Raw genomic sequence first — 144179 nt, forward strand, 5'->3', positions numbered from 1 at the left:
TTACTGTTATTTTAATACTAACACTGAATAGTGGACCAGATAAAGCTAAAGAAGGGAAGACTGGCAATTGTGAGAAGGTTTCGTAATGGGAGAAAAATTGAAGTATAGGCAGTCCCTGCGTTAAGAACAAGCCTACAGAATGTATGTTATTCATAAGTTGAATTGTGTAAGTTGGAGCAGGTGCATTTTTTTTTTTTTTTTACAAATATCACATTTTATTAATCCATTCGTGTATTGATGGGAACTTGGGTTGTTTCCACATCTTTGTAATTGTGAATTGTGCTACCATACACATTTGAGTGCAGGTATCTTTTTTATGAAAAGTCTTTTTTTTCCAAATACTCAGCAGTGGATTTGCTGGATTCGGTAGTAAGTAGGTGTACTTTTACTTCTTTGAAGTTTCTCCATACTGCTGTCCATAGAGGTCGTACTAGTTTGTAGTCCCACCAGCAATGTATGAATGGAGCAGGTGCATTTTACCTATAACCTGTGACAGCTTCTGTACGTAAGTGTGAGCCATCTGCCAGTCGGGTGTTATAACTCGGGGACTTCCTGTACAACGCCGAAGGGTGAGTTGTACACATGTCAGATTGTAATTCGGGGACTGCCTGTACTGGGTGAAATGTACATGATAGTTTGAACTTTTAGAAAGAAAATTCTCTGAAAATCCAGTTGTTCAAGAAAGGCTTTCCCTCATCTTTAAGTGTCTTAGGAATGGGCAGTAATTGAGGCAATAAAGTGAGTGCCTTTGGGGAACTTCTAGATTCTTTGGGACTCTGGAGTTTTATGTAACAGTCTGCAGGGTAATGACACGCCCCTGTGACCATGCCAACAATCGTGACTATACTTCAGCATTCACGTCCACATTTCAAAAATGGCTTTTCAACCTGGTGAAGAACTTGAGGATGGGAGAGGATGAGCCTGCTGTTGAAGAAAGGGTCCATTCTCCACGACTGCAGCTTTTGTTTGGTTTCTGCTTCCTTCCCCTCTGTTCCCACCTGGTGTTCTCTGTGCCACTCATCTCTGAGGTCTGGAGAAAAGCAATTTGTCCAAAGGGTGCACAGGCAGGCCTCACACTCAAGTCCGTACTTACGGAAGATCGTATATCAACATGCCAAAGGGGTCAGTACAGGAGTCGTTTTTTAACATACAAAGCCTTGGTTTTTTAAAAATAAAAATCTCTTCACCCCGTGTTCATCCTGCCTTCTGAATACCAATGACTGCCTAGGGCTGCCTGTCTGCTACGGAGATTTTCCAAATTTGTATTTCGTATGATAAGTACCCTGAATTCTGTGAGCCTTTTTACGCGTGCCTGTTCATGTGGGGCTCAACCCACATCATTATTTACTCTCTACCTCCCTCTGCTGCTGAAAGGAGAAAAAATTAAACAGAAGCACGCCCAGCAGCACCCACTAGTAAGTATAACGCCAGTGTCTTTCTTTTGGAAAAACAGCATTGGTGCTTACTGACCTACCTGCAAAACCAACGGAGATCGGTCCCCTGTCCTTTCCTTGAACACCAAACCTCCGGCTAGCCCCCTTCCTCATTAACTGTTCACTTCGTCCCCTACTTTTGTCCAGCTCTCTGCATGTCCCAGGTTCTGCCCCTCTTGGTAATTTCTCTTGTACAGAATGCCAATTGTGTTTACCAGGCACAGCGATTCTCAGGCCTGCCCTCTATAGGCAGAGGGGAAGTGCTTTTTTATGGTTTATCAACATGTACGATTATTTTTGCCAGTCTTTTTACCCACAGAGTGAAGGCCTCACAACTGCACAAGTTACAAAGTCCTGAAACAGCCCTGGGGCTAGAATGGCTGTTTAGGAGCCCAGCTTCCCCTTCTGGAGACAGTCCCTAAACCACAGCCTCTAGTTCCCATGTGCAGGTTCTCCTTCCCTTTATTAGATGCAGCCCCTGAGGTGAGATCTTGAGAATTGAATGGCCCACACTTAGTGCCTCTGTCTCTAATCAGATCCGTGGAGAGCCCCATGCAGTGCCTGGCTTCAGCACCAGATCATACTGTGTGATGCCCTGGGCAGGTAAGAATTGTATTCTATGATAGACATATTCTTATCTGACAATGTGAATGTTACTTTTTATTTTGCATTATTATTATTGCTTAATACTTCGTTGCAGCAATCGTCTGATTTCTGAATGTATTTATCTTCATTTGTTCTTTACGAGGTTTTTGTTTCTAGTCCATATCTTAAACATTGTTATTGTCAGTAAATTTTAAGCCTTTTCAATTTTGTGCAGACAAAAAGTGGAAACCAAATAAACACATATATATGTATAGAGAAAATTACTTTTAAAAAGTGAAAAAAAAAAGAATTTTATTCCCCTTTGAAAAAGCGTGCTTTGAATATTTAACAAGTGTGTGGTAGAGAGAAACTGGTGGAGAAACCAGTTTTCTAATAGACAAAATCACAAACTTTTATATCAGCTGTCTTTTCCCTTCTCCAAAAACAAAACTGTAAGAGTGAGGTAGAGTTTAAAGATGATTTAGCAAGCAGACAGGTGGGATTGGGGGCTGTAGGGAATATGAGAGTTCTTGAAGTACATGGCGTTTCCATCAGACATCCCCATAGACAATCTCTTCTTCCAGGCCCTGTGAGCAGGCCCATTAGCTGCTGGGTCTCCTCGCTTTCTCCCCCATCCCCTTTTTCCCTTCTCTCTTGGCCCTCACCCTCTCCTTTCCCAGAACTCACCTCTCTCTCTCTGATTGTCCTGTTCAGCATTGCCTCAACCACAAACCCCAGATGTGTTTACACATCTTCACCTGTTACTCAGTCCCATCTTCAGGCATATTATATACCTATTATTCTAGGATGATGCTCACCAAAATGTTTCCCAGCTGTCAAGATTCTCTCTTCCTACAGGGTAGTTTCTTGCCACAGTTTCACATTCAAAATAAGAGACTTTTCCCATATGTTGACTAGGAACAGGGACAATTTTCATTCCTTAGGTTGGTAACATAAAGAATTGCACATGGAAACCTGGGTTAACTGGCCCCATATTTGCAATTATTCCAATGACATTTGGTGCTTCTTGCAAATTAGTACCCAGCTGCGCTCAGCCTGGCATGCAGGTACCTTGTATATGGCCGGGGAAATTTTCTTCACAACAGGAATCGATGAGTTACCACTGTGATGTGAAACACTATTTCTCTCTTGAAATGCTTCTTAGTCCTTAAGGAGTAGGTGGGAAGGTTTCCCTCCTGGGGTTTCCAAGACTGCACCACTGAGGAGAACCAAAGACCACCTGTATGAAGGGAGTTTCGTTGTAGTATTTCCCTGAAGTGGGGTTGGATTCACATCCTTGTTTAGAGTAATGCAGAGAGAAACTGCTCACATCTTCAAGGGGGAAACAGTTCTCTGTCACTTTCCCAAGCCCATCAGACCATCCTTTTTGAAATAAATCAAGTATTTCTCAGGCAGTTGTTCTGTGAAGAGGAAAAGCCTAAAGAAGTAGCTAAAGAAGAATTGATTCAGTCTGCATTAAAAGGCCAGGAAAATTTGCTGGACTTGGACTTGTGACATCAGGACAGAATAATGCACATGATGAACCTCATTGGTGACTTCATATTAGTGCCTGCTCCTTTAGCTTGGAGACCATGACTGTAGGAAGAAGTAACAGTGGGATCCAACACGCTAACTCCTTAGCACCTATCACATGCTGGAGACGATAGGTTTTATTATGTGTGCTACCTCAGTGCAACCAATAACCCTATTTGGTGTTTTAACCAGACTTCAAAGTTATAACCATCCCCAAATCTCATGACTGTTCAGAAAAGGAACCTCATTTAACCTGGAGTCAGCATAGCCTGTTTCTATAGAGGCTCAGCTGAACATCCAGCATCAGAACTTTGTCCTCTCACATTCACGGTGTTTGGGGAACTCCGGTTTTCGGAGTTCAGTGCTGTCTTCTAGTCTGCCTTGTACTTCCTCTGTCCCGTGTGTATCCTGGTTTCTGTGGGTCACTTCCTATGTGTTTCCTTTTCCTCCTCATCCTCTAGTGTAATTCTGGAATCATAGAACTTTCCAATGAGAAGGGACCGTGAGGATGTTCTGAGAAGGAGGGTCAGGTGGCTTGTTGGAGATTGCATCTCCGCTAACTGAGGGAGATGGTGCCTAGACCTGCACCTCTCTCCGTTAGTGAGCATTTTGCTCTTCTGGGCTGGCTAAGGAGCACAGATAATTTATATTTCACCAAAGCCTGATGGAAGAACTTGCAGCCATGTCTCTTACCTAACTCTAGGTCCTATGTGTTCTCTAACAAGCAGCATTCATGTTAGTTTCTATCTGCATCTTCAAAATAACTCCATTCCTGTCCACGGGGCATCTCTGTGCCCAGAGCATGGTAGGTTGTTGTGCCCATTTCACATGGAAGCAACCTGGGCTCTGAAAGAGACACTTCACTAGTTACCATTATTGAGAACTAGGAAAGCACCTACCATGGGCTTCATAAGCATCACTCATACTTAAATCATTGTAAGTGGGCATTAACTCCATTTTATAAATGAAAAATAGGTTTAAGCAGGTTAACATATATTAGTGCATGGCAAAGCTGAGTTTTGAACTGGAGACTCTGTAGCACCAAATCTACATTTTCTATACCGCATACTGCCAAGGTCATATGGCTAGTAAGTGATAAGGTTCTGAGTGCAGCCTAAGATTTTGACATCTAATTCAGGCATTTTGTCCTTTGTAGTGTGTAGACTCTGAATAGTCTGAATATTGTAAAGGATTGATACACATGTAAACACATGCATACCTGTACACACACACATTTTTTTTGTTTGTTTTTTTGAGACAGAACCTGAAGCTGTAGCCCTGGGTAGAGTGTCGTGGCATCACAGCTCACAGCAACCTCCAACTCTTGGGCTCAAGCGATTCTCCTGCCTCCACCTCCCAAGTAGCTGAGACTACAGGTGCCTGCCACAACGCTCAGCTATTTTTTGGTTGCAGCCATCGTCGTTGTTTGGTGGGCCTGGTTGGATTCAAACCCGCCAGCTCAGGTGTACGTGACTGATGCCTTAGCCGCTTGAACCACAGGTGCTGAGCCAACACATACACTAAATAAATACTATTTATTTAGTATAAATATAATTTCATCAAATGACTCATTTATTTTTAAACTTTGTGATTATTTTTGAAAACGCAGAGCTTTTTAGGACTTTAACCCAAATCTGTGAGCACATTTGCTCTCATTAGAAGAACGGGTGTTGTGCTATATTTCTGACCCTGTGGGTGATGTTGGATAAGGACCACAACCCATTAAAAAGAGTCACTAACATTTTGGGGGGTGGGGTGGGGTTGTTTGTTTCAAATTGCTGATGAGGCTCACAGTCAGTTTGAGCTTTATAAGAGAATTGGAGTTCCAGTTTAACTCCCTGAGAGTTCTGATTTATTATAGGAAAATGCTGGCAGATATTCTAGGCATGCAAAATGACTTCCAATCACAGTTCATGCTCAATTCATTCTTCTGCTGTTGATTTAGACGGTTGGAAAGTGAGGCGAGTGAGGAACAGGGATGAGTTATGCTGTCCTTCTTGGATGTATGCCATGTTCTAGATAAGAAGCTGTGTTCCTCACCCAAGATGACCTTGGCTTTGCCTTTTAGCTGAACAAATTACTACGTAGCACAAAGAAAGCATGAGCCCAAGCTCTAGCAACCCACTGCCTTGTAGCTCTGGTTAATTTGGCATTTCCCCAGGGTTCTTCAAATGGTTCTAACCTGGGGTTTCCCTTCAAGACGCGTGGCATAAATGAAAAATAGGTTTAGGCAGGTTAACATAGTAGGTTCTATATTAGATTATATACTAGTGCATGGGCTTCTTTGAGGCCCACTCACACAGTAGGACTACTGCTCTCAGGGGTACCCATGTCCCTGCCACTGAGCCCTGCTAATGAAAGGAAGATGACTTACCAAGCGACTTTGCCGGGGCTTTGCACAATCACATCAGCTATTTCCTTTTTAAAAAAATTTTCTTCTAGAAGATGAAAGAAATTGGCCTTCTCCCTTTTTCTTCCTCTCTAGTGGTGAGTATAATTTCTCTAGCTTAGCACAGAGTGCTCACAGAGAAAATTTTTTTGCAAGGCTAGAAATGAGCCAAATGGTTTGGGTGTTGTCTCTGATACTCAGTGAAGGCCCCAGCTGAGACAATGACTAGAAGGGCCTGGAAGAAATTAACCAGCTTCTGTGCTCAGGGAATTTGGCCACGTTGAGGATGCTGGAGGCAGTCTCACAGAGCAAGAGAAAATGGGGTTCTTGTAGCTTCTGGGATTCAGTGCCAGCCTGTGGGATCCTGCCATTTCCAGGGTGATCTGCCTTTTGCTGGCAGGTGCAAGGTCCGAGCCTAACTGAGCCTGGTGGGTGGGTAGACCTCGATATCCCCTAGGGTACCTTCCAGCTCCAATATTCTGCTCTACCTAAAATGGTGAGCGGGAAGGGTTGATCAGGTTTAATGCTGAATAATTTTCTTAGGAACTTGAACATGTCATACATTTCTTTTTTCAGCTTTTGAAATGATTCACTTTTATGACACACAGATAAGACTTTTATTCACTAAATAATCTAAAGCATAAAAGCAAGTGATGGAATTATCTTAAAGGGCTGTTCTGCAATACCCCCTTCCCCCCATCAGAGGAGCCAGATGCACTGTGAAAAGAAGCTATTTAGGGCAGGCCAGATAGGGACCTTCCCAGCAGGGCCTTCAGAATGCTCAGGTTACAATTCCTAGTTAGAAGAAACGTCCTGAGGTTGCACAGGTGAAAAAGTGACCTTGTTGAGGTACTTGGTTCTCTTGGGCTTTGACACCAAAGCTTGAAAGCTGAGCCTGACCCTTTACCACTGGCTTCCAACCCAGAGTCTGACCTGGGGCAAACAGATGCCTGCTGGTTTTAAGCTCTCCAGTTTCTGTTCCAGGGGCCTCAGGACAGAGTGTCAGGTCGCTAACAGGCTCCCAGTTGGAGAACCATACTTCTAGGCTTGGGTGTGCTGAGAGCTATCAGCTTCTGCGTAGAGTGGGGGGTGCAGCCCCTGCCCCAGCTCCAAGGCAGCCAGTGCACCCCTCAGGCTCATTAGATGTGCAACAGGCTGGCCTACAGCTGAGGTACCTAGCCTGTGTACTCTGTGCCCAGCCCAGGGCTGCCTGAGGCCTAGGCTCAGACCCTGCTCGACCTGCCCTCCAGGACAGAGCTGGGCTGTCATCCAAAAACCCAGAAGGCATTTACCTCCAATCTGGGTCAGAGTCCTGTTTTCAGCAATAACTCTTGAGTGACCTTATACCTCTGAGCCTCAGTTTCTGCTTTTGTAAAATGTAAATGGTATTCTATAAATAATTGAGTGCCTGCTACCACCTAGGTGCTGCCAAAGGCATTGCGGATACAGGGGGGACAGTGGGAACAAACCGGACCCTCACCCCTTCCCTGAGAGAATGTACACAGAATGTTCAGCATCTTGTCTGATACTGGTGGGTGCTGACTACATGTTTTCTCTAATGAGTTTTCCTCCATAGATGCTAGAAGATCTTTAAAAGCACACCTTTCCGCCTGTGGTCTGTGCATACGTGTGTCTCTCTGCCCAGAAGGCTCTTCCTCACTCTTTGCCGAGCTAACTCCATTCATCCAGTTCTCTGTATAAATAATCACTCCCTTCGGGGTGGGCCCTTTTGGACCAGGTCCATGTTGTGTGTTCCCCTGGCAACTGGCAGCATGCTTTGAGGTATTCATCACTTTGGTAACTGGTAACCACAACTTATTTAATTTCGGTTTTCCCGACTAGAGCATGGACCTGGAGTAAACAGCCAGGATCCACGTCTACCTGAAGTCTCAGTACTCAGCTGTGAGATTCTCTGCAAATATCTCACGGACCGGCTGGCAGTTAAAGGGGAGATTTCCCCTTCAGATGAGGAAATTGCACTTGGACCAGAAAAGAAGAATCTGGCCCACCAGGAGCACATGGGCCCTTTCTTTTTTCCCTCTTTCCTCTCTCTCACCATGAAGACAAAAGATGTCCAAGAAATGGCTGAAAAATACCATGCCCAGGCAGCACCCACATCTCCCTGAAGCAACGGGTAGTGAGGGAACAGAGGATGCAGGGAGCTTCCTGTTGTTAACAAGCCTTACTCGACACCCCGCAGGAGCCTGCTGGGACAGGGCAGCAAGGGCCTTCTTTTTTTTTTTTTTTTTTTGGTATTAACTTTATTCTATTTTCTGTATAACTTTAAGTACATAAAGGTTTATTTCCCCAGGCCTCAGGAAATGGGTATAAATCACAGGACTATCTCTCTTCCCACCAAAAAAAGTTGCATATTTTGGTAATTGTTTGTCCGGGGTGGGGGTGGGGCTGAAATTTATATTAGCAATGCTGTGTAAGATTCTTACATCAACTGAGACCTAAAACCAGTCTGCAGGGGAGGTTTTAGTCCTCTGGTTCAGGTGCCTGAACAGAAGCTGTTAAGTTGTTGAGCATGACAGAGAAAAGGAGGCAGTGAAGATGGATGACAGGCACCTAGCAGGTAAAGAGGAAGGAATGCCAGACATCTTGGAGTGATGTGTTGTTTTTCCTTTAAAGACATCTTTAGGGAAAGGTAGGAAGGTGCTAGGCAGGGAGCCCAGAGAAAGAAAGAGTCCAAGACACCTTTAATAGCCCTGGATGAAGGGCACTGCTACAGTAGCTAGTACCAAAGAACCTCCTATCTCATGGTTGAAACAGACCAGGATGGAATGCAGAATAAAAGGAATGCTTATAGGGAACGATTCGCTTGGAACGCCAGATGGCCAAGCCTCGGCTTTTCATCTGGTTCTACCCTTGCCTTCACTTGTCAACATTGAAAAGTTAGTTTGGTTAGAAGAACTGTCTGGAATCAATGCCAGCTTCTACTGCCCTCATGCTCATTGTCAGAAAAAAGATTAACTAGTGTGAACATTCTGATCTGTTAATTCCTAGGACTGTTTTATTCTTCTCAAAGGACTGTCTGTTGGTAGAATAACACCCACAAAGCCAAAAGCTGAAAGGCACCAGTCCTGCTCCGCAGTTCATTAAGAATGGACTGGTGGTGTGATTGAACTGATATGGAAAGGTTGCACCTTCCTGCACAAGATCAACTGACTTGCTATCCCACCTCAAATCTCAGCCTGAGGTATATTTCAGTGAAGGCAGGTAGCTGTGCTTCTCAGAGTAGAGAAGCAGTTTAAGAGCAGAAAGGTAGAGGAAATCTAGAAAAGAACTGTCTTGATACAGATTTATCCCATGGTGTGAAGGGAGAGGGCAAAGAACCCAGTGGCACTTCGCTTACGCTGCAATTTCTGTCACTGTGGTGACCAACTTCTGCCCATTCCATAGGGTCTTGAACTGCTCAGGGACTGGAAACTCATTAAAGTCACCACTTTCCGTAGGAATGAGGACGTTCATCTCAGACGATTTGGCACTGACTATCTCACAATCCAGGGAATTCTTGCTCAAGTAAGCATGGCAGCCATCTGTTTTGTTGATGGAAATGGTTGGCACTTTACCCATTACCTGAACTTTGACATCCCTACTATTGATTATCTCCACGATGCCCACCACGTCATCAAATACCAGACCAAGTTTCTTACAGTTATCTACTGTAATGGAGTTAATTTTGCCCTTGATTTGCAATGTGGTGTTGACACATTTGTATATGTAAACCACCTGTTTCAGCTCTGTGTCATCAATCACCAGGCTGGAAACATTCTCCTGATTTTCCACTCTCCACTTCTTGCCCTCCAGTTCAAGTAGAGCTGGCTCCTTCTTTGTGGTTGGTTTGGGGGATGGGCTGGTTTGGGGTTTGGGTGCAGAGAATGGCTTGGGGCCACTGCGTACCGGACCACTCTGAGCCTTCAAGGCAGGGTTCTTGTGAGTCTTCATGTCATCAGATACATGTTTTAGGGCATGTGTGATGGTCTCCCCCTGATTAATCTGCGCAAACAATGCTGAACGGGATGTAGATTCATCAGAGCCTGAACTGGTGGGGACTGGGGGAGGAGGGCCTGATCCAACAGAGGGGCCAGATGGTAATCCACTTAGTTCTTTTGCCACAGGCCCCGTCTTGCTCCAGGACAGTCCAGTGGTATGGAACTCCTTAATGTAACCCTACAGCTCTGTCCATATACTCAAGTAAGCTTTGACCCAGTCTACATGCTTCTTATTCACATCTTTGTACTCCTTGAGGACTCGGTTTGTATAAAACATGGCAGCATCATTCATTTCTTTCACATAGAGACCAGGCTTGGGAGCCATAGCCACCCAGCCCAGGGCCTGGATACTTTCACTGACAGCTGACAAGTGATTGAACAACTTGCTGCCTCGGTTCTTCTCCCGAAAAGTTATCACTTCTTGGATCTGCTCTGAGATGGGTGCCAACAAATCAGAAAGCTTATTACCTGCTGGCTGCTGACACTGAGAGGCTGTAACCAAGAGTGCTCGCTCCAACTTCAGACCTGTGTGGACCATCTCCGCATGTTTCTGCACGTCTCCCCCAATTTCTTTACTGATCTTCAAGTACTCTCCCGCAGGACCAGCAAGCAGTGAGTCAAATGCTTGCACATATGGAATTGCCCCTTTTGATGAACTGTCTCCATACCCACAGTGCATGTCAGAGGTATGGGATACTGCCTCCAGGCGGCCCACTGCCCTCTCCAATCTTTCTACCAGATTTTGCATGTCAGCCATAATGTACCACCTCAGACTTGAGTCTCACTTCGGGACTGCCGCAAGGGCCTTCTTGATACCCTGTACCACGGCCACGCCCTTATCCGTTCTCAGCACGCACGAGCAGTGTGGCTTAAAGGAGGAGGACTTTTCTCTTGTAACTGTAGATAGTAGAAGCTTGAAAAAAAAAATGAAATCTAAGGCCCAGGAGGAGTACGGTGTCAGCAGTGGAAACATGACGGGGTTCACGGTTCACACTATCCATGAGTGTGAAAGATGCCGCAGCCTCAGTACGCTGTGGAGAAACTGGCAAACATGCGGCCATTGGCATGTGACTCACGGGAAATGTGAATGCTCTTGCCTTTTTGTGCCCTGTGGGTTTTATGAAGCAGCAATATGACCTGACCCTAGTGGTTTTCTTTTGGCCAAAATCCAAGTCCTCCGGGTGGTGCTGGACTCTCCACACACATTCCTGTCAGCCCACCATACAGAACGACAGGGCATCCTCTGTGCCAGGCCTCTCCAACTTCCATGGCTGGCCAGGCTGCGTTCTCAACCAGAAACCCCTGCCTTCCCCCAAATTGGAAATAGCTGCTTTTATTCCTAACCCTTATAACAATGTAGTGAGATTGTTTATGGATCCCCCCTCACCCTACTAAACTGATGACAACCAAATTTTGTTCATGTTTTCATCCCCTTCAACTGGCATAGCCCTTAGCACTTTGTCAGTGTCAGATGAATGAAGGGCAGGACATTCATATGGGCAAGACGTGTCCTGGCCAGTGAGTCAGCCACAGTACCTAAGGGCAAATACATGTGCCAGAAACCACCAGGGCATTCTTTTGTGAATAGACTGTTGAAACAACGAGAAGTCATTAAGACTTGAGGGCAAGGAAATGGCATGAGGAAGTAGTAATTTGGGTACATCTCTGAGGGCGTAGTGTGTCTAATGAGGTTAAAGGAAGAAAATCTTACACCCATTCTACAGATGAGGAACCTGAGGTTTGGAGGAGTTAAATGATTTGCCAAACAACACACAGCTAGTAAGCAAAGGAATCTGGTTTTGAATGTAGATCTGATTTCAAAGTTCGTATTCTCAAATATGATGTAAATATTCAACCAAATCAGCAAATGCCTCCTTGAACGAGGGTCCTTTAGATCTTCAGGGAATGTTCACCCAGTTGTGTTAAATTTGACCAGAATGTTACCATCTTTGGGCCTCAGTTTTTTCTTCAGTGTAACGAGGAGAATTGAGATGGATGACTCTAAGTCCACTTTATGATTCTCTGTACAATACAAAATGGACTTCCTCACCCGGAGATCAGCTCAGTCAAAACCTAAGTGCACTTGAGTACTGGTCCTGGGAAATCTTTTCAGGGGATGCAGTAATGACTCCAACACATACACAAAATGCTATGAAATACTATCTTAAAGCTTTCATCCTTCTTAAATGAGTAATTAAAATACGTTTAGACGTCACAGTGTAACTTTTCTGAACTCACAGAAAATTTCTGCTTATTTGATTTGTCTTAAGTCATAGCAAAGCTTCCATTTGCTCATCACGCTCTCCATGTAATTCTGAATCTTACTGAAATGAAGTTCAGCATGGCATTCCCCAGATCTGTAGCCCCAAACCTCCTGTCCTCAACGCGGCCCATCACAGAAGTCTTAATCAGACATCCATGTAATTCTGTGACTGCAGGCTGAGCCTTAGGGTGGAACACGTCTGTGCGGTTCAGAATAAAGTTTCCACCCATACCACTGAGTAACATCCTGTTGTTTTGGTTTGTTGTTGTTTTGTTTTTTTCTTTCCCCATCAAATCTATGCAATAACTCCTTTGATTTGCTTTCATTTGGAATGATCTGCCTGCTGCCATTTTTCTGAAACATTCCAAACAAGATACAATCTCATTATAGTCAGTTACACGGAGTGGACCTTTCAGAGCATAAAGAAACATCTGTCCTCCATCTGTGGTGCCTGAAAAATAGGACTTTCAGTAGAGTACTTTGTACAACAGTATTGCTTTTAAAGGGCAAGAACCCACTTCTGTCTAAAATCTCAATAAGCATGTCTAACAGAATCTCTTACATATTGTGTTTCAAGAGCATTTCAAAGGCCACAGTAGCAGAGTGGTTTAATAAAAACATAATCTCTAGATTTAGCCAGCCCTGGTTCAAATACTTGCTCTGTGATGTACTAGCTTTGTGACCTTGGAAGCTCATCTAACTCTGATAATTTTAGGTTTTCTTAGGAATGTAAAATAGGGAGAATATTAGTATGTATCCCATGAGATACTATTTTTAAAGAGACTGGCATACAGTACAGCACAAATAAACATCAGCCGCTCCTGTTCTGCTATTGCTGCTGTTGATATTAGGAGCAGAATGGCCCAATCCCTGACGCAGCTGAATGAACCCAGGATTTGGAATGAGAAGACCTGAATTTGCACTCCACCACAGCCACTGACTGGTCAGGTGACCCTGGGGAAAGCACTGAACGCTTCTCAACTTACCTTCCTTGTCTGTAAAACAGGGAAAATAAAAATAGTCTATTCACAGATAAGACCATGAGGTTCAAATAAGGTGATTTATGTGAGCTTACTTGGTCAACTGCTAAACTTTGTGTGGATGTGCATTATTTATGGAATGAATGTTTGTGTCCCCTGAAATTTGTACATTGAGACCCTAACCCTGATGTGATGTTAATAGGAGGTGGGGCCTTGGCAGGTAATTAGGTTTAGATAAGCCCACAAGATTGGAGCCCTGCGTTAGAATTAGCATTCTTGTAAGAAGTGACCAAGTGACTAGTAGCTTTCTGTCGTGTGAAGCTACAGCAAATATCCATCGCCTACAAGCCAGAAAGAGGGTCCTCATCAGAAAATGAATCTTCTAGAAACTTGGACTTCCCAGCCTCTGGAACTGTGAGAAACAAATGTCTATTGTTTAAGACGTACCATCTATGATCTTTGTTTGTTTGTTTTTGAGACAGAGTCTCACTTTATCACCCTGGGTAGAGTGCCTTGGCATCACAGCTCACAGCAACCTCCAACTCCTGGGCTTAAGTGATTCTCTTGCCTCAGCCTCTCAAGTAGCTGGGACTACAGGCGCCCACCACAACGCCTGGCTATTTTTTGGTTGTAGTTGTCATTGTTGTTTGGCAGGCCTGGGCTGGATTCAAACCCTCTAGCTCTGGTGTATGTGGCTGGCGCCTTAGCCACTTGACCTACAGGTACTGAGCCTATGATCTTTGTTATCACAGCTCAAACTGAACAGACATTAGAGACAACACCAGAACTGAAGAACATTTAATTTTTTCTTTTTTTTTTTGAGACAGAGTCTTACTTTGTTGCCCTCAGTAGAGTGCTGTAGCATCACAGCTCACAGCAACCTCCAGCTCTTGGGCTTAGGCGATTCTCTTGCCTCAGCCTCCTGAGTAGTTGGGACTACAGGTGCCCACCACAACACCCAGCTATTTTTTTGTTGTTGTTGTGGTTGTTGCAGTTTGGCTGGGGTGGGTTTGAACCCGCCACCTTTGGTACATGGGGCCGGCGCCCTACTCACTGAACCACAGGTGCTGCCCAACATTTAATTTTTTTATTCAGAAGTTTTCATTTACAAAAATCTGAGCAATATGCTTAAGTAATTGTAACTGATTTCCACTTAGCCACAGAAGTGAGCATCTTCTGGATGGACTAAGGTGGAACCAAGCATAGAATGGCTGCCAACCAAGTACGGTGACTGTGTGCCTGTCTCAGAACTGGCCTCTGCCAACATTTCCATGCGTCCTGGGGCCGCGCCCAGCTTTTTGTTTAAATTTTTATGGCTGATTTTCAGCAGTATAGTTGTCTTTTAATTGAAAGGCTAGGTGAGATGTCTCATGCCTGTAATCCCAGCACTCTGGGAGGCCAAGGCGGGTGGACGGCCTGAACTCACAGGTGTGAGACCAGCCTGAGCCAGAGTGAGACCCCCATCTCTGAACATAGCTGGTCATGGAAGGCACATGTAGTCCCAGCTACTTGGGAGGCTAAGGCAAGAGAATTGCTTAAGGTCAGGAGTTTGATGTTGCTGTGAGCTATGATGTCAGTGCACTCTACCAAGGGCGACCAAGTGAGACTCTGTCTCAAAAAAAAAAAACAAAAATAGTGTCCTAGTCAAGAGCCAACATGTCTGAAGAGGTACTGAGACAGAAGAGGGCTGTCAGCTTGCCCCTTAGATGCTATTTTTCAGATTCTATCTCCCCTCCCTTCCTAGAGCATTCAAAGCAACTGGCAAAACAGCTGCTCTCTGTCCTGCAGGGTGCTGCCCCCCTTGTCCATTTCATAGGGTGGAAGTCACTGACTTGGGGTTTTGATGTCAGTCAGACTTAATTAGAATCCTGCCTCCTCAGCTTTCCACCTGGGTTATCTCGGGCAAGTCAGATAACCTTTCCACACCTCAGTTTTCTCATCTGCAAAATGGGGAAGAATAGTAGCCATCTTCCAGAGTGCCTGAGAAAATTAAGACAGTTTATTTATTAGTCGTATAGGACACCTAATAGGTACTCATCACCTTACGTTTCTTCCCTTGAATCTTCTTATCCAGTTCTTGATCCGTGTATCTGATTATTGGTCCCTCTCTGAGGCCTTTGGTGAGATGATCAGTAACAGAGTCAATGGCTAATGTGAGAATGTAAGAAAAGTGTCCCTGGGGAAACATTAATCAATATTCCTAAACAAAAACTCTTGTACCAGGTCTTTACAAACACTTGGGGCTTTAGGGTATCTCAGTAAAAGTATAGACCAGGTGTCCTCAAACTGCGGCCCGCGGGCCACAGGAAGCTGTGCGAATTGTATTTGTTCCCGTTTTGTTTTTTACTTCCAAATAAGATATGTGTAGTGTGCATAGGAATTTGTTCATTGTTTTTTTTTTTTTTTAAACTATAGTCCGGCCCTCCAACGGTCTGAGGGACAGTGAATTGGCCCCCTGTTTAAAAAGCTTGAGGATGCCTGGTTTAGACTCTTACTAAGCATATTTGCCAATTGAATATTAGAAGAGGTGTGTGTGTGCACGCACGCGCACGCACATATGCACGCATGTATGAGCTTGGATATCCACAGAATAACTCTAGTGGATGCCCAAAAAGCCGGTAATACTGTATACGTTTTATTTATCTTTCTTATTACTTTTTGAATTTTATATCATATACATGTATTTCTACTCAAAGATCAATCACTTTATAAATGTTAGTGATGTTGGAGTAAATTCTTGCTTTAGGCATTCTAGTAAGAGTTCCCTAATGCCTTGAAGATTAATACAGGCTCCAAAACTTACTTATATAAAGACAAGGGAAATTGTGGTTCTTGAAGCTGAAAACCACTGTCTGAGCCAGGGGAGAAGGTTCAGTGGCTTCTTTGCCACAGAATGTTTGTAACCTTTTCCCTCGAGATTTGCAAAGTAACTATTTGTCATCCATAAGATGTATGTCAAGAACTTACCATATGTCAAGCACCATCCTGTGTAGCTTCACCTCCAGTTAATTTTCACTACAATCTCATGTTCTTATTTATATTTTACATTCAAACATTGAGTCTGTCTTTCCTAACCAGCAGTGACACAGCTGAGATGCAAATCTATTACATTATTGATTACAAGAAGCAAAAGACTGTTGTTATAAGGATTAAATAAAATAAGACATACCAAGTGCTCAGAGCAGTCAGTATTGGTTGGAGGGCACTACTCATTAAGTGGCAGCATTAATGTTCTGGAGTCAGGGAGAAATTCTGTAGTTAAAAACATGATTGAGCCAACAAAAGTGCATGAAATCATTTTAATAAGCAACTGAAATGAAGATGAGGTTGCATGGATGCTGTGAGTGAAAGCTGCACATTTTTCAAGGTAGTGTTTCCTTTCTTTCTATGTTTGCCATTTCCTTGAAGACCCCCTGCCACCATTTCCAAGTTGTGTCCCACTCCCAACCTTTTTTATGCTTTTTCATCACAGGGAGATTTTTTAACATACAAATCAGAGCTGGATAACATTTTTAAATGTAACCATTAGGATGACTACCCCCACAAGCAAAGGTTTGGGCATCTACCATTGTTGGTATCACTAGATCTTTCCTCTGTGTTCTTTCCTGAGTGACGTTTCTACCTGTGAGAGGTGAAAGCAGGCAGAGCACAAAGAAAGCCTGAGATCCTTTCTCTCCGACATGAACAGGAATCGCGTCATTGCTTGCTATATAAAGCAAGGAAGTAATATCTGAACCCAACTGATGGACGACTCACCACATTCCAGCAGCTAAATATCAGGCTCACAAAAATATAAAGGAAGAAAGGAAAACACCTCCCTCTTTATCGCCCCTAGAACTGCCCTGTCCAATGTGATCACCACATGTGGCTATTAAGTTCTTAAAGTCTGGCTTGTTTGAATGGAGAGTTTCTAAAGCTACTCACTAGATTTCAAAGAATTGGTTAAAAGTAGAATAAAATATAGCATGTATCAATTACATGTTGAAAGGATATTTTGGCTATGTTGGTTTAAACAGTGTGTATTATTAAAATTAGGTATGTCAAAAAAATTAGGTACGTCTGTTACTGATAGCAGAGTTGGCCAAGATAGCAGACTACAAGCAGAATGCACATCACTGCTCTTGGGGAGAGGACCAAAACTGGCAAACAGATACCTACGTTCGGATTCATCCTCTGAGCGAAAGCACCAGGAATCCACAGAGAGAGGCAGGAGCAAAGTGAGAAGACAGAAGTGGGACAAGCTGTTCAGCTGGACTGACAGTAATTTGGTGTCCACAAGTGGGAAAGGGAGAGAGGAGAAATCCTGGACTCCACACTTCCCCTGGGGATACAGCAAGTGGAGCAGCAGGAGGGCCCCTGCAGGCAGCAGCCTCTGGACCCACAGAGACCTGGCTGGAGGTTCTCCACTGCACTGCTCCGGAGACAAGGGAGGGCTGGCTTGTGAGCCCTGGGCACTGCAGCTGGTGCCACTGTAGTACCCCCATCCTGGAACCCAACTTTTGCCCACAGGTCAGATTTGTAAGTGCTGCTTCCCCTTTGCCCCTGCCAGGCAGGAAGTGAGCAGAAAATCCCAGTGCTCACATGCGCCCTGTGAGCAGGGGATGTGCAGCCCCACTGCTACGGCCATATCCAGGGCCCCTGGGAAGAGCAGGAGACCACACGCCCTATACTCCCTGCTGTGGCCTGGGCAGGCCTTGACTGAGACAAAAGCCAGCACTGCCACAGCCTTTGGGTCTGGGCAGACTGTATTGCACTGGCCTCAGCCGTCTGGCTCGGGTGTCCTAAGCACTGTAACCTGTGTGCACGCCATCCTGGCCTGCATGAGCCTTGCACCTTGCAGATCTGCTCCATCCCATGCAGGCACCCTGCCCTGTAGGACTGCAAGCTGGTACGTAATTTCTACCACACAACTCACCTCCAGCCTTCAGAGCCTCCTCTATCTGGGGATCAGAATCTTCTTCACACTGATATGAGTGCAGGCGTTCTCTTTCCTGTAGTCTCTCTACACCCTTAGTCATAAACACCTTCTTTCTGATGTGAGCCTAGATCTAGCCTAAAAAAACAAAGTAGGTAGGTAGGTGGATGTGTGCTTCCTATCCTGCAGTGATTTCCCACGACTGTGCCACAGGGGAGCATAGGCGATCCCTGAAAATTTTTAATGATCAGTAATTAAATTATTTTTGAAAGAAGCACAAAGCACACTAAGCATATTCTTTTTTTTTTCATTTGTTTTGATCAACATAACCTAAGTGTGCTGCAGAAGTTTAACTGTAGGTTCAAGTGTGCCATAAGATAAAAAGGGATGGAAAACACTGTTGGACTGTACAGCCCAGTGCCAGGACCTTTCTCTACTTGTACATTTGTGAACATTTGAAATCCCGTTAGCCAGCTGCAGGGAGGTGATAGCGCCCATGTTAGGAAAGCACAGAATCTGAGATATTTACCTTCCGATCAGCTCAGCTGCTCATAATATGGCATCAGAAGAGATCATTTCTCTTATTTTTCTCGATGACAAAAGCAATCATCCTTTTATTGCATTTGGTAAGTTCTGCTCTTTGATGGGTGACACATTTTCATCTTATCCATTTCGGTTTCTAATTGGCATCTCAAGCTGAATATGCCCAAAATGGAGTTCCAGAGTTCCCATCCTCCTGTCTGTTCCTCCTACACTATTCCCCACCCCAGAAAATGGGCACTCCAGTCTTCCCAGCAGCCAAGCTAAAAACCTTGATGTCATCCTTGACTCCACTATTTCACACCCCACATCATTTTAGCTTTATCATCAAAATACTGTACGGACCAGAATCAGCCTCTTCTTACCCCTGACACTGCTCATGCTGGTGCAAACCACAGCGTCTCTTAGATCACTACGATGTATCCTAGCTTTGTCCCCTTCGTCTACCATCAGCACCGCAGCAAGAGCAGCTGACACCACTCAGATCACATCACCCCTCCATGCAAAATCCTCCAACATGAGAGTGACCACAGCTAGATTCTCTTTGGCAGTGCCCAAAGTCCCACACTCACTGACTCCAGCCATATTGGACTCCCTGCAGCTGTTCCTTGAAAATACCTGGTAGTTTCTTTCCAACATCAGGGCCTCCAACCAAAATGCTCGTTCTCCACATGGCTCCCTCTCATCTCCTTCAGGCCTTTCTTCAACTGCCTCTTGTCCTTGCACTACCCAAATACTCCTTCTGATGTGTTGTTCTTCATAACACCTGTCACCAGCTGACATAGTATGTCGTTTACTCACTTTTTATGATTTATATCCCCCAAACATAATGTGAACTTCACAAAGGTAGAGATTCTGTTTTGTTCATTGCTGTCTCCCCATTACTAAAGCAATGCGTGGCACAAAATGTATGTTCAATAAATATTTGTTGAATAAATGAAATGTTCAGATGAGAAAGTTCAGCTTTAGTCCAAGTCAAATGCCTGGTAATGTCCAGGGTCAGCATTAGAATTTGGGACTATCTGACCCCTCAGTCCATGCTCATCCACTCTCTCCATCTGGCTCAGAGATTAAGGGAGAGACTCCGATATCCAACCACAAAAGCTGGCGAGCTGGGATGTGCCATGGGGCATGGACATACCAGGGTTCAAATATAAATCCTGCTAGAAGTCTGAGATAAAACAGAATGGCCCTTTTGGCAGCACTGTTGACAGTCTCTGAGATTCAGGAAAGTAATTTGAAGGCATCTGTTGAAGCCTTCCAGTTTTAAGACTAAGTTTAACTATTTTTCCTTCAGCTATAGCTTTCTGGGATAATGAATGTACCATATGTCTCTGTCTCCAGGTTCCCATACAAATTAGGAAACTAAAAATGCCAGATGATTAAAACAGACTTCTGCTTGTTTCCATGGGAAATCAACTGCTATGAACTCTCAGGAAATGAGAGGGAGAGTGTGTTCAGCTGGAGGTGTCTCTGGTAAGTGGCTACATGCTGCCTGCCACCCAGGTCTCAGTTCAAGGGCTGTCTAAAATTTTGCCCCAGGGGACATGCCATCCTGGGTTGCCCACCCCAGCGGTGGCCAGGTGGGACAGACTATGATCAGTGTGCTTTGTCCCACTGAACTAAGCCTCCATCAGCAGGGGGATGGGCACTAGACTCCAAGCACTCAAATGTTAGGTCCCTGGCCAACCATGCCAGGAAGACTTACTAATAACGAATAGCCACTTGGTAACCAGTGCCGGGCCCCCAGCCTCATCCTCCTGGTGTGGTTTCAGAATATTTTTGATCCTTCCAGGAGGTATTCAGGGGTGGTGGTGGTGGTGCACCATCAAGGATTCTTGTGGACTTAAAACTAGACAGTTAATTTAGGGGAATGGGGGAGAGAGAGAGAGAAAGAGAGAGAGAGAGAGCGCATTCTGTAAAATGCAGCCACGTGTGGCTTGGGCAACTCCGCCAAGGGTACCTCTAGATCAGGGGTCCTCAAACTGCGGCCTGGGGGCCACATGAGGTGGTGTGTTGTTATTTGTTCCCATTTTGTTTTTTTACTTCAAAATAATATATGTGCAATGTGCATAGGAATTTGTTCATTTTTTTTTTTAAAACTATAGTCCGGCCCTCCAATGGTCTGAGGGACAGTGAACTGGCCCCCTGTTTAAAAAGTTTGAGGACCCCTGCGAGTCTAGAGGCTGTGATGATTGCTTCCTCCTGGCTGCCCCAGAATCAGCACCAATCTGCCTAAAAGAGATAATGTTGAGGAAGGAAGTTGCAAAAGGATTGATTTCATTGCGGTCTTGATAATATAAATCTCTGACCTGGCTGGGGAAAATTGGTTCAGGAACCGACTCTTGACTAACTTGAATGTTTTAAAATTTCACCCACCCACCTCCTGCAAGTTGAGGGAGAAGAGATAACCTTTCTTTGCTTTCTCAAACCAGACTGTGACTCAGGCATGTCACTGTTAGGTTCAAAGCTGGAAAGTAGGCAGTAAAGGATAGCATGGAGTTTAAATTTGGATTCGGACAAGCCTGAACGCTAATGCTTGTTCTCTTACTGACTAGGAGACCTCAGGGAATTGGGAGCTGCACTAGAGTATCTATAAGGTGGTGATAGTAATATGTACTCCTCGAGAAGGTGATGAAGATTAAATAAGCTAACGTAAGCAAAAGCACTCGTCCCAAGCCCAGTGGGCAACATGCTCGTTGCCTGCGACTTCTCTTTTCTTTCCCTCTGTTGCTATGTTCTACTACGCAAATTGGAACCAGATAGCTTAGTGAGCAATAATTAGGCAGTGCCCTCCCTCCCCCATCCCCTACTCTCACCAGTACCAGCAACTTGATTCTTCCCGGAATCGCTGTCTAGGATGTAGTTAGAGCACAGGAATCTAAACCTTCGCACATAACACTAGTTCTGACGCTAACTACCAGAGTTGGCACAGACGCTACAGGTTAAGGGCAAAGTCCTCCAGGAGACTACCCTCATAACACACCCAGTTACTCACAACTTAATAACCAGGCTCGGTTGTCTTGCCTAGATAGAATATTTTTCGGAGAAACTAAGTGTAAAAGGACACTTACGCCATCTTCTGCCAAAATAAACCATTAGTCGAAGCCTATGGAATTAAGATCGCATTGCATTCCAAAACGTTTTATCCTAGGCTAGTTAAAATATTTTCACTCCTCTTGTCTTCAAATGACTCATGGACATGATTCCTTAGCATGAGGCCATCCTACCAGGTTCTGCCAGATTAGGGAAGCAGTATTATCATTCTGTGGTCCTGGGGAAGCCTTTGGTAAGTCAATTTTTCCATTACAGCCATGGTATGCACAGTAATGCTCCAGTGACTTCATCTAGCTCTGTAAATTCGAGTAGTAGCTCCTTAATACTGCCTCTGTTCTGTTTTCTTCCTAACTCAGTTCTGATGCTAACTACCAGAGTTGGCACAGACGCTACAGGTTAAGGGCGAAGTCCTCCAGGAGACTACCCTCCCTTCAGATGCTGGCCACAAATCTCAGGTCCCCAGGCCACATCTACTTCTGCCGAAGTAGCTACAAATTTAGGTCTTCCTCTGACACTTCCACAGGGGGCTGCAAAGAGGCCAGAAAGCATCTTCATACACAGTGAGTTGTGTTATAGAAGAACCTTGACCTTAGGGAATGGGAACCTTTTATAATGAAGAGTAAGTTTGCCTATCCTTTGCTCTAGAGAGAAACATTATCTTTACTATACTGGACTCCCTCTTTGGGAGACTGGAGGGGCTAACATTGTGATGTGACTGTTAGCCTCGGCAGCATCACAATGTGCCCATCAGGGGACTGTGGAAATTTGGGCAATTTGGGAGCTGGCAGCTACATCACTCATTAGAAAAATGGAATTCCCAGGTAAAGAATTAGTAACTTTTTTTTTCTTTTTTTTTTGAGACAGAGCCTCAAGCTGTTGCCCTGGGTAGAGTGCCATGGCATCACAGCTCACAGCAACCTCCAACTCCTGGGCTTAAGCGATTCCCTTGCCTCAGCCTCCCAAGTAGCTGGGACTATAGGCACCTGCCACAATGCACAGCTATTTTTGGGTTGTAATTATCATTGTTGTCTGGCAGGCCTGGGCTGGATTCGAACCCACCAGCTCTGGTTTATGTGGCTGGTGCCTTAACAGCTTGAGCTACAAGAGTCAAGCCAAGAATTAGTAACTTTAAAAATATTATTGTTTGTACCTCCCTCTTTGGATGTAGACTTAAAGGCATTTAAGTAAGTACACATCTATTGTATATTTACTCTAGGTTATTAAATTTTTTTTTTTTTGCCAGGTGCAGTGGCTCATGCCTGTAATCCTAGCTCTCTGGGAGGCTGGGAGGTGAGAATTGCTTGAGCTCAGGAGCTGGAGACCAGTCTGAGCAAGAGCAAGACCTCATCTTTACTAAAAATAGAAAAATTAGCTTGGTGTGTGGTAGGCACCTGTAGTCGCAGACACTTGGGAGGCTGAGGCAGGAGGATTGCTTGAGCCTAAGAGTTTGAGGTTACTGTGAGCTGTGCTGATGCCATGGCACTCTACCCAGGGCAACAGAGTAAGACTCTGTCTCAAAAATAATAATAATTAATTAATTAGTTTTTCAAAGGCTTCTCATATTAGGAGTTTGGGATACATCAAAAGCTCACATGGAACACTGCAAGGAACACTGCAAGGTAGCTTAACTGGGATGAGCTACCCAGTATCTTCTTTCTCCATCAGCACGGGCTGATGATGGACACTAATTCACCCCTAATGTTCTTAAAATACATTTATTATAGAGAAATGAAGAGCAAAACATTGTATCTGGAAAGATAGTAATCCAGGTCAAAACAACAGTTTATAGTTATTTATCTTTAGCAGGCTAGAAAAAAATGAAATTCTCCAGCAGTTTAAATATTTTGAAGTCAAGGGCCAGAAAGGATATGACAAGACATGGGCTTTAGCATCAAGCTGTCTGGGCCCACCCCTGGCTCTGCCACTGACTAGCAGCATGACCTAGGGCAAGGGATGTTACTATCTGTGCCCCAGGCTCCTATCTGTGAAATGGGGTTATTAATATTCTCTCTGTCATTGTGTTACATGGATGAAGTAAAATAATACATGCCAAATGTTTAAAACCAGTCTTCAACAAACGTTGTTTGAGACAGAGTCTCACTCTTGTTGCCCTGTGTAGAGTGCTGTGGCATCATAAGTCATAGCGACCTCAAACACTTGGGGTCAAGCGATCCTCTTGCCTCAGCCTCCTGAATAGCTGAGACTGCAGGCTCCCATCACCATGCCAGATATTTTTCTATTTTTAGTAATAGACAGGGTCTTGCTCTTGCTCAGGCTGGTCTGGAACTCCCGAGCTCAAGAGATCCACCTGCCATGACTTCGCAGACTGCTGGGATTACAGGCGTGAGCCACCGCACCCAGTCCAGGATGACCCTGTTTGTGTCATCCAAATCACTTCAGCAAGTTGTCAGCCTAAATCTTACAAATTTCCAGGCCTAGTTGCTGATTAAAAAAAGAATAAAAAGAAAGAATATACTTATTGTGCTTTGAACTTCTTTTGAAAATAATTTAATGATTTTTTTTTACAGTAGCCTTTTATTTTTAATACCTATTATGTCATGACTTCACAGGGAGTGGGTTCCAGGAGCTCAGGCTCCTTTCCACTGGTTCTCACAGTGGTCTTCTCTGGGTGGAGCAGGCTGGCGCTTCAGTTGAACCCAGGTACTTTTCTCTTTGGCTTCCTTCTTCTTCTGATCATTTTCCTTTATGTGTTTCACGAAGCTATCTCGGCTCTTAGAGTGTTTCATATGCTCAATATGAACATTAATCCTCTTGGCAAGAATCGTGCCCTTGTTTGTTTACAACAATGCCAACAGCATGCTGGGTAACACTGTAGACTCTTCCAGTTTTGCATGGTGACATCTGTGTGGCATGCCTTTTTGAACAGTATGCCTTTCTTTGATGTCTACAACATCACCTTTCCTGTAGATTCGCATATATGTGGCCAAAGGAACAGCACCATGTTTTCTAAAAGGCCTAGAGAACACGTATCGGGTGCCTCTCCTTTTTCCCTTTGTGTTTGTCATTTTGGTGAATTACTAGAAGATGGTGTCTCTGGATGAAAGGCGAATTAATGATCTTTAAAATTTTTCATGGCACACCTAAGATCCTCTCACGGCACACCAGTGTGCCACAGCATACCAACTGAAAATTACTGATTTAGATGTAGGACAGACCAGTCAGCCAAAGTCTTCCCAAAGCACCTTTGTTCTCTACCATCCATTGCCAGAGAGTCATCCTCTTTTGATGCAGCTGTCTATACAACTACCTCGTGAGATGTCCTGAGAAATAGGGGTCTGTGGCCAAATTCATTTGGGAAATTTGATGTCCTTTTTGAAGATTCATAATGCATATTAATATGCATAGGGCTCTAAGAAGTCCTGCATTAATGCATATTAAAGTTTGCTGAACCTAGCATTTCTTTGACTACGGAACTTCTTCCTTTCTCATACCTATCAACATTCCTAGAAGAATAAAATTCCTCACAATAAAACATGTTGTTATTTTAGGGTTAAAGACTGCAGAGCCTTTGTGAGACTTTTCTTTTTGGAAAGACAGAATTATAAGCTCTATAACTCATTTAATGAGTATCAAGATAAGCCCTCCTGCTGGATGTTTTATACAGCTATTTTCCTTATAAACATCGGCCATGAGAGAGTTTCTATCATTTTTAGTAGGACAAAAGCACCCATTCTCACTGATAATAGTGTAGCCTTGTTTCTGTATGCTGAAGAATATTTCCCTGGCTTTTACATTTTCTTATGAGCCTCTGGTTTCTGTGTGGCATCTGTTTAGAACTAGTTGAAACTGGTATAGAGCTAACACATATTCTGATAACAAAAAGGGATCACAAAGAACAGCTTATTGGTTGATGACTGTTAGAACATAATCTCCATGGGTCTCTAGTGTTTCTGTACATCTTGTGAGTCTGGTCACTCTTCCAGATAGATTTCTATAGCCTTGCACTGATGACTCTCTCTGGAGCAAAAGTCAGGGCATGTTTACTGTCCAGTATAGTAAAGGTAATGATTCTCTCCAGAGCAAAGGATAGGCATACTTACTATTCATTAAAAAATGCTCACATTCCCTAAGGTCAAGATTCTTCTCCTTTAACACAACTCACTGTGTGTGAGGATGCTTCCTGGCCCTCTTTGCATCTCCCTATGGGAATCAGGCCTGTAAGGGTAAGGAACTGGATTCTGCCAACAACATAAAGGAGCTTGGAAGTGGATTCTCCCCCAGAGCAGTGGTTGGCCTTCTGATTCCTTGGCTAAGTGCTGAGGATGATACCCACTGCTGCCTGGAATCTAAGGAGGATTAATATGTACAATCTTAAGGTCTGTGTAAAACTTTAGCACAGAACATGCCCTAAAAAAATCATCTTTCACAACCCCTACATTTTCAGATGAAGACTAAGGATACAAAGATACAAAGAGCCGTGCCCTAAGTCACGAGGTCAATCAATGAAAGAGCCATGACCAGATTCCAGGGGTTATCAATCCCACTTTATCCCCTTTTCACTAACAGCAGTAAAAGTGATCATTAATAATTACCTGATACTGAGAAGGCAAACCAGACTTCCTTATTGTTGTTTCTTTTCTTTTTGTTTTTTCCCCTAGAGAGACAAGGAACATGAGTGAATTCAGAAAATTAAGACATGAATTCCAAAAAGGCTCACAACATGCACTGTATGTCAGCCTGGGCTTTCATGGAGAGAGCATCCGGGCATGGCTGCAGCATTTTCTCAACATACAAAGCACTGCCCATGATAATTTTGCACAGAGAGAATCACGTTTATTGAGTAACAAGAGCATCTTTGATTTCACCACCCTCATAAGGTTTCTTGGGCCATTTATCTTCATGCCTCTAAGAGAGAGCAGCTTCTTGGTCAGAAGAAAGAATTTCATGGGTTTAAAATTGGGTGCTTTGCTAAGGATGATGCCACAGAAATTTGAAGCAATTCAGTGATAAGCTGTGATTTGACCGGTTATATAACACATTGTATATGTGTAATAAGATACGGCATTAGGAAACACGTGGGAAATTTCAGTCCTGGAAAAATGAGTTATCTTCGTTGGGAAGTTTTATAATGTTTTTTTTAATAAATAAGGAATTCTAAACCATTTACGACTGCTTGTCTTTCAAATAATTTACCTCATGGGTAGAACTAATTATTGGTTGATTTAATTAATGAGTGAATACAAAGTTCTCAGAACAGTGGCTATAGGTGCTTACTAAACAACAGTGAGCAACTATTCCTTAGTAACGCAGTTATAGCAGTGACAGTTAAGTGAAAGAAATCACTCCTGAGAATTTCAAACTGATTTTTTACTTTAAACTCATACTATGTAAATATATAAGAAAAAACAACTGTTTTCTCTCTACTACTCACACTAACACTTCCAGTTACGGGAGGTGTGGGGTTTTCCCTAACAACAACTCAATTCTCCAGCAGACACCAATTGTGTGCATCCTATAATTTTACTCAGTTCTGATACTATCTACCCAAAGATAGCCTCAGACCCCCTAGATTAAGGAATCAGTCCCACAGGACTGGCCCCTCAACTCCCAAATTCAGCCACCAATGACAATTGGCGGGTCCACACGTTACTCACTATTTCTGTCAAACTTGGCTACAAACTGGAGGTTCTCGTGACCCCACACCAACAAGTCTGATGCTAGAAATGCTCAGAAAAAGTTTATTTTCTAGATTACTGGTTTACTACAAAGGAGATATTAAAGAATGCAAATGAAGGGCCAGATGAGGAGATACACAGGGTGAGACCCAGAAGGGTCCTGAGTATAGGGGCTTCTGTCCTCATGGAGTTTAGGGCATGGCACCCTCACAGCAAGTGAACGTGACCTTGTTCACCACCTGGAAGCTCCCCAAACTTCATCTTTTCAGGTTTCTATAGAGAAGGCAGTGCAGAGGCCTGAGGGATTAAATCATTAGCTTGGGAATTAAGTCAGTCTCCCCTTTTTCCCCTCCCCTAAGGTCAGGAATAGGGCTGAAAGTTCCAACTCTCTAATCTCATTTTTGTTTCTGTGGCAACCAGCTCCTACTCTCTGGTTATCTAAGGACTTTCCAAAAATTGCCTCATTAACATAGCCCGGGTGTGTTATGGCATTTATGAATAATAAATTCCACTTTTATAAATAATAAAAGCCACTTCTTTCACCTGTATAGCTCAGAAGCTATTTCAAGAACTGGGGGCAAAATCTGAATATTATGACAAAAGATGTTCCTATTGCTCTGATCACTTAGGAAATTGCAAGAGTTTTAGGAGCTATAAGCCAAGAACCACAGACAAAGACCTAAATATATACAATTTTATTATATCAGAGTATACCGGTATTTCTCATGTGAAAGTTACTTATCTCGTATCAGCCCATCAGAATAATAATTCTAAAAATGAGACCTCTGCTTGGTATATTTCATGTTGCCTCAGTTCAGAGCCACACACGCTTTATGCTCTTTTATTAACATGTTTAGTTTCGGGCGGCGCCTGTGGCTCAGTGGGTAGGGCGCCAGTCCCATATGCTGGAGGTGGCGGGTTCAAACCCAGCCCCGGCCAAATTAAAAAAAAAAAAACATGTTTAGTTTCAGTCATAAAGTGCTTTTCAATTAATGAGGAAATTGAAAAACCACCTCACGAAGTCACATTTGGGATGTAAGTGTGCTACTGGAATAAGCCACAAAGGAATCCAATTTCAAATACTACTGATGAGTACATCCTTGACCTTACTGAATATACTTGATGGTTCCATTCGAAAATGAATTTCCTCTCAGGATTAAGCAGTGGCTATGCCTGAGAATCCTGAAAGTAGACTTGCCTAGGTTCAAATCCCCACTTTTCCCCTCAGGGGTCCTGTGGCTAGCTGCTTGATTATAACAGGCCTCAGTGTTTTTACCTCTGTCAACACTAGAAAATATAATGCCTGTGTAATAGACAGCGTTGGTGATGGAGACAAGTCAAACATCCCAAATCCAAAATGCTTCAAAATCTGGAACTTTTTGAGCAGTGACATGACATATAAAGGAAATGTTCATTGGAGCATTTTGGATTTGGGGTTTGGGATGCTCAACCAGTAAAATAAGTATAGTGCAAATATTCCCAAATCCAAACACTTCCAGTGCCAAGCATTTTGGGGGGTAACAGATATTCAACCTATACTTAGTACATAGCATGTACCTCATAAGTGCTTATTCATTATTTCCAAAGAAAATTTCACAAGTTAATGGGAACAAATAATTCTGTCTTGAGGGGGTAAAATATACAATGCTGATTTTAGAAAAATTTGATCCCAAGTTTTATAGGAAACTATTCTGGGGTCCTTGGAACTGTAGAGGCAGAAGGGGGGTGATCCCTTTCCTCCCTATCACAAGGGTCATGGCTGATACCCTATAACAAAGGTAGACTAACAAGAGAAAAGCATAAAAAATTCATTTGATCAGAGTTTTATGTGACACAGGAGCTTTCAGAATGAAGACGTAATAATACAGGGAAAACTCCACTTTGCTTGTTAGGTTTAGTGAAGTGTGGCCGGCTGTGTAGAAATGATTGGCCAAGAAGGGTATGATTCAATGCTACCAGACCGAGTAGGGACAGAGGCAAGACTTGTTTGCCCAGGTTTTTCTTGGCCTCTCAGCACAACATTCCTTCCTCCTGGGTATGGGGTAGGAACCCTGTGGAATGAGGGTCTTTCTTTATGGCCAGCTATCGCACAGAAAGGCAGAGAGAGGAGAACGGGGGTGGGGAAGGAGGAGATTGAAGTATTTTTAGGTTTTATGGCTGGTTTTGAGGAGAAGGGGTTCTGATTTCTGTGACTCGCCTTGGGGAGGAGGGATTCTAGTTTCTGCAGCTTGCCTTGAGGGAGAGCCAGGGCTGAGACACAGGGGGGCAGGTGAAGGCCAGAGAGAGAATTCCTTAAAGGCTGCTTCTTAGGCTTTCGTTGGGGGTATCATTTTCTGAACCCCAACAGTGTCACCATCTCCTCTGGCACAAATTTAACTGCCATTTTAGAGTCAACACCCCATTTGGCCACATTACTTCTCAGGCATTTTTCTGTTCAAAGAATGTTTTCTAAAGAAGGCTTTTTTTCTTCCTGTCCTGGCATTTTTAATGTCGTAGAGTCACGGAGTCGCGGATTTCAAAACTGTTGCTGAAGGCACATATTATCTTGCAGGTAGTAATTCAGAAAGTGCTAATTGCAGGGACACTGTAATTAGCTGAAACTTAAAATGTTTTTGGTTCAGTTCCTTCCCGCAAAGCTCAGAAATGGTCTGGGGAGATGTGCACAGGGTGGATGGAGAAGGCAGGGTGAAATCCTGCTGGTGGTTTTGGTTTAGAATTTAGATCTTACTTTCACTACTACCAGGCAGGAGGATCAAATACAAAACAAAACAAGAATAGTAGGTTGCTCTTAAAGAACAATCCCAGCTTTGAACTTCAACGTTTAAGTAGATACATATACATAAGGCATCATTTTAGAGTAGATTCTTCATGAGCTAAAGGGTTCAAGTTTTTGAGTCTGGAGTAAAATATGAGTTACACTGAAGATCAGAATGAGTACGAGACATTAAAAGATTCTAAAACTCATTCTGTCAACATTTAATACCAGGTCCTGTGCTAGGTGTTGATGATGGACGTAGAGATGAGTAAAGGCATAGTCCCTGCCCCGGACAGGTTCCCAGACTCAGGAGTGACCAGGTATGCAAAGAGATAAACGAAAGCTTTGTGCATAAGAGCTGAATATTCAAAGCATCTATTCAGACGTTCAATCTAAGTGCTGTGGGCGCACAGGAAGGGAAACGCACACTTGCCTGGACCCTGCAGTAGCTTCACAGAGAGGATGACTTTCTATTGGTGACTTTCCTTTAAAGCATAATTCAGCCGTGCCTAAGTTTTCCTGTAGCTAACAGCAAAGCAGCGATGTAATATAATTACCACTTCCATACAACCTACTAAAGGGGTTACAGAATGCTAAGTCTTACCACGACCCTAAAAAGTAACTATGCTCTGATAGATATATGAGAAAAGTGAGTTTAAAGACTAAGAAGCTAAGGGTCACATAGCTAGTGCAGCAAGATGTGAATCCAGACCTGCACTGCCTGCAAATACCTACTTCTGCTCCTGACTACCACCCTGCATGGGGTTAACCTGTAACTAAGCTGAATCAGAGTGTGGGGACTCGCCCTGGAAGTCCATCTAGAATCTCGAATTTTGGCCTAAAGAATTGGGTATAAAGTGAAAGGTCCCCGTGTCCTCTCTCCTTTCTCTGAACTTCAACCACATTTAGTTCAAAGTGGTTTATTCTGGTTCATGTGTATGCCAGATCCCCTCTCTCATGAACACCTGAAAGTCAGGTAATAAGCCTTATATTTCTTGAGACCCTCAGGGCCCGGCAATCACACACAGTGACCAATTGATTGCTAATCCACCCAGTGTTTTACAGAGTGTAGAGGTTGATTTGTAGTGGTGAGGTGAGATGACTAGAATTAGGGTTTACATGCTGTATAAAATAAGAAGTGGTGAACTAAGAATAACAGGATGATTTGGGGGCTAGTAACTCTTAAACTTGAACGTGCATATAAATGACCTACCTACACATGTAAACCTGCCCAGTTTGCCCTATGAGAAAGCAGGCACAGTGTTGCAACAAAGAATTCAGGAGGGAGACTCAACTTGCTGTTCCTGGCTCTTTTGACTTCAGGGCAGTGAAAAGCAGTAAGTACAATAATAGCCATCATTTATCCAGGATCTGTGAAGTGCTTGGTGCTGCTCTAGGTGCTTTAAGCATATTATCTGATTCTCGCCGCATCCTGTAGTACTGAACTATATGTACATCTATGTTGATGCTGGGTAGAAAACAAAAAGGACCAATGACTTCTCTAAGTTTAAACAGAATAAGCAAGAATTTAATCCTGGTGCACCTGAGTCCAAAGTCTAGAGTTCAAGTTTCTTGATAGCAAGGGAGCCTTTTGGGGATGCCCAAGCTCGTGGGGAGATGCCAGTAGCACAAGGAGGAGGAAGGACGGAAAAGTGCACTTGGAAAGTTCTTGCAGAATAAGGCCCTGCACGTGAGGTGTGAATGTTTAAATTCAGGTAAGGCATTTGAGAGTTGAAGCTACCTCAGAGAGTATTCTGCATCTATCTGCTGCTTTACAAGGTACTTGAATTTTTAGCAAATTGCTAAATTCAGGCTTTGCCTTTTCCCCAGAGACTCTCTAGGAATTTTTCCATCTCCCGACTAGGAGGAAAGCATCAACATAAATTTTTGTCTTGATCCAAGTTAACCAGGGCTGGTGTTAGAATCATCTCTTAAGGCCTAAGAGGGTTTCAAGTTGTCTTCTGGGAAGGACACCCAACATCAATCACCCCTGGAATTAGAAAAAGGGCAATATTTTGCTGGGTGAGCAGGGGAAAAGCAGTCAAAAGACAAAGAGAACAACTTTTGAACAAACTTTCTTTTCATTTTGGCTTAGAACTAGAAACAGCTACTGAAAGTTTGGTACAGACCACTTGGCAAAAGACTACTAACTAGTTGTCTATCAATAACTTAACATGTACCTGTCTTTTCCAGACTGCCAGGACAGAGCAATAGTTTAACTTTTGATGCCTCAGACTGGGCAGCATTGATAAGGCGTTCCATAAAAGTCCATGTTACTTAGTGAACTTGTCTGTACAATTTTTCACTGGGGCAGATTTTCCATGCAGACAGCTGTCAGCTTTCAAGAATTCCGAATTTGCTTTTTCATCCTGAAACTGGGCTGGGAGAGAATGGGGAGAAGAAAAGCATGGTTTAGATCAATCGATGAGGGAAAACCCTTGCCCTACATTCTTTAAACAACAGGTGGTTTTTGCCTTGTACACCATCACCGCCTTTATGCACTGCAGGAAATTGTAGGCTGAGGTTACAAACTGAGTCTCTCTGAAACCTGCGGCTTAGTGAGTCTGGCAGAGTCGGGCAGTTGGGGATTCCTGCCAGAGAGGAGACTTGGTTGTCAAGGAGTGAGTCAAGGTCTTCGTGACCCAGGGATGCTGGATTTCGCCTTTTTCCTTCTCCATCTCCCTCGGTCCATTCGTGCCCCACCCACCCCATCCCTCTGTTCTTCGGCGGCGCCCCCCACCCCATCCCTCTGTTCTTCGGCGGCGCCCCCGACCCCATCCTCTGTTCTTCGACCGCACTCTGGTTCCCACGTGGAGGGCTCATCTTCGCCCCGACCCCCGCCTTCGGGGGAGTTCCCAAGCTATTTTTAGCGGTGGCTGGGCCTCCTAACTCACCAGGGGAGGAGCCGCGGTAGCCGAGCGGGTGCTGCGTGGACAGAAGCCTCGGGTTTTCCGCGCATTGTTAGGGATGAACAGCCAGCCCCCCAGGCAGAGCCCTCCAGGTGGGCGTCTCGGAGGCGGGGGTGGCGCTGTTGCGACGCGAAGGGAGGATTTCCTCCCTGGTCCCGAGGAAAGCCTGCGGCGGCCCTGGGCAGGGTCCCCGCGCGGGGCAGGCTCGGCAGGGGAGGAGGTTCCCGGACACCGCGGCTTGCGTCACAGCGGGGCCGGCACCGCCGAGTCGGCTGGGCGGGCGGCGGCGGCGGCGACCCCGGGGCTGGACGCTGGGCGGCGCTGGAGGCGGCTCCGTCCGCGGCCAGGGAGGCGGAGGGGCGGAGGGCTGCGGGGCTGGGGCGTTAGCTGCGTCCCGGCTGGAAGCCCGCGAAGAGGACGAGGAGGAAGGCGCTTCTGTGGCCGCGGCCGCAGCGCTCCGGTGCGACAGGCCATGAGCGGGCGCGCCGCGGGCGACCGCGCCGCCGCCGGCCGCCGCTGAGCCCGCCCCGGAGACCGCTCGCCGCTCCCCAGCACCCTCCCCAGCCGGCAGCCTCGCGCGCGGAGGTAAGGGCGGAACTCGCGCGGGGATGGAGAGCAGCAGCCCGCAGAGGGCCACCGGGCTGGTCCGCTAGACGTGCGGAAGCCGCCCCGCCTCGCTCGCTTCCCGGCCTCCTCCCGCTCTGGGGCAGAATGCGGTCGCCTGCCCGGCGTGTGGCGCCCAGACCGTACGCTGCTACGGCGCAGGGACCGCCACCCCGTTCCCCACCATTCCACGCCGGCCTGGGCGTCCGCGCGCCGCGCTGCTGGCAGGTTGCGCGGCAGGGCGGGGTGAGAGGGGACGCGAGCGATGGTCGATCTCTCCTGCCTTGAAAATCCCTGAGACCCGGGGCCTGTCTTTCTAGTCTGTTTCCCCCGCGCCACCTCCGAACCCCTGAAGTTGGCACTTTCGGGGAGGGAAAGGAATTGATGGTCTGTGAGAAAACGAGAGAGCACAGTCTGCTCACCTGCTGGACCAGACGGAAAGGGGGGGGGCGGGGAATTAGCGGTACCGGGCGGGCCCCAGAAGCCAGGTGTCCAGGCCAGCGGTCGAGGCCAGGACCGCTACCTTCATCCCAGACCCAGGCTCACTAATCTGTTCCTTTCCAGCTGGTTCTCAGCACCCAGGTGCCAGGGATCGAGTTAGCCACTCGGGAACCCTCGATTTGCCCTGTACGCGCCAATGCCTTTCTTTTCTCCCGCAGCCCATTCTTTGCTCTCCCCGCCCAGCCCCCGCGCTCGCCGGTACACATCTGATTCCAAACTGTTTCTCCAAAACCTCGCACGGTCCCTGCTTTGCAATGGCCAAGTCACCTCGCCCGCATTCTAATGCGGATGTTTTAGAGTGTTAGGGCCAAACTTCTCCTGGTTTCAAATTCTTTAAGCATGTTAAGCTTCCAGCAAACCACCTAGGACCATCGTCCTTAAAGTAAAAAATTAAGAACGAATCAGACTTTGTGGGAGTGCCGCTGCCTGGCCGAAGGAGGCTTGAATTACCCTATTTAACTCAGCCGTTGGGGGGAGGAAAAGGTGGAGGAAATCGCAGTCCTATTTTAGTCACATAATTCTTTCGAGGCGGCGGTAGTGTGAGAAATGTAGTCTTAACCAACGGTCACATTTCCGGGCAGGTATGTGGTGGTTTCCCAAAGCGTGGATGAAGCCTCAGCGAGGACAGACGGTCGCCGAGCCCTGCAGAGCAGGGAGGGGCGGCAGGGATGGTGACCCTGTCTGTTGACACCACACTGCACCATCTCCAGAGCCATAGTGTTATACATGCATAGATTCTCTTTGCTTTTAAATAATGTGTATACAACTTGTAGACCCAAAATGTAATCTGAACTTCACAAAACTTGATCAGATTCATAAACTGTGTTGGATGTGTGGACAAAGAAAACAGATTAGATTTCTACAACTCTAACCTAGGATATTTGCATTTCTTGTGACTTGTTTAATAGGGAAGGCCAAGGGTGTAGCCCTGACGTGCTATCTGTTGGAGTGCTTAACTCAAATTTTATGTTTTGGAGTCTGTTTGTTTATTTCCTTTGAGGGAGATGTAGGGACAGTTTTGGGAAGATGAATATTTCCCTTGATTCACATAATAGATTGATTTCAGGTAAGGCCCAATGACTGTATCAAAGATAGCAAGCATATTTAACAGTATTCTTGTTATTATTAATTTTATAATTATCAAAGCCTTTGTTAAAAATACAGATCTCTCTCTCTTTCTTTTTTTTTTTGAGACAGTGTCAAGCTGTCACCCTGGGTAGAGTGCTGTGGCGTCACAGCTCACAGCAACCTCAAACTCTTGGGCTTAACTCTCTTGCCTGAGCCTCCCAAGTAGCTGGGACTACAGGCGCCCGCCACAGACCGGGCTATTTTTTTGTTGCACTTGTCATTGTTGTTTTAGCTGGCCCAGCCTGGGTTCCAACCCACCAGCCTTGGTGTATGTTGCTAGTGCCCTACCCACTGAGCTATGGGTGCAGCCTCAGCCTATTGATCTCTTATTTCCCAAATTGACTAAGCACTTAATGAAATGTGTTTTTAAAAAGAAATGCTTTTCGTGAAAAACATGTGTTAGGAGTTATAAAATGAATGCAGATTTTTCCCTTATATGAAGTTTATTTTTTACAAATAATACAAAGTTAGATACTTTTAACTCCTGAGGTTTCCAAGTCTTATCAAATTGTTTTCATGATTTTTCAGTCAGTAGTCTGTAATAATTTTGTTGTAGTCAGCTATAATATTATAATAGAATCCAAGTTTAAGAAAGAAATGAAGTGAAAACTATGCTTCTTTGCAAAGAATTATGCTAATGATTTAATATGGTATATTCCCTTAATATAGTCTAGCTGTGGTAGGTGAATAATATACATTCATATTCATACAGCAAATTCCTAAGGTAAATGGCACTGTCCACAGTTTACAGAAGAAAGAAGCTTAGAGTTTGCAACTTGCCAAAGACCATATAGCCAAGTTAATGCCTGCATAAGGCTAAGCCTCTTTAGTCTTAGTGATATACTTTTTTCTGTTGTCCAGAGCTGCTGCTTTTTTTTTTTACATAAATTTATTGTTAATAACAGATGGTGAAACAGAGGTTGTAAAGTCACCTGTGCAAGGTTTTCTATGTAGCTTGTATAAAGCAGAATTTGAATTTTGAATCAAGGCTATCTATTTCTAAGACCTATGTTCTTTTTTTGCAATTTTTGGCCTGGGTTTGAATCTGCCACCTCTGGCATATTTGGCCAGCGCCCGACTCCTTTGAGCCACAGGCATGGCCCTAAGACCTATGTTCTTGCCACTGATTTGTATTAAATGACTGATTCAGAGCTCAATCTTGTGGACAATTTACTCCTGCCCACCAACTTTCCTCTTCCACACAGCAATGATGATTTCATGGACTGCAGCATACCCCCAAGATTTTACACTCCATTCCCAGATCACAAATGAAAGCATATTACAACCAATGAAGGTTATTAGGCAGGTATCCTTGAATCCACTTAATTTCTTTTAAAAATATAAATCATTTTAGTTTGGCATGGAGTACAGAGCATGGCCTCGGAATGCAAATGAGCTCTCATTGTCAACTTCTCTGAACTCTAGTTTCTTCATGTGTAGTGGGGTTAATAAAGGCTATCTAGCTGGATCCTTGTGCAGATTAAATGGAAAGGACAGCTCCTGTCACATAGTAGATGCTCAGTAAGGATTAACACCCGTGTGTCTTAGCACGAATTGAAATTTCTGCTGTATTTCTTTATTGACTTTTCATATTCATTTAATGATTAGTCACTGCTATCAGTGATCACTCTTCATGCAGCTGTACAGCGTTCTAATCTTGTTTTTAGTACCTTCAACTTTTGAATTGCATCATTTATTTATAGTCCTAAGTTAGAAATATGCCCTCACCTTTTGTAGTTTTTCCTTTACTCTGCATTTTTGAGGACTTTACAGCAATATTTAATGGTTTGGGATCTGTGTCTTTTGGCAAGCACTGTTTCCTGTTTTCTGTCTCTCCTGATCTCTTAGCCTTGCTTCTCATCCAGGATATCATGACAACGCCAATACCTCCCTACCACACACCTCACCCTTGACCGAGCCTCTACCAGCTGAAATTCTACATCTCCTTCAAGGCCCAGCTAAAAGCCAGGTCCCTTTGGTATCTGTATGCTTCCCTCTAAACTCATTGCCAGCACACTTACAATTCAGACAACATGTACTCCGAATGCTTTTTAAAATTAAAAAAAAATAGTTATTTTTCCAGGTAATATACTATGGACAACTATAAATTCTTTGAAATCTAAGATAATTTTCAAAATTTATATACTATCCTTTGCTTGGGGTAATACATAGATAATTTCTATTTCCTGAATGAAAGCAAGTCAGAGATTCTAAAATCTTTGTAATAGTTGGGAAGGACACGCAAACAGGACAGTCCCGTTTCTCTCTATTACATGATCGTTGGTGGGGTGGTGGCCCCTTCCTTGTTGTCTTGAGACTTGTTCCCCAGCCCTCTTCATGAATTTAACTAGCATTACATTTACCAGAAGGCCATCATTCTTAAATAAAGCCTTAGCCATTAGGTACTGTGTGAGATAGCTATGTCTCATTAATAAATTGCTCCCGTGGTGATATAATAACCTCATTATGCTGCAAATATATTGAGCGCATCAACAGTATTTGAGTTCTTTGGTAGTTTAGATGGGGTAGTGGTCCAGATGGAGTTCTTTAATTAAGAATAGGATTTACCTGAGAGGAGGGAACACCTGTCTCAGAGAGAAGGTTGAAATAATGAGCAAGGAGGGTTTCAGACCACTTGGAAATAGGAGTAATCACGGCCCAGTGGGGAGGTTACCACCAGAAGTGACCTTCATGAGAAAATTAGCCCAGGCAAATGACTCCACCACAAATATGAGGAGTAGAAAAATAAAAAGAGAGAGATAAAATAGATGAAGCAGGGTTATAATGCCGTATGAGTGAGGCCTGCTAGGTATTAGTCATTCCTGGACTATAAAAATGGGAAAGAGGAAGGGGATCAAGTTGGGAAGGAGAGGAAAGTGGTGTGGTCCTGGGCAGGAATATACGTCACCTGCACCTGGAGCCAGCACAGAAGGTAAGGGCGTAATCCCAGAGCTTTGTTTCAAGCATAATTTGGCAGGAATATATAGAAAATTTCCTGATCCTTATAAAGTTCAAAATGATTAAGCTGTTTTGTGATGGGTGCCTGTAGTCCCAGCTACTTGGGAGGCTGAGGCAGGAGAATCACTTGGGCCCAAGAGTTGGAGGTTGCTATGAGCTGTGATGCTACGGCACTCTACTGAGGGTGACATAGTGAGACTCTGTCTCCAAAAAAAAAAAAATAGAATATGGTTCTATAGACTATGCTATATCTTTTTTTTCTTTTTGAGACAGAGTCTCATTTTGTTGCCGTTGGTAGAGTGCCCTGGCGTCATGGCTCATAGCAACCTCTAACTCGTGGGCCCAAGTGATTCTCTTGCCTCAGCCTCCCAAGTAGCTGAGACTACAGGCGCCTGCCAAAATACCCAGATATTTTTAGAGATGGGGGTCTCGCTCTAGCTCAGGCTGGTCTCGAACTGGTGAGCTCAGGCCATCCACCTACCTCGGCCTTCCAAAGTTTTGAGATTATAGGTGTGAGCCACAGCACCTGGCCTAGACTATGCTGCATCTAACCAAATGGCAGTTGATGGAGGAATGGTAATATGGGTTCAGAAAAGGAAACGAAGAATTGGAAAAATTCAAAAATCAGTTAAAAATATATTTTAGAGTGTAGGGAAGTATTTTGAATCAAGGGAACCTAAGAGAGCTATATGTTCTTTAATGATTCTTTCAAAGGACTGAGAAGAATAAAAGCTATTCCCATACCAGAAAAGATTGTAAAGGTAGAGCAAGAAGGGAAGTTAGTTTGTCTAAACCAAACAACTACCCAAGGGCTCAAAAAATGTGAGAAAAACATAAAGGAGCTCATAGAGAAATATTTCTCAGCTTTTCTTTCACTATCATCCTCAGCCTGTGAGCCTTTTAAAAATAAATTATAATACCATATATGTACCATTGATTTATGTACTGTGAGCCTTTGATGGGTCACAAACCATTATTTAAGATTTAAAAAAAAATCTGATCCCCCCCCCACCCAATTTTTGCCAGAGGCAGGATTGTCCCCATTGAGAATACATAGCATAGCATGATTCTATATTATATTTGAAAATGACGAAAGAACTATGTGAAACTTAAGGACACAAAGAATAATCAATGTGTCAATATATTTTTGTATGACTATAGATGATATCTTAATTTACAAATCCTCTGGAATTAAATTGCTTCTTTTTTTTTTTGGCCTCTACTTTTAAAAAGTATAATTTATTGGCTCCGAAATAGACATTTATGTGTAAAAAATGTAAGCTTCCTAGTCCATAATTTATATTGGCAAAATTATTAAATTCATAAAGTTATCTCCCAAAGCCCCTTTACCTGCATCCTTTTTCCCTCTCCCTAACCTTTAAACCTGCAGCACCCTCTGTCTCTGTCATGCTGAGAATGCTCTGATAACAGCTGTTCCTTCTTGTGACTGGTCAATCATCTATGAATATAAATTAGTTGGTCTCTACGAGAGACTTTATATATAAGATACTTATTTATAATTATGAAACCCTGTGCTCTATAGCTAAGAGATTTTGTAAGAAGTAGATTTGGGGGGAAGGGAGAACCCCTGGAGTCATTCTTGGCTTTTTCATGTTCAGTTCTTTCTGAGGTTCTGAAAGGAGCCTGGGCTTCTGATGTCTGATCTGAGCTGCTGCTTAGTCTAGAGGAGCTTGTCTTCTTTCTGTTTTGTCATGTCTTCCCCCCAAACAATTCATCCTTCATCTCCTCTAGCTTTTATTTTAACCATATTGTCCTTTTCCCTTTCCTCTATCCTCAAGCCTCCACAAATATATTTGCTTTTAATGTCTTTTCTCTCTATTTGACTTGTGGAGCTACACTGAAATTTCCATGAGGGCACAGACCAAAGCTGTCTTGTTTACTGCTGGATTCTCAGCACTTGCAAAGGGCCTGGGACATAATTGTTCAACATATAGTTATGTTGTGAGTACTTGATGATCTGTTTTACAGTAACATTTCTTACCAACTATTTGGAGTATATGCATTTCTTATATGATGATTTTAGATCCTGGTAATGAACTTTTATAGTGTAATTAAAAGTTATGTTTCCTAATAGGGACATGAAAAGCTATGTGATTGACATCTATTGGGTCAGTGCGTACTGTCTGGGTAAAGGGTATGCTTAAAACTTGGACTCAATCTGTAGAACAAAGTATGTAAACAAAAGGTGTACTCCCTAATATTCTGAAATTAAAAAAAAAAATTTAAAAAACTATGTGGTTGAAAATAAGGGAAAAGCATGTAAATAATTATAAATTAAGAGCAAGCATATAACACCCAAGGCTAGGACATTAAAGTAAATCCTAGTTAAAAGTCACTAAGTAAGTTAAAAATACGAAAACTCGTAAGTCCTGTGAGTTCTCCCTAGGTATTTTAAGAACCTGTCAAAATCAATAAAAATGACTAGCTAGTCTTTCTCAAATACCTTCCAAAAATATCTTTTGTGTGTGTGTGTGAATAGAAAAGATATAACATATAAACATAACTTCTGTAGAGGATTATTTAGTTAAAAGCACCTTGTTTTTTTTTTTTTTTTAAGATAAAGTGTCACTATGTCACCCTTGTGCCTTGGTGTCACAGCTCACAGCAACCTCAAACTCTTGGGCTCAAGCCATTCTCTTGCTTCAGCCTCCCAAGTAGCTGGGACTACAGGTGCCCGCCACAACGCCCAGCTATTTTTGGTTGCAGTTGTCATTGTTGTTTAGCAGGCCGGACCCAGGCTCAGACCCACGAGCCTCAGTGTATGTGGCCAGTGCCCTACTCACTAAGCTACAGGGGTGCTGAGCCACACCTTGATTTTTTAAATAACTATGGGGATGGCTTTATTAAGAAAACATAGTCAGGTTCATTTTTATGTGTATTATCTCCCGTGGCATTAGCAAAGTCCACTATCAGTAAAGGGAGGAAATACTGTGCAACACACATAACTTTCTAGCTCATGCACAGTTATGTGGATCATCATCACCAGAAAATGATTATCAGCTGACAAGGTAGCAGCTGGAGGTGTGTTCAGGGTTGAATCTGAATTGGATGTTTCAAGGATCTGAATGGCTTAAAAATAAACATATATCTCGTGTTTATATAAGTAAGTCCATGGTGGATAGAGTTCCTTATTGTTGAAGCAAGGATCTGAAATTAGCTTGGAAAAATAAAATAAATTAAAATGAAAGGAAATAGTCAAAACCAAGCAATTAAATTCATTAAAGGAAAGTACAAGGGGGTTACCTTAAAGAAAAAAAAACATACAAATGTACTTAATTTTTGTTTGTTTTGTTATATTTCTTGCTGTATCACCAGTATTTAGAATAGTATGTGAAGGGGTTTGGGGTCACCAGATGAGGGGTTCTTGATGTGAGGAATAAATAGGCTTGACGCAGAGTCTGTGTTGGGGGACTGAGGAACTCTGGGAGGAGCCCTCCCGAGTGCTTATTATCATGAAATGGGAAGCAGTAGGCAAAAGCTGCTTGTGACATTAGCACTGATTAAGGAGGACATGGGAAAGGTCAGATAGAATGTCTTTGTTTTTGCAAAACCGCAGACCTTGAGCACAGCCTTTGCCTGCACCATCAAGAGACCTTTGGGATCTAGAGAATCTTTACCATAACTATTATTGCCACATTGATATATACACTGTCTCTTGGAGGCCAGTTTTCTGATCTCTTGCACATTCATAACTCATGCCATTCTCATGATTCTCCGGGTCTCTCATGTAGGAAGCGAGACTTATGCTAAAGATCAGGGCTTGGGCCGCGCCTGTGGCTAAGGAGTAGGGTGCCGGACCCATATACCTGGGGTGGTGGGTTCAAGCCCGGCCCTGGCCAAAACTGCAAAAAAAAAAAAAGAAAAAGCAGGGCTCAATTTGCCCTATAAGTATGTAACATGAAGCAAAGAATTAATACATATTTGCTGGTTGAAGAAATGAATGAAATGCAAGATGGAGAAAGACTGTGCTGTCAGAGCAAAAGTAAAATTATTCCTAAGGGGATGGTAAAAAGTAACTAGTAAACTGTTAGAAGAAAACTTCTTGGACAAATAATTTATGAGCATATGCCAAAGTTTTATCTCAGTTTCATATGTAAAAAGGTTTCTGGTAAGTTGATTAAAAAATTCATTCTTAGGGACATTTAATTTAAAAAGTGAATAGTTAAATATTGTGAGACTAGCTAAAAAATGTGGATTCAAGGTCACTAGACTTTTGACTGACAGCTGACAACTAACTGGCTGGCTAGGAAGCCAGTTTCCAAAAACATGTCTTTCCCTTCTAAAGTTAATGAGAAAATTCCTTAAGCATTTTATTAGGAATATTAATTTCTTCACAGAAGGAGACTGAATTCTACTTTCCAAGTAGGTCCGATTCCAAATCAAGTTTGAAACATTTATAACAAAATAGTCACTCAATTGAAACAATCTTTGCAGATTAGTCTTCAGGGAAGGATCCATCCATCTCATTCCATTTTTGTATTAAAGGCATTGAATTTGTTGCTTATTCATTCACTGTTCATCCACAGTCAAGATTACGAGGAATATTTTTTACGAACACTGATAATATTTTGTTTTCTGTATCAGGGATGTTTTTCAAAGCATAATCTGGACTAATACTATTTCAGTGTTATCTGTTTTATATAGTTTATGAACCTGGGTTTCTATATATATGTTCTGTGGAGCATGTTTTATTTGAATAGGTATAGTAAGAAGTGTTTATTAACCCATTTAAACCATCCTGTTGTGTGGTTAGTAAATTCATTGCCAATGATATCGAACAACCACTAAGGCTAAGGAGTTAACTTCTTTATGGAGGCTTTGTAAAATCCTTAAAGTTACATTTTGTATTGCTTCTTACACACTAGAAACACTTTTTCCAGTATTGCCCTTTCAACTTAACTACTCCAAGGCTAGAATTCAAGCAGTATCTAATTAATCATCAGATTTTTGTCTAGAGTAATTATAACTGTGGTCCCTATTTTCTTGAGGATCCTCTTTTCCCCCTAAGATTCTTATCCTGCTAGAAAGTTATATTCTTTACCGTTTGAAAAGCTGAGATTCTGTAGGTCATGGAATAGGTACGAGCCTGGTTAGTATCCAGGGAAGACAACATTGTAGGCCTCACTACCATTTAAAGTGTGGCACTAGGACCTTCATAGAAGAATTATTGTAGCAAACTAAATCAGTCTCTAAAAGTGATACTTTGGGCAAGTTATGTTACAAATGAGGCTTATGCAAGGAAGACATATTCTTTTTTTTTTTTTTTTTGCAGTTTTTGGCCGGGGCTGGGCTTGAACCTGTCACCTCCAGCATATGGGGCCGGTGCCCTACTCCTTTGAGCCACAGGCGCTGCCCCGGAAGACATATTCTTAATGAACCTATGCAAATAGCTACATTACCAGGAGAAGTAAAGGTCTCGGTGTTTATAGTAGTGACTGCCATTCTGCATAGTTTTGATCTAGGCAAATTTATCTTTGCTATGTCACATTCTCTAGAAAATCATAGATTCCATTATAGGGGAGTTATCAGGTGGAGGGAGGGTGATTGGTGGGATTATACCTGTGGTGCATCTTACAAGGGTACATGTGAAACTTACTAAATGTAGAATATAAATGTCTTAACACAATAACTAAGAAAATGCCAGGAAGGCTATGTTAACCTGTGTGATGAAAATATGTCAAATGGTCTATAAAACCAGTGTATGGTGCCCCATGATCGCATTAATGTACAGAGCTATGATTTAATTAAAAAAAAAAAACTATTATGGTATAGGGGAGTTATCCACAAATAAATTTTTATTGCTTTTAGATATAGCTAGAATAAATAAAGTTTATCTAACTTGTCTTTAGCAATAACTAGTTGTGTTTTTCTAAGTTTACCTCTTTAAATTCCAAGCATTAAAAGAATTTTTTTGTTTTTCTGAGTATTTACTAGTTTGGAGTCACAGCTTTTCCTATTATCATTTCATACAGGATGTTTTCTTTCGTGGAGAGGGAATACTAGAGATTATATGAGTTCTGGAATTCTAAAGTGTATGCTTGTGCTCTGCAGTGCTCTATTTGAATTCCAGTGTAGCTGCACGCATCACCAACTGTCAGCCATGTTTAAGGTAGACATGTTTTGGTTTAGAGTTTTTTAAAAAGATACCGTACAAGTGCAATGAAATAAACCTGCTACACTAAGGGTTTGAGATCATCTAAGAAGAAAAATAAGGAAATAAGGGCTTTATCAAATAACTTTCAAAAAATAAAATATCAATGCCAAGATAACTGTGAGCAGATAACAATTATAAACTCTGAACAAAATAATAAAACGCAACTATTTGAAGGCAGCAGAGAGCAACCAAGGGCAAGCAGAAATTGGAGTGCAGCTGATTGTTGAGACAAACAGCACTGGGGAAGACTTGATTATTTCCTCCTGAAACTTTTACTAGCCTAGATGGTCAAGAGCTGCTAACCCTCAAACCCAACACTGTAGCCATACATGATTTGCAAAGTAAAAAGGTAGAATGCGAGCCTTCCACAGAAGCTAGAAAGTGTCCTGGGGGAAAAAAGGTATCCCATTAAAAGGAGAGCTCCCAAATCTGCATATAAATTATTTCCAAATCTCTGCCGGACTCCAGGAATGCTCATGGGAGATGACAGTGTACTTGAAAACCACAGCTGAAAGGCTGGAACTACTTCAGCTGCTGCTCTCCTTTTGGAAGATGGAGTTTAGAGTTTGAGTATAACCAAGTTAATGCCCTGCTACCAAAATCAGTACTTTTCAGTGTGTACAAAACATCTGCTCCTCTTTAGTGGTCCAGATTTGGAACATGATCTTAAAGTAAAGTAATATTTTAAAATGTTGTCAGATAAGAATATAGATGCCCAAGGATAAGAGAAATCCAGTGCTGGCTAGTTTATTAATTAGTAACAACTATGTAAGAAATGTTAGAATTTCAATTTCTCTGAGGACCAGAAATCTTTATTATTCTGCTTGTCATTTATAATTTTGAAATACCAAAAAGCAGCACGAAAGCATGAAAGCTAATTGTCCCTTCTGTAAGAAAGTATTTGGGTTGGGTGAGAAAAAATTATTTTTGCTATCTGGGTACAGTTTACAATAAATACATAACTTTTTTTTTTTTGGAGACAGAGCCTGAAGCTGTTGCCCTGGGTAGAGTGCTGTGGCATCACTGCTCACAGCAACCTCCAACTCCTGGGCTTAAGTGATTCTCTTGCCTCAGCCTCCCAAGTAACTGGGACTGTAGGCACCTACCACAACACCTGGTGTTTTTTGGTTGTAGTTGTCATTGTTTGGCAGGCCTGGGCTGAATTCAAACCTGCCAACTCTGTTGTATGAGGCTGGTGCCTTAGCCGCTTGAGCTACAGGCGCCAAACCAATAAATGAATAACTTTATAGACACATACTAAGAAAAGAGCATCTCCAAAATAATTTCTTTTTTGAGTTACCAATTATCTATTCTACTTAGCTACTTTAGAAAATAAGCAGAAAGAGGGACGGAGGGAGGGGGGTGGGGCCTTGGTGTGTGTCACACTTTATGGGGGCAAGACATGATTGCAAGAGGGACTTTACCTAACAATTGCAATCAGTGTAACCTGGCTTATTGTACCCTCAATGAATCCCCAACAATAAAAAGAAAAATAAATAAATAAATAAATAAAAAGAAAATAGTCTCAGTAGCTTTGTGCCTATTTTGGACATTTCATGTAAATGGTATCATACAGTCTGTGGTCTTTTGTGACCAGCTCAGTTCACTTAGTGTGCATGTGAGTTTCATCTAGGTTGTGGTTCATATCAGGACTTCACTTCTTTTCATTGTCAAATAATATTCCAGAGTATGGACAAACGGCATTTTGTTTATTTCTTACTTAATGGGCATTTTTGCCTTTTAGCGACGGTAAATAGTTCTTATAGGAACATTCATGTGAACATTCAATTCTTTTTGTATATTTACCTAGGAGTGGAATTTCTGGGTAATATAGAAACTCTCTCTTTGACATTTTTATGTAAATAAGGTGTAATTTTTACATCAAATCCCAAACTAGACTAAACTCAGGGCTAAGGCATTTAACCGTCTTTTCCTATGAAATTAAACAGTTTAATTTGTCTAGGTAGTCATCATTATCAGGAGTATCAATTGAATTTCAAAATTGTAAATAATTCACTTATATTTGTAAGCAAAGTATTATTAAAGCACTAATAAATGTTTTTGTTATCAAAATATTATTAAAACACCAGTAAATCTGTTTACATATTGGATTTAAATTCTGATTAAGAAATATAAAAAGGTCTACCAAAAGCTGATCAAATATCTATTTGTATATTTTTTGTTCCTCATCCTTAGTGACCTATATAACCCAAACTTCCCTTGTGTGCATTTTTTTTCTCTTTTTGTCGTATGCATGCCTGAGGAGAAAGAATTTTTCAGATTGCCTTTTTTTTTTGTAACAGCGTCTTGCTGTCACTCAGGCTAGAGTTCAGTTGCACAATCATAGCTCACTGCAGCCTCAAACTCCTGGGCTCAAGCGATCCTCCTGCCTTAGCCTCCAGAGTAGTAGTTGGACTATAGGCCCATACTACCACACCTGGCTCAGATGCCCTTATTTTACATGTATGTAAGTGCTGTTAGCATCTGTCTAGAAAATGTGAACTGCATTTGTTTGAAAAACTTTACAGTCTGGTTAATACCTCCTTGGAAGGTGATAAAGGGACTTTTGAAAAGTAAAACACCTTTCCTTGATAAAGTCTTTCAGAGCCTACTCAATATTGTCCAGGCTGCTAGGGGAGAAACATCTCATAAGTTGTAGATTCTATCCTTTTGAGTCTTTTTTTTGAGACAGAGTCTCAAGCTGTCACCCTGGGTAGAGTGGTGTGACATCACAGCTCACAGCAACCTCCAATTCTTGGGTTTAAGCGATTCTCTTGCCTCAGCCTCCAAAGTAGCTAGGACTACAGGCAACTGCCACAACACCTGGCTATTTTTTGGTTTTAGTTGTCATTGTTGTTTGGCGGGCCTGGGCTGGATTTGAACCCGCCAGTTATGGTGTATGTGGCTAGCGCCCTAGCCACTTGAGCTATAGGCGCTGAGCTCTTTTGAGTCTTTTTTTAAAAAGATCTATTTCTTAAATTCACTGTTAGCCACAGACCTGGCAGAAATTTCCTTTAACCCTTTCTCTTCACACCCTTATAAGGATACTCAGGAAGAGTTCCCATTTTCTCTTTATTTCAAAGTCAATCCCTTTGTTTACTTGAGTTTTTCTCCTACAATACAGGACAAACTCCTGTGACTACTAAACCTTCCTTTTTAGAGGTGTTCAGATTATAGGTCTATGACGTAACCACAGGACTCACTGACCAAAGTAACAGAGCACTATAGATAACAACTTAAAGACAAACAAAAATGTACAGAAAACCTCTGAACCAATTTTTATAGTATATATTTTTAACTTAGAAACCGCAATATAGATGCAAGTGTATACACAGATAAAACCCCTGTAGGAAAAACACAAAATAAATTGAGACTTCTGTGAATGTTATCAAAGGATAATTTTTAAATTAAGAATTTTTTTTTTTTTTTATAGAGACAGAGTCTCACTTTACTGCCCTCGGTAGAGTGCCGTGGCGTCACATGGCTCACAGCAACCTCCAGCTCTTGGGCTTACATGATTCTCTTGCCTCAGCCTCCCAAGTAGCTGGGACTACAGGTGCCCGCCACAGCGCCCGGCTATTTTTTTGTTGCAGTTTGGCCGGGGCTGGGTTTGAACCCACCACCCTCGGTATACGGGGCCGGCGCCCTTCTCACCAAAGGATAATTTTTTAAACGTTAACGATGACTCTTAAGTAGAAATCGAATTACATGCCAAAAATTTATTTCACTCATAAATGAGGGGGCAGGGAGGAAGGTAAACTGGTTCAAAGAGCATTCAAGGAATTATTTTAAAAGAGAATATTATAATAAAGCAGCTAGGTTAGATCTAAATCTAGTAATTACCTTCGGAGAAATAAAAACTATAATATTTTAAGTTTTTCTATTGGACAAAATTGTATAAGTCTGGAATTATGTCAATAGGAATTAGCAAGTAAAAAAAAAAAAAGGGTGTATTTCCCTACATAATCCTTGAATGGTCAGTGAAATAATTCCTCAGTATTCCATTGAAAGGATATACTACTCTCCCTTTGCCTCATTTCCAAGTTTGTATACTTTTAAAAACAATGCATACTTGCTCCTCCTCAGCTTTCTTCGTAAGGATTTTGGTTGTTTCTTACTAGTAGAACTAACGTGTTAAATATGAAACACTGGGCATGGAAGTCCTCAAACTTAAAACATAGGACAGAAACTTTGGGTTTTGCAAAGTTTATAGGTCTTAGATATCAAAATACTGCTCTAATTTCATCCTGGGGAAGGAGTCTTGTTTTAACTCCAACCCTAAATTCAACCAATTCTTAGGATCCAAACAGCTTGCCAAGCTATCGACTTAGATGGGAAATCATCTGACACTCCGTAAAACTGGAGTCCTTTCAAATAGCCATTAGACTTTGACGTTCAAGTAAGTACTCAAATTGTCACATTTCAGCAAAATATCCAAAGATCAGGAAGAGCAGCACAATGGATCTCATTAGCTTACTTGCCATGAAGTACTTCAATCCAGACACTCCTAATAGCTCTGCTTCTCTTAAAGTGAACAAGTCTCCAAGAACCATTACAATAGGAACTGACAAGCTGTGGCCCACGGAATCTGGGTTTGTAGGCTGTTTTTGTAGGGCCCACTTGCTGAGATTGGGTTTTATATTTCTAAAGCATTATTTAATTTTTTTAAAAAAAGTAACGTAGACTACATCTGACCTAAAAAGCCTAAGTATTTGCTATATTTCCCTTTCTGGAAAAAAGTTTACTGATCCTACATTAAAAAAACAAATTGACAAACAAGTTGCTTGTTTGTATGTACTAAAATTGTATTAACAAATTTGCTGTAAGAGAAAAGTTTTCTAGTAGACAAATTCAAGGATTTGCTTTTGGTAGAGACATTTTATAGCAAAAGGAATAGTTAGAAAATCATTAGATTTGACATCAAAAGAAAATAATACTTGGTTAAAGGTCACTAAACTCTTAGTTGATGTCTGGTCAACTGAGTGGTAGTAACTGATTTCCCATAAAAAGTCTTAGTGTCATTAAAGTTCACAAAGAGAATCAGTGGCTTAAGCATTTTATCAGGAACACTAATTTATTTCTAGGAGGTTATGAGTAACATCACATAAACAGGTTTGGGGTCATTTTCCTTTTTCAAGGAATGTAGTAGTATACCTTAAGAGCATACACTGGGATGCAATAAAAGAAGACTGTAGGGGGTGGCACCTGTAGATCAGTGGGTAGGTGCTGGCCACCTACACCAAGGGTGGCAGGTTCGAGCCCAGCCTGGGCCTGCTCAACAGCAAAGACAACTGCAACAAAAACGTAGCTGGGCACTGTGGCAGGTGCCTGTAGTCCCAGCTACTTGGGAGACTGAGGCAAGAGGATCGCTTAAGCCCAAGAGTTTGAGGTTGTTGTGTCATCCTCTATCAAGGATGACACAGTAGTGGGACTCTGTCTCAAAAAAACAAAAGAAGAAAGAAAGACTGTAGACTGTAGGAATCTTTTGTTGCCACGCTAATTTTCAGCTTGTGAAGTTTGAACTATACAACTGAACAGGAAGATGAAGCACTTGAAAAGAATCTGAAGACCATCCCACAAAGTGGATTAAAGCTTTGAAAAACAGGACCTGGTGGAAAAGATGAATTGACATGTTTTCCACTAAGATGAGAGGTCAAGGAAAAAGTGAATACTTATTTCCCGGGGTGTGAGGTGATCTCCAGCTGAATGTGAAGAGCAATTGTACATCTCTTGCGGGGGTGTCCAAACTTTTGGCTTCTCTATGCCACATTAGAAAAAGAGTTGTGTTGGGTCACACATTCAATATACAAACATTAAGGAAAGCTGATAAGCACTAGCACCACAGACCACAGAGAAGCAAAAAAGTCCTCACATAATCCGCATGTGGCTCACAGGCCACAGCTTAGACACCCCTGAAACCTGCTTGGATGTCAGTGGTTAGAAAGAACTTTCAGACACTAAGTAATCAGCCTTTTTACAAATTGGTAACCATGAACTCCGGGGCTCAAGAGATCCTCTTGCCGCAGCTACCCAAATAGCTAGGACTACAGACAGGTGTCACTGCATTTGGCTAATTTTTCTATTTTTTTTGTAGAGACAGGGCATGACTCACTGGGATACATATTTTGTATTTATATTTCATTGGCTAGGACTAAGTCCCATGGTCACATTTGCCTGCAAGGGGGGCTGGAATATGCACTTATCTATTACTATATAAAAAGGAGAGTCTGGATATTGGGAAACGACAAGCTGTCCCCTCCCTGTGATGCTGCTGAGAAGAGCGCAGCGTAGTAGAAGCAACAAGGTTTGATGAGTGGGCCCTTTCAGTGACCACTCCTAGAAGTTAGTGACTCAGTTTATAGAAAACCTCCCTCGAGGGGACATGTTTATCCCACAGATTGCTGCTGGTTTCCTCAGCCGTAGCTGCTGATCATCCTGTAGATCCCAGAAAGGCAGCTGTGTTTCTGGAGGACGGTGGTCAGAGCACTAGCCTTTCCATTAGCCAGTGAACTTCACCTTGTAGGTCTAACCACCTGTAAGGTATGGGGTAGGAATGGGCCCTTGTTCTTCAGCACCTGTTCATTGACTTTATTATTAGTGATCTTAGCTCTTGAGGCTCCCTTAAAACTTTGGGTCATGCTCGTGAGATCCTGGGTGCCAAATAAGCTCCAAGAGTCGTGTAGTAGGTGAGGGGTCTAGAGAACTGCACACCTGACATCTCTGGGTTTTCGGGTTATCTACTAAGAATTGGGGTTGGCATTTCATGGAGTTTTGTTTCCGTATATCCATGCAACAAGGATATGTAGCGCATGGAGTTAGAGATGGTTGATTTAGAGAAATTTGACTATCTTGAGGCAGTGGAAAAATTACCGAATGAAATGTTTTGTGTTTTGTTTTGTTTGGAGGCAGAGTCTCAAGCTGTCACCCTGGGTATGGCCATTGTGCCATGGTGTTATATCTCACAGCAAACTCCAACTCTTGGGCTCAAGAGAGCCTCTTGCCTTGGTTTTTCTATTTTTAGTAGAGAATCGGGTTAAAGAAAATCTCCCTTAAAGAAGATTAAGAGATGGGGTCTTGCTTTTGCTAAGACTGGTCTCAAACTCCTGAGCTCAAGCAATCCACCTGCCTCAGCCTCCCAGAGTACCAGGATTACAGGTGTGAGCCACTGTACCCAGCCTCAAATAAAATGTTTTAAAGAGGACACCACAGTTTGGGGGTACTTTGGGCACTTTCTGTGAACAAAAGATATAGAGGAACATACATTAAATTGGATTTTTCAGAATCCAGAAGATTCCCAAGAGAGAAACATCGCTAATACTTTCTTAATTAAATAATGAGGGTGATAGTCATCACATTTATTTCCAGGTACTTTTCCAAGTGTGCATAATTTAAAGAGGTTAAATGACCTACCCAAAGTCACCAGCCAGTAGCCATAAAGCTATATTTCAAACCCTAGGTCTTTCTGGCTAAAAACTTACACATTATTACACAAAATGGTGGGTAGAGATGACATACTATTATTATTTTTTAGATTAATGTGGCTATTTTTGATTAAGAGTTCTGGGAACACGATGTTCTATGAGGTTTTATATATACATGTATATATATGCCTATGTGGTAATAACAGGAGTTTTTTTATTAGTTTTGCTGTTGACATATTTTGGACTATGGGCTTCATATCACCCAAATGGACAAAACAATTGTAATTAATTCATAGAAAAAATAATTTGCACAAATCACCTTTAAATTTTATATTAAAATGTTGTTAATATAATGTTGGTATCCTAAATAGGCACATATCTGTCTTCATGACTGGTTAGTCTCACTGTGGTCGTGGGCCCGGTAGGTCATGGCCACTATGGTTTAGAAGATGCTGGGTTGGTATGTTGACAGTCTGTTTCTGCAAAACTTTCTAGAGACCTATTCTTCAATAGAAGGAAAAACAATTTAAACCCAGACTGGGGCTATGCACAAAAGACCATACCATATTATAAAATAATAGACTATATTATAAACTGAAACAAAAATAGACTATTTCTAGAAAATCTCAGGAATATAAGTGTGTGACTATCTTTACATTTACTCAGCTGGACTGAGGTTTTTTTAATGGAAATATACCATGCTTTCAAAAAGCCCCCTTGTACCACGTCCAAATAAGAGCAGAATAGAGCTCTTATATGAGGAAACCACAGATCTTGAAAACAGTAGTTTTCCTTTGACGTTCTTTGGCCATAATACAGTTTGGCTTAACTAGCATTTCTGGTAATAGAGTTGCTTAAGTCTCAGAATTAGTTTGCTTAGAATTTTTATATTTCTGCCAGACCTCTTCCTGTTGACATAGTCAAAGTGAATCAAAATTATTTTTGTGACATCATAAGCAGGGTTAAGTATAGCGTTTGAAAACAGTAAGGCTTTGATAGATTAATTAATCTATTTTATGTGTTTGCTTAGAAATCTAGACTGAAGCCTATTTTAAAATATAGTTTCTAGAATATAATCTGAAAACAGCTTTAAAAATTTTTAAGCTCAATGAGGTGTTAAAATAGGCATTTCCCGTATGTCAACATCTCATACCCCCAGGCATTGTATTTGGTGAAAGTAGTGACAGTGGTGGAATCACTCACTACATTGTGAAAATAGGTGGCTATGCCCTTATTTTAACTAGATTATACCTAAGCACCATCTCTATTTTTATATGTATTAGGATGACCTACGAACAGGATTAAGGAAATCCTCATTATCTTTCCAAAATTAAGCAATTGATGTAAACATTGAACTTGTATACAATTGTTTTTCATACTGAGTGATAAAGTATTTGTTAAAAATGTATATATACAATACGCTGAAAACAGACACTTTTCCAACAAGAAAATGGACTACCTGTACTTCCGTTTAGCTATTGGGTGAAATAGATTCTACCCTTTAAATTCTTTTTTTTTGTAGAGACAGAGTCTCACTGTACCGCCCTCCGGTAGAGAGCCGTGGCGTCACACGGCTCACAGCAACCTCTAACTCTTGGGCTTACGCGATTCTCTTGCCTCAGCCTCCCCAGCAGCTGGGACTACAGGCGCCTGCCACAACGCCCGGCTATTTTTTTGTTGTTGTTGCAGTTTGGCTGGGGCTGGGTTTGAACCTGCCACCCTCGGCATATGGGGCCGGCGCCCTGCTTACTGAGCCACAGGCGCTGCCCCTTTAAATTCTTTTTAAACTTTTTTTTTTAATTAAATCATAAAGAGGTAGATCTTGTATACATTAATGCATTTATGGGGTACAATGTGCTGATTTCATATACAATTTGGAATGCTTATATGGTCCTGGTTAATATATCCCTCACCTCATTTACTTAATTATTGTGTTAAGACCTTTATTTAAACGTCTTAAGCACCTGACCAAGAGGCTATAGAGATCAAAAATGTAAAGCCAAAGAGTTAGGGGACACTGCCAATGAAAAAGCAAACAAACATAAAAGAAAACATCTGGAGTGTAAATATACATGCATGATACTCTGAGTATACTAGAAATTTAAAAGAAAACATTTTTATACATTAGTTAATAGGAAATTTTAGTTAGTGGCTTTCTCCCAGTTTTTAAGAAAGACATCTGTTAAGTACTTCCTAAATTCAATCAAGAAGGAATTCAGTTCAATTTTCAATTCTGTTGTCCCAATTGTCTGTGGAATGTTAGGTTTAGAGACTTAGAATAATGGGTCCTAAAAGCAGATTACCTCTGTTGTATTCAGCCCCTCTACTTACCACTGTGTAAGCCCAGGCAGGATATTCAGCCTTCCTATCTCAATTTCTTTGTTAAGAGTATGCTTATAGCACCTAGAGCCTACGGACTAAATAATATAATACATTTTATACTGGCATTTTCCGAGTATAGAATAAACCTTAGCTTATGTGATAGAGATGAGATTCTCCTTTATACATATAGAGAGCTTTGTTAAATAAAATCAGTACTCTAAAATTAAACATGTATCAAATAAATATGGACCTCATTGGAACTACAATTCTCATGTTGAAAGCATCACCTACATTCTGAAAATGTTCTGGAGGGATAAATCATTGGTATACATGTGGCGCTCTGTGTCACATGAAACCGTTATTGCTCAGACAACTAGGGCAGAGGCCAGGAGTGCCGAAATGAGTGGCCTGGTCTCAGCCTGTACAGAGCTTACAGTGTGGGAGGGGAGATAGATGAGAATATAAGTAACACCAGCGAGTGAAACAGTGAATGGAGCAAGTAGGAAAGTGTTGACCTTGGACTGCACGTGAAAATACTCAGCCACAGGCTTCCAAAATAGGACACTGGTTATGGTCTAAGACCCCTTCAAGTGTTGGGCCAGCAGCAAGCTCTTCCTGAGGGGTGGGGCCATGTGCGGGGCCTGTCAGTCTTCCTGTGGTGACCGAGGGAGGGGTGGTGCCAGGTAAAATATAAATTCATAGAGTACTGAAACCATTGTAAGTGAGCAAACTCTGCCTTTGGTAGGCCCAGATAAAGCTCTCATTATTTTTTCCCCAAGACCTCATTTTGTGTGTGACTTTACTTTTTATTGAAAGAAGAGGAAACACATATTTCTAGGAGAATAAGTCTCAACCTCAGCTGCATGTTGGAATCACCTGAGAACCTTCAAAAATTGGAAAAAAAAATAATAACTGGCCTGGGCTCCACCCTAGAGATTGCCTTTCAACTGCACCCAGGCATCGGTGTTTTTAAAGCTCTCCAGGTGGTTCCAATGAGCAGCCAACGTTGAGAGCTGCCCTCTTTCTGCACTGGGGTTTTATTTTTCCCAGTATGGCCAGGTGTGGTTCTAGCACTCTGGGAGGCCAAGGCAGGTGGATCACTTGAGCTCAGGAGTTCTAGACCAGCCTGAGCAAGAGTGAGACCCGGTCTCTAAAAAATAACCTGGCATTGTGGCGGGCATCTGTATTCCCAGCTATTCAGGAGGCTGAGGCAAAAGGTAGCTGTGAGCTGTGACACCACAGCTACTGAGGGTGACAAAGTGAGACTGTATCTCTAAATACTCTATTTTCCCCCAGGTGTTCTGCAGTAAGTTTCAGGAGACTACCTCAGCCCAGATTTTGTCAAGAGGTTCCCCAGTCAGCAGTTCCTAATTTAATATCATTTCATGGGGTTTCCCTTTGGAAACATGTGGCACTTCCTGTGTTTGGGTGGGAATGTTGGCTCCTGGCAGGCCATGCGAGCTTTCTCACTTAGCACCTGCCGCTGGAGAGCAAGACCCACCATCCAAACCTCATTTCCTGTCCAGTTTTTCACATTTCTTGGGCAGGACCAACCCTCAGGTTTTATACTAGATGGGAATCTTTTATTCAGTCACTTAACAACCCGTTCTTTCTATATCTCTCTCAGCAGCTCGAAGCCTGTAGCTACACCTGAGGCTGGAGTGTTGTTGTTGTTGTTGTTATTGTTTTGCGGTTTTTGGCCAGAGTCAAAATTTGTCAGTTTTGTCCACGGTTATTTGTGGATGGTCCAGGCTTTTCACTCTGTGTGTTCCTTTGCTCATCTCTATTTAGGTGGCCTTTCTCTATAGGCTCAGTTGCTACTGCTTTACTCTTTCGTACATCAAATGTCTACTGAATGTCACATAGGGCCCGGTATTCTCCTGGACAAAGCAGTTTCCAACTTGGGCAAAAATTCCTGCTCTCCTGGGACTCACATTCAAGTTGGAGGAGACAGTCAAATGCATAAGTAACTAAAGTGTTAATATATACGGGGTGGACATAAAGTTCATGTCTAGTTTAAAATAGTTTAACATAGTAAATTGTCCATAGTGAACTTTATGGACACCCTGGATAAAGGTGTTCATTGCTATGGAGAAAAACAGGCAGGGCAGGGGTAAAAGGATGCTGGGTATGGATGTGGGATATGAGAATAAATCGTCTTTGCAGTATTTTCTAAGCAAGATGTGGGATGTCCATGTCCTTGGACTGGAGGAGTAGTGACAGAGATGGTGAAAAGTGGATGAAATCTTGATGAGTCAGCAAGGCCCTCTCTGGATGCCTCCTAAGTGGTCCCATGCTACCACTTTCTGATAATTCCCAGATGTACTTCTATAGGCTGGCTCTTTCCTGGCTCCAGTCTAGTATATCCAGCTGTTTGTGGAGCCCTCTCCACTTGAGTGTCCAGTAGGCATCTCAGGACCCTACCTTTCTCTAAGCCAGTGGTTCTCAGCCTTGCTAATGCCGTGACCCTTTAGTACCGTCCCTCATGTTGTGGTGACCCCCAACCATAAAATTATTTTCACTGCTACTTCATAACTGTAATTTTGCTACTGTTATGAATCGTAATGTAAGTATCTGATATGCAGGATGTATTTAGGCAACCCCTGTGAAAGGGTCATTTGACCCCCAAAGGGGTTGTGACCCACAGGTTGAGAACCGCTGCTCTAAGCAAACTTGTCATTCCTTCCCTCTCCAACCCTGCTCCTTGTGTAGCCTCTCACTCCCTTCAGCAAGTGGCAGCTCCGTCCTCTCAGCTTCTCAACTCAAAAATGTAGGCAATATCTTGACTCCTCTCTCTCAAGCCCCACATCAAATCCATCAGATAGAACATGAGTTACTTAGACTGGAAAAAAACTAAAAAACTAAAAACTAGTTTAAGGCAGTGAGATGAAGAAATTGAGGTAAAAGGCCTGGTGTGCTGGCATGCCTATAATCCCAGCACTCTGGTAGACTGAGGCAGGTGGATCACTTGAGTCCAGGAGTTCACGAATAGCCTGAGCAAGAATGAGACCCCATCCTTAAAAAATAACCTGGTGTGTGGTGGACATCTATACTCCCAGCTACTCAGGAGGCTGAGGCAAGAGGATTGCCTGAGCCCAAGAGTCCACAGCACTGACAAAGTCTGACAAAGTGAGACTCTGTCTCAAAAAAAAAAAAAAAGAAAAAGAAAAATTGAAGTAAAATACAAAGCAGAGCAGTAATGGAATTACCTGTAGGGCAGGATTTGATGAGATGAGGAAACTGAAGCTAAGGTCATCTGAGCCCTGGAAAATAGGTTGATGTGAAATCACATCACAGATCATATTCCCCTAAAAGAGCTAAAACTTCAGAGTGGTTTGCTGTGTTTTGATGTGTCTTAACATCAAGTATTGGTTGGTAGAACTAAGGCTGTAGATCCGTGGATTGGAAGAGACTTTTAGGTAGCCATGGGAATATTTTACATAAAATTCACCTAAAGGATTTTCTATTCCCTACCTCGGGAATTTTGTGGGACCTGAATAGGGAAGCCAGAAATGCAAAGTCATAATAGTATAAAAAAAAGGTGGACATTTCAATAGAAAAACAGATTTCTTTATTGGCACATCTGCAATAAAGCAAAATACTTTGTAAAATGTTAGACAGGAGAGATCCCGGTAGTTTTCTTGGGGCAAGAGATAGTTAATTAAATATCTTAACAAAATTAATTTTAGCAAGAACAATGAAAAGGAAGTAAGTAGTCACTGTCCTGCTATTTTAATTTGGTATAAGTTTCCCAGTATTCAAATTCTCAGTACAGAAGGTTCTTGCTGTTTTGCACATTGAGTTCCTGGAAACCACATGCAGATCCCCTAAAGGAGACAGGAACAGTGCAATATTTGGGGACTGCATTCTCCACCGAGGATTTAACACCAGGTGACAGTCAGGTATAACCAAGAGTATAATATAAAAGAACCTTTGTGGCTCTAGTAAAATTTTTATAATAGAAGGGTAAGTTCCATACTAATGACTCCTTCATGGGCAGAAGCTGAGTCCTTTATAACTTAAAAAAAAAAATGTATTAGACTGGACTTTTCTCTCAGTGCCCGAATTTAGGCTAGAATGTTCAAGCCACAAATACGATTACTCTGAATACAGTCCTCAGATACATAAATTCCAAAATAGATATTTTTGCCAATGGATGTCAAGTCTGTATTTCCCTGGAAGGAGGTTGTTAGAGACTAAAATAATCTCCCTCATAAAGCAGAATGAGGTTGGACACTGGAATCTGAAGGACATGAATTGGAATTTTTGCTGTGCCCTTCACAGGGGAAGTTATTTAATCTCTCTTTGCATATTTCCCCTTCCCTAGAGCAAAGATAATGCCTACATCATGGAATTGATGTGAAGGTTCAGCAGATAACATTTGTATTGCCTGGCAATTAGTAGGTACAGCAACATTAAATGGGAGTTGTAATACCTTTTCTATCCCATTTAATAAAAATAATTTTTTCAAAGTTTTTATAAAAGATTCTTTCATAGTTGTCACCTCAAGTTAGGCCCCAAATGCTAAGAAATTCTTCTTCTGGGCGGTGCCTGTGGCTCAGTCGGTAAGGCGCTGGCCCCATATACCGAGGGTGGCGGGTTCAAACCCGGCCCCGGCTGAACTGCAACCAAAAAATAGCTGGGTGTTGTGGCGGGCACCTGTAGTCCCAGCTACTTGGGAGGCTGAGCCAAGAGAATCGCTTAAGCCCACGAGTTGGAGGTTGCTGTGAGCTGTGTGAGGCCACGGCACTCTACCAAGGGCCATAAAGTGCGACTCTGTCTCTACAAAAAAAAAAAAAAAAAATTCTTAATTCTATTTTTTTTTGAGATAGAGTCTCGCTTTGTCACCCTTGGTAGAGTGCTGTGGCGTCACAGCTCACAGCAACCTCCAGCTCTTGGGCTTAGGCAATTCTCTTGCCTCAGCCTCCCAAGTAGCTGGGACTACAGGTGCCTGCCACAGCACCCGGCTAAGAAATTCTTATTCTTAATAGTAAATTTCCTTATTCACAATAGCCAAGATTGGAAAAACCTAAATTGACAGATGAATAGATAAAGAAAACATGATATATACCCATAATAGAAGACTATTTGTTCTTTTTTAAAAAAGGAAATTCTGCAAGATATCCATGTGACAGCATGGATAAACCTTAAGTGAAATAAGCAGTCACAGAAAGCTAAATATTGTATGATTCCATACATGAAGTGTTTAAAATGGTCAAATTCATAAAATCAAAGAGTGTGATATAGTTTCCAGGGGTTGGGGTGAGGGATAAATGGAGAGTTAGTAATCAATGGGCAGAAAGTTTCTGTTAGCTAGAGGAATAAACTCTAGAGATCTGCTATACAACTTTGTACTTGTAGTTAATAAAATTATTATACCCTCAAAAATGTCTTAAGAGGGTAGGTATTATGTTTAAGTGTCCTTAGCAAAAAAAAATTTCTTTTTTAGTTTCACACTTAGGAAATTTGATTGTCATCTCTGTTGATAATACCAGCAGCTGTCATATATTGAGTGCAAAGTCCTAGCACTGCTTAGTGCTGGAATTAGTGCTTGTCACAATTATCTCTTACCCACTTCCCAGTAACCCTGTAAAGGAAAATACTGGCCTTCTCCACATTTTAAAGGTGAGGAAACAGGGATTAAGCAACCTCCTCATGGTCATCCAGCTTCCAAGGAGGCAGAGCCAGGACTCAGACTTGGGCACCCTGACTTAGGTGGCGTGTTCCCAACCACTGTCATCTAAAGTATTACTTTAATATGCTAGGACCATATTAATATGATTGTTCTTGAGAGGAGCCACTTAGCATAACCAGGGACAGGTCTCCTCCCCCAAATTGGAGATCAAATATGGAAAATATAACTGAAGAATATGTTTCTATTTTTTAGGTTTGTTTGTTTTTTTCTTTTGCCTTTTCCTTATAGTAAAACTAGGTCTTTAGAATGAGTGGAGATTCTGTACCAAAGTGAGTGGATGGAAATAATAAATAAGGCTTAAATTTTAAAATTATTTAAGATTACTTACCACTGAAGGAAGTCTCATTTGATCCCTGCAGACCCTTTGCTATCCCACTATTTAATTCTGTGAGTCAAAGAATAGAAAGGTACAGAACGTTGGTTAGATCAGCTTAGCTCTCATTACCATGCCTCTACTCCCTGGGATATTTTTTGTATTGAATCCGTTTATATGTTTTTTGCATGTTGCCATGGTAAATCTCATTCCATGTTGTGAGAGACCTTAGAGCTGAAGGAGGTTTTCTTAATGTTAAACCCCTCTTTTTCATTTCCACATTTTTATCTTGGTGTTACCAGGGCAACCCAAATAATTTCATCTTCTCTTTGAACTTGACTCATGCTGACTCATTCATGTTCTTATAGTTTTTTTTTTCCTACTTTGATTCCTGCAGCTACTTTCCTTACACAGACGTTGTCTGCTTTTCTTTCTGTAATCATAACGGATGATGCACAAGTGTAGTGGGTAAGTATTTGGAGGGACTGCAAATCCCATTGGTGCTTAGAAAAGAGCTGTGGACCATCTCATGAGAAAAATGTCAGTTTAAGAAATAATAGATGAAAATATTGAATATAAGGGAACTGTTCATGTATCTTTTACCCAAATCTATTTGGTTCATAGGTTCTGAATTGAAAGTTGTCAGAGTTTGTGTAGCAATTGATTTATCAAAAAATCTATCCAAATCTATTCCATTTCTATATTCAGATCATGAAAATTAAGATACCTGTTGTTGTTCTCATTTCTTCCCCCCCAAGGCAATCTCCTGTCCTTCTCTGGCAATTCTCTTGGAAAACTACCTGGAGGAGTTAATTGGCTGGCTGGCTCACATCTTTCCCTGTGTCAGTCTGGCTCACAATCTATTTCCCACAAACTGCCTCTGTTTTGTTTCCTTTGGGAAATGGAGTCTTGCTGTGTTGCCCTGGCTGGAGTGCAGTGGCACAGTCGTAACTCTCTTCAGCCTCTAACTCCTGGCCTCAAGCATTCCTCCTGCCTCAGCCTTGGAGTAATCACATATTCTATGATTTCCCTTTTACCCCCAGTGCTTGGCACTTAGGTTAGGTAAAAAATGTTGAAACAGGGAGGGAGGGAAGAAGGAGAGGAGGAAAAAGGAAAGAAAGGAAGGAAGGACAAAGGGCACGTCAAAGGCAGGGAAGGAGAAAAAGAGAAAACTAAAAAGCAGATGAAAGAAGACTGTACACCCTCGCTGAAGGTTGAATTTCTTGTGTATAGTTCAGAAGCCAGTTCCTACGGAGCAATTCTAGATGGATTTTGAGTGAGGTGACCACGTGGCAGGCTGGCAGTGCTGGGACAGATGCAGGGGAGGAAAGCAGTCCTCGTCCTTCACTGTTCCCCCTCGCGCTTAGTCTCATGAAATTGCTGAGCAGCCCCTCATGGTGATGACTGGTCCACTGAGATTCTAAAGCAATGTTCACTGTTGTGGGGAGAATTTTGTGAACTTGGTACTAAACATGAACTATTGAGCCAGAGCTTTGGGGCGTCTTTACATGGAATTAATTTTTACACCATGTTAATGTCAAGGCAGCACATGAAGACAAGCCAGTAGAGGTGAAGGTCAAGTCATGTGTTTCGGAAGGCTGTTAGTTTCCCTTGTTCAACAGCCAGCTGCACCGCGAAGCTGCTCAGTTCTACGTGCTTCTACTGGAATGCCGTGTTGGGTAGATTTTCTTTTATACCTTAGAAAAAGACTTTGGGTTAGTCTTAGTGATACTTTGCCAGTTCCATCTGAGAACATGCGACTTGTTACTCCGCTTGTCTCAGGGCATCTGGACCAGCGCAGGCTACCCCATCATTACATCGCCATTACATCTCTCTTATTTATGTAAAATAAATAGAAACAAAACAATTATATTAAGTAATAGAGGGCAAAATGAAAGATCTTAGGAGGAGTTCTCTTGGCCTGGGCTCCAACTTTACCTAGCTAACCGTTACTATTTATACTTCATATTTCTATGCACGCATCACTTCCTAAACCCCCAGGAGCTCAAGCGCTTCTGTATACTGTCAGAGTGTCTAGGACTTCTGTTTCATCCTGCTGGTTACATTTGTGAGTTAAGGGTCGTGTGTAATTGTTTACTGTCTGTCTTCCCACCATAATGCAAGGTTTATAAAGACAAGAGCTCTGCCTGTCTTATTTCTTTATTCACATTAGTGAGTTGAATACTTTGGAGATAAGAGCTATTCTGTTACTTGTAGAAAGAATAGCTATAAAGCTGCCAGGCGCTGTGGGAGGTGCTAGGGATACAAAGCTTTCTAAGACACCACAGCTGTCCTTGAGAAACTTTGTACTCCAAAAGTAGCTGTGTCCATTGATAATCTGTCCCCCCACCCCCACCCCCTGCAACCTCCAGAAAGGGAAAAACCAAGAGTAAATGATAATTTTAGGGCATTCTCCACCTTCATTTCCCCAAATCTCACTTCTTTGCCATAATAATCCCAAGCCTGACCCTGCTGTGTCCAGGGACATTGACTATAAATGAACCAACTTATCTTTCCAGCAATTTCCCATTCTCTGTTCAGTTGACATTTATTTATCTACTGATTTATTTTTGCAGAAATAATTTTATGCCTGTGTAACTGTATTTTTAGATCCCTGAAACATTGGCCTGTGTCAAATTTTTAAGATGGTCATCCGAAAAGAGGATCAAACACGATGGGACAAATAAAGACAAAGACAAACTCCCCACAGTTGTTCCTTAAGCCCCGTCTGATTCCTTGGCCCTAAGCCTATTTTCCACTGCCCAAAAGATCATCTACTTCATTCCTGGATCCCTCTTCACCACTCCCAAAGATCTCTTGTCTTTGAAGTGTTGCACTTTTAATTAATTAATTTATTTTTATTTTTTGAGACAGAGTCTCTCTTTGCTGCCCTAGATAGAGTGCTGTGGCGTCAGAGCTCACAGCAACCTCGAACTTTTGGGTTCAAGCGATTTTCTTTTTTTTCCAAAAACAAGCAGTACCCTTTATTAGGAGTGGTTTACATTTACGCATAATTTTGCTTTTAAAAAAGATGATTCTGGGCGGCGCCTGTGGCTCAGTCAGTAAGGCGCCGGCCCCATATACCGAGGGTGGCGGGTTCAAACCCGGCCCCGGCCTAACTGCAACCAAAAAATAGCCGGGCGTTGTGGCGGGCGCCTGTAGTCCCAGCTGCTCGGGAGGCTGAGGCAAGAGAATCGCTTAAGCCCAGGAGTTGGAGGTTGCTGTGAGCTGTGTGAGGCCATGGCACTCTACCGAGGGCCATAAAGTGAGACCCTGTCTCTACAAAAAAAAAGATGATTCTACAATCAGGTATGTAACCACTTAGAAACCTCTAAATTCTATCTGTTAAAATACATCCTTTTAGAAAATCTAATTTAATCATCTCATTCTTTTTTCAGTAATTTTCTCCAAGCAGCGATAGAAGTACTCTTTGATGGAGAAAATGCAGAAGACTGTTTCTGAGTATCCCCAGATCATGTATCTATAACAAAGGGTTGGCTCCTCGCTAATTAGTGAAGTAGGCCCAGTTTAGAAAGTGGCAATGAGATGGTGACAAACAAGTGTACTAGTCATTATCAAAAGTTAACGATTTTAGGGATCTTTGTTTTGGGTTTCTGCGGTTTAGGTGCATCCAAAATTTCTTCATAGTCTGCACTCATTCCCTTTGCCCAGCAACCGACGGTGACCATTCTATCTGAATTCTGACTTTCAGAGCGATCATTCTTTACTATTTTTTATTTTATTTTATTATTATTTTTTTGAGACAGAGTCTCACTACGTCGCCCTCAGTAGAGTGCTGTGGCGTCACAGCTCACAGCAACCTCAAACTCTTGGGCTTAAGCGATTCTCTTGCCTTAGCCTCTCAAGTAGCTGGGAGTACAGACGCCCACCACAACGCCCAGCTATATTTTTGTTATTGTTGTTTAGCAGGCCCAGGCCGGGTTCGAACCCACCAGACCTGGTACATGTGGCCGGCAGTCTAACCACTGAGCAACAGGAGCTGAACAGGGCAATCTTACTTTAAATGTTTCACAGAGCCACAAAGTTTGCAACCACCACTATCAGCATAGAGTCCTTTGGGATTATCAGAAGAAGATCCAGACAGATGTCCCATTTCCCCACAAACAAAACATTTTACAAAAGGAAATTCACCAACAACTGGGTCGCCTTTGGCCTTACACTTGGTTATTTCATGCTCTGTGGACACACACCAGTGACATATCCCAGTGCCCATATCTTGATTTTCAAGGGCGACTACGCAGTCTCCATTTCCATGACCAGGTTTTCTACAATGGAAACATACCATTGCATTTTTCTTTGCTGCTTGTCTTTCTAATTGTCTTCCTTCCCCTTCGACCGTCGTTCTTTAAAGCAACTGCAGTTTCTTCCCTTACTTCCTGAATGTCTGTTGCTATGATCTCCCCATTGTGAACCATCTGTGAGCTCTGTCTTAGGTATTCCATGAATCCGTTCACATCTTCATTTAAGTATTCTTTTCTCTTTTTGTTCCTTGTATGTTTTGCTTGGGGTGAATCATTTTTAAGGGACAGCTTATTGGTTTCAACTTGTTTATGTTTTGGTAGGTTTTGACTTGTACCCTCAAAGGACTGCTGCTTATGTCCCCCCATGATGTTGCAGACAAGAGTCTCTTACTACCCCATGATTGCATTAATGTACACAGCTATGATTTAATTTAAAAAAAAAGTCTCTTATTACATGTGGTAGCAACGTGTACCCACTCAGTCATAGTGTCATCAGATGTACCTTAGCAATCACGCACACATCTTCCAAAGCAGCAGAGTTTTCAAGCAATTTTCTTGCCTCAGCCCCCCGAGTATCTTGGGGCTACAGGTACCCACCACATGCCCACCTACTTTTTTTTTTTGTTCTTTAGAGATGGGGTCTCACTCTTGCTTAGGTCAGTCTTAAACCTGGGAGCTCTGGCAATTCACCAGCCTCAGCCTCCCAAAGTGCTAGGATTACAGGGGTGAGCCACCATGCCTGGCCAGTGTTGTACATTTTTTTTTTTTTTACAAATTTACAAAAAAAGTTTATTAATGTAGAATAAAATTATGCATATTTTAAATGTACAATTTAATAAGTTTTGACATTTTGACACACTGGAAACTGTCAACGCAATCAAGATCATATATTTACTACCTCAATAAGTTTGCTTTTAAAAAGTGAAATTTTTTGTTTCTTCCTTACTTTTTTCTACTAAACCTTAGCATTGAATTCCTGTGACCTTTCTACACAATTTTTTGTTTTTTACTATTTGTGATTAATATATTTAGACCGTCCTGTTTAACAACTCTTTTTTTTTTGAGACAGAGCCTCAAGCTGTTGCCCTGGATGGAGTACCATAGCATCACAGCTCACAGCAACCTCCAACTCCTGGGCTTAAGCAATTCTCTTGCCTTGGCCTCCCAAGTAGCTGGGACTATAGGCGCCTGCCACACGCCCGGCTGTTTTTTGGTTGTATTTGTCATTGTTGTTTAGCAGGCCCGGGCTGGATTCGAACCCGCCAGCTCTGGTGTATGTGGCTGTTGCCTTAGCCACTTGAGTTAGTTTTGCTCCTTCCGAGCACCCCAGTCCACCTTTCCTTCTGCTAGTGAGGTTGCTGAACAAAACCAGTCCTGAAATCAACTTTAGATGTCACGTTGGTGTACTACTGGCCTTCTGTATCTTGTTTTCTAGTACTTTCAACCATTTTTAAAAATATATTTGGCAAGGCTTTAGGATGATTTGGTCAGAAAGACTTATATGGCCCCAAGCCAGCTTTCTTACTAATAATAGCAAGTACAAGTAAACCATTTCAAAATACTAAACAGTTTATCTGTAAAGATGGCACTGCTGAAAGTCAGTGAAGCTTGGTTGCACACGCCTGTACTCCCAAATACTCGGAAAGGGGAGGCAGGATGATTTCTTGAGGCCAGGAGTTGAAGGTTGTAGCCTTGCACCACTCCAACCTGGGCAACAGAATAAAAAGTATATATATATTTTTTCATATACATATGTATGTATACACACACAGAGATACGTGTGTGTATATATATAAAGGAAAAAAGGCACTGCTTTTGGTTGTCTGCCAAGTTGGCTAATGGGCTTTCCATTTTTTTTTCGAACTACTTTCTTTTTATTGAAAAAGGATTCAGGTGAATAAATCTGCAATCTTACATTCCGCCCATTCTTGTACCTTTGTTTTTAATTCTTTATTTGTTTATTGAGTGAATATATATTGAGCACCTATGATGTGCCACACACTGTGAGGTGTTGGTAGAACGATGGTGATCAGAACAGAAACTAACCCTGCCTACGTGGAGCTTGTAGGCTGAGGGAGACCAGTGTAGTCCAAGAACACAAGAGAATGGAAAACGCTGTCTGTGACGGGGCCATCAGAAGACACCCACAGTGCCAGGAGAGCCTGAAATGCTAGGTTTGACCCGTCAGGGAGACTGGGATGGACTCCCTGAGTAGGTAATGCTAGAACCTCGGTCTGCAGTATGCATAGACTTTGCAAAGCAAGGGGGTGGGGAGGATGGAAAGAACATTCTAGTTGTAGGATTAGCACCACAAGGCTCTGCCACTGTATCTTTTTTATGATTTTTCAGGATCCACATAGATCATTGGCCTTTGCTATTATGTAATATATATCCCCTAGCTTCATTATTCCTTTTTTCGGGGAGGGGGGGTAGTTGTTTTTATATTTATTTATTTAGAGACAGAGCCTCACTTGATTACCCGCAATAGAGTACTGTGGTGTCATAGCTCACAGCAACCTCAAACTCTTAGACTCAAGCAATCCTCTTGCCTCAGCCTCCTGAGTAGCTGAGACTACAGGCACCCACCACAGTAACTGGCTTTTTTTAGAGATGGGGTCTCACTCTTGCTTGGGCTGCTCTCAGCTCAGGCAACCCATCCACCACAGTCTCCTAGACTGTTAGGATACAGGCGTGAGCCACCACTCCCAGCCACTGTGGTTAGTTTTTAAGAGACTATAAGACAATAGCTTAACCTCATTTCAGAAAGGATTTCTGAATTTAAATGTACTGGAAATGTGCATAATAAACATTAAATAATTATTAGTATCACACAGATGTAGCTGAAGCTTTTTGACAAAAATCCCAGAGAAATTAAAGCTTTCTTTTAAGATCTCAGCAAGATTTAGAAGTGCAGCATTCCAAACCATTATATTGTTAGCAAATCATTTTTTATGTTTAGATCTGTTTTCTATCACTTGTTTCTGCATAGGGTAATGTTCTCGCAAAGGAATCACACAATTTGGCCATTTCCTTGAGTACAGGCTAAGACCTAAGAAAACATTATGGATCAATGCATCCTCTTTAGCTCTACATTGTACATTAAATGAACATTGTGCATTAAAATTTTAATGACCCTCAACTTTGAAATTATAAATTATTCCTGACTCCTGTCCTCATCTCAAACATTCTCTTCAGTACTGGATGTTCTTTGAATAATCATTATTTATAATATGGAGCTATATGGTAATAGCCTCTCCTTTATTTATTGTAGTGTTGAGCTTTATGGAAGGGGGTAATAGCAAAATACAAGAGTTTGGTCTTTACTAAGAATGCTTAGTTGGGTGTGTGTGTGTTTGTTGAGTGTATTCTTAAGTCTATTTCAATTTAATAAATACGCATTGAGGGCCTCTTCTGAGGGCTCGTGCTATTTTCTGGAAGACATAGAGACAAACAAGGTCTGAACACTCTCCTCAGTAAAATAAAAATACTGTAACAACCTCTCTAAATGCACCAGGGGCGTAGGAAACAATGATCAGTCCTATTTACAAAGAAGAGCCATTTCACCTCATGCTTTTATGGGAATTTCTTTAATGAAAATTCCTTATGAGTGTACATGTGGGCAAGGGCATGTACTTTGTCCATTTTGTTTATTTCTATTCCCTCAGCACCCAACACAGTGCCTGACATATAATTCACTCTTATAATTAATTCACAGCAAGCACACAAGTAAATGAAAGTAATCATGCCTGTGAGAGGAAAAATAGCAGCTACTGGGTATAATATATAACAATTTTTTTTTTGTAATAAGTAATTTTTTTTTTTTGGAGACAGAGTCTTGCTCATTTGCCCTGGCTAGAGTGCCATGGCCTCAGCCTCGCTCATAGCATCCTCAAACTCCTGGCTGGACTGATCTTCTTGCCTCAGCCTCCTGAGTAGCTGGGACTACAGAAGCCTACCATCACATCCAGCTATGTAACAAACTTTTAGTGGATTCAGAGGCCTACAACTATGAGGAAGATAACTGTGGAAACTATCATGGAAAGCAAAGGCCTTAAGTTGTACAGCCAGTCATACACAGGATTAAAAGGATTTTTTTTTTTTTGAAAAAAAATATAGTCAGAAAGAGGAATAATATCTTCAGTGGTTAAGAGAGAACTACAATTTCTAGGTTGAAATAATTTTTGCTCCCTACACATCACCTTTAGAAAAACAGATTAAGCTTAATTTAAAGACTTTCCAAATACATAATTGGACCATTAACTGTACATATAACATAATGGAAAAATCTAAGGAGAAGGTAATACAGACCTATCCACTGAGTTACAAGTTCAACTTGCCTCTTAAGATTCCTTTGAGTCAGCTGGACGTTGTGGCGGGCACCTGTAGTCCCAGCTACTCGGGAGGCTGAGGCAGGAGAATCGCCTAAGCCCAGGAGTTGGAGGTTGCTGTAAGCTGTGTGATGCCACGGCACTCTACCGAGGGCAATAAAGTGAAACTCTGTCTCTACAAAAAAATAAAAAGATTCCTTTGAGTCAAAAGCTCTCTCTTTTATGATGCTACAATGGTAACATCGCTTAAAAATAATTTAAATGTATTAATATTGGTTTATTATTTTTGATTTTGTCAAGTAAGGAACATAAAAATAGTTGGGTGGTTCCTGTGGCTCAGTGAGTAGGGTGCTGACCCCATATATTGAGGGTGGTCAGTTCAAACCCAGCCCCGGCCAAACTGCAACAACAAAAAAATTTTTTAAAAGTTAAAAAAAAATATATTTGAGTACAGGAAAAATTCTATTTAAATGATGTGCTGGCCAGGCGTGGTGGCTTATGCCTCTAATCGCAGCACTTTGGGAGGCTGACGCAGGAGGATTACTTGAGGCCAGCAGTTTGAGACCAGCCTAGAAATATAGTGAAACCCCATCTCTACAAAATAAATAAATAAACTATTTGTTTCTTGGTACTTTACAAATTAAGTTCTAGTCAGTATCATGTGGTATTAGTAAAGAACTCTAAAGGAAGGAAAAGATTTGGTTAGAAGTCAAGTTTCAGGGGCCGTGCGTGGTGGCTCTCACCTGTAATCCCAGCACTCAGGGAGGCTGAGGCAGGTGGATTACCTGAGCACACAGGTTGGAATCAGCCTGAGCAGGAGCGAGACCCTGTCTCTAAAAATAGCCAGGTGTTGTGGTGGGCATCTGTAGTCCCAGCTACTTGGAAGGCTGAGGCAAGAGAATTGCTTGAGCCCAAGATTTAGAAGTTGTTGTGAGCTATGATGCCATAGCACTCTATTGAGGGTGACAAATCACTGTCTCAACAACAACAACAAAAAGGCATAGTTCACTGCTAGCTTGTTGCTTAGACAAGTTGCCTAATCTGTTTGGCTCAAGGGTTTCACCTATTAAATATGGGGTACGGACTGGATGATCTCTTTCTTTCCTTTCAGGTTCTAAAATTTTGTAACCCCTTAATGATTTTCTCTTTTAACTAAATACATTTCTACAAAACCATATAATTATTTTCTTTTTCAGCAGATCTTTCTAGAAGTCTTTTGTCATGAGTACCACAACTAAATACTAAAACACAATCTAGACTCATGACAGGAGAAAGACTCATGATTTTTATGTAATTGGGAAGATCTGGCTTTTTTCTCCTGCTTTTTATTTCCATCCTTGCACCGCTAGAGGAAAGAAAAGCAGTTTGTTTTATGGCTGATGTTCTGAGCATATCCTGATAACTTTATCTTGATTTGTGGAGCCTTTGAGTACAATTGGGAAGAACCTGTAAGTTTCACGTTGTGGTATTTCTGTGCTCCCCCTCGTTTGCACTTCTCCATGGTGGCTTCAGCTGTGCTAGTGTCCTGGCCCTGCCGTGTGGGACCTTCCTACCATGACATACTCAGACACACGCTCTGCTTTTGCAATTGTTATTTCTAAAGCTGAAAGTTTTCTTCGTTAACGTTATTACATATTCACTAATTTATCCATCAAGTATGCCAGGCATTATTTTCTAGGTACTTGTAAATACATTTGTGAACCCAATAGTGGACAAGTGAAGTTCTGCCATCTTGAAACTTACATTCTTCTGAAAGGGGAGAGGCAATACATTATAAAACATAATCAGAGTTGTTTTTGTTTTTACAGAATGAGTGTGGACGTTACAGATAGAGAGGATTCAGAGATTACTCTGAGGTTTTTGGCCTAAGCTAGTGGAAAGATAGAGTTGCCATTTACTGAGAGAGGAAGGATAGGAAGCTGTGGGCTTTGGTGAGGGGACACGGAGTGAGGGACAGGGACAGGAGTGGGTTTGGACACAGTGTGGTGTGTCTAAAGGATATCCAAGAGGAGAGGTCAAGTAGGTAGTTGCATCTATGAGTCTGGATAGAGATAGGAATTTGTGAATGTTCAGTTTGGGTAGTATTGAAAGCACTGGCACCAAATGCAATCCCCAGGGGACTGAATGTGTCAGGCAAGACCAAAGACTATGCACTGGGGCTCCCAAGGAGGAGTCTGGGAGAAGGGGCAGGAACAACAAAGAAACAGAAGAAGAAATAGCCAGGGAAGTAGGAGGAAAACCAAAGGCTGTGGAATCCTAAAAGCCAAGTGAGGAATGATAAAATTCTGCCAAATGCTGCCAACAAGTCAAATAAGATGAGGAGTGAGAACTGTCTGATGGATTTAGCAACAGACACGAACAACACACTTAAGTTTCTTTTCTGCTGAATACATATTTCATGTGCTCAGGAGTTATTGTGTTTATTCTTTTTGATAAGGGACCACTCACTAGGTTGCTGATATCATACCTGTCATCATTTGGAATTGACCCTAATTTCCTTACATGATATATGATTGTGCTATCTAAAGATGATGCTGTTTATCCACTCTCAGAAAAATATGGAACAAAACAAATGTTAGCAATACCTACCTGGCAGCCATAGAACAGTGCAGCAATCACGTTGGAATCAACACAGAATAAGTTTGATATTCCTTAGGCCATGGGTTGGTAAAAAGAATAGAATACATGAGGTATGATTAATTCTAGACAACAAAGTGCTAAATCATCCTTGGGAGGGGTGGGGATCAAGTGTTTTAAGAAGAGCCATGTAAGTGAAAGAAATAAGAAACTATATTTACACCTGACTTTACCAATGTTCTTCACCAAAGAATTACATGGTATCTTTAAGAAGTAAAATTGGGGGGCGGCGCCTGTGGCCCAGTGAGTAGGGTGCCGGCCCCATATACGGAGGTGGTGGGTTGGAACCCAGCTCCAGCCAAACTGCAACAAAAAATAGCCAGGCGTTGTGGTGGGCACCTATAGTCCCAGCTATTCGGAAGGCTGAGGCAAGAGAATTGCCTAAGCCCAAGAGCTGGAGGTTGCTGTGAGCTGTGATGCCATGGCACTGCACTCAGGGCCACAAAGTGAGACTCTGTCTCTAAAAAAAAAAAATTAAGAAAAAGAAAAAAAGAAGTAAAATTGTGCGGAATATAAAGCCATTAAAATGGTTTTTAGACTAAAATTTCTTTATTTTAAATAAAGAAGTATACATGGGTTTCTACGAAGAGTTACAGAAACAGAGGTATATAAAATGTAAAATTTCACATTTAAAATATTAGGATACCATTATCTGTGTATTTAATTTGAATGCCATATATTTGAAGACATTACTAATAAGATAAACTAAAATCTTTTGAAGTTGAAGATTGGGGGTTGGACTAAGTACAAGGATAATCATTTATTTTTCTAAAAGAGAAAAAGAGTTGAGATAGAAATAAAATTATGCCGACTAATCTTTAGCTTCCTAACTATTTAAAGCCAGCAGATTATTCAAAACGGCTCCTTTAGCTGGAAATAACTCTTGAAATTGTCACAAATCACTTGGAAATGACAGTGGTATAAAAGAGAAATCAATCAAGTATAGCTCTGACTAAAATGCGTGAACTTTCAGAGGTGCAGAAGCTGTGAAAGAAGAATACAAAAAAATTTTTTCAGTTAAGCAGTGAAAAGGTCCACCTACCCTTTCTTTAGTTTTGGAGTTTTTTATTCAACTCTCCCCTTTCTCCTGTTTTTGCATTAAAAATATTAAGTTATGCTGTGTTGGAGGTTGGCTTGGGGCCTTGTAATATGTTAAGTCAATAAAGTGTGTGTATTACCCATCAATATATGCACATTTATATGCAGTATGTATACATGTGTGGACATGTGCAAACACGTACACATACATGTGCACTCAAAAGAGTTTAAGTGCAATTAGTGTTGTACCCTACGACACCCAAAGACTTCACCATCTGGGCCAGCTATTGCTCTAACAAGTCCTGTAATCCACGTTAACTAAACTGTGCCAGTATTAAGAAGTGGTAGATAATACTTAAGTTTCTTTGATTGCTTAGGTATACTTTATTTCCCAGATTAAAAGCATGACATCTGTGTGGCAACTCAGCCAAAGACTCAGAAAACCTTACCTGTTGCAAGTTCCCAGACCTTCACTTTTTTGAGGAAAATCAATAGATAAAGAAGGGAACAGGCCTCTCTGTCTCCCAGCTGTTCTCAAAGCATGGTCCCTGGAGCTCTGGTAACCTAAACCTGATTAAAGGGCCCAACAAGGTCAGAACTGGTTTATAATGCTAAAATGTTCTCTGCCTTTTCCACTGATGGTGTAAAAGTACCCAGTGCTGAGTAAGGTACCTTCGTATTGCTCAGGACAGAGGTGCCAGATTGCACTCTTTCCTGTACACACTTGGAATTCATAAAAAAGCAAGTTTCATATAATGTCCTTGTTGAAGCAGTAAAAATTATTTTTTTAGTAACTCTCAACTCTTGACTGTGTATTTTATTAATACACTACATGATGACCTGAGAAGATTACACAAAGCACTTCTGTTGCACTTTCTTAAGACTACCAAGAGAAATCCCTTGTGTGATTGTCTGAGTTGAAAGTTGAAGTAGGTGCTTTATCATATCACATCACTTTTACTTAAACAAAACAGCTAACTGTTCACACTTAGATATGTGACATACGTGTCCTCAAAATGAATGAAGTGTGCCTGACATTTTAAGGGAAATGACTAATAATATTTGTTGATGGTGATAAAATTCAAACTTTCGTGTGATAATTAGAATTATAGAAAATTTGTATTCTCCACCATGAGCTCAACAGCTTCCCAATGTGTAAACATTTTCCTGATGATAGCAGTAGTGATATTGATGAATGTCATTTTTAAATATTTTATAATGACATGATTGCAAGAGGGACTTTACCTAACAATTGCAATCAGTGTAACCTGGCTTATTGTACCCTCAATGAATCCCCAACAATTAAAAAAAAAAAAGAAAAAGAAATAAATATTTTATAATGAAACGTGTCAACATTTGGAAGATCTTCATAACTTAGTGATCTAATGTTTTCTAACTTACCAATGCATAATGTTACAAAGTAATACATGGGTAAAAAGATACATTCAAAGTGCAAAGTAGAATAATGAGTTTTAATGTTATATAATGGAATTTAAAAGTTCTGTAATATAGTTTCCAGAGTCCATATTGCAATTAACCTCACCCAAGTTTGGTATAGTACACGTATCAAAAATGAATATCCCCAATGATATAAAGGGGCTACTAAGATTCTCCTCCCTTTTCCAATCATACGCCCTTGTGAGGCCTTGTTTGATTCATAAATTTCAGCCAAATCAACATATATCACAATGGAGTGATGTAGAAGCAGATATGAGAATCCAGTTATTTTCTGTATTATGGTAGACATTAAAGAGATTTGCAAAAATGTACAACAATACCATCATTCTCACTAATTGTTTTGGAAGATAGTCATATTCATAATAATATATGATAACATAATTTTAATTCTGAATTAAAATTGTCCTGAATAATTGTGTATTTTTAAAATTTCTTGGTTTTAATTTCTAATATGGTAAGTATTTGTATAACTTGCAAACAGTTTGAGATTTTCCCCATTACGTGACAGAGCATGAAGAGGTCTCGAGACCAAAACATCTGAGACTAACTGTTCTATATTGGTGCGTTTTGGTCCTGAAAGTGTCACTCACTTAAATACTTTAGCAAGCTCAATTTCCTCCACAATGTAAAGGAACTTATCATGGAAAAGACAACAGCCAAATCTATCAAAGAGCAGCAGACTACGGAACAAACAGTTTGCTAATTATCATTATCACTGCAGCTAATTAGGGTCACTCCAAATCTAAGTTGGATAAGCTTTGCTCCCTGAATAAGCATCTAAATTTACCCATTCATTTAGACAACAGTTGTTGAGAGCCTCTTGTTTTTCGGCTACTGTGATAAGTAATGGAGATGCAGCATAGAATAAGACTGTGGCTTCTGAAGCAGAGCTTGGAAGTCAAGAACTGCTGCTCAAACAACTATGACTAGCAAGCACGTGGGGCAATGAGCCCGTAATGATTCACTGAGAAGAAGCCATGAATTGTTCAGAAAACCAAAGTTTGACTAGTCTGAAATTTAAGTGTCACCAGGAACATACAAAGTAATTTACCGAGCAGGCGTAGTATGCCTGTAACATGTTTCGAGGACACACATGTGTACCACGTAGAAGCTTGCAGCCTACAGATGGTAACAGAATGGAGTTAAGAAAGGTGTGTTTCAGTAAAATGAAGAAATTGTATCAGTGTCACACAGGTGTCAGGTAGGTTATCGGGGAGAGCAGCACTAGGCAGTTGAAATTTTCAACCCTGTGTAGAAGATAAATTATTGTTTAAGAAAGAGTCATAAATCAGGAAGAAAGAATGGATAACGTTATAATGGTTTTGAAAGCGATAATCACCAGTGAATTCAAAGAAGAGGCTTTGCTTTTATCTGGGGTGTTTATTGTGTAGTTCTTAATTCAGTGTTAGAGAAGGAAGGTCCATGAAACAAACAAGACTTGGGACACTAGGCAAAAATGTAGCCTTTATCTGCCTCTTTAATCAGGACCCTATGACAAGGACATATGTAGAGAGATAGATTATTGCGTCTAAAGAAGATAAAAGGGAGGGAAACTTTCTCCTTGGCCCTTATCAGCTACCCTTTTTTCTTGCCATAAGATTAGGAAAGAATATTTCTTCTCACTGTAACAGTGAGTGGTTAACCTCAAGTCTTGGCCTGGGTAAAGGCAGCAGGCATGAAAAAGAATCCAGACCAAGGAAAGGATGCATCTTTTTTCCCCTTTACCCAGAGACTTGGCTGTGCCCTATTCAGTATTGAGAAGGGCAGGGAGGAGTTTCCAGGGCAAACTTATTTCTCAGAGAAAATCAGGGTCATTTTGAGGTATGGAATCAAAACTTGAGAAGTACAAGATATAAAGAAAAGAAATCAAGACATAAGCATGAAGACAAAAAAAAAGGCAAGAGAAATTGGGTCCTCCCTAACTCACCACCACTATCAAGGAGATCTTTCCTCTTAAAAGACAAAGACCACACGGCAATGTCGTTTTGCTTCCCATGGAGCAAGCAAAATGCTTTATGAATGGGGCTCAGTAAAAAATTAACGCACATGAATGCTGAAGTGACGCTTAACAAATAGTTTAAAGCAATAACCCAAGATGGTAAGATAGACAGCAAAGATATTTCCAAAGGCAGGCTCTATTTCCACCATCTTTGTGTTCTGTTTAAGGGAAGAGAGTCCAGGAAATAACTGGGACTTGGCAACTGGTCTGATCGTGGTCAGTTTGTCCCTCCTTGAGCACAGAAGTCATTGATAAACTACACAGTAATTCCGTAAAGGTGCCTGCGTTTTCTGTGCTGGTCCGCTCCTTTCCTCAACTGGTGGTTTTATTCCATGGCTCATTGAAACACTGACGCATCTTGGCAGCTCCTGCACTAATTCAGACCTCTGCTGCTGCTGGGTTGAAGCCTCATTTCAAATGCTGATAACAGTGCACTATGTGGTACTTGACGATATATTAATTTACCAGTGATCTCTCCTTTCTCAGAAACATGATTCCGGTGACAGAATTCCGGCAGTTCTCTGAGCAGCAGCCTGCCTTCCGGGTGCTGAAGCCGTGGTGGGATGTGTTTACTGATTACCTCTCGGTGGCCATGCTCATGATCGGCGTGTTTGGATGTACTTTGCAGGTAGGTGCCTAGACCCCTGGCAAAATGCGGGCCGGAGCAAGAGGTCAAGTCAATGAAACCTCTTAAGAGAGCTGGCTGTGCGGTTTTTAACTGTGTAAGTATTAGTTACTCTTCTCTATGTATGGAGTTTGTAATTATGGGAGGGAGCCTGAAACAGTCACCAAACTGTCTTAATAAAGTAGAAATGGTACTTAGAAGATTTCATTGAGCCCAGTGAAGAAGTTAACTGTAGTCAAGAAATGTTCGATGTTAATAACATCAGAGGGGACCCCTATCCTTCAAAGTTGGCTTTCCAGTGAAATATAGTGTGTACACACCAGTGCCACATAATTGCCAGAATGGAACTTTCTGCTTTTCTTTTTGCTGTTCTTCAATCTTAATAAGATTTTCTAGAAGAACCGCCATTTTGATGAGAGTTTTACCCAATGTTTAGTTCTGAATTAAACAGTAACTCAACTGAAATTTATGCTGTTTGAATGCTCTGTGTTCATATACTGAATCCACTTATATTTTGCATAGCTGCTCTGAGCCAGGCATAGATACCTATAAGTAGTTCATTTCTAGAGAACTAAGTCAACAAGCAATCAGAAGTTGTGTGTCGCAACCTGGCAGGAAAGAAGGACCGCTCACGACCCGGGGCGACGAGGGAGAGTTGACCTGAGTGGAAGGGTGGGAAATGAAGAAGAGGGACAGAGGGACACACACGAGAACAAAACACTCAGGAGACGGGAGCTAGGCTGGCGTCGGGAGGGCTGACGCAGTGATGGCTGCAGCCAGCCCCTGAACCGTGGGAATGGCTTTATTTATACAGTATCTTAACAAATCTTAACACATGGGGTAGAGATCAACCTTAAAGTGGTGGAACTGTGCTTGTCCATAACAAGGAAAGTATGCATGGGCTGCGTGACTTCTGGCAGATGGAACAAATGTTGTTAGAGGAGGAGAAGTGGTTGGGGGTCACTCCCTGCGCGTTTCCCAGGTGTGGGGGCCCTGCCAGCCACAGCCCGCTCCCACAATTGTGTTGTGCTACAGCAGAGACATCCCCGGGACACTGAGGGAGGGCTAAGGGGAGATGCTCAGTTTGGGAACAATAGAAAAGGTGATGGTTCACTTAAAACTTGGAGAGCCAGCTGAAGTTAGAGGAAGCTGGAGGTGGGAGAAGGTGCCAGAAGAAGAAAGACGACTCTAAGCCATGACCGGGAGAAAGAATGTGACTTCTCTGGGCAACTGTTGATGGGACTGGCACAGATTGGGCATCGGGGTGAGTTGAAGCCATGCTTGTGAATGGATCACCTAAGAATGACTTGAAGAGAGAATGGGGGAGGGAGGAGAGCTTCTGAGGAAGGCTGAGAAGGGGCAGCCGTAGAGCAGGTGGAAACCAGGAGAGGGGAGGGTGTCAGAACTCAAAGGAAGCTGCGGTCAGTGATGGCCAGCAGCACTCAAGTAGCTCATGGACTGAGCAGAGAAGGGCAGCAACTAGGCCATTAGAAATTTTAGTGTCAGCAACTGGGCCATTAAAAATCTTAGTGTCAGTGGTTGGAACAATGAATGGAAGTTAAAGTAGAGGCTCCGAGGCTCTGGGGTAGATGTGGCTTCAGCAAGACCTGCTGGAAGAGGAGGTAGGCTGAGAAAGAAATAACTGAAGTGGTGCAGAGTAAAAGTAAAGTCCTGTGGTTCAGTGAGTAGGGCGCCAGCCCCACAAGCTGAGGGTGGCAGGTTCGAACCTGGCCCTGGCCAAACTGCAAACAAAAAATAACCGGACATTGTGGCGAGCAATGGCGAGCTGTGGTCCCAGCTACTTGGGAGGCTGAGGCAAGAGAATCACCTAAGCCCAAGAGCTGGAGATTCCTGTGAGCTGTGATGCCACGGCACTCTACTGAGTGCAACAGAGTGAGACTCTGTCTCTACAAAAAAAAAAGTCAAGTCCTTTTAGGGCTGATGTTACTAATAATTAACACCTAGTACATCCTATGTGTCAGGCACTCTTCTGAATACACAGACCTTAACTCTTTTCATCTGTATGGCAACTCCAGGTCACATGTGCCGTTCTAACCCCATTAGTAAATGAGACAACTGAGGCACAGGGAGGTTAAGGGAACCTCCCAAGGTGGGCAGCAGTTTGGTTCCAGAATCCCGTTCTTAATCCCTAGCACCATGCTGCCTTTTATTTTGTCACTGAAAACATTTTGCAGCCCCATCCATCCACCCTAAAAAAGGATGCTAATGAGATGTTAGGGTCTGAAAAAAGGGGCATAATTTAATTCATAAGTAGAATAAACAGTGGTCAAAGGGCCTACTGTGTGTCAGCCACTGCTCTACCAAGAGTTATCAGTAAAGGAGGAAAAAATGAAAGACAAAAATCCCAGCTTTATGGAACTTACATTATATAGGGGGAGAAATGAGCAAAATATACAAAATCAGTTATAAATTATGTGTGTTAGTAGATGATAAGGGCAAAGGGGAAAAAATAAAGCCTGCAAGATGGGAGAGGGTCCCAGCAGGTGAGCTAAGAGTTGCAATGCTCAGTAGGATGGCTTGGGAAGACCTCACTGGGAAGATGACTTCTGGCCAAGAAACTGGATGAGGAACAGGAGCGGGCCAGGCAGATGTCCTGGTTGGAAACAGCAACATTCAGAGAGAACAGCAAGAACAAAGGGCAGGAATCAAAGAGTTAACAGGACCCTTTCTCTTCTGCAGAGGACTCTGACTTCACTTTCTCAGCTTTCTAGTTGTTTCCCTAGAGACCGGATAAAGGTCAAAAGTTAGCTGTGTCACTAGGCAACATTGCTTATGGCCACTGATTACTATTGATTGGCCAGCTGCGTCTGGACCGGGTAGGAAGCCATATCATTGGACTTCTGTGGTTGTGGTGACACTTGTAACTGAGCCTGCTTCTTGACACATTGACAATCTATTGAGTTAGAAGAGATACTGGCTTCTCTGGGGCACAAGGTGAATAAGTACCTGCCTAAGGTGGGTCTCTCCCTTGAACCTGCAATGACACAGGGGAAGAGAGGCCTGGGGAGGCACTAGCTCTTGGGCAGCAGTGTGGTCGCTATGAGGACAGTTGTGAAGATTTTCCCAAAGGAGGAAAACCTGTGCTGGCAAGCTGTGACCTCAATCTTGTATCTATCTATCTTTTTTTTTTCGTAGAGACAGAGTCTCACTTTATGGCCCTCGGTAGAGTGCCAAGGTGTCACACAGCTCACAGCAACCTCCATCTCCTGGGCTTAGGCGATTCTCTTGCCTCACCCTCCCGAGTAGCTGGGACTACAGGAGTCCGCCACAACACCTGGCTATTTCTTTGTTGCAGTTTGGCCAGGGCCCGGTTTGAACTCACCACCCTCGGTATATGGGGCTGGCACCCTATCCCCTGAGCACAGGTAGCCGCCCAATCATGTATCTTTCTAAGTGACTCTGGTGCCAATGAAGTTTATGATAATAAGAATGAGTCAATGTTAAGGTGAACCTAATGGTAATGTTACAGGCTGGAAGGAGAGGTATCTCTGGCACATTGAAGGGAAAGCTGGGAGGCCAGCGCGTAGAGCAGTGTGAGTGAGGAGAAGAACTGTGGGAGATGAGGCCTGGGACACAAGGGGAGCCAGGCAGCAGAGCCTTGCAGGCCACTGAAAGGTCTGGCTTTACACTGAGTGGGATGGGATGTGTTTGGAGGATTTTGAACAGAGAATTGTCATGATCTGACTCACATTTTAGCAAGACCACACTAGCTGTTAAGAATATGTTGGGGGAGGGGGCGAAGTCGGCGCCTGTGGCTCAAAGGAGGAGGGCACCAGCCCCATATACCGGAGGTGGCGGGTTCAAACCCAGCCCCACCCAAAAACTGAGAAAAAAAAGAAAAGAATATGTTAGTGGGGGTGAAGGTGGATGCAGGGGGATTATTTGGAAGGCTAGTGCAATAACCCAGTCAAGAGAGGAACCGGATTGTTTGGACTAGGGTGGAAGCAGTTCTGGATATATTTGGAAGGAAAAAACCACCAAAAGTTGCTGAAAAATGAATGTCAAATATGAGAGAAAAAGAGAAATGAAGGATGACTCTAAGATTTTTAGGCCTGAGCAACTAGAAAAGTTTGGTTTTGAGCATGTTAAGTTTGAGACATGTTAAGAACCCAAGTGGAGATATTAAGTAATCAGTTAAATATAAGACACAGGAGTTTAGGGTTAGTGAGCAATGGTCATTCTCAGAAGGAAGGAGGTGGTGAATCCAGGATCCTGGTGGAGGATCACCCTGGATTTGGGTGGCGGGGGACTTTCCACTAGAATGGGAATGATGGCCACAAATGCATTTTAGTTGGAAGCCGGGCGGAAAGATGAGAATTTAGGCTTGTGTGGAAAGTAGTTTATCTGCTGAAAGATTGTGAGGATGAGGGAGGTGAAGTGGGGCCTCAGGAGCTGAGCAAAGATTTGGGGAGTCCAGTTTTGGAAACAGCAGAGGGAGATGACACAGCTCCGCAGAGGACTATAAATCCGCCTTTATTACTGTGCTGCAGCTCACAGCATTGCGGCAGGATCTGCCTGGCAAGCACAAGGAATCCTATCTCTTGTTTACATCATCCACGGCAGGATGGAGTGTGGAAAAGAGAAAGGACACACAAAATCTTTAAGAACCAGTGGGTGGCTTGGAGCAAAGTGAATGAAAATGAGAGTGTCCCAGTGGAAAAGGTCTATGATGGACAGCTTTTAGGAGATGTGTCTACAGTTCAGGGGCAGATTCAAGCGCAGCTTAAACCTCTTTTCCCAGTGGTCAGAATCACCTTCCTGCCCCACAGCCCTCTGTGTGTCTCTGTTGTCCAGAAGCCAAGTAGCTCTCTGGGCTGCCCAGAGAGTATCTCTGGGTATCTCTGAGTATCTCTGTGGTCAGTACCACTCCCCGGATAGGTTACCTAACCTGGGCCCTTCACCCCTGGGCCTATTTCATCTCTATAGCCTTTAAAAAGAAATCCAGTGTCAGTTGACTGGGTACAGGGGGTTAGACTGGGATGCCAAGGTTCTAAGAAAAACCGAGCTACCTGGAAGAAATACCACATCAGCGCAGACTTGAAGGCTGCAGGGGTCAGAGCTCATCTGGGGTGGACTGTTTAATTCAGCAAACATCTCTGAGCACCAGCGATCTATCAGGCACCACGCGCGGTGCTAGACAGTGTAAGAGTCCAGGTCCTCCATTGATAATAGCCTAGTGACCATAAAAATATATGAGCAATGCCTTCCAACCTAGAAGCCCTTTGATGGTGCCTCAAAGAACATTAAATACAATGTTGCCATCTCAGCCATTGGAAGTTACTTGGACTAGCCCGAGAGATAATTGAATGAAGTCTCAAAGAATGAGTACACAAAATCAAAATATATACATATATATTTAAAAGAGGAAAGGCAGGGGGAAAAAATCAGCATTATGGTAAGTTCTGGAATGATCATTTCACAAAGCCCTCATTGATTGGCCCAGTAGCCAGAGGGCTCAGATGGTGTTTTCGAGGGAGGAGTGGAGAACTAAACGTCCTGCAGTGGGAGGGGCATTCCCACACAATAGAAGAATTGTTTTATCCAGAATGATAATAGTGAGAAATACTGGAAAGGGGACCTGTCCTAGAATCCGTATGCACTTTAGTTCCCAAAACGAAGTTGTACAAATAGATTAGCCCCATTTTTCAGATGAGAATTCTGAAGGGATAGAAGGTTCGGTAGCTTGTCCCAAAGCCAAGAGGGATGCAGCTAGGATTCCAATCTCAGGCTGGTCCTCCAGCATCTCCCTGCCACCCCTGTCACACAGCTATCGAATGTTAAGGAACCACCACCACTACACAGAGTGTGGCCAGAGTTTGTTTTGTGACACAAGATTTTCAGTATAAAAACAAGTGCACAATGACTAAAAGGAAAATTAGGAAGTTACAGAGAGAATCAATTTTCTAAGTTAGAGATTACATTTATTAAGGTTATTCACTATATATCTGCTCTTAAAGAAAGAGTAACTTCCAACTTATAGTAAGTATTAAAGAAATAAGAAATAATGTATAGTTTAAATAATTAAAACCACCCAGCACTCATCTTACTGATGAAAGTAAAATTCCTTTGGGGAGGAATTTAAGTTCTTATTTTAGCTCTTCTATGATAATCCACTAAAATTGGCTTAATGACTGATAACTTTATAAACAAAGAGTTCTCTGTAAAGTAGGAATTCCTTTTCCATTTCCAAGGTGGTGTGAAAATAATTAAAATGTGTTTTTATGCCTTGATTTTCCCTTTGTAAAATGAAAGTGCCGTCGTTCTTTCTGATCTTATTCACAAAGCAAGTTAGCTCTTGCGTTAGAAAATATGACAAAGCCAAATCCAAGCTGGAGCGAGAAGAGCATTTGTTGAAAAAATAGCGATCCAACGGCTATTGCAAGTAACTGTTTTCTAAGTTGCTTTTACTGTGGCAATTAACAGTTGATCGTTTATTGCTAAAAGGTTGTGTTCATACAGGTTTAACATTATGCAGCTTTGAAAATACTGGGGAAGGGAGGGGTTTATTATCTATCAAAGGGGTGTTGATTATTTCTTGCCCTGATTGTAAAGGGATTAAAATTAGCACTCTTGTCTGGCAAATATTTATTCATTTCTGAGCAAGTAGCTATTTTCAAGGCTGCCATGGAATAAAAACATGTATAAAGAACCTTCCTTAGATTACATCAGGCCACCTAAGAAACAAACAAATTCACTGTAAACCAGGAGAGTGTGAGAGTCTACATATCCTATTCCCGTACCATCATATACCCTCAGGGACCAATAGTGTAAACACCCGACTTTGTGCTGTAAACAACACCATTTGAAAACTCAACACACTCTAAAAAATAGTACAAATCCTGAAAGGTCAACCCGTTGCTTCCTGGAAAAATAAGATTGCTTTAGATCTCTGCTGAGTGACTCCAGGTTATCTCATTATGGCCAAATCCAAAACAGCCCACTGGCAAGCTGTTACCAAATATAGAGTTAGCAGTTGGAAACCAGAAACAGGAACTGAAAGATGCAAGCCCCCTGGAAGCCCTGAGGGACCTGCCTGGTGACTGTGACACAGGAAAGACATTTCCTGCTTTATGCATTATGGAGGTGGGAGGAGGGAGGAACGATTTCAATGACTTGAGACCACCTACAAAATTTCCCAGAGCACTTCCTTAACCCCGTCACAGCAAAGGGGCCAGCAAGGTCACACTGTCCAAGGGTTTGGGTCCTCTGAGCGTGTTGGTCAGAGTTGTTGGTCAGCACTTTGATTTGTGGTGCGTACAGAAGCTAATTTCTACTTCTCTGGTTTATAGCCATCAACATCCCCTCCATAGCAAATGGCCTTCAGGTGAAAATGTTCACAGGCAGTTCACTGGAAAGCAAAGGCAATAAAAATTCTAGATTCCAAAGTAATTTCAGAGGAGTTCATTTTGATAATGTGCCCTGAATTCTTGCTTCTACCCCCTCCTTAGCCCTCGGTCCCACATTAGCTGGGATTCCTAGTACATAGTTTTTCTTTTGCCAAATTTGCATTCTAGATGGAGGCCCCAAAATGCCAACTTAAATTAGTCATTTTTTATTTTTTTCATCGCTGGGAATTCATTGAGGGTACAAAGAACCAGGTTATGCTGATTGCATTTGTGGTATAAAGTCCCTCTTGTAATTGAGCCCTACCCCCAAGAGGAGCCTCTTTTTTAATAAAGGCACCAAAAGTTGGTTCTCAAAACCAAAACCAAAAAATAAACTTCCAATTTTTACAATTTAACAATGGTAAAAATCAAATACTTTTTAATAAAATATTTAAACGTAGAAAATGATTCCTCATTCAGAATAGTAACTACAAGAAAATAGTGGTTTGGTTTTTTTAAAATAGTGGCCATCAATTAGATTCTTTTTTTTTTTTTTTCTTTGAAGTTTTTAGCCGGGGTCGGGTTTGAACCCACCACCCCCAATATATGGGGCCAGTGCCCTATTCCTTTGAGCCACAGGTGCCGCCCAATTAAGTTCTTTTTTAAAGGCTCAACCCCTGTAGCTCAGCGGCTAGGGTGCCAACCACATACACTGGGGCTGGCAGGTTTGAACCCAGCCAGGGCCTGCCAAACAACAACAACTATAACAAAAAAAATAGCCAGGTCTTGTGGCGGGCACCTGTAGTCCCAGCTACTTGGGAGGCTGAGGCCAGAGAATCTCTTAAGCCCAAGAGTGTGAGGTTGCTGTGAGCTGTGATACTACAGCACTCTACCAAGAGTGACATAGTAAGACTCTGTCTCAAAAAATAAATAAAATGAATTTTTTTCAAAAATATTTTATTTTTTTTTATTAAATTATAACTTTGTACATTGATGCATTTATGAGGTTGTTTTATACTTGTTTTATTATTTAAATGAATTCTTTTATCTGACATAGTCAGATTTTCTTTTTTTCTTTTTTTTAAATTTCATTACAGAATATGATGGGGGTACAAACATTTTGGTTACATCAATTGCTTTTGTACCATCTGAATCAAAGTTACAAGTGTGCCATCACCCAGCTACTGTGTGCTGCAGGACCTGTTAGGTGTGCATTTACCCTTCCCCTGTTCTGCTCCCGCCTGCTCGGCTGTCGTGGAGTTTTACTACCATATGTGCACGTGAGTGTTGATCGGTTAGTTCCAGTTTAATAGTAAGTACATGTGGTGTGTGTTTTCCCATTCTTGTGATACTTCACTTAGAAGAATGGTCTCCAGTTCCATTCAGGTTATTACAAAAAATATTAGTTTAACATTTTTTTAATGATGGAGTAGCATGGCATCCATATACCACATTTTATTTATCCACTAATGTATTGATGGGCCTTTGGGTTGGCTCCACATCTTTGTAATTATGGACTGTGCTGCTATAAACAGGTATGGGTATCTTTTTTACAAAACGCCTTTTTTTCTTTGGGTAAATACCTAGTAGTGGGATTGCTGGATTAGATGGCAGGTCTACTGTTAGTTCTTTGAGAAATCTCCACATGCTACTTTGCACAGAGGCTGTACTAGTTTGCAGTCCCACCAATAGTGTCTGAGTGCGCCTATCTCTCCACATCCACGCCAGCATGTGTTGTTTGGGGCCTTTTTGATAAAAGCCATTCTTACTGGAATTAAGTGATATCTCACTGTGGTTTTGATTTGCATTTCCCTGATGATTAGAGATGTTGAGCATTTTTTCATATGTGTTGGCCAGTAGTCTTTTCTTTTGAAAAGTTTCTGTTCATCTGTTTTTAATGGGGTTGGTTTTTTTTTTTTTTTTTTTTTTTCTTGCTGATTGGCTTGAGTTCTTTGTAGATTCTGGTTATCAGACTTTTCTTGGATGTCAGTGTGCAAATATTTTCTCCCATCCTATATATTGTCTCTTTGCTCCAATGATTCTTTCCTTGGCTGGCAGAGGCTTTTTAATTTGATCAAGACATTTATTTATTTTTGTTGTTGCTGGAATTGCTTTTGGGATCTTCTTCATAAATTCTTTGCCAAGGCCAATGTCTATAAAGTGTTTGTCCAACTTCTTCTTAAATTCTTGTAGGTGCATGTCTTAGGTTTAGGTATGCTGTGCTTTGTGAGTTAATTTTTGTGAGTGATGAGAGTTGCTGATCCTTTTCAGTCTTCTACATGTGACTATTCAATTTTCCCAGCACCATTTACTAAATAGGGATTCTTTCCCCCAGTATCTATTGCTGTCTACTTTGTCAAAGACCATATGGCAATATGAGGATGGTTTTAAATCTGGTTTCTCAGTTCTGATCCATTGGTTTTGTCTTTGTTCTTGTGCTGGTACCCAGCTGTTTTGGTTACTATAGACCAGGGGTCCTCAATGCAGCCTGCCAAAGGCATTGATCTGGCCCCAGGTGTTTTTGGCACCCCTGCCTGTCCTGCTACAGTGCGTATATGTGGAATGTGTGCGGCACTCTCGACTCCCCTCCTCTCCGTGTCTCTCGACTCCTCCTCTCAGTCTCGGGACTAACTAATGCACACTTGCATCACTTGTTACGACTAGCAGTGACAAATATGGAACCAGACATTGACCATCTCATTAGCCAAAAGCAGGCCCATAGTTCCCATTGAAATACTGGTAAGTTTGTTGATTTAACTTTCGTTGTTCTTCATTTTAAATATTGTATTTGTTCCCGCTTTGTTTTATTGAATTCAAAGTAAGATATGTACAATGTGCATAGGAATTTGTTCATAGTTGTTTTTTTTTAACTATAGCCCAGCCCTTCAAAGGTCTGAGGGACAGTGAACTGGCCCCCTGTTTAAAAAGTTTGAGGACCCCTGCTATAGACTTATAGTGTAGCTTGAAGTCTGGTAAAAATTTATGCCTCCTGATTTATTCTTTTTGCTTAAGGTTGCTTTGGCTATTTGGGCTCTTTTATGGTTTCATATGAAGCATAGAATTATTTATTCTAGATCTGTGAAAAATGATGTTGGTATTATGATGAGGACTGCATTGAATCTGTAGATCACTTTGGGGAGTATAAACATTTTAACAATATGGATTCTGCCAATCCATGAGCATGATATGTTTTTCCATCTGTTTATACCCTCTACTATTTCTTTCTTCAGTGTTTTTTAATTCTCCATGTAGAGGTCTTTTGCCTCCTTAGTTAAATTACCTTGTATTCCTAAATGTTTTATTACTTTATTTTCTTTGTTGCTATCATGAATGGTGTCAAGTCTCAATTTGGTTCTCATTTTGACTGTTGTGGATATACATGAACGCTATTGATTTGTATACGTTGATATTGTAACCTGAAACTTGGCTGAATTTGTCTATTCCAGGAGTCTCTTGGCTGAATCCTTGGGGTTTTCTAGATATAATATCACATTATCAGCAAAGAGTAATAGATTGACCTCTAGATTAACCCATTGCTTTAAAGTAAAATCTAGAATACTGATGAAAAAGCAGCTATCATTAATAGGTAGGCTTGAAATGAAGACCTTGTCTAAGATATGGTTTTATAAAGTTTCTATGTACCCATAACATATTGCCATTCTACTAGGATCTTTGGGGAATGTGAAACAAAAATTATTTGGATGGTGAAAATAATTTTAAAGAACAGCCTTTCTCATCTCTGTAGGGATGGTGGTGAATGCTATGAGAGAAACACTATCTCAAAATCCCCGTTACATCTAGCGCCAAAAATATGCCTCAGTTAGGACCAACTTTTTATGGTGGCTTATTCAAACTGATACTTTTGATCTTCCCTAGAACTTTACTTCTTGTCATCTATCACCTTGACAATTTAATGTGCAGTGAATTCCTGGCCACAAGAATAATATATGAGTACCTTTAACCACACCCGCTTGGGTTTAGCACAAGATATGAATCTGAATGCTCTTAGATCATCTGATACCATCCGATGCCACTCAGTGAATGGGAAACACTTCCTTTTATTTCACCATTATGGGTTCTTATGATCTTGTTGCCTGTTGATTGTTTAATAAGGCATCTTTTTCCTCAAATAACAAAGCACTGACAGGGTATTGGGATTTTTTTCTCTATGTGAATCAAGTAAGATTTATTATATAGTTAGTCTCTGTTGTTGATCCTATGCATGAATCATCCAAAACCTCCCTTTAAAGATTCTATATTAAGTATATATGTAAGGAAGATTCTATATTAAGTATGTATGGAAGGAAGGAGGTGATCTTGTATTTTTAATCAAGACCCTTGACCTGGATCCTGATTAAGATCCCCCTCAATAATCTAATCATATCAAGCAAACAGATCCACTCTACCACTTACTGCCCTCACTTTCTTCTTCTCAAAGTCCTCTCTTTCCTATTTCTTTGTTTGGGGGGGAAGTGTTAAGACAGAGTCTCACTCAATTGCCATGGGGTTGTTATGGCTTACAGCTACCTCAAACTTCTGGGCTCAAGTGGTTCTCTTGCTTTGCCTCCCACGTAGCTGGGACTGCAGGTGCCTGCTACTTCTTAGAGATGGGGTCTCACTCTTACTCAGGCTGGTCTCAAACTCCTGAACTCACGTAATTCACCTGCCTCAGCATCCCAGAGTGCTAGGATCACAGGCATGAGCCATCGTGCCCAGCCTTTTCCTATTCCTTTGAAAACACTGGAAACACACAGGGGCCCTACTCTGAGGGTTAGGCTAAAATTGGGACATGTTTTACTTGTAGGCTAATAAGTTCCTGCAGTGTAGCTGGAGTCTCTAATATAAAAATATATTTAATGGAGTCTCTAATATAAAAATGTATTTAAATATAAATAATGAGTGCTGCGCCTTACTGCTGTTTTCCTTTGTAAACTCCTGCATTTTTGTTAATATTTATTTTACAAATCCTATTGTTTTAGAATATGTAGCTTCATACCGTAAAACAAAAAATCCAATAATAGCTTTCTATTCACTTTTAAAAATATGAAATAAAGTACTCCCAACTGAAAAGACACATACCAACTAGAAGATTTAGCAAAAAATAATCCAGCCAAGATGACAGATCCCTCCCAGAAGTGGAAGCCCGTGATGTCTGAGCAGAGGGCCCCTCAGCCAAGCCTGCCCTCTTCTCACTCCGCTCAGCTATACGAACAAGGTAGAAGAAACAGTTTTCAAATGATCATAGGACCAAGACGACAGCAAATGTCCTGAGATCTGCTTTCCTTTTCTCAGGGAGTGAAGAGAAAGAAAAGCTTACAAAATAAATAAGGAGCACAGCTCTTCTGTTCCACACCCGACTTTATGGAGTTGTCATTACTGTATAATCATTGCTGTGTATAGACTTAGAACTCCTAAAATAAATGAGCAGCCTGGCATCTTACAAAAAGAAAAAGATTGAACAAAAAATAAAATGCCATTCAAAATGGCAACAAAAACTATAAAATATCTAGGAATTAAGCTAACTGAGGATGTGTAAGACTTTCACAGAGAACCTTTAAATGTCTAAGACCTAAATAAGAAAATTTGAATGAATGGAAAGACATTTCCTAACCTGGCACAGAATTGATATTACAAAGATGTATTGTCCCCACAAATTATTTTATAAATTCAAAGCAACAGTACTAAAATTCCAATTAAATTTTTAAGTTTACCCAAAAATGTACATGAAGAATGCTTAATTTTGATGGTAGAGAGGAATAGGACGGCATACGTGGTAAAAGGGAAGAGAAGGAAGGAAAGGCAAGGCTTTGCGTGAACGGCCAGCTGATAACATACTGTGGATTGAGGAGCAATTCAACCCTCTGCTACCGGCATTCCCTTCTCCCGGCCACACACACACACACACACACATACACACACATGCACACGCAGTGGCCCCCACTCTGTCAACTAACTTCTTCTAATTTTCTTTATGGAATGTACTTTAGAAGCTCAATCCAAATCTCATCCTGTCTTTGCTAACATTTCCTTTGTATTTTATTAGTAGAAACCTTCTTACCTGTAAATTTCACAAGCAAGAAAATCATGACTCTAAGATTGACCATCTCTTTGTTTAAGGAACAAAAATCTACTTGGAAGAATTACCTGTAACATATAGGAACATAAACTCCGTAAGGCTAGACCTCATCTGTCAGGTTCATCCCCTGTACCCCTGAATGGAAATCAGTAACGGGCACGTGTAAGTGAGTACTCAGAAGAATGCACGTGTGGAACGGAGGGATGGGTGCATGAAGAATGTGGACGACACATTTTAGGCGTGTGCCATTGTACAGGAGCATCTCATGTCCTTGGGAAGGGCCTGAGGCCTTTGAACTTCATTCATTTCTGGATATTTTACACCATAATTTAAGAGACTGTGACCAGCAGAGGAGAGGAACCAAAAAATCTTGTTCTCAAGGTCAAGAAGACCCCAGGGGACACAAGAACAGATAGCAGATTCTTTATAGGACTGCCACAGGGAAAGTTTAAATGGCTCCAGCTTACCCAGTATGTCCTAGAAGAACAAATAGAACCAACAGCACAAGTTTAAGGAAGGAATATTCTAGCTCATAGCCAAACTTTCAAAAAGTCAAGAACTTAGAGTTTCCTAACATTGAAGATACTCTTCCAGAAATCGAATGGCCTGCTGGAGGGGAGGCTACAAAGAGAATCTGTACATCATGAGAAACACTTGTTCTTTACCTATTAATAGTTCTAGGCAGCGGGGTTAGGCAGTGATAAAAATGACAAAATACTCACCAGGAAGCAAGCAAATGCATATAAAATGCAATGTCGTGTGTACATGGTTTGAGAAAAACACAACAGTGGAAGGACAGTGCAAGAGGGCCCACTTCTAGGGTGACTAGGAAGTCCACTCTGAACAGGTGACATTTGAACAGAACCACAGGAACTGATGGGGGAGGCGGTGGCTGCCCACAGAAAAAGCATTCCATTCCACACCTCCATACCCAGGGCACAGACGGGGCCAGCCACAAAAACCATGAGGGGAATGGCCCTTTTCAGTTTTTTCTTATTTAGATCCACGTTTAAGGCTTGAGATAAGCATTGATCCAGGTCAAGTGTTTATCCCTCGTGTCCTGGAGTGTTTGTGCTGCCACCAACGTTAGATGTCTTAGATTTAAGCCTTTAGCTTTCCATCTGACTTCTCAGAGTTAGGACAGAGAATTTCATACTAGTGTCTTGAACCTTAGGACTACATGAATTACTAAAGCAGTTGTCATTATTTCATCGGCGGCACTTACTGAGTCACAGTGTCTGGCAGAAAATGGCAGATCTCATTGCTCTTACAAGATTTCAAGTTGCTTACAGGCTAGAAACATGTGGTTCATCTTTGTACCCGCCTGGGTGTCTTAGACCCCACAGATACTTGAGAAATATTTCTTGAGTGAATGTGTTAATGTTTGAGCAATGCTGAGGATTCGTTAAACACTCTCGATAATAATAAAAAAAGATACAAAAGTGCAGATCAGGACCGCATCATAAGCTAGCAGGGGAAAGCTTTGAGTGGGGTAATTAAGGAGGAGGTAAGAAAAATCACTTCTCCCCTGCAAAGTAGGAAAAAGCAGCTAGTATGAAGGATTTTCCTTGGTGGTGTGAGAGATTGACCGCAGCCCTCTGCAGATTGAATGCCAGGGCTTCATCCTCAGAATAAACAGGGCCTGATGTTTGAGTAACAAACTTGAAAGCAAAATCCCTTGAGGATGTACTGCAATAAATACCAGTAAGTGATCAGCAGATCCAGACTTATATGTCATCATGCGCCCTCATTGTAGGAAAACCACCACCAAAATCTGTGTAAGAGAAAAATAATGCTGTTATAGGAAAGACACTTAAGAAACTCAGAGACTGAGGAACTTCATCAGAGCAGGGTATAGTTAGTGGAATATATAGGGTGTCCCATAAAGTTCATGTGCAACTTAAAAGAGTTTAACATTTTTAATTGCACATCAATTTTATGGACACCCTGTATTTTGCAGCCATGAAAATTTGTTTTGGCCATGTATGGTTGTTTTATAATAAAATTGTACTTAATTGTCATGTTGAAAACCAGGATTTTTTTTTAATACAGGTTAATTATCCATCCCAAAGTGGACATCACTATTAGTAGTGATTAAGTTCTATAACTACGTTAGTACTTGACCTTGTACCCATGGATTGGATTTTGTGAGCTACCACAAGAGTCTTTTTTTTTTTTTTCTTTTTTGTAGAGACAGAGTCTTCACTTTACTGCCCTCAGTAGAGTGCCGTGGCGTCACACGGCTCACAGCAACCTCCAGCTCTTGGGCTTACATGATTCTCTTGCCTCAGCCTCCCGAGCAGCTGGGACTACAGGCGCCCGCCACAACACCCGGCTATGTTTTTGTTGCAGTTTGGCCGGGGCTGGGTTTGAACCCGCCACCTTCGGTATATGAGGCCAGCGCCCTACTCACTGAGCCACAGGCGCCGCCCCCACAAGAGTCTTAACCAACCTTTGTGTTGTCATACAGAAAAATGGGAGTTTTCTTTTTATTCTAAACAACCAATAAAAATGAACTTTGCTTATGTTCATTAACTACTTAATATACTTCAATCTTTCATGGATTTTTAAGAAGTCATTTAAAATGCAGTGCTTCTTGAATAATGATGTTTTTAAGATTCTTGTTTATTCTTTGAAGGGTGCATGTGGGAAGACTTAAGGGAGGAGTCATATCTTGATGTGTTTGCATGGCTACTAAGAATGATTTTATAAGTTTGAAACTAATACTCAATTATTAATTGTTAGTAGATTAGATATATTATTAGGAATAAGGAACAAAGTCTAGACAAAGGGAGACAGTTATGAGAGTTTCCATTCAGGCTGATTTTCCAGGCTCTGAACACAAAGCGTGAGATCCTGTCACTTGAATATTTCTGCAGCCTAGCATGTCGTATGTCCCCCCTCCTCACACCTGTGACCCAGCAACTGGCTGGAGGCTTTTTTTTCTTTTTTTTTTTTTAGAGACAGAGTTTCACTTTATCACCCTCGGTAGAGTGCTGTGGCATCACAGCTCACAGCAACCTCCAACTCCTGGACTTAAGTGATTCTCTTGCCTCAGCCTCCCAAATAGCTGGGACTACAGGCACCCCCACCACATCGCTCGGCTACTTTTTTTGGTTGCAGGTTGGCCGGGCCGGGTCAGAACCCGCCACCCTCGGTATATGGGGCCAGCACCCTACCCACTGTGCCACAGGTGCCACCGTGGCTGGAGGCTTTGAAGCTGCTTTCTGCCAGGGCAAGGCTGTGTACTCTGAGGGAGTGGTTTTGGGGAGTGAAGAATGTGAATTCTTTAAACCCTTCCCAACTCAGGAAGACTTGCTCTGGACCAGATAAGGAGAAGAAAGATCTGCTTTCTTCTGTCACCTCGATTGGGCCAGAGGAGTCTATCTGTTTGGACACAAGGCTGTCAGAGTATTAAAACATCCCATCTATGGTGTGTGACTATGGGTCAGCTAGGATTTGGTCCTTGAGTTGGCCTCTGGCTTCCTTATCAAGACTGTGTTTACATTAATACCGTTATACTTTGAAGCAATAAAAAGTAGTAAGTAAATCCTTGCAGTTAATGTAATCAGCTGTAGAGTTTAGTTAGTAGGAATGCAAGCATAGCAAGAACCTTGGTGGGATTGTTTGCCTTGCTTTCATGAGATTTGTGACTGTAGCACTGATGTATGAAATAAATACAGAACCAGCCTGACACTCGGTGCAGCAGACTGGAAGCCTCACCAAGAAGTGCGTGCTGCCTCCAGCGCCTCACTGCTCTTAAAACTATCTCTTTGTCTGTGTCTATTATTTCTCTCTGCTAATATTCTATTACTCCTACTAATAATTTTCTTTGGTCTTCTCGCACCACCAGGCCACTAGCAAGTAAACCCAACGTGTGTCGTGGCTGGTCTGCGATAGTTCTGATCCGTGAAGATCATACTCCTGGACTAGTTAATTTATTTTTTAAAAATGAAAGTAATAGATTTTCAGAATTCAAGAGAATTTAAAAGGGATTTAGTATAAGGTGAATATAGAAATCTCTTTTATAGCATTCTTGACACAATTATTAATATCTAGACTTTGCTTGAACATATCTGGTGATAGCAGAGTTCTGTTTAATGACATTTTTTTGCTGTGAAACTGAAAATAAATTACAAATATTTATTGAAATTTCACTATGTTCTCATCACTGTATTAGGTCTTGTGGGGAATACAGAACAAAGGAGCTTAGGGAGGTTACAAAGGCAATATAACACATTTATTTATTCGTTGTACCAATTTATTCTGTACCTGTTGTAGACACTATGCCAAGTTCTGATAATCCAGAACTTGGTCTTGGCCCTGAAGATGTTTAATTAAAACTGTTGCAGGCTTGGTGCCTATAGCTCAAGCAGCTAAGGCGCCAGCCACATACACCAGAGCTGGCAGGTTCAAATCCAGCCTGGGCCTGCCAAACAACAATAACAACTACAACTAAAAAATAGCTGGGCATTGTGGCAGGCACCTGTAGTCCCAGCTACTTGGGAGGCTGAATCAAGAGAATCGCTTAAGCCCAGGAGTTGGAGGTTGCTACGAGCTGCGATGCCACGGCACTCTACCCAGGGCAACAGCTTGAGGCTCTGTCTCAAAAACAAATAAATAAATAAAACTGTTGCAAAGACAGACATCCGTATAAATTCTAAAACAACATAGTTGCTATAGTGTGTATATACAGTATAAATAAAGCACACATAAATGTCTAACAATTGCCATGACCCTTAACTGCAAACCTTCTATGATGCCACAGTAAATTATAGCTGTGATCAGTGACACCATCTCACTTGCTGAATGCTACATGTATGGCCAATTATTCTTCAATTATTAGAGTAAATTTCTGAGATAATCATTTTTGAAAAATCCTTTTAAGAATAATTTTTTGTTTATTTGGATGCTTCTAGAATTTAGAATTCTGTTATCATTGTGCTGTTTGTGCATTGAAGAAAGTCCAGACCATTTATGTCTCCCTTCGAGCTCTCCCAATTTCTTTTATCCTGCTCCTGTTCCCAGATTTATCAGTAAACTGTAGGGTGTCTAGAGATAAGTCATCTGAATACAGAACTAAGATTTCAGTTCCTGGGCATTGCTTCAAATAAAGCTTTTCTTATATTATTTAAAGAACATCCATATACATAAATATTTCAAATTCTTCAAACAACTAGAACCAATTATCTCTGTTATAAATCAAAATGTATGTTCCAAATATTCCTCCATAGTTTTGATATATCCGTGAATTTTCTTACATAGTTTCTACTTTGAAGAGGATGTTTTCCACTTAACTCATGGCTTACGGGAAAATGCCAGAAAGCAGAATGAGAGGAGACTGCTTCTAATCTTACCCACACTCTCCTGTATTAAAATTTCTTTTCCTAATTCCTTCTTTTCCCTGAAGCCACTTTCTTCCAAAGACGATGGGGAGAAATATACAATGTAGATACAACCAAAATACAGGAAATACAAACATCTTTGATGGCTGGGAATTCTGAGGCTCACCAGGGGTTAAAAAAATAAATCCGATAGCATGTATCGTCATCCTCCGAAGAGTTAGGGTGTCGTCGTTACAGTGATAGGAGTATTGTATTTATTAAGCAAAATATCGAAATGTAGACACGATCCCAACATAGGAATAAAGGGGTAGTGCCTCCCAATCTGACACTTGCTTTGTGTATCTCAAACAAGTTAGCATGTAACTTTGGCTTTAGAAAAAAATCACTCGGGCTTGGCGCCTGTAGCTAAAGCGGCTAAGACGCCAGCCACATACACCTGAGCTGGCGGGTTCGAATCCAGCCTGGGCCCGCCAAACAACAATGACGGCTGCAACAAAAAATAGCCGGGCGTTGTAGCGGATGCCTGTAGTCCCAGCTACTTGGAAGGCAGGGGCAGGAGAATTGCCTAAGCCCAGAAGTTGAAGATTGCTGTGAGCTGTGATGCTACGGCACTCTACCCAGGGCAACAGCTTGAAGCTCTGTCTCAAAAAAAAAAAAAAAAAGAAAGAAAGAAAAAGAAAAAATCACTTGGCTGATAACACTTGGCAATTTAGAAGATGTACAGAATGAATTGTTTCATCTCGGGAGGATAGCTTGAGGCCACATATATTTCCAGATGTCCACTGGCCCCTGATTCTGTATGAAGGTGTACACCTGCCCCGCCTCTGCAGTGGTTTGTTCTGTTGGGTTGGGGGAGCTCCAGTGTTTATTTCTTTTTACTTCATATTTATTCCATATCTACTTGTGGAGGCAGTGAAAACAAAGTGTGGCTCTTACCTGTAAGGAGCTCACTGGTCCTTCTACTGTTGTTTGTTCTGATTATACTTTAGCTTTTCCAGTGTTTAGTCCCTCCACCAGAATAGTGGCATGTAATGTTCCTCAGTCATAGAAATTTGTGTGCATAACTCAAGAAGGTTTGTGTGATGTCTGGTTTTTAATTACGTGTCAAGGGAACCTAAAGAAAAGGCACTATTATGCTTTAGACTGAGACAATGCATAAATTCAAAATTCCAACTTTTGATGGATTCATCTCTCCTATCCTTTGGATTTTTCTCTCCCAAGGAATCCATGCCTCAGAGGTAACAGGGTATTTTTGTTTGTTTGTTTGTTTGTTTCTTTTTCTTTTCCTATTGCTATTGGGGAAATGAACAACATATAAAAACACACTTTTTAACTCAGCCCTTGTGTTTATTAATAAACACCTTAAAATTTGGCAATTTGCTTAAGACTGTTTCTTGCTCTCACTTTATTGTCTGGGTCCAAACTTCCTCCATACACAGTATGTTATTTCCTGACCATCTTAGGAGTTTTATTTATTTATCTTTTTTTTTTTTTTTGAGACAGAGTGTCACTATGTCACCCTTGGTAGAGTGCCATGGCATCACAGCTCACAGCAACCTCCAACTCTTGGTCTTAAGCGATTCTCTTGCCTCAGCCTCCCAAGTAGCTGGGACTATAGGCACCCACCACAACACCTAGCTATTTTTGTTGTTGTTGTCATTGTTGTTTAGCAGGCCCAGGCCAAGTTCGAACCCGCCACCCCCTATGTATGTGGCCAGCACCCTAACCTTTGAGCTACAGGCACTGAGCCTATTATTTCATTTTTTTTTTTTAAGACAGGGTCTCACTTTTCGTCCTCAGTAGAGTGCTGTGGTATCATAGCTCACAGCAATCTCTAACTCTTGGGCTCAAGTGCTTCTCTTGCTTCAGCCTCCCAAGTACCTGGGACTACAGGTGCCCACAACAATGCTTGGCTATTTTTAGACACGGGGTCTTGATCTTGCTCAGACTAGTCTCAAGCCTGTGAGCTCAGCAATCCACCTGCCTTAGCCTCCCAGAGTGCTAGGATGACAGGTTTGAGCCACTGCACCTGGCCTCATCCTAGAAGTTTTAAACATGCTCATTATTAAAAAGAAGAAATGATCCAGACAGCAGAAGATTATTCAGCGCTAAAAAGACAAAGAAAAAACATAGAAGAACTTTCTTTTTTGTTTGTTTTTTTTGTAGAGACTGAGTTTCACTTTATGGCCCTAGGTAGAGTGCCATGGCATCACACAGCTCACAGCAACCTCCAACTCCTGGGCTTAAGCGATTCTCTTGCCTCAGCCTCCCAAGCAGCTGGGACTACAGGCGCCCGCCACAACACCCGGCTATCTTTTTGTTGCAGTTTGGCCGGGGCTGGGTTTGAACCCGCCACCCTCAGTATATGGGGCCAGCACCCTACCGACTGAGCCACGGGTGCCGCCCGGAACTTTCAATGCATATTACTACATGGAAAAAGCTAATCTGAACGGGACACATACTATGTAATTCCATCTATATTACATTCTGGAAAAGACAAAACTGCAGAGAAAATAAAAACACCAGTAGTTGTTTGCAGGGGACAGAGGATTTGTAGGCAGAGCACAGAGGACTTTAGGGCAGTGGAACTACCCTGTATGGTACTGTAACGGTGGCTACAAGTCATTACACAGTTGCCCAGCCCCATAGAATGTACGACGCTAAGAGTGAGCCCAAATGTAAACTGTGGGCTTTGGATACTCAAGAGGTCGTGATAGGTTCATCAGTTCTAATAAACATGGTGGTAAGGGGGGAGACGATACATGTGTCCGGCAAAAGGTATATAGGGCGTCTTTGTACCTTTCTCTCGATTTTGTAACTTCTCTGAAGAATTTAAGTCTTTATTTGATGAAAATATTTCAAATTGTATATAAAACCAGCACATTGTACCCCATGATTGCATTAATGTACACAGCTATGATTTAATTAAAAGAAAAAAAAAAAAAGAAGGGACGATAGCGTGTGCGCAGCAGGCAGGAAATGATGCCATACACTTGCAATTTTGCATTTCCCTTTCCTCTGGAGACAAGGACCTTGTTTGTCCTGGTCATAGTCAGGCCGCACGCATGCCTCTCATGGATGTCTATTTTTGTGCTCTAGTGGTGACTGGTCTCAAATACACATGTATTGGACTTGGAGAATAGAAGGACTTGTGAGTAATGCGTTTCCTAAGAACAGACACAGTTAGATGTTCACCAGTTGAGAACCACCAATACTGCCTTTTCAGATCCTTTTCTTTCCCACCGGTGTTTTTTGCACTTAAAATATTTTCAATATAGTTAGCCTTGAAACAAATCTCTATTTCCAGATTTATCCTATCATCAGTGAGGGTGAATCTCAGGCCTTTGGAGGACGGGTGCTTTCTCTGTCCTCTGGCGTCTTGCTTCTTGGAGAAAGCGCTTAATTAGGTTTGTACGTTAAGTGATAACTTAGAGACATGAAAGTGGATTCCCTTCCCTTCTGTTTCCATTCCTTTCCCCAGAAGAAATGAGTCTGTCTGAAAAAGGAAGAGTGATAATGCACCTTTTTCTTTTTTTTCCCCCTCTCTCCAGCTGCAACCTTTCCCTTCTCTCTCTGGAACCCACAAGGTTTTGACCTACTAGCTCTAAGTTCCAATGGCGTTACTTCTATTCCTGAAGCCTTCCCTGATTGCTCCACACTCTACCCCACCATCCGCTTGGTGTGCACACTGCCCCTTTCCACTCTTGCTTCACTTTTCATATGACTGTATCTCTCCAACAAGATTCCAGGCGCTGTTAGAACAGCCAAGTCCTGTTATGCCTCTGTGTGATTTTCTCATGCCATTAGCATATCTATTCAATCAGCTTTAGTTTAAAGGATAGTCTGTCCTCAATGTCTCTGAATAAGCCCTGGGGAATAAGTCTTTCTTGCTACATCATTCTTAGGTCAACAAAGATAATTTGGTTTGTCCCATTAGACAGGGAAAAGTCTGACAGATCAGTTTTAGGATAGAGTCCTGTTATCTCCTGTCATGGAATCTCTGGGATAGGAGGGTGAAGGATAAAGTTAATTGCCTTTATATTGGTCCACCTGCCTTTTTGTGGCTCCATTCTACCTGTTTAGATCAAACTTGCTATAGCTAAGTTAAAGCACTGTCTTTTTAAATAATAAGCCACAATCTAAATCTGGGACCTACCAGGATCTGGATCACAGTTGACATACTGGAATGATGCTGTCTGTTTTATCAGTCATTGCAAATTTTCACATTCTATTCCTTTTCCTGTAATCATGCCAATTGTAGCTATGATTTAAAGCCTAAACTGGGAAAATTATTTTAGGGTTAAAGCTCATAGAAAAAGAATAATGGACTTTTTCTATAAAGAAATAGGAAAATAAATATTCTTATATGCTGTTAGTAGGGGGGAGGTGTGTAAAGAAATTCAGCTTTTTTGGCGGGGAGGGAATTTGGCATTATATGTTTAAACACTACCCAAGCAACCCAGTTCTTCAAGTGTTAGTTTGTCTCAACTAATTTTTATATTAAACTTCTCTCTCTCTCTCAAAAAGATGGTAAACCAAGTGTTATACTTTACAATACTGCTCTGTTTAATGTATGTCATCATGACACATAAAAGATCAAAAGAGATAACAAAAATGCACGTGTGGACTCAAAAACAAGATGAACATTTCTGTGGAGCATCACTGGAATACTGAGTGAGGAGGAATCAATTGCTGGGCGCTCATCCAAAACTAAGCAGTAGCAGCCAGGAACTATAAATGCACCAAGATAAGAGACTGAGCCTGGTCCCTGTTTGAAGCCAAAGGTCCCAGCTCCCAACAGGAAAAGAGTGGTGATTAGCAAGATGCTGGTGCTTCAGAGGAAACTGGACATCTAGGGTGGCTCCCAACCAGGAACTGAGTCAGCCTGCCACTGTCTCCCCGACTGGATCTCTGAGACCCTGACATCACAGTGGGACATCAGAACACCATGATAAGGCCCAATGGTGAACTGGTAGCTGGGGGTTCAGTGCAGGAAACCACAAAAGTATTATCAAGAGAAACAGTGGACAGCAGCCTCCCCCAGAAATACATCTACCAGCCAGAACACGTGAAGAAAACTGTGTTAAGAAAGGATTGAAGAAAATTAGTACATCTTCTTTTGAAAAAAGTCTGTTCTTGTCTTTTACCTACTTTTTGATGGGGTTATTTGGTTTTTTTCTTGCTGATTTGTTTGAATTCTTTATAGGTTCTAGATATTAGTTCTTTGTTGAATGTATAATTTGCAAGTATTTTCTCCTGTTCTGCAGTTGATTTACTCTCTTGGTTGTTTCCTTTGCTGGGCCGAAACTTTTTCATTTAATTAGGTCCCATTTATTTCTATTGTTGCTATATTTGCTTTGGGGGTTTTAGTCATAAATTCTTTGCCTGGGCCAATGTCCAATAGAGTTTTCCCACTAGAATTTTTATGGTTTCAAGTCTTAAATTTAAGTCTTTACTACATCTTGATTTAATTTTTGTATATGGTGAGAGAGTTTCATTCTCCTACACACGGCTATCCAGTTTTCCCAGAACCATTTATTGAATAGCGAGTCCCTTCCCCAGGGTATGTTTTTGTCTGCTTTGTTGAAAAGCAGTTGGTTGTAGCTTTATGGTTTTATTTTTGGGTCTTCTGTTCCATTGATCTGTGTGCCCACCACTACCATGCTGTTCGGTTACTATGCCTTAGAATGCAATTTGAAGTCAGGCAAGGTGACGCCTCCAGGTTTGCTGTTTTTGCTTAGAATTGCTTTGCTTATGCAGGCTCTTTTTTAATTCTGTATGAAATTAAGGATTTTTTTTTCTACTTATGTGAAAAAGGTATTTTAATGGGAATTGCTTTGAATCTGTATATCACTCCAGGCAGTATGGACATTTTAACAATATTGATTTTTCTGATCCACCAGCATGGGATGTTTTTCCATTTGTTTATGTCATCTGTGAATTTTCACAACTGCCCAACAAATGTGAAAAAATGCTCAACATCACTAATCATCAGGGAAATGCGAATTACAACCATAATGAGATACTACCTTAGCCCTGTCAGAATGGCCATTATTAATAAGTCAAAAAATAATAGATGTTGGAGTACATGTCGTCAAAAGGGAATACTCATCCACTGTTGGTGGGAATGGAAGCCAGTACACCTTATATGGAAAACAGTATGGAGATTCCTCAACGAACTAGACGTAGAACTACGGTTTGATCTGGCAATCCCACTACTGGGTGCCAACTCAAAAGAAAACAAGTTATTATATAAAAGACACCTGCACGCGAATGTTTATCGCAGCACAATTCATACTTGCAAAGATATGGAGTCAACCTAAGTGCCCATCAAATGATAAGTAAATAAAGAAAATGTTCATTTGATGGGCACCTTAGACACACACACACACACATAATGGAATGAAATGTCTTCTGCACCGTACTGGATGGAACTAGAGACCATTATCCGCATGAAGTATCTCAGGAATGGGCAAATACCACATATTCTCATAAATGGGAGCTAAACAATAGGTACACATGGACATAAAGTAGTGTAATGGACATCAGAAACTAAGAAAGGTGAAAAGGGATGGAGAAGGGCAAAAAATTACCTATTGGATACAACGTACACTATTCTGGTGATGGATACACTAAAGCCCTGCCTTCGGCATTATGCAATTCATCCATATAACAAAAAACATATGTACCCCAGATGCATTCAAATAAAAAAAATTAATGAATAAAATAAAATGCAGAGGATTACAAAAGGATAAAAACAAAATTAGCATTTGAACAATGATTCACTCAAGATGAAATTATGTTTTGAAACAACTGACAATTTAAAATATACTTAGAATGGTTGAAAAGATCAAGACATAGCATAAAAAGGAAGGCAGATATACTTAAAAGCAGATACAGATAAAAAGTTTTAAATCTGGGGGAAAAGGCAGTGAATTTTAAAATATCAACAGAATAACTAGACTATACTTAGTAGCTGAAAGAATTAATGAACTAGACAAAAGTTTTGAGTTTACCCAGAGCTCAGCATAGAGACAGAGATCAAAGCACACACACTCAGAGAGACAGACTGACAGACTCTCACACATGACCACTAGGAATTGTAGAAGAAAATGGGAGAAATGGTGGAGCAATTTTTGAAACGGTATTTGGAGAAATATTTGCTCCAAAAATTTGCCAAATTTTTCCAAAATTGAAGAAAGTCAAGTCCTTGGCTACAAGGGTGGAACAAGATTAATCCCTACACCTTCAAAGTTAAAGTGAAACTATAAAAAATCTGGGATTAATGGTAAAATCTTAAAAGCTACCACAGGGAAAGATAGATTGCCCACTGATGAACAAAATCAAACTGACAGGAGGTTTCTCACCAGCAAAAATATAGGCTAGGGGAAAACAGGATAATTTTTTTTTTTTTTTTTTTGAGACACAGTCTCACTTTGACCCCCTCAGTAGAGGACCATGGCATCATAACTCACAGCAACCTCAAATTCTTGAATTCAAGCGATTCTCTTGCTCAGCCTCCCAAGTAGCTGGCACTATAGTGCCCCCCCCCCACAACACCCAGCTGTTTTTAAAATCAGGGTCTCACAGTTGCTCAGGTTGGGCTCGAACTTCTGAGCTCAAGCAATCCACCCGCCTCAGCCTCCCAGATTGCTAGGATTCAGGATAATATTTTTAAATACTGAAGGGAAATCGTGTCAACACGGAATTTTATAAATTGTTCAAGAATGAAAGCAGTACAGACATTTCAGACATAGAAGGTATATAAGTTTCCTACCCGTACACCCTTATTAACAGTTATTAAGAGGCCAGGCACAGTGCTTCACACCTGTATCCTAATACCTTGGGATACTGAGGCAGGAGGATCACTTGAGTCAGGAGTGACAAGGCTTCTTCACTCTAGCCTGGGTGACAGAGTAAGACCCTGTATCTAAAAAGAGAGAAAAAATTCATCTCTTTGTTGGTATAAATTTGGCAATTACAATTTTAAGTGTTTGAATTCTCTTCCCAAGTTTGAAGAGCATTTCAGAGCAGATTTGGGTGGGCTTCCTTTTTTAAGGAAGCTTGAATTTTTACTTTATGTTTCCCTTGAAAACATCCTCTCTATCCCCCTTAGAAAGCTAAAGCAAGAAATTCAATTTCATTGACCTTAGAATTGAGGAAGGATCTTCAAGATCCCTTTTTTTCCTTTTCAAAAATAGCTGTTATGTTTTCTCAGCATGATTATATGCAAATGAAAATTCAAGAGTCGAAACTGCAGTGAGCCCATCTCTGACCCCTGCCTCCCTTGGATTTCTTTGCCTGAGGTACTATGTAGATATTATCACAGTCATGAAACAATTTTACGTGTACCTTTTTTTCTCCAGCTACTTTAATTGGGAAGGCTTAAGGCGCATTGTATACATGTTTATGCCCTAGATGTCATTCCTGAAGATCTAGAGGCTGTTGGGTCAAATCCCAGTCCAATGCCCTAAATTTTTTCAAATTCTTGGAATATTTAGTTCTCATGGTCCCAGTTTCTGCTTTCATGGAAATTGCATAGATTATGGATTTTTACCCATGCCAAACAAACTCTTCCTGGTCTGTACAACTTTAATCCAAGTATGAAATTTGCTGTTGATTTCTATAAAATTCATACATAAGAGGCATTGTGTGCATGTGGCATATTTTACTAAAACTTTGAGAAAGATCGAAAAGTTTGAAATGTATTTGCATGTCAAAATAGAAATAATGAGCATGTGTGCCAGCCACCTGCTGTGTTGCTTGACCCACTTTTTTTCTTTGATTCTAGTCTCAATGGCGAGGGGGGTTGAACCATCTCTTCACACTCTCAGTGACTCACCTTCCTCTGTGTCCCTCCCCTCTTCCTTTCCACACTCACTTAGATGTTTTCCTTACCATAAATGATTTCATTGTAAGAATCATTCTTATATCAGCTTTTAGGATGTTAACTTTTCTCACACTGATGTATTTTGGATCAGGTTCTCTTGTTCATTTAATTTTTATATTTTTTCCCTCTCCCCCTTCCCCCAATTTCTTTCCCTTCCTTCACCCCCTCCTCCCACATAAACATACCAGATAGCTCTGTTCTGTAGCCTTTTTACTCCAAAAGCAGTCTGAGAGTTGTCTCTAGGAGAAAGTGGTGCGATTCCCTGATGTTGTAACATGCGTGCCCACATGTGTGGGTGAGCTGTTGGGGAAGATCTGAGTCTCAGGGGTTTGTGGACCTGGACGAGGGTGGGGACCTCCTTCCTGTTCATACGGCAGGCTCTCTTTCTTAGTCCTGCCCTTGCAGCCTGAACTACAATTATTCTTTTGAAATCTCTTTTGCAGCCTTTCTTTTAAGGCTTTTTTTCTACCCTGAATTTTAAATTGCTGGGTAAAGTTAAAGAGAAGTGAAGTAGGCACACTTCTCAAAAGGGCAGAAAAGATGAAAGAAACACTTCCAAGTTCTGGCAGGCTTCTGTTATTTGCAAACATAAGGCACAGACATCTTTTACCTTTTTGTTTTTCCTGTCTGCTTTACTTTTCTTTTCTTTTCTGTCTTCTTTTTCTTTCTGAGTATAACTTTGAAAATATTGATCCTTCTCTCACTTCTTCCCAATGTTGCAGTGTTCTGGAATACTGTTTCTAATAAACATGGAGGCTAACTTACCTCCTCTCTCCTGTAGCTATTTTAAATCTTCATATTGCTTACTGTGGGACTCCCTAACCTGGCTGTTTCTTTGAGTAGTCCTGTATTCAACAGCCTGCCCGCACATTCTTTTAGAATTCTCCTTGTGGCTACCTACCTCTCTCCTGGTACGTTCCCTTAGCAACCTGAGCAGCTCCTGCTCTGGCATTCATCCAGGCTTTCGCTTACTGTTTTCTGTTCTAACAGTTTCCAAAGTGGGATGCTTAACCCCCCCTCAAGAAATATGATGGATGCTCCATTAAAATGTGAGATAAAAATGAAAATGTTCAGTATATTTCTTTTAGATGTAAAAAGGAAAGAAATTCACTTTTAAAATATTTTACATATTGATTGATAAGAATATACAATAAGTAGACATACAGATACAAGGGTGGGCGTGCTCAACCCCACTTGATATAGGCAAGTAACAAAATTACTTAAAGACCACAGCTCCATTCTCACATCTCTGCCCCCTCTAAATAGAATCACACTTGTTGTTCTGCTTAACTTAAATAATAAAGAGTTGTCCCTGCTTTCTCTTCCATGACCCGACCTTTATAAATGTTATAGCTAAACTTCCTCTCTTCCCCTAACCTCATTTCTTATTATCTGCATAGAACAAGCAGTAAACTTTTCCCCTAAGACATGACTTATGTATGTAAGATAACTTGTTATTTAGGATAAAGTCAAATTGGGATCCTTTTGGTTTAATCCTGGACATTCGATAAAATAAAATAAGAATGTGGGCCCTAAGTCTGCGTGATCCTGGGACGGATGACATTAGGCAAGTGACTTAACCTGAGTCCATGCCTCAGTCTCCTCAACTGTAAATAGGAATAATAAGAGTACCTTATTATTAACCAGATTAATAAGAGTACCTTATTTAACCAGATTAAAATGGCTATTAAAAGAATCAATATCCATGACATTATGAGAATGGAGTCTTTTGCATGTTAACACTACCACAGTTTGCCACTGTCATCACTATAAACACCATCTTCATCCCTGGGAGAGGTGTCCTCCACCCCCAGACCAATACAGCGCTGGCCTGGAAGGAGTAGTGGACATTCGCTGATTTTCTCAGAAAATATATACTGGTGGTTTCTCATGTACCAGGCACTTTACAAAGTGCTGGATGCTTCACTCCATTGTCAACGTGTGCTTCTGTGCAGTGGGTTGCTCGTCCCTTGTCACCAGCATATGGTCACCACGCCATAGCAGTCCACCTTGCAGTGAGTTAACTTTCTACTTTTACAATTAATATAAAAGCTTTGACAGTGCAAAATCATTAAACACGTTGCTGTTGAAGAATCACCAAACACTGGATTTCCAGCTGTTTGATATTTCAAAGTACAAATAGGCTTTCCCTGCGTTACTCATTCCAGCACCTTTGCTGTGTACTCTCTGGTTCTTAGCCTCCCCTTGACCTGCTGGTTTATTGTTCATACAGTTCCACTTACATGAGCCTCTTCCTAGACATGATTCCTCCGGATTGATTCAAAGTATATTCTACCTCATTCTACCTCATCTTCAAAAAGGTGCGTTTTCTCCTTCCCAAGTTGCAATCTTAAGAGTCTGCTGGATGTTCTTCTAGCTTACTATTCTTTTCAACATATCAAAACATTGATAGAAAGATAGTGGTTCTCAATGTAATATATTGTGTGAAAAGATAGCAAATTCAGACTCATTGGTTTACTTTTAAATGCTTTTATATCATCTCTCTCTCAGGACATGGGTTTTTTTTTTCCTAAGATCTTAGTAAATTCCCATCATATTAAAGCCATTCACACTGATCAATGCATGTATTTTAGAATATCGGTAGAAAAAAAAAAGGAAAAACCAAAAAGGAATTTCTTCCCTCTAATCCTTTTACTTCTCATATATGAACTGCTTGGGAGATATCCCATTCAGGATTGAGTCTGGTAAGGTGATATACTTCCCAGACCAGTGACTGATTGTCCTAGGCTGCCGTGAGAGAAGAAACTCTATTTTTAAAAAACACATAAATGTTCTCTAAATATTTACTTTGTTGTGAATTGTTCTCTGGCCTGATAGAGCCACTGTTTTATGTCATAGCTTAGGCACGATGAACAAAGTCATTTTCCCAGCATGGGGGCTAAGAATAAAATCTCGATGCTGGAATTGAACATTGTACTCTCCAGGCAGAGGAGATGGACATTTATTGGATGTTATTGCTACTTTCTTCACACTAATGACGTTAAAAAAGCTCTTTGAGTAATATAATTTGAAAATATTATTTCTGTGTTTCAGGTCATGCAAGACAAAATAATCTGTCTTCCGAAAAGAGTACAGCCTGCTCAGAACCACTCTTCCATTTCAAACGTCTCTCAAGCAGTTGCCAGTACTACCCCACTCCCTCCACCTAGACCATCTCCTGCTAACCCCACCACTGTGGAAATGAAGGGACTGAAGACAGATCTGGACCTTCAGCAGTATAGTTTCATAAACCAGATGTGTTATGAGCGAGCCCTCCACTGGTACGCCAAGTACTTCCCTTACCTCGTTCTCATCCATACCTTGGTCTTCATGCTCTGCAGCAACTTCTGGTTTAAATTCCCTGGCTCCAGCTCCAAAATAGAGCACTTCATCTCAATCCTGGGGAAATGTTTTGACTCTCCTTGGACCACACGGGCTTTATCTGAAGTGTCCGGGGAGGACTCCGAAGATAAGGACAACCGGAAGAACAACCTGAGCAAGTCCAACACCATCCAGTCTGGTCCAGAAGGCAGCCTGGTCAACTCTCAGTCTTTAAAGTCCATTCCCGAGAAGTTTGTGGTTGACAAATCCACCGCAGGGGCTCTGGATAAAAAGGAAGGTGAGCAAGCAAAGGCCTTATTCGAGAAGGTGAAGAAGTTCAGGCTGCACGTGGAAGAAGGTGATATTCTATACGCCATGTATGTTCGCCAGACTGTACTTAAGGTTATCAAATTCCTAATCATCATTGCATATAATAGCGCTCTGGTTTCCAAAGTCCAGTTCACAGTGGACTGTAATGTTGACATTCAAGACATGACTGGATATAAAAACTTCTCTTGCAATCATACCATGGCGCACTTGTTCTCAAAACTCTCCTTTTGCTACCTGTGCTTTGTAAGCATCTACGGACTGACGTGCCTTTATACCTTGTACTGGTTGTTCTACCGTTCTCTAAGGGAATATTCTTTTGAGTATGTCCGACAGGAGACTGGAATTGATGATATTCCAGACGTGAAAAATGACTTTGCTTTTATGCTTCACATGATCGATCAGTATGACCCACTCTATTCCAAGAGATTTGCCGTGTTCCTGTCTGAAGTCAGTGAAAACAAATTAAAGCAGCTGAACTTAAATAATGAGTGGACTCCTGATAAACTGAGGCAGAAGCTACAGACAAATGCCCACAATCGACTGGAATTGCCTCTTATCATGCTCTCTGGCCTTCCAGATACTGTTTTTGAAATCACAGAGTTGCAATCTCTAAAACTCGAAATCATCAAGAATGTAATGATACCAGCCACCATTGCGCAGCTAGACAATCTCCAGGAGCTCTCTCTGCACCAGTGTTCTGTCAAAATCCACAGTGCAGCTCTCTCTTTCCTGAAAGAAAACCTCAAAGTCTTGAGCGTCAAGTTCGATGACATGAGGGAGCTGCCCCTGTGGATGTATGGACTGCGGAATCTGGAAGAGCTCTACTTGGTGGGCTCTCTAAGTCATGATATTTCCAAAAACATCACTCTCGAGTCTCTGCGGGATCTCAAAAGCCTTAAAATTCTCTCAATCAAAAGCAACGTTTCCAAAATCCCTCAGGCGGTGGTGGACGTTTCCAGCCATCTCCAGAAGATGTGCATTCATAACGATGGCACCAAGCTGGTGATGCTCAACAACTTGAAGAAGATGACCAACCTCACAGAGCTAGAACTGGTCCACTGCGACCTGGAGCGGATTCCCCACGCGGTGTTCAGCCTGCTCAGCCTCCAGGAATTGGACCTGAAGGAAAATAATCTGAAATCCATCGAAGAGATCGTCAGCTTTCAGCACTTGAGGAAGCTGACAGTGCTAAAGTTGTGGCATAACAGCATCACCTACATCCCAGAGCATATAAAGAAACTCACCAGCCTGGAGCGCCTGTCCTTCAGTCACAACAAAATAGAGGTGCTGCCTTCCCACCTCTTCCTATGCAACAAGATCCGATACTTGGACTTATCCTACAATGACATTCGCTTTATCCCACCCGAAATCGGAGTTCTACAAAGTTTACAGTATTTTTCCATCACTTGTAACAAAGTGGAAAACCTTCCTGATGAACTCTACTTCTGCAAGAAACTTAAAACCCTGAAGATTGGGAAAAACAGCCTATCTGTACTTTCCCCGAAAATTGGAAATTTACCATTTCTTTCCTACCTAGACGTTAAAGGCAACCACTTTGAAATCCTCCCTCCTGAACTGGGTGACTGTCGGGCTCTGAAACGAGCTGGATTGGTTGTGGAAGACGCTCTATTTGAAACTCTGCCTTCTGACATCCGGGAGCAAATGAAAACAGAATAACTTATTTTTCGTCAGAGTTTTGACTGAAACACGCTTCTAACCAAATACAGTCTGAATAATTAGGTAGTCTTAATGCCTTTCCTATTTTATTTTTATTTTTATTTTCATTTTCACACAAAGCAAAATGTACACAAAGATCGAGTTCAAAGGAGTATGTATTTTCTAATAAAAATTTAATTGTATTTTTTCAATATTAATATTTTAAAGTTTTATTTGTCTTGGAACCGAATGTATCTATTATTGTTTTCTACTGACAGAAACAGATGGTTCCATCTGTTTTTTTGTTTTCATTTTTGTTTTTCAGTTCATTCTTGTGAAAGGGAAGGGAATTATTAAGTTGCATGCTTTGGGTATTTCTTTTTTTAAATAGAGGAAAATATTTTGCCAGGGTCATTTTTAGCTTATTTACACCTATGTAGGGTTCTCATTTTTGTCTTTTCACTGTGTGTATATCAAGGAATCTGTGCTAATTATTTGAATACCAGCTGCCTTCTTCACTGGCCAAGTCCTTTATTCCACAGAACACACTTTCTGGAGTATAACTCACATAAGGGCACTCGCTGTCACAGAGTATTGTTTTCTCCTGGCCTCCAACAGAGTCATCAATCGTATTACTCCACATACCTGGCATCTATAGTTATCCTTAGGCAAGATTTTTTTTTGTAAGTGGGTGAAGAAAATAATCTTTACTGGCTGGCATACTTGAATCGGTCGTTTATAATTTAACTGATTAGCATTTTTACCAACATTTAAAAAATATTTCAGAGTAAATACTGAGTGTCCCCCCTGCCTTTGATCTCAATACTGCTATGTAGTACTGGTGAATGACCTCGGTGAACCTAGATTTATTTTAATATCCTAATAGGTAATTAAATTTAAAAATCATGGAATTAGAAGCCTGTTTTTAAGTAATTTAATCATCTTTGATATCTTGATATGTGGCTGCATCAGATGGAAAACATTTCACTACTAAAGCATCCTACCAAAGAGCTGGTGTGCTCCACTCGGGCCCGTTCCTCAGGGCGCTGGTAGTAATCTATTCACATTCTGTCTGTTGGACAAAATAATCCACTTATATGTAGGCAGCCCTCCATGTCCATGGGTTCCACTTCTATGAGTCAACCGATTATGGATCAAAAATATTCTAAGAGAAAATTCTGTCTGTACTAAACATGTACAGACCATCTTATTATTTCCTAAACACTACAATGTAACGGTTATTTACATGGCATTTACATTGTAAGTAATCTAGAGACGATTTGAAGTATATAAGAGGATGCGCGTAGGTTATACGCAAATAACTACAACATTTTGTATCAGGGGCTTGAGCATCCTCAGATTTGGGTGTCTGAGAAGGTCACGGAACCAACCTCCCACGGCCACCAAGGAACACCTGTGTATTAACTGGTTTCCCTCAAGCCTGCCTTTGCTGTAAATGCTAGTGATGTGAGCATGGGAACTCTGTCTGCTGTCTGGCTTAAACTATGTATCTCATCTAAAATAGCTCTGTTAACTTTTTTTGAAAGTATGAATAAATTGCTAAGGGGTGTCACTTAGCAATCGGTTTTGCCTGATTGTCAGCAGAGCTTTGTACTTAAAAGCCAACATAGTATGGGCTCTTGGGTAAAATATTTCTGACTACTGTATGTAGAAGAGGCAAATGAAACACGCTGTTTGTACCCTCTACCCAGGACCAGTGCTACTGCTCACGGAAACCTTGTTTTATACAGCAAATTCATATTAACCATTTTCTGAGCCCTAGAGTGATCTAAGGAAGCTTTGTGACTTACCAATGAGAGGAAGTAGGCAGATGATTTTGGATTTCAAAGTGCTATTTTTAAAACTTGTTCCTTGAATCTGCTGAATTTGCCCAATGTTACTTTGAGTCATACCGCGGGTACGGAAGGCCACAATAGGAACTTTTCAGCAGAGAGGTGTACTTCAACTGTGTTTTAAATTTTAAGTTATATTGTGGGGTGAAGGATTGTGGAAAGAGATGAATTTCACTTGTTTAATAATCTAATCATTGAGACCAAAGTGCTTCACAGTTACTGCACTATGTTAAAATTCTAGACTGATGATTTTGTATAGTCAATATAATATTTAGACCTCTGATTGAAATAATATGTTTGAAATAATAACATGGTTATAGTTCTTATATGATGAAATATTTAATTCCAGATTATTGCTGGGATCCTGAGTATGAACTATGTGCTATATTTAAAAACAGCCCTGTTTTAAAGAATTTGTTGGCAGATTGCCGTGGTTGAACATGACAAAAATATCCTATTGAAAGGTAAGCTTAGCTAACTTGTTGGCAAAACACTGGGTGCACTATTTTCTGGATAAAATTTATAGTTATTTTCTATGCCATCCTTAAAAGGGGATTTATTCAGGTTAGAAATCATATTTATGCTGAAGTCTTTATCTGGAGTTAACAATCTCCTGTAGAATCATAACTGAGAAAAACTCATTTTTTTATCATTTGTAACAATTTGCTCAGAATTCCAAAAGAATTTGATTTCTTCTAATGATTTTGCAAGATGACCCCCAACTTAAGTTTTGGTAACATCCAATAAACCAGTATAATTCTATGACTGTGTGTTTTAACTAAGAAGGAAAATTCACAGATGTTCTTATTAGGTTTTATAAAAATGCAAAGGTCTCAAACTTAATTTTGAGTCCACATTTTCTGACTGTTTAATACTATACGTTTTTGTTCACTTTCTTAAGGAAAAAGTATTCAATTACTAATTAGCCTTTAAATGGGAAACTCAGGTAAATGAACTTCTGACTTTTCTAAAATTCTTTAACCAATCCACTCAGTGTAAAGGGGTATTTTACCTAATCACTTTCTGTATTTTACTCATATAAGCGCTCTTGCGAAAAAGGAACAACTAGCTGTAGTTCTGTAATCTCTCTAGGATTCATGAGAACCTGCTTACATAAATATAAAAGCACCATATGTATTATTAACTCCCGTGACTGCTTGAAGCTCATGAGGGATGGGTGAGCTTTTGGTAAGCTTTAAAGGTTAAGCACAGAACAATTAATGGTTTAGTAATGATCTGGTTCAGAGCATGTAAGTAAGTATACTCCAATGGAACTCACCTAAGAAGGCCACACTTCAGAAAGCTGTTGTGTTTTCTTACTATTCGTTAGGTTTTATTTTGCTTTGTTTTGTTTTAACATAGCACTTTAATAAAAAAGGTTTTTGATACAAAGAAATCTGTTATTCACAATTATAAATTTTTATCATTTCCCACCTCTTTCCCTGACATTGTATTTCCCAGCTATTTTAATGAATTCTTACAATTTGCGTGCGTTCTTACATGGTAGGTATTGCTTTTTCAGAAAGGCGTGGGAAATATGCCTGCTAGGGGTGTTTTGTTCATTTAGAGGTATCTATTTACCTGGCTCTCAAGCCATCTTTATGGAAAGGGGTGTACACAACCTGGAATATTCCTTGAGTTACTTGAGGTAAGGAAAGCCCAAGTTTTTTCAATATGCTATTTCATGATTTCTGATATTAAGAAAGCAAAGACAAAAATCTTTATTTCTCTTGTTAACATTTTTGCCAAGAAGGCTTCCATTATTTATTTTTGACTATAAAACCACCCAGTGTCTAGGGGGTGGCGCCTGTGGCTCAAACGAGTAGGGATGAGGTGGCGGAGTTCAAACCCAGCCTGGCCAAAAAAAAAAAAATGAAGCTAGAATGTTTAAAAAAAAAAAAAAAATCAGTGTTTAAGTAGTTTATTTTCCTTTCTCATCTAATTTCATGCCAAATACCTGATCAACAGTAATGATATATTTAAACAGGGAACATTCACGATCTATCCTTATGAAAACTGTTAGCATACTTAGTAGTGGCAGATGAAATAAATCCAGTATGCACATATAATTCCAGTTGTTTTTGGAGATTAAGATTCAATTAACATCCTCCTCCTATGAATCCTGAACACAATAATACTATTCAAACAGTTCACATTTTTGACAAAGTCTTTAATAACTCAGGATAATAGTGTTTCATACTAACTCAAGTTAGCAAAACAAATTAACGAAGCAGCATAGTTGTTAGTGAGGAGACTTCCTAAAGATTTTCTCACCTTTGCTTTGTGTAGAAACATTGTAAGGAATCTTGAATAGTCTTCACCAGATCTACCATGATTTTTTCAGTTGAGCCCCAATGGAAAATCTGTTACCATTCCTGCCCACCTTCCTAGCTAGGTGTCCATCCATTCTTACTCCATCTTCCCAGAGTTATTCACTAGTAATATCCTTAAATTCATTTGGGGGAGATGGAGGAGGGTCTCTCCCTGTCCCAAGGAATGTTTTTTTTTTAGTCAGAAAACCTCGAAAAGAGATATATAACTTTAAACAACTTAATTTCTTGGCCATGTTAACTAACAGTTCCCAGGCCTGGTTTTTAATACAGTGTAAATTGGCTTCTTCTTTCTGAATGCCTTTCTCTCTCCCACCTTTTTCTGCCTCTTTAATGGACGATTTTTACTGGAGTGGGACCTCCATGCCTTATGTGCTCACTCAGTTTTCCCTTTGTCACCTGTTTATTCTCAGTGTTTGTACGTGTTCAGCTTATGTCAAATGCTGACAAAACCTTTAAGATTGTTAAGAAAATACTTCAAAGTTGGTTTGTCATAGTGCAAATTCATAATAAATTGTCTTAATGTTATTTGACCATGTAGTACATAGGAACAGAAAAATAACTTAAATAAAGTCATTTTTGTAACTTAAGATTGGCATTGGTCTGTTTCTGACTCATTTTTAGAAATCTTGTTTATCTTTTGCATTTCCTACTGTTGGTAAGGCTCTCGCAGGAAATAGGCTGCGTGCGTTCTTTCACTTTGGGTTGAGTGATTTTTCTCTAATTGTGACTAATTATTTCCTTCCGTAATTCACTGTACTGTATCTACCTAAGGTGCCCCCAGAGTTTCATTCGGGTAATTAGTGCCTTAATATGTAATCTGGAGTGCAGTTTCTGTGCATGTGCTAGATCAGACTGTACAATGGCTGTCCAGCTCAGCTTTCAGTTAATACTCTTAGGGTAGTGACTATGGCTACTTAAAGCCATCAGAATGGTCCTGCATAGCTAGGCGTCCTCCCCTAATTAACCACATTCACTCCAGGCTTAGGGAAGCCCTCTGCAAGAAAACTTTATGTACCACTCAAGCATAAGACAATTGTGATTGGTGATTTTCAAAACTAAATTGTCACTGTATGTGTTTTACTGATAGTCAACCCTCTGGAGAAGGACAATTGAGATAAGCAAGGTTGCTGAGTATGGTGGGAGAGGCCGTGTGCATGAGAAATTTAGACTGATGACCTGAGAGCTCTGGAGAGATTTTGGAGACAAGCTCTGGGGAGTGCAATGGATTGGAGTGTCTGTTGGCATTAGTGCAACTCACACGAGGAGGCTGCCCACTGTCACCCTTCCTCGAACCATCTTCCACTCCTTTCATTTATACAGAATATTGAGATAAACTCTGAAATTAAATTAAATTGATTCAGTCCTTTGTCATTGTCAGTTAGCAAGATAAGCATTTTGAGTACAGAGTAAATGCATAAGATGGAAGTTATTAAAGTCAAGTTTGAGATTCTGTGGTATGATAGCACAAGCCCTGCATGTTTTTGAATGTAAATTGGAATGTCTTCCTAAATACCCAGTTAGGAAAAAGGTAAAAAGCTACTCATTAGCTACATTGTTTTGTGTGGAGCTGTGTGTAAATCTTTGAACAGAGGTTATACTTCAGATTTTATATTTAAACACCTTTGAACACTGCAAGGTGAAAATAAACATTTAAATTATTGGGAATATTATAAGTAATAGAATGTTTTCAAAGTTTGGATATTTTGCATCAGGTGGGCAACAGTATCAGGAAACATCTAAACCAAATTGGCCATTGTGATTATTTTGATTCAGGGATTTTTTTTTCTCTTTTGATGTTTGAGAGCAAGTAGACGATGAGCTTTCACTTATTTATTTTTTGTAATCCTTTAAGGAATTAATTTTACTGCAGCTCAAGTTACATCTAGACTATACATTTTTTTAAAAAGTGGTTCAATTCTTATTACTAGTCTCAGGTCAGAGATACTGGGAGAAGTGACACAAAAGAAGCAACCTACAGATTTTGCATGTTTTCTCTCCATAGTTCTGCTAATAAAAAAAAAAAATCGATTTCCCAGAAGTGGTTCTGATACAGCAAAAAAAAATTGTAACATATCTTCATTTTGAATTGGAAAGGTTCTTAAGATTTCCATTGTAATTTCGCGTAGACTATGTGTGATAATTTTGTTAAAATCATACTTTTAAGTCACGTTTGGACAGCTTTAAACATATTTCTTAGGCTAATTTAGTGCAAGAATATTTAGACCTAGTGCAAACACATGAATACATACTCCTTGTGTATATGAGGAATAAATGTTTATGAAATAGTTGATGAGTCTCCTTTGTGCCTACTGAATTGTATGTACAAATTATATTTCTTAGTGATTTAAACTTTGTTATGGAGTAGCCAAGCCCAACAAAAATCTGGAAGGCCATGTACAATAATAATTTCTAAAGGGAAACCAAATTTTATTTCTTGGGGGCAGGGCTTTTCTGCGAGCCTTTCTAACAACATGTCAATTTGTTAAAAATTAGAAGACTATTTTTTCTCAACTCTCCCTTCTGTACTCTGTAGTAGTATGACTCAGAAACTTTCCTGGTCGTCACCAGGGAGCCTTAACAATATCAGCATGCTAACAGATTTAGTAGTTTTATGGGACCAGAAACAAAGACAGGATGTTGACAGCCTTTACTGAGGTCATGTTTAAAATGAATTCATATGTGTGAAATTAAAAACTAGAGATTCCGTTTCAGTCAAAACAATTGAATCTAAACATTTAGCTATATAAATATTTGAAGTCCAGGTGTCCTCCCAAAGAAACTAAATTCATGTCAAATGGGAAAGACGAAATGCCAAAGGGATTAAATACCGGATTTATGTCAAAGAAGGCTATTGTTTTTTGTGGGGGGTGGAGGGTAATAGGGGGATGGAGCTTAACAGACAGCCCAATAACGAAGGGTGCTGAATGCACCTTCTAAAATGCAGGATGATTTTTGCCCTTCACATTCTACCAAAAATACAATACTCAAATTTCAAGTATAACGAACCAGCTAGGTAAATTATTTTCCGGTAACTTTCCCTAACTCAGAAACTGCTAGGGCTGTTGAGTGCTTTGATTATAAGTCTAATCAAGAAATTATATCAAAAACACCAGAAAGTTGACTCCAGACTCTTATGGTAAATACTGAAAATGACATCCTCAACAGCACTCTGGTAAACAGTTGTAAGATAAATGTTGCATTTTGGAATGTTTTAAAATATTTAGAATCATGTTTCTTCCTTATGTGTATAGGGAGGAAAAAGATATGTACAAAAATTTATCCAGGGCTCTACAAAGGCTTTCAACAGGCTCAACAATAAAAGAGTTAGTACTTAGTAATAACTCTGATAGTACTTTTATATACTTTGATCAAACAGGGGCACTTAGAATGTTAGCTATCCATAGAAATGCCCCTCCCTTCTCCCTTCAAGTCTATCTATCCAAATTCGATTTAGTGCCCTGCTTCTATTAAAATTCCTAAGACTTTAAAAAAAGTTTTAAGACTTATTTATCTTTGTATTTCTCTACAGCACTAACCATTGTGACTTGTACCAAGTAGGCTAAGAAAAATATATAGCTGAATTAATCAAGAGGCCTAACTCTGTTCATTGAGAGCTCTGGAGTGTGAAGGGTCATTGCCCTACTCAAATCTTCCCTGGGGTATGAAAGTTTCTTAGGACTGTCATGACAAAGTACCACAAATGGAGTGGCTTAAGCAGAAATTTGTTGTCTCAGGTCTAAATCAAGGTATTTGCCCAGGGTTGGTTCCTGCTGAGGGCTGTGTGGGAGAATTTATTCTGTCCCTCTCTCCTGTCTTCTGGTGGTTTGCTGGCACTCTTCTGTGAACCTTCACTTGTAGATGAATTACCCCTTCCCTGCCTCCATCTTCATATGGCTTTCTGTATCTCCATGTTCAAAGTTCTCCATTTTATAACACAGATTAGATGAGGAACTGCCATATTGACTTCCTTATTTCCAAATAAGGTCACACTGATGGGCACCAGTGATTAGGACTAACACATATTTTAGGAAAACAGAATCCCCCCAAGCCCTAATATTGGACAAGATATTTCTCTTTCTTGATGAAGCTATTAAATTTTAGATTTATTGGAAACAGAAGATTTGGAGCCCTTGAAGATTGGTCAGTCCAGATGTTTTCAAATAGTGATCCAAGAAGCTCTGAGAAGCTCTAACTTTCCAACAGAGTATCTGGGAGGAGTCAGGGAGTGGGTAGAGCTCCTGGTTTCACATTTGTGCCAATTACTATTTCCACATAAAAAAAAACCAGCCCAAAACTTAGTGGCATAAAGCAACTATTTTATGACACTCAGATTCTCTAGGTAAGGAATTGGGACAGGGCACAGCAAAAATAGCTTACTTACGCTCCAAGAGGTCTAGGGCTTCTGTTGGAAAGACTTGATGGTTGGGAACTGGAGTCATCTGGAGGAATCTTTGCTCCCATGTAGCATTTGGTTCTAGCTGTTGGCTGGAACCTCTACTGGGGCTACCAGTCAGAATGGGCCTCCTCACATAGTCTGGGCTTCTGCCCAGCATGACAGCTTCAGGATAGTTATACATCTTAAACATGATAGCTTAGGGCTCCAAAACCAGTATTCCAAGAGACAGAAAGGAAGCTGCATCATCTTTTATGACCTAGCCAGAAATTACATATGTGACTTTTGAGGCCATTGATCAAAACAGTCGTAAGTCTTGCCAAGTCTTAGAGCTTGGGCATAGAAGACATAGAAGCCACCTTTCCTTTTTTTTTTTTTTTAATTTTCATTTTTTAAATTTCAGATTGACATGAAGGTATAAATGTTTAGTTTACATTGTTTTAATTTCTAAGGTAAAGTTCAAGTTGTAGTTGAACCCTTCACTCAGGGGGTGAGCTGACCACCCTCACACTGTGCACATTAGGTGAGATCCCAACAATTGCCCTCCCTCCTCTCCCCACCTTGCTAGGTATTTTTTCTTTTGTGTGAACCTGTAGTTACTTATACATTGGTTTCATATCAGTATTAAGTACCTTGGATACTTTTTTCCATTCTTGAGGTACTTTACTAAGAAGAATGCGTTTCAGCTCCATCCAGGTAAACATAAAACATGTAAAGCCTTTTTATGGCTGAATAGTACTCCATGGTATACATATAACCACAATTTGTTAATCCATTCATGGGTTGGTAAGCATTTGGATTGCTTCCAAGTCTTGGCAATTGTAAATTGAGCTGTAATAAACATTCTGGTGCACATGTCCTTGTGGTAAAATGATTTTTATTCTTTTGGGTAGACACCTAGTAATAGGATTGCAGGATCAAATGGAAGGTTGACTTTTAGTTCTTTGAGGATTCTCTATACTTCTTTCCATAGAGGTCATATTAGTTTGCAATCTCACCAGCAGTGCAAAAGTATTCACTTCTCTCCACATCCACACCAACATCTGCAGATTCAGGACTTTGGTTTGTTTGTTTGTTTGTTTTTTATTGTTTGGGATTCATTGAGGGTACAAAGAATTAGGTTACACTGATTGCATTTGTTAGGTAAAGTCCCTCTTATAATTCGGTCCTGCCCCCAAGAGGTGTGCCATACACCGTGAACCCCCAACCCCCTCCCTCCTCCACTCACCCCACTCCCTCATTCCCCTACCCCCCACCTTATATGACATCATCTACTGCCTTCAGGTTATAATTGAGTACACTGGATTCTTGCTTCTCCATTCTTGTGATGCTTTGCTAAGAAGAATATGTTCCAACTCAATCCAAGTTAATACAAAAGATGTAAAGTCTCCATCTTTTTAATGGCTAAATAGTATTCCATAGTATAGTCCATATACCATGGCTTGTTAATATATTCCTGGGTATTTAGGTTATTTCCACGTTTTGATGACTGTAAATTAAGCTGTGATAAACAGTCTAGTGCAAATGTCCTTATGATGAAATGATTTGTTTTTCTTCTGGGTAGATGCCTAGTAATAGGATTGCAGGATCAAATGGGAGACAACCTTCAGAATGGGAAGAAGGTTCATATTATGAATCAGACACAAGCTTGATAACTAGGATCTACAGAGAACTCAAAGTAATCAACAAGAAAGAGCCAACGATCCCATATATCATTGGGCAAGAGACATGAATAGACCCTTCTCTAAAGACAGATGAATGACTAGTAATCATATGAAAAAATTCTCATCATCCCTAATCATCAGAGAAATACAAATCAAAACCACCCTGAGATATCACCTATATTCAGTGCAAATTGCCCACATCACAAAGTCTCAAAGCTGCAAATGCTGGTGTGGATGTAGAGAGAAGGGAACGCTTTTACACTGCTGGTGGGAAAGTGTTATTATTACTGCAAACTGACACAACCTTTTTGGAAGGAAGTATGAAGAATTCTCAGATTCAGGACTTTGTGATGTGGGCTAATCTCACCGGAGTCAGGTATTGTCTCAGAGTGGTTTTGATTTGCATTTCTGTAATAATTAGGGGACATCACCTTAAGTATCAACATCATACTGTAAGAAGACTGTGGAGCAGGACGTATTATTGTATGTCATCTGTAAAAAATACGGTCAGTCACATGACCTCACTGCACCCTTTCCAACCCTGGAGCAGCACCTCCACTTGTGGTCCATGTAAGGACCCTAACCCTTTAACGTTTCCCAACATTTATAGGTAAGAAATATAGGCTGCATAGAGACTGAGTAATACTCGTGAATTTCGTAGAATCTTTAAGCATAACCAGTGATCATTATAGAACACCAGAAAATTGAGAAAGCTAGTATTTTCTTTACTCCTTTTCTTTGGCCAAGCTGGGAGAACCTGGCAGAATTAATATTGTGAAATAACTGCGAGAAAGCTTTCTCAATTCATTCTTTCAAATTGATTTCTTTCAAATGTTTAAAATCATCATCTTCTTGACAGCATTTCAACTTTCACAAATTTTAACTATCATATGCTTCTTCCCTTGTAAGCCAAAGTTTCCTAAATTGCTCAGAGACGTGTATGCACACACGCCTTGTCTGTGCCCTAACACAGATTAATAGGAGGAAGTGTCTCATCAGTCTCACTGGAGAGACCTGGAGCGAGGCCAAGCCCCTTGGCTTCCGTTCTTGGTACAGTGTCCCAGTTTCCTGCGCCTCCCCAGCCTGTCTGTAGTGAAGGCTTCAAACCCTCATGGAGACTCCTGGATGGGCAGCACACACAGGTCTGAGTCTTCCTGCTCTTTGCTTTGCAGCAGACTCTTCTAGCTCAGGAGAAACATTTGGGGGTTGGAAAAGTTTTCTAGGAAACAATTACTCATGAGCGAAGGGACCAAAAAAGTCCCAGAGATGTTCTCCAGCAGACTATTTAAACTAATGACTTTCAGCTGGGCAGCCTGCCCTATGATGGGCTGATGTAAACTGTGTCTGTGTGAGGTTAGATTAAGATCTGCGTCCTCCCTCCAACCTCCTAAATCGTCAAACCAGATCACTGAGGGCTTCCCTCACCCATGTTCACTCTTAACAAAATCCACCAATGTCTTTGGCTTGTTTGGAAAGAATAATTATTTAATAGTTATGACCATCCATGATAAAGTTGTAGCTGTCAGATTGAGTCTGAATGTCCCATAAGATTTAGATGAAAGTGGCTTCACCTCTAGCCCATGCCCTCTGGAAGTCCACCACCCTCCCCAGCGTTTCATGAGTTTCTGATGCGATTATGTTTTCAGGCCACCCACTCTGAGCCCCTGTGTCCAGGGAATGCCTTCCATTCCTCAATTCCCCGCTGCTTGGGCTCTTTCTCTAAGTTAGGGTTTGCCCCTCATGCCATTCCTCCACCAGTCTGCCCTGTTCTTGATTTCCTCTCAGCATTCACACCAGCCTTGTGTGCATTTTAGCCACTTGAATGAAGATTTGGAGAGACAGCACAGCATTCAGGAGAACAATGCAAGCCACTCGCGAGACCTGTGGTTGTAAAAGCCCTTCGGACACCCCTGTGCTCTCTCCCCCCAGCCCTGCGGTTGTAGAACCCCTGTGCTCTCTCCCCCCAGCCCTGCGGTTGTAGAACCCCTGTGCTCTCTCCCCCCAGCCCTGCGGTTGTAGAACCCCTGTGCTCTCTCCCCCCAGCCCTGTGGTTGTAGAACCCCTGTGCTCTCTCCCTCCAGCCCTGTGGTTGTAGAACCCCTGTGCTCTCTCCCCCCAGCGCTCTCATCCTTTTCTCTGCTCCTCAGCCCACTCTCACGCTCCTCACTTCTGGCACATGGCACTTTCACTGCCACTTGTTCCCTGGTCTCCCACTCTCCACCTCCTCACTCTTACCCTCGGCTGTTAGCAGCTTATCCATGTTTTTCTCAACACACTTCCATCCCCTGAGAGGCTTCTGACAGCCGCCGTTCAGTGGTTTAATCAGCCGGGTAGAGGTCAATGCTCTGACCTGCACTTCTTTCTCTCTCCCTCCTGTCTTTTCCCAATCCCCCACCTCTCCTGCCCTCTGAAGACACCACATTGCCGAGCTTATCCCTCAGCCTTTTGTCCCCCATGGCCCTAACTTTAGCCCTTGGTGACTTTATTTACTTTCAGAGTTATGTCTGCAGTCCCTCCATGGCAACTCCCAGCTTCCTGTCTCTAGTTTTTCTACCTCCCATCTCCATTGTCTTCTGGACGTTTCCTCTTATCCTGTCATCTCAAACTTTCTATGTCTGAAAGCAAACTTCTGTGCACAATTTCCCTCATTGCAACAGCCTCTGAAATGGTCTCCCATGAGCCACCAACCCTTCCACACTACTCTCTCCTCCACCACTAGACCTGCATTCCCAAGTGTAACGCTGACCTTGTTGTTCTTCTGCTCAAAAACCTTCCCACTGTCTTCTTAATACAGACTGTGGCTCTTACCCTGACTTTCAGTGTCCACCACAAACTAGGCCTGACCTGTTTCTGGCACAGGCCTTGGAATCCAAAGCAATTCAAATTCTCATGATCCATTTTCCTTGTATACAACCTTGGGCAAGTTCATTTAAACTCCTAAGCCTCTGTTTATATAAAGGACATTCTCATTTTGGCCCTTCCCAGGAAATACTAAAATGTTATAAATCCTAATGCTGGTACCATCCCCAACTCTGTCCTTACTAAATTGTATGTTTTTTCTCATAGTTTATCACAGGTCCTGGTTCTCATCAAAATAAAGATTGTTCGTACTTTATGGCCTTCTACCACTTCCTTAGCCACAAGTCATAGCTATTTTTAAGGTCTCTGTGTTGTAACATAAGGTTTGATAGCAAGAAGGTAAAATAAAGTGACAATGTGATAATATAAGCAATCAGCCACGTGGGTGGCTAGCCACACCATAGACCAGTTAGTAAGGACGACTAAGTGAGATGGAAAAGAGAGCTTGTCCCCTGTTCTCTGATGTTCAGGTAACTGGAAATGTAGGGAGTAGGGGCTAGAGACAAAACGCTGGCTGCATCAGAGCATCTGAGTGGGAGGCCTCGTGATATGATATGTGTCCATCACACATTTGGTCCAGAGCTTACATCCCATCTCTGTCACCTTCTGGATGTGTGTCTTGGAGCAGATCCCTGAGTTCCCTGAGTCATAGTCTCCTCACTTGTAAGATGGGGACCCATTTTAAAAGCTCTGATGATGATTACTGGTTAGTTCAAGACATGTACTGGCATCACAATGACTATGGACTGAGCTCTGGATAATATAAAAATCATCTCCAATATTGCCTATCTTCCTGAATTCAACACTTATTCAACACCTACAATGTGCTAGGCATTGATGAATCACAGGTAAATAGCTACTCTTAGTGTGTTGAGTGACATGATGAGCCTAGATAAAGTTCTCTGGGAACATGAGCACTTTCCCAACCAACCAGCATTTTTTTGGCACCTTCCATGTTTGAGATACTATTCTATGTGCTTAAGGACCAAAAATTAATGTGATCCTTGTCTTCAAAGTAATCAATCTAATACTTCAAATCTAATACTAAAAGATGGTCATTCATTCAAATAGTTACAAGGCATTGCAAGAGCTAACATAGAAGTCTGTTCACACTAGGAGAATGAGGAAGGGTGGGGCCAGAGTCATCTAGCCTTAGGATAAGTTTCAGGAGGTGAGTCTGCGCTAAGTCTTAATGCAGGTGACCCCCAGGCAGAAATGAGAGGACAGAGTCCTGAAATAAAGACTAGGTGTTATCCTTGGAGGGCTTGGGGCAGGTGAAGGGTCATGGCCATTGGAATGGATGGAGGCAAAGATGGAAAGACATGTGAAGATCAATTTGAGATGCCTCTTATCTGCCACCTATACCAGACATATCTTTGTTTTATCCTTCCATCAGAGGGAAACTATGGAAGGTATTTCATTCCATCCTCAGTTACATTCAAGGCCAGGATCTGAGACCTTTCTCTATATTTTCAAATCCTTGTAAAAAGAAAAATGTACCATCTGCTCTTGCAGAAAACCAAAGACTGCAGAGAGAAGCCAAGCATCGGCAGATTAACAGTGCCCAGAGCAAATTTCACTGTGCACAGTGAGACTCATAAACATGGATGTGCAGCTTCAGCTTGTCCCTGGCATTACTAGACCCCAGGGAACCCACTCAGCAGGCGCATTGTTCTCTGTCCCTCATCTTCTTACACTCCCCATTTCTTGCTTTTCTTTGCTGCCATTTTTTCAGTAGTCCAAATGATTGCAGGAAATTTGCCCTGTTTAGAGTCTGGAAAGGCATAAAGGAAGCCATTCAGTTAATGAATAGCTGAACTCTGTGTCATTCTCAGGGCAAAACTCTCCTCCGTCTCCCTCTGCCCCTTATTGTACTAAGGTGCTAATTTCTGAGGTGCCATCAATCTCAGGGTCTGTGTCTGCCCATCCTCCAAAAGCCTGCCTCCCATCCCCCCACCCCAAGGAAGGCCAGGCTTCTGCTCAGCATCCTGTGGGCTGGAGAGCCCAGGGCAGGAGATGCAGAGAAAGAAGTGGCATGGCCAAGCCAAGTGTCCCTGTCTGACCTTGTGCTCTTTTTTGGTCCCCAGAGAAAAGGTGGAGCTTTCCTGCCCACAGAACTTAATTTCCTTTTCTCATTCTTTACAATGCTACATTCCTCTCCTGCATAGCATGAGGCTTAGTGTTTCTTATAGATAGTGCGCTGCAAAATTGCTTTTAGGAACTAAGGGCTTTGAAAATGCTTTGATCCTTTGATCCTACTGGGAAAACTGCACTGGAAAAGCTAGAGGCCTCCTTGGATGGTACCATTTCTTAGTTACTTTGCAGCCCCTGCCTTAGCCTCTGGCCAGATCCCAGTGATCCTGGCACACTGAGAACCACAGCATTTCTAGCACCCACATTCGCCTGACCACACCCAGGCGGCCCCTGACTCTCCCCACAGCTTGCAGACGCAGACGAAGTACTGTGCTTTGCAGTATGAGATCAGCCCCCTAAGTGGTTCTCTAGAGGGACCAGATGACACAGCCTGAATGGTAGGGCATTTTATGTCCCCTGGGGAGCAATTAGGTTAACAGAGAAAGAAAACCCAAGGGAACTGCAAATAAATTCTACACCCACCCCCCCTCCAATGGATTATTCCCAGGCTCAGTGGTTTGGAAGGTCCTGCCAGAGATGTCTCATGCCAAGCAACCTGCTATGTTTTATCATGAGGCTGTTACCAACTTGTTAAAGAGTATTCACTTTCTTCCTTCCTAGCCTGGGTTTTCCTATTCCCTCATTTTTGCAATCCTGCCAGCACTATCTGGTAAGCTTCACTTCTGAGTGCATTTTGAAGGCGTCACTAACACTGGGCTGCTGGACTCAGAAGAACACTATTGACCTATTAATTTGGCTGTTTGTTTCTGGCTTGAGCTGGCAGATTTATTATCACCTCTCCCTAATATCTGCTAAAGCCCCCAAAGAAGGCCATGCCTTTGTTTCTGAAAGAGAAACAAATTCAGATCCACAGATCCCTGGAAAACATTTACTCAGGGGGAGAACCATCATAGCACTATTAACCAGAGGGGGAGGGAAATGGGAACAATCTAAGATTCCCCAAAATAGAGAGTGATTTCTTTATGATACATTTTTATAATAAAGTACTAGATAGACATAAAGATAATGTCACAAACATGTTATTTATATACAAAATCAGCCATGATGTCTTACTTGAGAAAAGTAAATTAAAAACTAAGTGCAGTGGGATCTCATTTATGCAAGAAACAAATATAGATATATGTAAAGAAAAAATCAGGATAAAATACACTTTCAAATGCAAGCAGAGATTTTCACTGGGTGGCTGGATTTTGAATGAGTTCTCCTTTATTCTTTATATGTATCAGTATTTTAAAATTTTTCCTCTAAGAAATATATGTCAATAGTAATTTCTTAATTTAAAAGGGAAAAACATATCCTGAGCTTGGCATTCCCAAATGCACATTCACAAATGCAACATACTGTAACGTCAGAAGGAAAAACAAGATGAAGGCCCCGGAGAGACTCTGGAGGTCTGAGGATAACAGATAAGTTCTGCAAAATAGGCTTTTATTTTTGATGAGAATTATTAGGAGGATTTGGACTATAAACGTTCCAAGAATATAAACTAGTTCCAGCAGAAAGGTAATGTGTATGTATTTCTCACAAGAGAAAGCATTGCTTTAGTAACTGTCCTGTGTGAGGCATCTCACAAACCACACCTACGTGTTTTGTTATTTTGTTATACTTAATATTTATGTTAGTAATATTATATTAGGACTTCAGTCTATTGCTCCTTAAATACTTATTTTGTTATGATTTTTAGTTCTTGAGAATTTGGGAGGATAAACCATCACCTTTGCATAGGATGGTGCAAGTAGTGGGCAGTCCATTTATTCAACACACCTCAAGTTTGATCTCTTTTTCAGAAACTAAGCTGGCAAATGAGGGATCAGAATGTAAAGACTCAAACTCTCTGTCAATGAGCTAGTAGGGAACAAGGACAAGTGAACCAACATCCATAGTAGACCATAAGGGGCACTCTATGATCTGAAGAAGGGCTACAATCCTGGGGGACGTGAGTAGTCAGGAAAGGTGATGTCTGGGGTGTACATTGAAGGACAAGTGGAAATTAGCCAAAGAAAGGCAGAGGGGGCTGGAAGAAATATAATGAGCAGGTCCAGGGATTGGAAAAGTCAAAACTGTTGACAGGTGCTGTCCAAAATGGTAGCCACTAGCCACATGTGGCTGCTAAGGAATTGAAACTGTAATTCAATTTCATTTTTAAAATTTAAATTTTTATAGCCACAGGCTGCTAGTGGCTACTATATTGAGCAGTGAACTCTGGATGAGATCTGCTACCTGATTTTTTCTGAGTAAGTTTCATTTTCACATAAAAAATGAAAAGGAGTCACAGCAAAATTTCAAAACACAGTAATTATGTGAGTAGATTAAGTAGAAAGATTATTTGCAAATGTGGAAATAGAGTATTTTGGACAGTTCCTAAGATTTATTCACTTTCCCCAACCATCTCAGAGAAGATGACAGAAAAGAAGCCTATAAAAAAACATTGCCATGAAGTTCAGCTTTGGAAACTACCAAACAATTAGCTCACCTACAAACCAAAAAGTAGAGGTAACCATCACAGTAAGAAATTGAGTAGCTGGCATTAGTGGACCCCAGGGCCTGAATTCAGGCGGCCAACTGAACGTGTGAAACAATATTCAACCTTACTGGTATTCCAGGAAATTTTAATGAAAATGAGATTCCCATTTTTTAACTATCGAATTTGTAGAATTTTATTTTGAAGACAAAATATTGTTGTGGATATACATAAATAGTCACTTTCTTAAATGTCATTAGGAAAACCAATTGGTACATTCTTTCTGGAGGCCAACTTGGCAAGATTATAGCAAAAGACTTGAAAATGTTTAAGCTCTATCAGCCAGCTAGTCCATTTCTGGGAATTTGCCATTAGGAAGCAATTAGGGACTCTTATAAAGATTTATGCACAAGGCTGTCCATGTTTATGTTACATACAACAGTGAAAAAAAATGACAACTTAATTGTGCTTCCCAATAGGGGATTTCTTCAATAAATAATGATGTAGCAACATAGCTGAATATTACGTAGCCATTAAATATCATGTTGTATATGAATACTTAACTGCATGGGTAAATATGTGTGATACTTTTTTTTGGAAACAGAGTTTCACTCTGTTGCCTGAATAGAGTGCCGTGGCGTCATCATGGCTCACTACAACTTCACACTCCGGGGCTCTTATGTCTCAGCCTTCTGAATAGCTGGGACTACAGGTGACTTCCATGATGCCTCGCTAATTTTTCTATTTTTTTTTTTTTTTTTTATATAGAGAGGGTCTCACTCTTGCTCAGGCTGGTCACTAACTTTTGATCCCAAGTCATCCTCCTGCCTCAGCCTCTCAAAGTGCTAGGATTACAGGCATGAGCCACTGTGCTTGGTGATACATTTTTTAGTGGAAACAAAACAAAACAAAACAAAACCCTATGGGAATATAAGATTTTTAGTTGTATACAAAAGGACTGTGTGAATATAAAGTATTTACTTATGGTATATTCACCAACATGTTAATGCTGTTTATCACCTAGCAATGTGATTATGTATATTCCTTATTTTCTTTGTTATATTGCTCTGTATTTTATAATTTTCTACAATGAAAATCTATGATATTTAAAATAGAAAGGCATTTCTTAAAATTAAGGTTGTTAATTATGTCAGTAGTGTTAAATTGTAACAGAATGAAAAATATGAAACTTCTATTTGCAGAAATGCCATATTAGATAAAATAGTTAAAGTGACAGCAGGTATTTGCTAGTCTAGACTTGTGGACAGCAGAGCTGTTAAAAAGACTAAAGAACTTCGGAGTCCTTTTCAGAAACTCTTCCCTGCTGTTAGTGGGAGCAGAAGTGCTTTCATTAATCAAGTAAAATATTTTCAGCCAGAGATAATTATGTACATGAAAATGATCTTGCAGCCAGACATGTGGTCAGGAAAACAGAGGAAACTTTTCCTTTGTTAGGTTCTTGCTAATATTTTAACCCAGAAAGGTCTTTCAGCATCTGGAAAAGGAAAGAGAAGAATGGCAAGAAAAGCTTTAACCAAATAGCAAACAAGATACTTCAGTTAATCTAAAATTCTTCTGCCTTTCACTTTTAGGAGAAGATGAGAAATCTTAAGAAAGCAGCTCTAAATTGAGATTTGCCCATAACCAACTTTCAGGATATTTCTCAAGGCTTTACCAACTCAGACTAGTCTCTAGAATTTCTAAGTCAATATTTGTCATTCTACCCAATGAAAATAACTCCTAATGGTGAATCTGAGATTCCAGAAGAACGTTCAGAATCAACTAAATTAGAAGAAATTATATTCTATATATGCCACTTATTATGCAAGTGGAAGAAAGAGAAGGAGAGGAGGAGGAGAGAGGGAGTCAGCACCAGGAAGGGAGAAGAAAGGAAAAGGATAAAAGAAGACTGTACACTGGGCAAGACTGCGCCCTACCCAAAGACTCACCAGACTGCGTCAGAGATCTGGCTTCCTTCCCCAAGTGGGGCTCATCTCTGTGCAGTCTGGTCAACCATCTAGCATCACCTTCTGCTTGGTACCACCTTTGGAAAGTGATAACCTTGCTCTCTCACACACAGCCTTTCTCCTCCAGAGAAAAAGGAAGAATGTTTTCCTCCATAAACTGGTGTGAAGGCTCACAGAGAGTCAGTGGCACTCCCCTTCCCCTGTCACAGTGCACCTACTAACAATCGCAGCCAACTTTGCTGCTGAACCTCCCTGGATGCTCTTCTGGAAGTAGCTGGTGAATTATTAACTACATAACTCTGCACATGTTTCACTTCAAGTTGTGTTTAGTTATAGGAAACATTTCTATTTTGGAGTTTTTTTGAGACCTATTCTCACTCTGGCACCCTGAGTAGAGTGCCCTGGTATCATAGTTCATAGCAACCTCAAACTCTTGGGCTCATGAGATCTTGCCTCAGCCTCCCCAATAGCTGGGACTGCAGGTGCCTGCCATCATGCCTGGCTAGTTTTTTGTTTTTCTTTTCTCTTTTTTTGTATTTTTCAAATATAAAATCTTTATTTTTTTATTTTAACTTAAATATAAGGGTACAAATTTTTAGGTTACACTGTTCTCACTTCCAAGGTAAAGTTCAAGTTATAGTTGAGTCCTTCACCCAGGGGGCCTGCTGAACACCCTCACATTGTACACATTAGGTAAGATCCCTCATCCCTCTAATGTCTCTCCCCCCTTCCCCCCTCCCTCCTCTTTCCTCCCCCTCTCAAGACTATATTTGTGTTTTATCATTCATGTAGACATGCGATTGTTTATATATTGGCTACATATTAGTGTTGAGTACACTGGATATTTTTTTCTGTTCTTGAGATACTTTACTAAGAAAAATGTGTTTCAACTCCATCCAGGTAAACATAAAAGATGTAAGGCTTCAACTTTTCTCGTGGCTGTATAGTACTGAATGATACACATATGCCACAGTTTATTGATCCATACTGAATACACATTCTTCTCATCAGCCCATGGATCATCCTCCAAAATTGATCATGTCTTAGGGCACAAGTGTAACCTCAATGAATCAGAAAAATAGAAATTATTCCTGTATCTTCTCAGAACATCACAGAGTAAAAGGTGAACTCAACAGCATCAGAAATTTTCATAGCCAAAGAAAGTTATGGAAACTAAATAACTTTACATTAAATGACAGCTGGGTTAAAGATGAGATTAAGAAGGAGATCATTAGATCTCTTGAACAAAATGGCAATGAAGCCACAAGCTATCAAAACCTATGGGGTACTGTAAAGGTAGTCCTAAGAAGGAAATTTGTACCATTAGATGCCTTCATTAAGAAAATAGAAAGAAAGCAAGTCAATAACTTAATGGGCCATCTCAAGAGGCTGGAAAAGGAAGAACAATCTAGCTCCAAACCGAGCAGAAAAAAAGAAATAACTAAAATCAGAGCAGAAAATGCAATGAAATTGAAAACACAAGTATCATTGGGAAAATCAGTGAAACAAAAAGTTGGTTCTTTGAAAAGATTAATAAAATTGATAAACCTTTGGCCAGACTAACCAGAAACAGAAAAGTAATCAGAAATGATAAAGGGGAAATAACAGGTACCACAGAAAAACAAAAGATCCTCAATGATTACTCTATCTCCAAAAATATGAAAATGTGGAGGAAATGGACCAATATCTGAAATCTTGACACCTTCCTACACTCAACCAGAAAGAACTAAAAATTTTGAGTAGACCTATATCAAGCACTGGAATAGCATCAACTATACAAAATCTTCCCCTACCACCACGAAAAGAGCTCTGACTTGTTTTTCTATTTTTAGTAAAGATGGTCTCACTCAGGCTGGTCTTGAACTCCTAAGCTCAGGCTATCCTCCTGCCTCAGCCTCCCAGAGTGCTAAGATTACAGACATGAGCCGCCTCACCCTGCCTTGGAAATTTTATTGATTAACAACTTCCCCTTCTCCTCCTGTTACTGATAGCTATTTCATGGGGAAAAAATAGTTTCCTATCTCTAAGGTGACTTGAGTGCATAATAAGATTTCGGCCTAGGAGTAGACATAGAGGATAGTTACAAAGCATGTGATGGAAATTGTGGGTTTTAGAAGATTATTCTTCCAAGGTCCAGTTATGCGACCAAGTCTATGTGTGACAATTGGATTATGTGTGGGTCTCAGTATACAAGGGAAAACAAGGACAGGAGAAGAGAACTGTGAAGAAACATATCTGCTTTTATTGTTTTTAAGCAGATTTTAAAGACTTGAGATTGATAGCTGCTGTAGGCAGAGGCTGTGTAAATTGAATGAGCAATTCTGCAGTCTAAGAAGTAACACAGTGTGTTACTCAGGAGGCATCAGGGTTCTTCCAAAGGCTGCCATATTCCTGGCTCCTGAGTGCCTGGAACACAGTTCCCTGCCCCACCCACTTGATGTGTGTACACACTTGCATACACATATGCTCCTAGCATGTGGCAAAAAACAAGTCAACAACAAACACTTCCTGTTCCAGGACAGACATCCACCTTGCTGTGTCCAGGGCACTGGAGTGGTGGTTTCTGAGTCCTGGCTTCTGAACCCCGAATGCCCACCTGCAGGAGACTCAGCTTTTCTAAGACACCGTCCCTTACATCCCAGGATTTTTATCACAGTTGGGTTTGCTCTTTGAAGCTTGACTTCTGTTCACATTCCATGCTGTACTGGGTACTGCTCCAGTTGCTGTGTGTACCTTGGTGAGACAGTCACACTTGACATTCAGTAGTCATGGTAGCTATACTCATGAACATCCCTTAATAGATATGTCACTTTGGTGTTTCACTTACAATAAGAAAACTCACCTCTCCCAAACCTAAGTAACCTTTCACCTCTCTACTTGACTGTGGTAGTCTTCCCCAAACATCACAGACTGCACCTACCTACTTTTGCACACTTAGTTTGTAACCTGGATAGACTAAGAGACTTCTGCCTCCTCACATCCCTAACATAGCCTCAATTCCCATTCCCAATTCTTTCTGAACTTAGTTTCTTTCTGAGGTAATTTGCCCCCACTTTTTTTTTTTTTTTTTGAGACAGAGCCTCAAGCTGTCACCCTGGGTAGAGTGCTGTGGCATCACAGCTCACAGCAACCTCCAACTCCTGGGCTTAAGTGATTCTCCTGCCTCTGCCTCCCGAGTAGCCAGGACTATAGGCGCCCACCACAACACCTGGCTATTTTTTGGTTGCAGCCATCATTGTTGTTTGGCAGGCCCGGGCTGGATTCGAGCCTGCCAGCTCAGGTGTATATGGCTGGCACCTTAGCCATTTGAGCCACAGGCACCGAGCCTACCCTCATTTTTATCAAAAGGGCAGATATTGAACTTTGTGCTATAAACATACTTTGAGAAAGCTACTAGTAAATCAAATTTCTATTTAACATAAATCATAACCAGTGAGGTGGTGTCACCAGGTAGAATATCACAGACTTTGGAATGAGTATGAACTACTTTCCAACCCACCTTGGAAACTTGTGATGGTGGACATGTTTTTTAGCCTCTGTGAGGTTGCTTCCTCATCTGTAATGCAGAATAATAGTACATGTTTTGGAGGATTGCTAGGAGGACCAAAGGAAATAATGCATGTCAGGCTGCTGGGGGGTGGTAGGTGACAAGGCTTCTAAGAATTTAATTCTGTTTCCTTCTGTCCCTTTCCTGACTTACTGTGGCTATAAATGAACACCTTGGGGAATTTAAATTTACAAGTGTATAAGTTCCCCAAGAATTAAAACTTGTCTGTATCCCCAGGGCCTAGTGCTTAGCACATAGTTGAGGTTATAAAAATATCTGTTAATGAATTAATGGATGTGGATATTGATCCAATCAATCCACCTGTATTGTTTCCTCAACAAGGTTTGATCACTTGTGATAGTGAATTTCCAAAATAGTGTGATTGATATCTGCCATTGCCTGGGGAAATGACCAGTATCTACTCTTTGATGGATTGCTTCACTTAAGGGTCACCTTAAGTAAGGCCCCCCATCCTGCCGCTGCATAGCCCCTCTTAGTACAGGAGTGCCTCACTTACCAATAGGGATAGTTCTAGGAAATGCCTCACCAGGCAATTCTGTCATCGTGTGACCACACAGAGTGTACCTACACAAACCTAGATGGTACAGTCTGCTACACACCTGGGATACATGGCATAGCCTACTGTTCCTAGGCTATAAACCTGTACAGTGTGTTACCAGACTACATATTGTAAGCAGTTGTAACACAAAGGTAAGCATATGTGTATCTAAACATATCTGAACATAGAAAAGGTACATTAAAAATATGGTGTAAAAGACAAAATATAGTGTACATGTTTGGGGCACTTACCATGTTTGGAGTTTGCTGGATGGACGTTGCTCTGGATGAGTCATGAGCAGTGAGTGAACGTGAAAGCCAGAATCCCCACTGTTCACGACTATTGACTTTATAACCACTGTGCGCTTAAGCTACACTAAATGTACTTTAATTTTTTTCTTTCTTCAATAATAAATTAACCTTAGTTTACTGTAGCTATTTTGCTTTATAATAAAAAATTTTAATTAACTTCTTGAGTCTTATAATAACACTTAGCTTAAAACACCAACACATTATAGAACTGTACCAAAATATTTTCTTTCTTCATATGCTTATTCTATAAGCTTCTCTTTTTAAAAAATTTTCTATTATTTCTTTCACTTTTTAAACATTTTTCTTGTTAAAAACTAAGACACAAACGCACACCTTAGCCTAGGTCTACATGGGGTCAAGGTCATCAATGTCTCTGTCTTCTACCTCCACATCTTGTCCCACTGGAAGGTCTTCAGGGGCAGTCACACACATGAAGCTGTCATCTCCCATGACATCTTCTGGAATATCTCCTGAAGGACCTGCCTGAGGCTGTTCTATAGTTATTTTTTTTATAAGTAGAAGTACACTTTAAGAAAACAGTAATGAATATAGTATAGTAATACACAAGCCAGTAACAGTCATTTATTATCATTGTCAAGTATTATGTACTGTTCAGCATTGTATGTGCTACTCTTTTATACAGCTGGCAGTGCAGTGGGTTTGCTCACACCAGCATCACCACAGACATGTGAGTAATTCATTGCCCTGAGATATTATAATGGCTAGAACATCACTAGGTGATGGGACTTGTCTGTGCAGTCTGCTGTTTACTGACACATCATGTGTGGTGTGTGGCTGTATTGAGAAAGCAGGCCAGCTCTGGGTGGTCCTCTGCCAAGTCCCTGGCAGAGCATCTCAGACACGTAAGGTGAGAGCAGAGAGCTGGTCCTGCCCTCAGTGCTCTGGCTCCAGCCCCAGAGTCCTTTCCAATTTCTAGGGGAGCCCTGACTGTGCCGGTGACCTCAGGGCCAATTCATTATTATACACAGTAAGCACAAAGAGCCTAAGGCCCGTGATGCCCACAGAAATGTTTTAATTTACATTCTTTTCAAATCAGAAGAAAAACGAAATTGCTTATGATAAGAATGAATCCAGCCCAAATTTATCTTTACACCAACACGGTTGTCAAATAAAACATTTTTTTAATGGAGGAAGCTTAATAAAAATTGGCAGGTAGAAAAAAAAAGTTAAAATCACGGTGCAGCCTTGGCGGGTCTGGAGCAGAACAGCAGAACCAGCCAAGCACAGAGCTACCCTAGGAGGGACTGATCCAGGCTCTGCTGGGACCACTGGGCAACCCTTGGGTTAGAGGCAGAAGGCCTGCCAACCAGCTCCAACCTCTTAATAAGGCACATTCCAGCAAGATACACCCTCTCTTCCCACGTCTCAATCCAAAATAAGGGAAACTCAGCATGATCTCACTCTTTCTTCCCACAAATAACACGAACCCAGGTGTAACCTCAGCTCCTGACTCTCAAGGAGGAAAAGCCTGTCAGTGACCTCACTTCCTTTTCCCTGAAAAAACAAGCTTACCATGGCCTCCCCTCAAATCAGGCAGAATCAGGCCTGATGTCACCCCCCCTTCGCTGCCCTCACCCCCTCCTGCTATCCTGGAGATGACACATTTCCAACCCACTGCTTCTCAGAAGTGGACCCGCCTGGAGGTGTGGGCGTCTGGTTGCTTCCCCTCAGCCAGGCAGCCTTGTCTGAAGACAGCGTGGAGTGAGTGCCTGGTAGTGACAGGAACTGTGTGACTCAGCCACTGCGGCAGAGGAAAATTGATTCAAGGCTTGACATTAAATAGGGAGTTTTTAAGGCAAGTCTGAAAGGCAAACTAAGCCAACCCAGGATACAAAACTAAAAAGCAAAAGGGGGAAGTCCAGGGCTAGAATTCCTAGAAAATAATTTATGACCTTGGCTGGGAGAAGGCTGGCTGACCTGAAAGGGTTAGGGAGGTCCTAGAACTCTGGGAGGTCAAGGCGAGTGGATTGCTTGAGCTCAGGAGTTCCAGAGCAGCCTGAGCAGCAGTGAGACCCCATCTTCACTAAGAATAGAGAAATTTAGCCAGGCGTCTCAGCAGGAGCCTGTAGTCCCAGCTACTCAGAGGCTGAAGCAAGGGAATTGCTAGAGCCCAGGAGTTTGAGGGTGACATGGCACTTTACCAAGGGTGACAAAGTGAGAATCTGTCTCCAAAGGGAAAAAAAAGAAAGACAGAAAGAAGGAAGGAAGGAAGGAGAGAGAGAGAGAGAGAGAGAGAGAGAAAGAAGAGAAGAGAAGAGAAGAGAAGAGAAGAGAAGAGAAGAGAAGAGAAGAGAAGAGAAGAGAAGAAAAGAGAAAAGAAAAGAAAAGAAAGAAAAAGAACGAGTTAGGTAGGGATGGTCTGCAGCCATTGGCGGCTGCAGCCCTGAAAGTGCTGGACGCCAGAGCAGAGCTACACCATCTCATCCACCCATCCTCAGACTGCCTCTGAAGGCAAGCGGCATCTACAAGGGGGAGAAAGGGAGGCCCCTGACAGTCTGGGATCCAGAGCGCAGGGCTAATGGGACCCAGCTTTGATTTTTGAAAAAGAAGCAGTGTAGAGAAGTTAACTTGTAAATAGAAGTCTGTTCTGGACAGGTCTGTGTGGAGGAGATGGCGCATGTGTGAGGGCAGGGGGGCTGTGGGAGCTCTATTCTTTCTGCCCAATTTTGCTATGAACCTAAAACTTCTCTTTAAAACGTTTATTTAAAATAAAAATTGGCAGGTAGAAAAAAAATAAGAAGAGAAAAGCAAAAAAAAGAGGGGGGGGAGAAAAGAAAAATCGTGTGAGATAACAACAAAAACGCTGTTCTGTGGCCACAGAACCCTGCCTAGTATCATGCAGAGGGTTGTTCTCAACAAAGAGAGAGACTAGGTAAGCAGGATCAGCCAAATAAGGCATTCTGATTGTAGGACCCCCATGAGAAAAAAATTCTCCTGTTCAGCTCCTCCCTTGGTGTTAAAATTGCTTTACATTCTACTGCTAGGGAAAAAATTACATGCAAACACTTCAGGAAGAGGTAAACTAACATGAATAGCTGATGAAGATGATCCTGAGAAAAAGGTTTTATATTCTAAGCCTCAGCTTTTCATCTGGGAAATGAGGCTAACAATATTGTCTGTCTAATAGGGATGTTGCTCACCTCAGTTTTCAGTGACATCTTGGCCATATCACCCTATTTAAAAGAGCCACCCTCCCTTCCTCAACCCTCACCAGCACCTCGTAGCACTGTTCCTCATTTTATTTTCCCACATAACATTTATCATCATCTCCATATCATATATTTAACTTTTTAAATTGTCTTTCTCTCCTTTTGGAACATACGTTCCAAAAGGGCAGTTCTTGTTTTATTCAATATCCTCAGCATCTGGAACATTCTTGGGCATATAGTAGGTCCTCAGTAAATGTTGATTGGGCAAATAATTTGTATAAAGTTCTCAGCACAAAGGCTGGCATGTAGCGAGTAGGTAATACTTGTTAACTATTATTATTTTTTTGGCCGGGGCCAGGTTTGAACCCGCTATCTCCCGCATATGGGGCTGGCACCCTACTCCTTGAGCCACTGGGGCCATCCATGTTAATTATTATTTATTTTGTTTTCAATGAAGGTATCACGGTCCTGATGCTTTGGGAGAAACAGTGTGAAATTATACATTTGGTATTTTTGTCTCAGCTCCTGCTTGCTCACATGGGGGTCCACTCAGCCTCCCGATGGGAAGGCCAGCAACTGAGCCAATCTGCCGAAGTCCAGGCCACTTTGGGAGACAGCAAAAGAAAAACTGTTTCTCTTCTCACAACACTTCTGGTCCAGGCGCAATGGCTTATGCCTGTAATCCTAGCACTTGGGAGGCCGAGGTGGGTGGATTGCCTGAACTCATGGGTTGGAGACCAGCCTGAGCCAGAGCGAGACCTCATCTCTAAAAATAGCTAGGAGTTGTTGTTGGCGCCTGTAGTTCCAGCTACTCGGGAGGCTGAGGCAAGAGGATGGCTTGAGCCCAAGAGTGTGAAGTTGCTGTGAGCTGTGAGGCCACTCTACCAAGGGCAACAAAGTGAGACCCTGTCTCAAATAATAATAATAATAATAATGATAATAAAGTCTGTTGACTTTAAAAAATAATAGTTTAAAAAAATCCAAATGGGTGGATTTTTCACACCAAGCAATTCTCTACCACTGGGTGTCTATACTTCATTTAATTCATTTTGGACACTAACCACTCAGAGTTAGTACAGGCCTCATAGTTTACTGCCCTCCAGTTTAGATAGCAGTTGCAAGTAGTGGGTCCCCAGGTGACCCGTAACATCTGTCTGCCTTGACTACAAATCTAGTATTCTCACAGTCACCTACTCAGCTTAATAACTTGCCATAATGGTTCACAGAACTCAGAAATGCTTTACTATTACTGGTTTATTATAAAAGATATTTTTAAGAATACAAACGAACACATAGTTGAAGAGATACGTAGGGAGATGTTCAGTAGGGTTGCGAGTGCAGGCACAATGGAGTTGAGGTGCACTCCTCCCAGGCATGTGGGTGTGTTCACCAGCCCAGGAGCTCTCCAAGCCCTGGAGTTCAGGGTTTTTGTGAAGGTTGCAATGGCCACCTCTCCCCTACTACCCTGCCACAACTTCCCACCTCAACCTCCTGGGAAGAGAGAGAGGCTGGAGGTTGAGTCTACCAACCACACCTGCAGAATGAAGCCTTCACAAAAGCCCTAAACTCCAGGGCTTGGAGAGCTCCTGGGCTGGTGAACATACCCACTTGCCTGGGAGGGGTGCACCTCAACTCCATTGTGCCAAGGACCTTAAAAGTTCTTACGTCAGGGAATGAAACTAAGACCAGATATTATGACAAAAGATGCTCCTAGTAGCTCTATCATCCAGGAAAGTACAAGGATTTTGGGACTGTGCTAGGGCCTAGAGGCAAAGACCAAATATATATATTTCTTATTATGTCACAGATAGCTATAGGCATATGATTCGAGGGACACAGCCACACCTCCAATGCCTTTGTGTCAATTATAAAAAGAGAGGGCCAGACAGGGCTCACGCCTGTAATCCTAGCACTCTGGGAGGCTGAAGCTGGCATATTGTCTGAGCTCATGGGTTCAAGACCAGCCTGTGCAAGAGTGAGACCCCATCTCTAAAAATAGCCAGGTGTTGTGGTGGGCGCCTATAGTCCCAGCTACTTGGGAGGTGGAGGCAAGAGACTAGCTTGAGCCCAAGAGTTTGAGGTTGCTGTGAGCTATGATACCATAGCATGCTACTGAGAGTGATAAAGTGATAAAATCAATAAATAAATAGTAAAAAAAATAATAAATTATAAAAGGAGGCCTCCTTCAGCCCCCATGGATTGGGAGAAGAATGTTCCTTCCTCTGGGCTGAAACATCTCTGAGACCATTGAGAGTGAGAGAGGATGTCTGGAAAAAGTAAGGTCTAAGAGAACAGGTCTTCTCAAGGACACTCCTGCCAAGGTCCTCCCATGGTGACTCAGCTCATAGGAATTTGTAGAAACTTAACTTCCTAATGCTTGCTTCTGCTTCTGCAAACGCCCCAACCACTTTTCTAGCTTGATTCAAGCTGACCAGTGAGAAAGGTCCCTTTGGGCTGCAACTTTCTGACTGAAGATAAAAAGAAGACTGAGCCAGTCATGAATGGAGCCATTTGGGGGCTCTTGTCTGCAGTTGCTCTGCCGGCTGGAATAAAGCCCTTTCTCTTTTAAATACGATGGTAAGGTGTTTGTTCTCTCCACTGGGCCTCGTCTTCCTGCAACAAGAGAAGCAGGGCTGTATTTCAGCCCACTCTCATCCTTCCCCTGGGCTGTCCCCTCTGTGCAGAACGGAGCCTACATGGCCACACCTGGTGGCTGGCTGTGTGAGAAAGCAGTACTGGGGGGTAAGGAATGTGTGGAAAACAAAATGGCCTGAATGCTTGCACAGTGTAAAGTTCTTTTCCAGTTTTATGGATTTGCTGGAATGTGGGGCAATCCAGACAAGGAACCCTCTTCCTACTTACTCCCTGGTATCTTGACCTCAGCTCTATCTGCATTTTCCACTCCTACCGTCCAACTGGCCACTCTCTCCCCTTTATCTTACTGTGTTATCACCCTGTCCTCCCTCTGTCTTGTCAAAAATGAGTAAAGGGGTATCAGCTACCCTAGGATGTCTTGACACAGAAAATATGTCTTTTCAAAATCCCGGAATGTCAAGATGAACTCGTTGAAACAGTATGATGGACTGAACTGGTTCCTCCAAAGTCAGTCTCTGTGGAAAAATATCGAAAATTTGACTCATTCACTGACATTTGAGACAGTTAAATGGGCAATGGAAAAAAAAGAGAGAGAGAGAGAATGAAGAAAGGAATGAAAAATGGTTTCTTTTTTGTCTGTAGGTATCTGATTTAGGCGCCAGTGTCCATGAATCTTGGACTACAGTCAACTATAATCATGGGTGATTCTCCAAATGAAGAGGCCAAACACTGGCAAAATAAAAAGGAAATTTGGCCCATCACATCCCTAACTATAATGGGTGCTGAGGAATTGATGTACGGTAACAACCCGCAAGTTTTCTAGTACCACTCTGTCATTGCACAATCCTGGCTCCTCTAAGTATCAATCTCATCCCCTTGCCAGAAAAAGCCAGCCTTTAAAAGGAGCTACATCCGAGGTCACATACTTCTACATCAAGGGAATATTCTGGCAGCTGCCAAAATTCATTTTTCTAATGTGCTCTTACCCAGTAACTTAAGCCTGGTGTACTGGGCAGAATCCAAGCTGGGTAATTCCATTCTCACAACCAAATTCTCCCAAGAAGATTGAAGTGGACATGATGCTATTATTCACTTCTTCAGCTATCCTCTTATTAATCAAAATAATGCTGTTCATCCCCAAAGCTTGATGGTGATATAGGAATGGAAGTCCCAAAAAGAGGGTTTTTTTCTTAAGAATTTAGTGATGAGAAGTTTCATTATATGAATTTAGTAAAGTTCTTTAGAAGTCAAATCTGGTTTTATTTGTTGAACAAATAAGTGTTGAGTTCTATGCCAAGTGCTGTTCTCAACATTGTAGATGCAGCAGAACACAAGAAAAGGTTTCTGCCTTCAAGAAGGAATATTAGAGTAAGTATATGAAGTGATGTTGGGGAAGGAGGCAGGAATTGGGCCAGTGGGCCATGATATCAAGGTTGTCTATTATTATAAGCATAGTTGGAGGGTATTAGTGGAATGATACAATCATATTTAGGGTTTTCTTTTAAGATCACTGTGAAGAGAAATAACCATTGTACAGGATGTCTGTGGGCTGGGGTCTCAGCCTTCTGCTATTTTTTGCTGGAATCTAATCATTCTGGAGGTCAACACAGCTATGGCCAGACTTTCTTCCCTGCCATCCTTCATACAGAAATGGAGTCTTGATAAACTCAAGTAATTCAAAGCCATGATTTGAAGACATGGGTACACAGCATTGTGCTACCCCATGACTGACACTGTTCCCTCCTCTTCTCCAGCCAGCTGTACTTCATAGGGATTCTTTGGTCATGTGACAAGAGACTAGTCACATGACCAAAGAATCACACCAGACAAGAGACTAGTAAATGGAGAAACATTAGCTCATCTCCATGAGCTGCTCCAAGAGCTGTTCCTGCTCTGCTGAAGGTAGCTCAGGGGCAAAATTCGGGCACAGAAGAATCTACACATATATATGACATATTAAATGATGCCAAACCCAGGAAGAACATTACCACTGAAAAAGAATCATTCTATTCCTTGCCCATCCTGTGAACAATGACAAATATAAATGTTAGAGAATTTGAGAGTTGTAGGGGATATGAGTGGTCATTAAGTTCAACCTCCCACCCAATGTAGGATCCTTCTGTGCATCCTGGACAGGAAGCCCAGTGTCCTTTATCTCTCCCACATCAGATGAGGTGAGATGGAACCAGGTAAATGGCAATTTAACTGCACATCGTTCTGTTGGCTAGGGAAGGTCATTGACTGTGGCTTCTATTGTCCAAGGTAATGGTCTAAAGAGCCAAAGGTCAGATGGAGAAAGTCATGTCTTAAAGAGGGGCTAAGGTCACAACCTAGAAGGGGAACATCAAGAAAACTTAAACCTAGATCTCTTGATCTCAAGTCCACTGTTTTCCTCACATCTTTCAACAACCCTTCCATCCCACTCAGATTCCTCTGGACTCATTCCAGCTACTCAGACTTCTTTAACTGTATCCCCTAACACTGAACACACCAGGAGACTGGGTCCAATCACCTGAGAGAACAAGGGGATTGTTATCTCTTCTATTCTAAACTCTATACAGCCATTAGTGCTGCTAGGATTACTTTAGATTTCTTTTGCAGGCCCTGGAGATTCATACTGAACATATGGTTAACTAAAACCATTTGTTTTGTGTGGTTTTATTATACTTGACGTGTATCAAGCAAGATGTTTTCCTCCTTATACTGGAATGATTCATTTTTAATTTAACTAAGGTATAGGACCTTATATTTAATCCTCCTAAATGTCTCTTTATTAATTGAGTATATCTTTCTACCTGGTTGAGATATTTTAATTCTCCTATCAAACATACTAACTAGCCATTCATGTTTTATGACATGCACAGACTCGATAAACACACTAAGACAAAGACAATCCTTGCCATGTCATGTACTCCCTTACTTCACCCAGACTCCTTTGCATTTGGATGGAAGCCATGTGACTTCATCTGACCAATGGACCAGGCATTAAGGTGATGTCGCTCCTAAGCCAGCTCATTTAAGAGATGATCTAATTCTCTATTCCTCTATTCCCTTGATACAGAAACTTCTGGATGATAACTCTAAGTGGAGCTTAGAAGAGCCTGTGACAATCCATTAAAGATAGTTAAAAGAATTCCATTGATTTAAAGGCTCTAACTGGGTGCGGTGGCTCGCACCTATAATCCTAGCACTCTGGGAGGCTGAGGTGGGTAGACTGCCTGAGCTCACAGGTCGAAGATCAACCTGGGCAAGTGAGAGACCCCATCTACAAAAAAATAGCATTGTGGCAGGTGCCTGTAGTCCCAGCTACTCGGGAGGCTGAGACATGACAATCCCTTGAGGTTGCTATGAGCTATGACACCACGGGACTCCACCGAGGGTGACAAAGTGAAACTCTGTCTCAAAAATGCATAAATAAAATAAAATAAATAAAGGCTCCATATCCAGCTACAAATTTATTTTCACCCAACATCATTAAAGATTTAGTTAAACCTTGCATATGTTAATTAGCCTGATTTAGCCCTTCCACAATACATACATATATGAAAACATCATATTGTACGCCATAAATATATACAATTTTGGTTTGTCAATTTAAAAAGACAGTTAAATGCTTTGTCAAAACCCAAATGTATTCAGTCCCCAGGACCATGATAATCTACTGAAGGCTTATAAGCCCGGGCGTGCTACAATCAGATTTGCGTTTTAGAGATGCATCTCACTGCGGAGTGAATTAGAGGAAAGTAATACTAAGAGCAGGGAGAAGAGGCTGGTTCATGAACACTTGGAAAGGGAATTATGATTACTGGAGTCAATGTGCTCTCACTAAAAATAAAGTTCTCTCGAAATGGCATCATGTCCACTTTGCCAGTGTGGCGAGACTGGAGTACCAGAGAAATGACAGCTGATAGTCCCCAGCGGGTCCAGCCTGCCACTCGGTTTTGTCCTCTCCTTCTCGTCTCTGTCCTCAGCTGCACGGATCTGACCCCTTTCAGTTTGCTTCAGTGTCTTAAGGATTCTCTCTGATGCCAGGGTTTTGTGCAGCCTCTTCTGTCTTTTTAGAATGTTTTTCTAACCTGTCCCTTTTTCCAAGGTAATCTTCATACTTCAAACTCAGTTTTTTTCAGGGAGGCCTCCTTTGACCCCTCCCCCAAACTAAGTTAAATCCCCTTGCTTACATCTCCATTGCTCCAGGCCCTTCCAGAGCATTCAGTTCCCTTTTAATTATTTCTTACGAAATTGCTTTCTCTCTCTTTCCTTTGACACTAAAAATTTCTTAAGGGCAAAGGCCTTGTCTGTCGGGTTTACCACTGAGAACTTATAATAGTGCAAAGCAAGTGTTCAAATAATATTCATTATAATAGCATTATCTAATGATTTGTTCTGGAAATTGTCAGAAATCAGTGCTGAACTCAGTGAACCACAGATACTAGAATATTTCTGTTATCTGCCCTTCTCCAGACTCTGGGTGTTTCCTCTTTCTTGCAGCATTCTTCAGAGATGACTGACAATAATTCTGTGTTGTAACAGCAATTTCTCTCAGTTCTCTAAGTTATCATTGCTTTAGTGCAGGGATCAGAGAACTATAACCCAACTGGCTAGCTGCCTGTTTTTGTAAATAAAGTTTTATTGGAACACATGTCTGTTCATTTTCAAATTGTTGATGGCCACTTTCACGCTGTAACATCGGAGTCAGTAATTTCAACTGAGAACATAGGACCCACAAAGCCTAAAATACCACCTTTACAGAAAAAACTTGCCAACCCCTAGTCTAGTATGAATATTTGAACTCATTTAACATAGCTAGTGATTTTTTTATCACCTCATCTATAGTTGGCTTCTTTTCCTCTTTACCCATCTTTGATCTGGATCTGCGTTTACAATCTGAAAATT

General features: G+C 41.4%; 3 protein-coding genes and 1 pseudogene across 4 annotated transcripts; 1 reads left to right on the plus strand and 3 right to left on the minus strand.

Annotated features, from left to right (window-relative positions):
* Nucleotides 1–8312: 8312 nt before the first annotated feature.
* Nucleotides 8313–9891, minus strand: LOC128585827 (adenylyl cyclase-associated protein 1-like). Its single transcript, XM_053591161.1, has one exon. It carries the CDS (start codon nt 9889–9891, stop codon nt 9295–9297), a length of 597 nt encoding a protein of 198 aa, XP_053447136.1. The 3' UTR covers nt 8313–9294.
* On the minus strand, nt 8313–10695 carry LOC128585828 (adenylyl cyclase-associated protein 1-like). The gene has a single exon (XM_053591162.1). It carries the CDS (start codon nt 10693–10695, stop codon nt 10117–10119), a length of 579 nt encoding a protein of 192 aa, XP_053447137.1. The 3' UTR covers nt 8313–10116.
* A 22367-nt stretch (nt 10696–33062) lies between these two features.
* On the plus strand, nt 33063–109638 carry LRRC8C (leucine rich repeat containing 8 VRAC subunit C). Of its 2 annotated transcripts, none has more exons than XM_053590836.1 (3): nt 33063–33085; nt 76318–76459; nt 107168–109638. In XM_053590836.1, the coding sequence occupies exons 2-3, from the start codon at nt 76322–76324 to the stop codon at nt 109439–109441; spliced, it is 2412 nt and encodes an 803-aa protein (XP_053446811.1). In that variant the 5' UTR covers nt 33063–33085; nt 76318–76321; the 3' UTR covers nt 109442–109638. The 2 variants fall into 2 exon arrangements, with proteins under 2 accessions (XP_053446811.1, XP_053446810.1); XM_053590835.1 differs by lacking the exon at nt 33063–33085 and adding an exon at nt 33297–33578.
* Nucleotides 63685–64778, minus strand: LOC128585430 (zinc finger CCHC domain-containing protein 9-like; annotated as a pseudogene).
* Nucleotides 109639–144179: the final 34541 nt, after the last annotated feature.

Source organism: Nycticebus coucang, chromosome 5 (genome assembly GCF_027406575.1).
Source record: "Nycticebus coucang isolate mNycCou1 chromosome 5, mNycCou1.pri, whole genome shotgun sequence".
NCBI lineage: Eukaryota > Metazoa > Chordata > Mammalia > Primates > Lorisidae > Nycticebus > Nycticebus coucang.

Coding starts and splice junctions, on each gene's coding strand:
- LOC128585827 (XM_053591161.1), bottom strand. CDS start 9,891: ATGAAGACTCACAAGAACCCTGCCTTGAAGGCTCAGAGTGGTCCGGTA.
- LOC128585828 (XM_053591162.1), bottom strand. CDS start 10,695: ATGGCTGACATGCAAAATCTGGTAGAAAGATTGGAGAGGGCAGTGGGC.
- LRRC8C (XM_053590836.1), top strand. CDS start 76,322: ATGATTCCGGTGACAGAATTCCGGCAGTTCTCTGAGCAGCAGCCTGCC. Junction 76,460..107,167: donor TGTTTGGATGTACTTTGCAG/GTAGGTGCCTAG, acceptor TCTGTGTTTCAG/GTCATGCAAGACAAAATAAT.